Genomic DNA, 141,349 nt, shown 5'->3' on the forward strand with positions numbered 1-141,349 from the left:
GAAGCTGTAAGCCGATATATTCCTGCTTCACCGCGCTTCGTTAATCCTATGCATCAGGATGCACTTCCTTCGCTGCAGCCAATTCAGCACTTAGAAAATCGGCAGCCACTTCCCAGAAAATCTGACGTATGGCGCACACCAGACAGACGGCCACTGTGTTACCACTGTGGTGAAGCTGGTCATGTGTATCGGGAATGTCCCTATCGTTGCCTCGGACTACACGGTTTTGCCGTCGACGCACCACGGCCGAGATTTGGCGAAAGACCGGGAGCTATTCAAGATTACCTCTCACAGCAGCGCATGCCACTGCGGCGGCAGTCACGGTCCCCATCCCCAAGGCGATCTCCGAATTTTCGGAGCCTCCCAGGAGCGGCGCCGGTGCGCTCGCCAAGCCCTAGGCGGGAAAACTAACGACAGCGACCTTCGGGAGCGAGGCCGCTGACCCTCGAAGCAAGCAAGGCCTCCCACCAACGCAAGCATGGACACGTAGCGATTCCCCGACGACAGCGACGAAAGCCAGAAGCAGATTTTCTCTGGATATACATGTGGTAGTCGACGGTCACCACGACGTTAGTGCGTTATTGGACACAGGTGCAGACTACTCGATCATAAGCGGGAAACTAGCAGCGCACATAAAGAAAGTTGTAACGCCTTGGTACGAAGCACAAATTCGTACTGCCGGCGGGCCGTAGTCACCCCAATCGGCATGTGCACTATCAGAGTGAGCATTCGGGGACGTACATTTCTCGCCAGCTGCCTCGTACTTCGTGACTGTTCCCGAGACCTAATCCTCGGAGTCGACTTTTTGCGGGAGCACGGCGCTATTATCGATCTTCGAGAGCGTACCGTGACGTTTTCGACAGCTGGATTCTCCGACATAGCTGACGACATCCGTGACAGCACGCTTGGCATTTCTGCCGACAGCATCACGTAGCCTCCGCGTTCAAGCGTCCTAGTTGATGTGGTGTCTGACAAGTTACGAGATGGTGAGGTTGTCGCCGAAGGCAACTTGACGCTTTTGTTCGCGCTAGGTGTCTGCGCTGCAACGCAGCCTCGTCACGCTATATGACGGACACTCTGCCCTACTTGTGACTAATTTTAGTAACGAGTACCGGCACCTGTTTTGTGACACCGCCATCGCTTTCGCCTACCCTATCGCAGACGTTTCTGAATGCTTCGCATCTACATCAGCGAACGACGGGCTTCGACCGACACCAAGCGACGTGACTTCACTACTTGGAAAAGTCGATGTCAACTCGACCCTCTCGGAACAACAACAGACCGAGCTACGTGAACTGCTATATCAATTTAAAGAGTGCTTCGCCTCCACCACGAAGGTTAGTCAGACACCGATCGCCAAACATCGAATTACGTATACAGACGCCTCGCCCATAAAACAACACCCTTACCGCGTTTCGGCAAAGGAACGTGACGTTATAAATACTCAAGTCAAAGAGATGTTGCAAGATGACATTATCCAACTTTCGAAAAGTGCTTGGTCATCTCCGGTCGTGCTCGTGAAGAAAAAAGATGGATCACTGCGCTTCAGCGTGGACTACAGGAAAGTTAACAGCGTGACAAGAAAAGACGTCTATCCGCTGCCTCGCATCGACGATTCCCTCGACAGACTGCGGCGAGCCAAGTATTTTTCATCGATAGACTTGAAAAGTGGCTACTGGCAGATCGAAGTTGATGAACAAGATCGTGAAAAAACCGCCTTCGTTACACCGGATGGCCTATATGAATTCAAAGTGCTTCCCTTCGGCCTCTGTTTTGCACCTGTGACATTCCAGAGAATGATGGACACTGTTCTTACCTGTCTAAAGTGGCACACGTGCTTAGTTTACCTCAATGATGTGTTTTCTTCCACCTTTGAGGAGCACCTGAAGCGTCTGCAGACTGTGCTGGAAGCGCTCTGCTCTGCTAACCTGACACTAAAGCCAGAAAAATGCCATTTCGGTTACAAGGAACTCAAGTTTCTCGGCCATGTTGTCAGTGCGGATGGTATTCGACCAGACCCTGACAAAAGTATCGCCGTGGCCTCGTTTCCTGTTCCACGTGATAAGAAGGCAGTGCGTCGCTTTCTGGGGCTCTGCGCGTACTACCGCCGCTTTATAGCCAATTTTTCTAGGATTGCTGAACCACTCACTCGACTCACTCGTGAAGATGTTCCATTCGTCTGGGAGGAAGAACAGGACGCAGCTTTCTCTGAACTACAGGAGCGTTTGCAGACACCACCAGTCCTCGCTCACTTTGACCAAGACGCTGATACTGAAATTCATACTGACGCCAGCAACGTGGGTCTTGGTGCTGTCCTCGTACAACAACAAGAGGGCACAGAGCGAGTGATAGCGTACGCTAGCCGCACTCTTTCCGGCGCCGAGGTCAACTACTCCACGTCAGAGAAAGAGTGCCTCGCTGTTGTATGGGCCACTATGAAATTTAGACCTTACCTTTACGGACGCCACTTCAAGGTAGTGACCGACCATCATTCGTTGTGCTGGTTAGCCAACCTACGGGACCCGTGTGGGCGACTGGCACGATGGAGTCTTCGTCTGCAGGAATACGATTTCACGATCGCTTACAAATCGGGCCGCAAGCACGAAGATGCTGATTCATTATCCCGTGCACCTGTCGAAGTTTGTGGCCACGACACCGAGGATGACGATGGTTTCCTTGGGGCCCTTACTACAACAGATCTGATTACGCGACAGCGTGCGGACGATGAAATTCGCGCAGTTATCGAAAACCTTGAAGGACGCAACTCGTCAATATCTCGAAGTATTTCTCGAAGTCTGTCATCGTTCTGTCTGCGAGATGGGGTCCTGTATAAGAAAAACTCCAACGGCAATGAGAGAACCTATCTTCTAGTCGTGCCAACAGACATGCGAGACAACATTCTTCTTGCCTGCTATAATGAGCCCACATCTGGTCACTTAGGTTTCTCTCGAACTCTCGCTCGAGTTCGACAAGCACACTACTGGCCTAAGCTTTCTGCATCAGTTAAGCGATACGTGAAAAGCTGCCGGGAATGTCAACGCCGCAAATCCCCGCCACTAAAGCACGGGGCTTCTTCAACCAATAGAACCACCCAGAGCGCCATTTGATCAAACAGGAATGGATTTACTGGGGCCCTTTTCACTATCATCTGCCGGCAACAAGTGGATCGTAGTAGCCACTGACTATTTGACGAAGTACGCCGAAACAAAGGCACTACAACGCGCTACTGCTTCCGACGTCGCCCAATTCTTTATGACCAGATCGTTCTTCGCCATGGCGCCCCGTCGTGCGTAATCACAGACAGAGGAACAGCATTCACGGCCCAGCTCATTCATGACGTATTCAAGCTCAGCTACACGAGCCATCGCAATACCACGGCATATCATCCACAGAACAACGGCTTGACAGAGCAACTCAACAAGACCATCGCTGACATGTTATCTATGTACGTAGATGTCCAGCATAAGACCTGGGACCAGGTGCTACCGTACGTCACATTGGCGTACAATACGGCCGTCCAGGAAACTACTCGATTCACGCCTTTCCGTCTTGTCTATGGACGTGAGGTCCAGACCATGCTGGATGCGATGCTTCCACACAATTGCGATGCTTTGATCACTCCTGATGCTGTGCAGCTTACCCAGTACGCCGAAGAAGCTCGCCAGTTAGCACACCTACACATTGCGCACCAGCAGAGTACAGACGCATGCCGCTACAACGCTCGCCATCGACAAGTTGAATACCATCCAGGCGATCAAGTTTGGGTGTGGACTCCAGTTCGATGCAAGGGATTGTCTGAAAAACTGCTAAGTGGCTACTTCAGACCATACATACAAAGTCTTGCGACGCGTGAGCGATGTGAACTACGAGGTAGTCCCTCACGGCGCCTTCTCACCACGACGGCGAAGGCACTCCTCAGAGATTGTCCACGTGGTGCGCCTGAAGCCGTACTTCACGCGGTAGTGCGACTGCGCATGAACCATATCGCTGTTTTTGTGTATGTGGGTAACTTCTGTTGGTTCGCCCCGACTTTGCCTATGTACTTTCCGAGCATCAGAGTGATGCCTTTTTTTTTCTCAGAGGGGGAATAATGCCACTTGGCCGCTAGTTACGGCGAGCGCAAGCCATGGCTGCCCGCGAGAATGGAAGACGATGTTCTGGGGCAGCGCGTGCTCTGGCCAGTTGTTTATTATTGAAGCAGCCATCTTGCCAGTTTTCGGTGCGTCTCCCCGCCGGCTCAGTTCTTCCTAGTTGAAGACCTTTTGTAGCATGTGACAATATGTAACATTGTTTTCAATGAGCCACTTAACAAGGCAAGAGAAGTGGAGTGGAATGGATACACTCAAATGAGCACTTAGTATCAGAAGCGGCAAATACATTGACATGCCTCCTTTAGCACCCATAAAGAATCACCACATACATGCAGTCTTTATAGTTTTGTTACTTGGCATTGTGACTGCCACGGAACTCTGAACACTATGATTTTTCCTCTTATTTTGTTCGATACACAATGTAGTTTCACTCTCCCACTTAAATTGGAGTTAAGGTGCATACATAAAAAATGGTCCTGTTTGCTCTCCAAAACACTGTCGCTAATGGTATATTGCATGTCCATTCTATTTGCAAGAAGTTGCGTCTTGTCATGTTCAAAAAGCAACTTGCTGCCGTGTACAAGATTCAAGCAAAGCTGCATAGCGTACAACGCAAAAAATACTGCTTCAACTTTGTCAATACAGGATTGAGAATCAGAAACATCATGTTCAAAGGGCATGTCCGAAAGAAGTTGCTCGCAATAATACCCAGAAGGAAATCTAGCGCTTGTGAGCTACTGGATACAGAAAAAATTGAGGGATACGTGACCTTCGAACTTTACTCGGATTTGTATACGTCTAAGACTCATCTGGCTTCACGTTAAAATAATTGATATCTTAGTAAAAGAGCCTGTAACAAGCTATCTATTTTTGTCATTGCACAGAAACGTGTTGTATTTAACACTAGAATCTTCTACGTTGATGTACGGTTGTACGAAGCCTAAGAAGTACCCAAAAGGCCACTAAACTTGGCAGGCAGGCGACAAAGCGAGCGTTCTTTACGCCACGTTTATGTCGTCCATTTCATTCCTCCGTCGTTTGGTTGTGCTGTCAAGGTGAATGGACTTTTATTTTAGAATATAGTACGCGTGATTGAGATCCGCTTATAAACGTTCTGTTTTAAAGAAGCTTTACTTACACAGTCGTATTCACTTTTTAGCCGAAGCCTCGCTGAACACCTGCCGACCCAAGCCTCGCACACACATAAACCATCATTCCCTGCGCTCCAACATCGCCCCTTGAGAAATTCGCATAGACGGTGGCGCCACACTTCCCTCTAAGTATATGTGAGAAACTCTTTTATCCTAAAGGACGCAGATTTCTGGTGGCTTATGGCAGACCATTCGAAATCCTTCAGTGTCATCTAGAAAATGGACTTACCGCAATGTGTGCGCACTGTTCGTCAATTCTGCAAAGCACCCACAAAACTTTCAGCATGCTCGCAGTGCTCGAACAATTTTTTCTGGTCCTCGAGAAAACAATGCTGAGGTCTGTTGTCACTAAGTTTTTGTTCTTGATTCATTCCTCACATTGTAACTAAGTAGTCTTCGTTTCACTCGCTGTGTGGTCATTAACATAGAACGCATAAGCTTATCGTGGGCTCCTCCAAGCAGAGTTCTCACAAGAACTGACATGACGAATACGAGGAACTGCAACATGTTAAACACTATCAGCATAAAATGCAGCAGGATGCTACTTACAAACACCGTGCCTTCCACAATTACTCTCAACCTGGTGACCAAATAAAAGTGCATCAGAAAAGTGAAGAAAACATTCCCTCCAGTATTGTACCCCAGCATAATTCATTCTAAGGTATTCCATAACACTTATCGTCCGAATGACAGCACTATCTGGCATGCGTCAAAGCTCTTCAAGAGAACAACGAAAGAACCCCCAACACAATCACTAAAACGGTATAATTATACTCCAAACATGTACTGTGTTATCCACTGTGTAACAGACGGTGCCACCCCTAGTGCCACCTATGACTCCAAAACTTGCACATCTGCCGGTAACTCGCGTAGGCCAAGATTCACAGGTTCAGCAAGAGCGGAGTCGCCAAAAATTGTTCCTCCCATCAAGACCTCAACCAACACATCAATCGGCACGACCTTAACGAGAGCGCCAGCGTTCATGGTACAAGGAGGATAGCAAATAGCTTAGTTCTTTCTATTAAAAGGAGAAGAAATGTTGGTACCTTTTTCTCCGGCACAACCCCGTGGGGGAGCAGAACAGTGTCTGGGCTAACAGCCCACTTGTTTGCTCACACGGGTTTGAAACACTACGCTTGTGATTTAAACGTAAACATTTTGACAGCAATCTGTCTGGCTGGGTAGAAAAGTTTAGAAAATTGAAATTGCTCCAGCCACAGTTCAAATAGAGTCCGACGTTTCGAGACCGACTCGGTCCCTTCCCATCTGCCGGGCATAAGTGAACAGCTCTCGAGAGTCCTAGGAAAAGCCGGGGTCACGGTAATCCACAAACCTGTTTCGACGCTCGCTCGGTTGCTACCGCAGCCGAAAGACCGACCTCCGAGGGAGCTACACCCGGGCGTTGTCTACAAAGTGTCGTGTTCTGGGTGTCCAGCCTGCTACATAGGCGAGAGCAAGTGTTTCCCGGAAAGAATGCGCCAACACAAGAACGACGTCAGGAAGATGGAAGTGCAACGTAGCGCTCTGGCGGAGCACTGCGAGAAGCACGACCATAAAATTGACTTAGACGGCGCTTCTGTTATTGAAACAGAACGAAATTTGGGAAAGAGGCTCTTGCTCGAGTCTTGGCACATTCAGCATACCCCTGCCAACGTGAACCGCTCGCTGGGAACAATGCCTTCGGTGTACGTTCACGGTCTCCGAAACGTGGTGGAAAGGGAAAGCCGGAGCCGTGGTGAGAGAACACGACGCGACGACACTTCCATGACCAAGACAGTCACCCCCTGAGGAAGGGACCGAGTCGGTCTCGAAACGTCGGACTCTATTTGAACTGTGGCTGGAGCAATTTCAATACGCTTGTGATGTGTGTGGGGGGGGGGGGGGGGGAGAATGTGGGGTGGGAGGCATAGAAATTTGTGCGTGTCATTTCTTTCGGATGTGCTCGCTGCTTCGCTTTCACAAACACTACATATGTGAACACCAAGCGGTAATGTAAAACTTATACCTGCACCCATGAAATAATGAATCCCTGGAAGTGCATCTCATTTTGTGGTTCACTCATGATTTTTCATAGCAGTGAAATCTTGAAATGACAAAGGTACAGCTTGCAAGCGAAGCGAGATAATGCTGAGGTTTCAGATTTTTTTTTTAAATAAGTGGGCACAAGCCTAAGCAAAGGACACACATTTATCATGAATTAAGGCTGCCTTCACATCAATCCTGCGCCCTGCTGGCCGTGGTCTGACAAGTTGCTTCAGGTACACCCCCCCCCCCCCAGTTGTATAAATAAATGTCGGACTTGCCATTTATATTGTTTTGAATTAGATTAAGCAATGTGCAACCTGCAGGAAGCGTTATGACGAGTTACTATGTGCAAAGAGAGAAAAAATTTTTTATGGCCTCGCCGTGATGGCGCAAGATTTTTTTTTGCATCTGCAGGAGCCGCGCATTGCTGCGGTGCCTTGACTGGTGTCTTCTGAAGGAGCGGCCATTCAGGAGGTAGACTTTCATCACATTAGAGTAGACCGGGAGAAGCTCCTCACAGATAACAGCGCCGAGAAGGGTGTGCCAGCTGTTATGTCTGCCTACTGGATTTTCAACTGTCAGTACGAACGCAAGCTTTTGAACATTCTTGTAGTGTTGAAGCCTCCCCCCTTTTTTTTTAATTAAACTTAGTTTCAGTGCTCCAAGGATAGTCGTCACAAAGCTTCTAAACAAAGTTGCCAAAACTTCGGCACGCTAATGCGAGAGCCGTTTCTTGAGCGAGTTAGAATAGTCATTGTTAGAAGAGTAGCATTAGTGAACACGGACTAAAGGAAGGCACGTCAAGTGATATAAAGTACACCCTTGCTAAAGCCAAGAGTGGGTTGGGCGTGGACTGGAGCACTGCGTATGTCGTTCCTTTCGGAGTGCTCAGTGCCTCGCAAACACCACACTCGTGTTCGGACAAGCGGCTCCAAGCTCTTCAGCAAGACCAAAGGTGAGGCTGGTATTGTAAACAGGTTGAATATAAAACTTACTAGTGACAGTCGCCACTACAGAAGGCACAGTGTTTTTCACAGTCGTGCAAATCGCCTGTTGAGATCCACCTTGTCTCTTTTTTTTTTTTCCTAGCTGCCCTTGAATGAACCAAGAACATGATATATGGCCAACATGCCTGGGAATTAAACCGGCAACACTTTTGCTTATTAAGAAGCTTCTGGTCAGTTTAAATACCACTCTCCAACACCGAAGCAGAAAGCTTGTTTTTGTGTTGTTTCAGGGTAAGGATGAACATTTTTCTGCTTTCAGCTAAAAAGAAAGCGTTTGAAGTGAATGACTATCTCTTAATATGTGTGCAGCCAAGAAAAAGACATTTGAAATATTTGGCTACTGACAGGGGGAGAAGTGTCGGAAAATGAGAGTGCTATTTGCAAAAACTTTCGTTCCTCGCTAATGCTGCTAAGCTGCGTCAGTTCAACAAAGTGGAAGTCGTGCGGGACCTGTCTTAGTAAACAGCAACAAGGCAAATACAACAACAAAGCGATCAAGTATTGGACCTATGAAATGATAGGACCTTAAAAGTTAGGCCTCACAAAGAGTGGGGAGACGAACTGGATTTTTGCAATTTTAGTGGGGGGGGTAATAAAAATGTACGTGTATAAGTGTATTCTTGCCATACTGCTATTGGCATTTCACAGGGTGGTGGATATAGTCAAGCTGAAATTATGCAGCTTTTATCTCGCCATTCTCATTGACCCATGTTGTGTGCTTGGATTAACAAACTGGATTTTTGCAATTTTAGTGGGGGGGGGGGTAATAAAAATGTACGTGTATAAGTGTATTCTTGCCATACTGCTATTGGCATTTCACAGGGTGGTGAATATAGTCAAGCTGAAATTATGCAGCTTTTATCTCGCCATTCTCGTTGACCCATGTTGTGTGCTTGGATTAACAAACAAAAAATTCGAATTCACATACGATTCAACTTCAAAGACTAACCTAAAGAAGTGGGCTACCTCAGGAGAAGCCAGCCCTACTCCTATTTCTCCAACTGTTCAAAAGAACTTGTTCCCTGAACAGTAGCAAAACAGTTTTCCGTATGTAAATTACAACTGGTGGTCTGCGCATATGTTCAGAGAATTGCATGACACTCTTTACTCCACCATTTGTGCGCCACGCATTCCCAGGATTCGGGGACATCATTACGTGGTGCCAGTACGACGCGCCAAATACAGCTTTTTGTTAATGGCACAACTCCCAGCAACAGCAGGGGCACTATTTTGCCGCATTGCGACCCTATTCGGCGCTCTGGCTGTCGACAGAAGTGAACTGACGTTGGTAAAGGACGAGATCGCGGCAAAGGTGAAACGTAGGATTGATTACAAGTGACGCTGCCACGCCAGTAGAATGCGCGTATGACGGATTCCCAAAGGCGCTGTCGAGAACGCAGTGGAACTACGTATTACCGGCCTCAAATTTTCGCCCGTCGCTCGCCGCCGTTAGCAACAGAGAATACGCCATTATAACATTACCAAAAAGTGTGTGGCCTTTTCTCTGTTTGCCAATGCAAGGACTCATATTCATGACCGTATGCACACTATACCATAAAATCATTTCGGAACTATGAAGGGATTCCAGAACTGCTTGAATGGTGCACTTGATTGTGTCCCTAATACTCTCCTTGATGGCTGCTTGAGTGCTTCGTTCAATGAAGTTCAATCTGCTTGAACACACTGCATGCATCCCATTAGTATAGCCTCTATTTTAGCCTCATTTATGGCGCCGCTATCACTTCCTGTTTTGCTTTCTACATTTGATCCAATTTTCGACTGCTCTATTACATTCGGTTCTACCTGCGTTGCGCTGGACTGAACGTTTTCCTCCCTCATAGCTTCATCAACTGTGTTGTCTGGTAAGGCCTTGTGAATGAATGAATGAATGAATGAATGAATGAACTTTATTTAACGCCTGGCAGTTTTACCGATTGAGGGGGGAGAGGGGATTAACCCCATGTCCCTTCCAACTCTCCGTCGATTATGATGGTGGTGCCTAGGATGACCGCTCGAAGTCCTTGAACCCGGGCGGTCTTCAGCTTGCCGGACGGCCCAAAGCTGGTCGGCCAGCTCGTCGCTGGGAAGTGCCGCCTCCCAGCGGCAACGCAGCTGACGCCGCCGATCGGCAACAGTGACCGCAGCAGTGGCGGAGGCCGGCCCCTGCCCTCGCACGGTGGTGGCAGCAGCAATTGGCCTCGGAGTTTGTCCCTGCCTAACATGCGTCGCGAAAGGAGCGGCGACAGGGACGTTAACTTTTCCAGCACACTCCCAAAGCATGTGCCGCAGTGTGGCCCTTTTCCTATAGGCTTTACACGCGTCCGTCGGGTATAGGTGGCGATAACACAGGCGTAGGATAAACGGGCTGAGGTACGTATTTGTCTGTTATAACCTCAGAATTGCGGCCTGTCTTTTGTACAATTTGTTGTGTGGTGGTGAGTATTTGCATCTGTTTAGTCTGTAATGTTGTGTAATGTCGTTGAATGTGGTCAGGCAATGATCCCACGACCATTTCAGTTGTTGTGTGAATAGTGCCATCACCCCACTCTCAGCCTTATGACTATCGATTATTTTCACACGCCAACACTTGACTTGAAGGGACTGAGCGAACGACGGGTGGTCGAACGAACCTCGAGGATCCCCAGAACAAAGATTGAGAGCACGGCACAATGGAAACCTTCACAGGCAGGTTTTCTGATGAGAACAGTCATCTTTGCCTCGAAGACACTCCCCTGCGCAAGCAGAATCTGCTAAAAACTCATTTTAAAAGTTGGTAGGTTGGTTCCTTGCCTCGAAGACACTCTCCTGCGCAAGCAGAATCTGCTAAAGACTCATTTTAAGAGTTGGTCGGTTGGTTTTTTACTTAACAGCTTCGCACAACCAACCGAGAGGGATCGGCCATGAATCGGACAGTGCCTTGCCAATTGAACTAATTCACCTCTTGAAAGAAAGAGTTGAATTCACTAGGTATTAAACGTAATAATTTAAACTTGTAGGATTAAAAAAAGTTTTTTTTCACCCGTCCATGTCCTTTTCTTTTTTTGTCGTGTGTTCGCACAGAAAACATTGAGATGAAACTTGTTTCAATCACGCTGAATTGCAGTTTTACTGCTCTGCTTCAAAAATTTTTGATTGTTGCATGTCAGGAAGCCTGCTCCAAAAGCATGCGACTTAAATGTGTGCCACGAAGCTTGCATGCGTGATGCAGTTTCTTCCTTCCCCTAGAACGACAATCTACGAATATCACGACACTTTATACCTCGCCGACATGCTGTCTGAAGGCAGACAAGCGCGGCGATGTGGACGCTGATGTCATTGGTGAGTGAATTTTTTTTTCACCAGAGAACACGAAGGAAAAGAAGGCGACACCCTTTTCTACATCGGCAGCTTTCTGTCGAGAAGAATGCAGGAGAGCTGTAGCGGGATGCGAGCATGTCAATTCGACTGTGTCATGCTCAGCTGAAAGTGAGCCCGCACATCTGACTTTTCTTAAAGGGTATAGATGTGAAGGTAGCTACGCAGATGTTTTAATAGAGAGTTATAGTATACCGGGCTTACCGTGATACCGGAATCGAACTGCGCATGCGCAGATACGTACGTTACGCGTACCGCTTACCGTATGCGCGGTATTTTTCAGTTTTAAGGTAGCGTAGATGCACGTAGTGTATGTAAACATGGCAGCGCTCTCGGACGCCCGCTTCGAAGTGATTTTGGCGTAGTTGTTGAAAGATTCACCTTGTTCGCAGCAAACGACTGTTCAAAGTGGCTTCGCTTGCTTTCAGTTAGCTTCAATGAAAGAGTATTACGGATAAGTTGGCCTAGTTTGTGAGATAGCTTTCAATTTCGAACGCACCTAGGCCTAACTACAAGATCAATGTAAACAAATCGGCAACGTACATGTTTTCGCATTTTGTACGTGGTTCATATTTACTTACTTTTACTATCACAAAAATAAACTAACAATGATTCGCGCCGTGGCATAGGCAAACATTCTCGTTTTCTTTTCATTTCCACTGTTAACTTATTAACCCTCTAATAGGTGGCACCACGATACCGCTTGGTGGCACGTAAATCGCATAAGCACTATTCCGCTAAACTATAAGACGCTGCCTACAACGAACGTTCGCTGCACGGTAGCACCATTCCCTTAACCTACGCTATCACGCTAACGCTAAACTATAACTGTCTAATGACACTGAAGCCCTGCAAAAAGCATTTCGAGGCCCTCATGAGTTAGACTGAAAACTCGCTGCCCTCAAGGTCTTCTTTGAAGGCTGTGACAGACTATTTGGGGAAGATGGTTCACTTTTGCGTTAAAGGCCAACTCCGAGCACACAGAGTCCATAGAGAAGGTCCTCACCTTCGCTGTGAATGGCTGAGGTATACATTCCCATCACGCCGGTTTGAATTATACTGTAGTGCCACCATCACCATCATCATTTCTCAATCACCGCGCCGCGCCTCTCGCGCAGCTGATGCTAGCTCGAGCTGCGCGAAGATTAGAACAAGCTAGCGGACTTGGCGTGTGGGACGTGGACAGCCACCGCGGCTCCGTTTGAGGCGTGGAATAAAGTGGCGAAAGAAGACACGACCCCGTTGGCCGCCATCTCGTCTTCCTCTCTCGCTACATTGGTGACCCGGAGAACACGCCCTTTGCCGAGCGGCCCGCTGTCATGTTCCCGCAACTCTGCCCGCCAGTGCCGCCGTTCCAATCGACCTACCCCAAGGTATGGTTCATGCAGCTCGATGCCGTTCTTGCGCTGAATGGCGTCACGGACCAGCCGCTGATGCACGCCATTCTTCATGACGCCCTTCCGGTAGAGTTGCGTCATCTCTCTGCCACTTCAACCTCTAGCCAGCAGCCTTACGATGACCTCTGCTCTGCGGTGCTTGCCAGCTATGGCCTCACCTACCACCCACTGCCGTTTACCCGCGACTTTCAGGTTTTCCCTGCGTCGCAGCCTGCTGGACCCTCCGGCCCGAAGCTCTCATCTGACCGCAACCTAACTTCCCCGACAACGTCTCCCTCCACCTTTGGTCCGGCCACTAGCGCAGTGATCCTCGCACCCGGTCACAGATCCGACGAGGTTCTTGAAGTCGTTCCTACTGCCGACAACCTGCCCACCACGAAGTGCGTTTTTTCGAAGTCCTCGGCCGATGGTCCTTCTGGCACGCTTGCTACCTGCACGTTTTCCACGAAAGCGACGGCACGCGACACCGTGGCCCCACCAGACTCCTTGACGACCACCTTGCCGCCCGCATCGGAGTCTGGCACAGGTGACCTTTTGCCCGTTATTGACTTCCCGACCTCGAAGCTTTCGCCTTCAACAACGTCCGATAAACGAGACTTAACCTCTCGTCTGGCCACTAGCGACGCGTGTCCTGCGCCCGACTGCCCATCCGCCAAGGTTCCCGACATTTGGGCTGAATGCGACCAGTCAGCCACGAGGTTTGTGTTTTCATCGTCCTCGGCCGACTACGCTGCAGGCATGCTTACCACCGGCTCGTCTCGGCCGACCTCCATGGCTCACAACACGGCTGACACGTCAGGTTCTACGACGGCAACATCACCGAACGCCCTGGTGGCTACCACGACTATGGGCATTGTCAACCCCGCCATTACCCTACGTCGGCGACGACAACGCGCTAGGCGTCGCACATTGCAGCAACTTTTGAGCCGCCCTGCTACGCAGCCACGAGTTACAGTCACAGCCCTGAAGACAGCGCAAGCGCCTACTCGGCCTATCCGACGCAATGTCCCACCACTAGTTGTGTACCCGACTACCCACCGTACACTTGGCGGCATTGTTAGGACACGTGCCTGCGTGCGTCGGCACGTCTATCTATACCGGCACGTCAGACGCCGCTCAACTTTGAGGTCTGTGTTGCGTCTACCCCAACGTCAAAACCCGCACTGCCGACTTTCTGCCGACGTTAGCAGCATGACCTCGCGACACACTGTCCACTCTCGGCCTGTCCGACCAGGTCATCCTGAGACCCGCTTGTCGGCAACCACAGCGACCCGGCACTTCCTTCTTCGTCCCTTGCGCTTCTCCCAGAGTCGCCCACCGGAGACACACTGCTTATTGATGGCCTATAAACATTAACAACCTGGACTTGCCAAATGAACACTTTATGGATTGTCGTTCATGTATATAGCATTTGTCGCTCTCTTTCTTTTTTTCATATGCCTTCAAATCGCGCAAAGCGCTAGGGGGGGAGCCCTGTAGTGCCACCATCACCATCACAATTTCTCAATCACTGCGCCGCGCCTCTCGCGCAGCTGATGCTAGCTCGAGCTGCGCGAAGATTAGAACAAGCTAGCGGACTTGGCGTGTGGGACGTGGACAGCCACCGCGGCTCCGTTTGAGGCGTGGAATAAAGTGGCGAAAGAAGACACGACCACGTTGGCCGCCGCCTAGTCTTCCTCTCTCGCTAGAATACCAATGAACAAGGAGGCAAGACAAACGGGGGCAAGGCTCCAGCCACCAATTGAACTGGACTCGTTTTTCACAGCTTGCCTCGTCACTTTTGTTTTGTTTTTTCAGGGCATTTTTTCCATAAAAGTATTATTTGTTCATAGAGATATTATGTGTTATGTCATTTAGGGAAAGGCTACAGCAGTGACACAGCTGCAATGTCACATTGAAGACAATGGGTGTGCACAGACTCTGACAGACTCGAAACAACTCATACACCAGAAGCGACCAAACCTTGAACTCTGCATCAGCCTGCAGCTGTGCAGAGGTCGAGGTGCCAACAAATGGTTCGTACACTAGTTCAACGGGGAAGTATGCCGCTTCGTAAGCCATATGCGCCGCTTATGGCATCGAAAAGAACTTGATCGCAGTGTCTTCTATCTTGACCACGCCTTCCATGAGATGCCGCCCTGGAGGGTCCTGGCCGCCGAAGCCTTGACCCAAGCCTTGAATGCGTGGCAATGCTTGCGCTTCACTACAGAGGACTACTCACCGCTAGGACGACCCGCTAGCACCCGCAAAACTTGGAGCCGGCAAGAAATGCCGCCCTCGCTGGTGCCGGCACTCCAGCACGAGCTAGAAACACGGGTCATGAACTCTCGCTTACCGCAAAATCCTGTGCTACCTATTCCGAGGCCTGTCATTGACCCAACATGGCTAACGATCGCCTACAACCTCTGCATTTATTGTGAAGCAACTCTATGACCAGCACAGCCGAACTGCTAAAGAGTTCAGGTATGGTCCATTCCCCAATATGCGATGCTGTTCATTTCAGCAGATTAGGAAGATAATTGAGAAACATGTGAAATACGATCTCCACTACTCGACGGTGACGTCATACTTAACCTATAATTTAGTACTGAAAGGATTGTCTGTTAAACTAAATCCCGCAATAAAAACATTAAATTGAGAAGAACAAGCACAGTAGAAGAAAACACTTCACGGTGCTGAGTGTTGAAGTTGCCGGCAGCTATGACGTGTGGCGAGTGTGACCGTGACATCACGTCCTGCACCACGCGAACTGTCGACTCCGTCAGCTTGAGCGGAGGAGTGTCAAGTGAAGCCAACGTGAACTGCGAGTCTCGCAGGTTACAGGGCACAGGGCAGGGCACGGCACAGGGCGCAGGGCACAGGTTAGCCAGATGAGGACAGAGGAGGTTCTAGGACGAGAGACTTTTATATACACGAAGACGCACAAAGGGATACACACAACATAAACTCACACATATATACACGCGTTCACGGTCCTACGCGAAAGGGAGTTAATGTTCTTGTTTGTCCACTCACATTCTACTCTTGGGGCGTGAACGTTGCGCTTGACCTTGAGCTCTCTGGTAGTCAGGAGGCGGTGTGCCTTGTGCTTGCGGAGTTCGTACCGAGGCGGGGCCCAGTCTAGAAGATAACCGCCAGGGGCATCCCAGTACGGTGGTCAACGCCTGGGCTTGCCTGTACACCACCAAGAACAGCGTACCGCCGACTGCCACGAACAGACCTGGGACGGCGTCTCGCTCCGAGACCAGAACAGCAGCTGGCCGTGACGAACGTTGCTTCAGACCAATGTGGGGGTGAGGTGGGGCGAAGCCCAGTCCAGGACGCGCCCGAGGACTTCAACGCCGAGACGAGGCCCGGACACGGAGGGTCAGAACGAGCAGCCGGAGCGTGGCCCGAACTTGTCCTTGCTCTCTGCTCTCTGGGGTTAGCCGAGTTGTCCCCGTGGCTCGGGAGCTTTTTCACGTGGTACGCGCACGAGCACGCGCATAGGCGAGCTCATAGTTTTACCGCTATCACCATCATGATGATTCCCGCGCACCCTGAAATACTAAATCGGCCCTGCACACCGATTTTCTACGTCAAAGCATGACGCACACTCTCCAGGGCAGCGTTTTTTTACCACATCTTCCCCCCAGTTCAAGAACAGCGAAACAATGGGATAAGAAGGGTAGGCATGTTTATAGAGTAGACAACGTATTACGTTGTGTCATGAGTTCTTTGTGTGTCTATACGAGTAATCGGACAGCCTAGTCAGTAGTAAGAGATGTGCAGCTAAGATAGTCAGCACCGACATTATCTGAGCCCTGAATGTACTCTACGTGGAAGTCATAGACTATCAAGAGTAGACTCCAGCATAGCACTCGTGTGTTGATTTGTCAGGCAGAGTTGATGTATTTCAATGGCTGGTGGTCCGATTGCAAAACGAATGGCGTGCCTAGAGGTACACATGAAATTTCTGGACACCCCACATGATGGCGAGGCATTCTCTCTCAATTGTAGAATATGCCACTTCACGCGGTAGCAGCTTTCTACTGGCGTAGGACACTGGATGCAAGAGACAATTGTGTTCTTGTAGGAGGACAGCTCCCAAACTCCATGATGACGCGTCAGTGCGCAATACAAAAGGCCTTTCGAGGTTAGGTGCTTTCAGTATGGGTCGCCTCGACATCATTGCCTCGAGCTTTTGAAATGCATCCTGATGCTTGTCACGCCAGTCCAGCTTATTAGGACTTCCTTTCTTTGTGAGCTCGGTAAGTGGATCTGAAAGCTCGGCATAGTTGGGCACACGGTAGTAGCCGGTAAGTCCGAGAAAGGCTCGAAGCTCTTTCTTACTTTCCGGCCGTTTTGCTGACACGATTTTGTCTGATGTGTCCTTCTGAGGTTGTAGCAGCCCTTGTCCCACAATGTGACCAAGGAAGCTAGTCGTCGAGGAACCTATCTCGTTTTTCTTCGGCTTGATAGTTAAACGCGCCTCGCGCACACGTTGAAATACATGGCGTGATGTGACCATGTGTTCGTCCCATGTTGCGGTCGCAATAAGAACGTCATCGAAGTAGTAATAGACATTGGGAATGTTGCCGACGACTTCTCGCATCAATCGGTTGAACACGGCAGGTGGAGTCTTTATGCCAAAAGGCATAACCCGGAATTGGTATAGGCCCGAGTCACAGGAAAATGCTGTAGCTTCTTTTGACGTACTGGCCATGGGTACCTGTACCTGGCAATATCCTTTTGTGAAGTCAAACTTCGAAAAGTATTGACGCCCAGTAAGTCGTGCAAACATTATGTTAGCACAGGGAATTGGTTCCGCAACCGGAACGACCACATTGTTAAGTTGACGAAAATCAATGCAGAGGCGCATCGTGCCATCCTTCTTGACAACCACAATCGGCGCTTGATAAGCAGATGTAGACTTCTCTATTATGCCCAGCCGTAACATTTCCTGGATCTCTTTCTCAATAGCTTCCTTAACAGCGAAAGGTATGGGGTATTGTCGGACATGTATGGGCTGAGCGGTGGTCAATTTCAGCTGGCACTCCACAACATCAGTCTTTCCCGGTAAATCAGAAAATATGTCGTGGTAGGCGGAAAGGAGCTCGTTGACTTGGTTTCTTTGTTCTCTACTAAGGCTAGGTGCTACAGCCACATCCTTCTAATTCTGCGCTTGTGCAAGTGGGGCATGTAATAAATTCTCTGTGCCTTCGATTTCCACTTGATGGATTGACGTTACAGCAGCAGCTGTCGTCGTTGACGTGTCCTAGGCATTCCGCAGCTCGTACTTTTTGAGCATGTTGATGTGGAAGACAGTTGTTCTGTGACCGAGGTCCACAGCATAATCCAATGGGCTTTTCTTGTCTGTCACAGTAAAGGGGCCCTTCCATGTTAGTATCAGTTTGTTGTGATCGGCGGGTAGCAGCACGAGAACTTTGTCACCCACGCTTAAGTCCCGCTTCTTCGCCTTGCGATCATAGTAAGTCTTCTGACGAACATGTGCCTTCGCAAGGTCCTGAGATGCTATTTCACAGGTTCGTTGCAGACGTTCCCGCAATTCTACGATGTATTCGTAGGTTGACTTGGTCGCGTCATCCAACTTTGGGTTAGTCCACAAGTCTCTCAAAATCGTCATTGGGCCGCGAACGTATCGACCATAAAGCAACTCGAACGGCGAGTATCCGGTACTCTTTTGTGGCATCTCCCGACACGCGAAAAGGAGGGGGCCGAGGTAGCGGTCCCAATTTTTCGGGCTTTCCCGACTCATTCGGCGGAGCATTTGCTTCAACGTGGCGTTGAATCGTTCCACTAACCCGTTTGCCACCGGATAGTAAGGGGTTGTCGGTAATTGCCTGATAGATAGTAGCCGGCTGAACTCCTTCATAACCGACGACATGAAGTTTGTCCCGCGGTCGCTTACAATTTTGCATGGTAGACCAACTCGCGACAGCATTTCCATTAGTCCCTCTACCACGACCTTGCTTTCACTCGAAGGAAGTGCGATGGCGTCTGGATATCTCGTTGCGAAATCCACCATGGTTAGAATGTACCTGTTGCCCTTGGAAGATGTCGGTGACAAAGAACCGATGATGTCGATGCCCACACGTGAAAACGGGGTCCCAATGATTGGCATGGTACCTAGTGGAGCCCGACCAACCAAATGGCCCGGGACAGTCCGCTGACAGATATCGCAGGACTTCACAAACCTCTTGGTTTCTGATTGAACACCTGGCCAGAAGAATTCGGCAAGAATACGGTCAGTTGTTCGGGACATGCAGGGCATGCCGCACCTGCCGCAAGTGCCGTCAGCAAGAGGGTGTCGCACAAAACTGTCGTTGCACAAACCTCATCGCGCCGTTTTTCGTCTTTTTCGAAGAAGCCGAGCTTCTTTTCCGAAGCACTGACAAAAGAAAGCGCAGCGTCAATCCCTTCATCGCAGCCACTGTCGCTCACGCACTCGTCGATGCCGCTGTCAGGCCTAGCACACGTAGGCGCGTTCTCATTCGTCGCCGTCGTTCGGGGCGCTTTACGCCGCCTTCCCTTGAACTTGTGCTTCGTTCGAAACTTCTGCGGTCTCACGTTGCACTTTTTCGGGCTTGTCATCGCGGAAATATGCGTAGACGCGCAGAAAAGCAGACGGACCAAATGCCAATAGCCGCCACCAACACAGCTGACAATGACTCGGTAGCCAATGGCGATGCGGCTTAGGGTGCCGCGCGTTTCAAACCGCTCAAACCACGTGATAAAAAGGCCTCGTTTTTTTTTTTTTTTTTTTTTTTTTGCCCACGTACGAAACTGGCGGTCGTCGGAGCTGTAAGAAGAAGGCCGGACGCAACTTTCCCAACCGATCGCGATGGCGGGCGGCACTGCGACAGGGAGCAGCGCGCAGTCAAAGATGGCCAATATCGGCACAAATTCACGAAATTTTGAGCCACCGCGATGCCTTCATACACATCTTTTTTTGCATTTTGCAGTTCGAATTTAGTTTTGAAATTTTCACAGATGAAAGAAGAAGGTTTGAAGATTACAATGCAATAAAAATCAGAAATACGAGAAATTTCGCTAAAAACGCGATTTTTCGACTCGCATCTCCCCTTAAAGGTATGCTTTAAGGGGAGATGCGCCAAATCCCCAAATCTTCTTATTTGTTGGCACATTTAATTTGCGCTAGTTTGAAGCTGTTTTTGGCTAACACCTGCTTTTTTGTAAGTTGGGCAAATGGATCCAAAGGAACGGCATGCAACCTTGATGATGAGATACAGCTGACACCTGGCCTGGCATATGACGCGTCCCCTGGAACAGTATTTGGAGCACCAACGGTACCTCTAGCCGACGATACATTGCCTGATGGATGCCTTGCAACACATGCAATTGTGTTCATGCTTGGTGGGGTCAGCACCCGGTGGAAACAGGTTGTAGCATACCACCTCACAGGCAGATCCTTTCACGCAAAGACAATGAAGCAGATCATTGTGGACGTTATCACAGAGTGCGAAAAAGTTGGAATTCGTTTGCATGTTGTTGTGACGGACATGGCGGGAGGCAACCAGTCTCTTTGGAAGTTGTTCGGAATTGTAGTTGGAAAGCACAGCAAGCCGAAAGTTTCATGTGCTCACCCGTGTGACCCTAGCAGAAAGCTTTTTTTTATGCCAGATGTGCCACACTTGCTTAAAAATTTGCGTAATCACCTAACTCAAGGACAAGAGATTACGCTGACAGAAGACCTTGCCAAAAAGCTATAACTTCCCGGCCGCACCGTGTCAGTCCAGCCAAGTAAGAGGGTTGTAGAGGTTGATGCCAAGGCAGACCTTAAACTGGCACCCCATTTGAAGGAAGCATGCGTGCAACCAGGACATTTTGAAAAGATGAAAGTGGGATATGCTTTCAGTTTGTTTAACAACGACACAGCGGCTGCACTGCGCATGCTTGTAGGAGCAAAGGACGACGAAATTAATAACACAGATGCCTTAACCACAGCGTGGTTTGTTGAGACGGTGTTTAAATGGTTTAAATTAATGTCCTCAAGAACAACAAAGCTTGCCAGCCACTTCGATGAACAACGGTACAAGGAGACCATCACGTTTTTAAAAGACATGATTGACCTTTTTGAAAAAATCGAAATCTGAACTGATGCGAAAAAATGTTGGAAGCCTATTCAAACGGGCATAGTGATGACGACTACAACTATGTTGCATGTGCAGGAGCTGTTTTTGAATGACTTGGGGTTTGTCTATTTCTTGTTGAGCCGCTTCAGCATTGACGCTCTTGAAAACCTGTTTTCAACCTTGAGAGCAAAAAATCCTGTCCCAGGGGGATTGGAATTTCGGAGCGCCTTGAAGATTGCCACTCTGTCTTTGTTTTTGAGACCGAGTAAGAACGGAAGTTATTCTGATGCTGATGGCTTCATGCTTGCCGGAATGAACAGTGGGAAACACCAACATGACGGAGTAGATTCCGTTCACACTCCTGACGACATGCTGGATCTGGAAACTCTAGAGCAGGAGTCATTGACATACCTCGCTGGGTATGTTGTGAGAGGAGTCAAGAATGGTTTGGCCTGCCAAGAATGTCAAGCTGCACTGTCTGACAGCAGTAATGCTTGCAGGCTTCAGCAGTTAAAAAGCTTCACCAAACACAAATTGACGCTGGCTATTCCATCAGCGGCAGTGTTGCAGGTTGTTGAGTTTGTTGAGGTTGTTGAGTGCTGTTGGTTGTTGATAAAAAATGAAGTGGACCTTCTCACAAACAAAGTCAGTGTACCAGCATTGCAGGAAAAAATAATAGCTTCTTTGTTCACAGACAATTCTTTCCCGCCAAGCCATGAACTGCCCAAGAAGATTGTAGAGTTGTTTTTGCTAACAAGGATACAGATATTAGTAAAGAAGTCCAATGCTGAAGTGGAGAGGAAGCGACTGGCTTCGAAAAAGTCGGGCAGCAGGAGTGTTTCAATGAGAGAAGCCGTTAAAAACGTGCACTAGTTTTGTTTATGTTTTTGCCTATTTCCTGTACACACTTAGAAATGTCACATTAGTAGACTTCGGTACCTTATGTGTATATTTGTGATCGAAAAAGAAGGTTTCTTTACAAATGTGAATGAGTTTTGTTTATGCTTTTGCCTAGTGCTTGTATATACTTATATATGTCCAATGTATATTTTACTTCAGTGCCTTATGTGTATACCTGCGATTAAAAACAAGGGTTCCTTTACTTAAAAGTGTGCAATGATGGTTTCAATATTTTATGATATATTTGTGTACTGCTGCGAACCAGTGCATTTTGTGTTTTCTTTACGTCCGGGCGCCACTCTCGGTTGTCTGATCTGTGTTCAGACCGCGAGTTTTCTTCTGTTTTTTTTTTTTTATATATGCCTTACAGGCTATCTGATTTAATGAGAGTGTTTCACCCCTTTGTCACTTGACTTGAATGTTTTAATGAGAGTGTAGCGCCATCATCACCATCATCATTTCTTCATCACCGCGCCGCGCCTCTCGCGCAGCTGATGCTAGCTCGAGCTACGCGAGATTTAGAACGAGCTCACGCACCTGGCGCGTCGGACGTGGACAGCCACCGCGGCTCCTCTTCAGGCGTGCAATAAAGTGGCGAGATCAGCACGGCCCCGTCGGCCGCCTTCGACGCCGTCTCACGTCTCTCTTCTCTCGCCGCTACATTTGGTGACCCGGAAAACACGCCCTTCGCCGAACGGCCCGCTGCCATGTTCCCGCAACTCTGCCCGCCAGTGCCGCCGTTCCAATCGACCTACCCCAAGGTATGGTTTATGCAGCTCGACGCCGTTCTTGCGATGAATGGCATCACGGACCAGCTGCTGATGCACGCCATTCTTCTCGACGCCCTTCCGGTAGAGTTGCGCCATCTCGATGCCACTTCAAGCACCAGCCCGCAGCCTTACGATGCCCTCTGCACTGCGGTGCTCGCCTGCAGTGGCAACACATACCGTCCGCTCCCGTTTACCCGCACCAGGCAGGTTTCCCCGGCGTTGCAGAGCAAGGTACGAACCGGTCCGTAGCCCTCCATTGACCGCTACCTCGGTACCCCGGCTTCGACTACTTCTACATTTGATCCGGTCGCAGAAACATCCACTCCTGCACCTTATCACGACCGCGAGGTAGAAGACTCCCCCACTGCGACTGACCTTCCCTCCGAGAGGTACATTCCCTCAGAGCCCCCGTGCGGAGCTTCATCACACGTACGTGCCACCTGCACGTTTTCCACGAAAGCGACGGCACGTGACACCGTGGCCCCACAAGACTCCATGACGACCTCGACTGGGCCAGCTGACCTTTCTGCAGACTCCCCGCCTGTCCCGGCGCCTGTAGAGGCCCGCGGCACCACTCGCACTGTGGACCCTGAGCCCGCTGTGACACTCCACGCCATCAGTTTCCCCTGCACACCGGTGCCTGCTGCTCAGGGCCTCGTGGACTGCCGGCGCCTACTGACATCATCCTCGATGTGTCCTGCGGGACTTCGGGCCCCTGGGCATGCACGGCTGGATGTGCGTGATGCTGTGGCGATGTCAGACGATCCCGAGGGCCGCACGCCTGGCGCACCGCGGGTGGAGCACACCGTGCGTGCCCCAACAGATGCGCAGTTGGGCCATCCGCCTGCCACTGCCTGCGCGTGCTCGAGCATTTCGGCGCCGCCGACGGCCCATGACGGCTGTGACGCCGCATGCCCGCCGCTCGGTCTCGCATCACCGGACGTCGGGTTTGGCTCGAACAGCGCGACGACTCACCGGCGTACACCTACGCGTCGTGCGTCGTCAGAGGTCGGGGAAAGCGGTCTGTCAGTGCCCTCTGGGCCGACTCTTTGTCACTGTAAACCATGTCGCACTTCGTCGGTCCAGAGCGCACCGTTTCAGACTTATCTGCACCCTGCTCGGCCGACCAGGCAGCCGCCGCGGCCGGTGATGGGCCACCGGAAACGACGGTACCGGCACGGTGGGCGCACTGCCAGGGTTGACCGCACTCCCTGTCATCGTTCCCACCAGCTCCAACGTGGAGGTAACGCTGGACCCTCTGGACTGGCCGTGCTGCGCTCATGCTGCAGTTCATTTTTTGAGCATCAGTGTCCGAGTGCGCGCGACAATCGGCCGCGCCGGGGCGGCCCGTGTGTGTTCTCGGCCCTTGGCCATTTTTCACATTGTTGTTGGGGCTCGCTGTCGACAAAGGTGTCCCTTGATCACGACCCTCGCCCGCTCCTTCCAACAGAGTGCCTGCCTGGCCACCCTCGTCCGCTGCGCCATTCCCAGTGTCGCCCACCAGAGACCCACTGGTTCCCGATGGTCACTACACGTTGACAAACTGGACTTCCTAAACGGACACCTTGCGGATTGTCGTTCATGTATATAGTCTCTTTCTCTCTTTTTCACATGCCTTCAAATCGCGCAAAGCGCTAGGGGGGAGCCCAGTAGCGCCATCATCACCATCATCATTTCTTCATCACCGCGCCGCGCCTCTCGCGCAGCTGATGCTAGCTCGAGCTGCGCGAGATTTAGAACGAGCTCACGCACCTGGCGCGTCGGACGTGGACAGCCACCGCGGCTCCTCTTCAGGCGTGCAATAAAGTGGCGAGATCAGCACGGCCCCGTCGGCCGCCTTCGACGCCATCTCACGTCTCTCTTCTCTCGCCGCTACAAGAGATACCGTTACAAATGTGCAATGGTTTTGTTTATGCTTTGCCTATTTCTTGTATACACGATGCAACGATGTGTATGTCTGTGATTGAAAAGGTTCCTCTACTTATAAGTGCGCAATGATTGTTTCAATATTTTATCGTGTATTTGTATACGTCTGCGAACGACACCTCTTGTATTGTTTGTGTTTGGCCACGCCCGGCTGTGTCGCCTACGTTCAAAGCGGGTGTTTTCTTCTCTGATTCAGTGAGTGCAAAGTTTAACGAGCCGACGCAAAGCAGGGCGATGAGGCGCGCCGTAGTGGAGGGCTCCGGATTAAGTTTTTTTTCTCTTTCCTTCGCATGCTGTAGAGGCTATCTGATTCGATAGCGAAATTGTTTCGCCTTGTCGTCGCTCTACTGGAATGTTTTGCAACGTTCGTGATCATTCGATGCTTCCCGCATTTTATTTACGCACTCAATAAAATCTACCTTCATCCCACTAAACGTTTGTGGTATTTTATGGATGAATCGTTTACACACGTCCCATTATGAAAGCAGGCATGCATGTCCCAAATTTCAGTAGGGCTCTGTTGTTCCTGTACAAACTCGAGCTCTAAGAGCACTCATATTAACTTTTGAGGGGCTGTTCCACACTTATAAACCCAAGAAAAATTACACGAAGACCAGATTTTTCTATCTTATGAAGCAGACAACAGATTAAATCGACCATGAGTACTGCAAAGGCAGATTATAAACCCAAGAAAAATTACACAAAGCCCAGATTTTTCTATCTTGTGAAGCAGGCCCCAGATTAAATCGACGATGAGTACTGCAAAGGCAGATTGCGATAGGGCGGCATTTAGTACATTTGGTTCCCCTCAAAACGAGAGATGATAGCTAAGGCACTGGCCGATCGCACACTGTTGTTCTTACACTGTATTTGCGAGCACCGTTGTGCATTTACGCCAAGAATTTGCACGTTTTAAGCAAGCACTTCAACGTAAGGCCCCAAGGGGCCTTACTTCAACGCGTCACGTGACAAAACGAAACCGTCTATCGGCGCACTCCGCGTGAGTCGCTCCTTCATGGCGGCTGAGAGTGGCGGGCGAGGAGGAAATGGCGCGGGGAAGGGAGTTTGCGCTATCTTTGAAAAATACAGGGGCCTTAGCTGCGCCAGGCTTGCACAGCTCAACACAACTATCAGCACAGCGTGGGGGCGCTACATTTGAAGCAACATTGTAACAGAGGGCCCCGGAAATTTCGACCACCTGGGGTTCTTTGTGCACCCAAATTTGAGCACACGGGCCTACAACATTTCCGCCTCCATCAAAAATGCAGCCGCCGCAGCCGAGATTCGATCCCGCGACCTGCGGGTCAGCAGTTGAGTACCTTAGCCACTAGACCACCGCGGCGGGGCTACGGCGCGCTGGGTGCTAAGGGCAACGGAAGCATGCTCACGGTGCATTGCTGCAGCTCATGCAGATCATTATTGAGCACAATGAATCAAAATCTTGTGAGCTAATGACGTAACGCTGTCAATTAGACGTCACTGATCACTGCCAGGAAGACAATGATTTGAAGGAATATGAAAATCAGAAAACAAAAGTGACAAAAGAGTGCAAGCGTCGCAAGCTAGAGCGGGATGGGGTAACAGACAATTAATACACATGTACCTATACCGGCGACACCAACTGATATCAACCCGGAGGTAGCAAGAGCGCCTCTGAGCAATGTTGCCAATATTTAGTGGCAGTTGTCTGGATGTTCAGAGACAATCTAGAAAGTTCTTTTGTAAACAGTATGCACATCTCACAAGCCTGTAACTTGTGTTAATGGCGAAAACATGCAAAAGAACGTACCCAGCCAACTTTGATGATTGATATGTGGGGTTTAACCGCGGCGGGGCTACCCAGCCAACTTTATTGAGATTCCCAGAACTTGGAAAACTGCCACAGTTGGCTCTCGTAAGCTAGTTGACGAGCAAAACTTTCCAAACACGCTTGATTATTTCCACGTATGCTACAGTCATGCACTGTTGCTAGTGCAGCACACATATGTAAGTTGCAGTTTTCTAATATTGAGCAATCGCACTGCGTGCAGTGCAAGCTGAGCTTACATCTCACGCCTGGCAAAGGTGCACTCATTGCGACTCGCCTGTAAGAATACCCAATGCCTCCTAGAAAAATTTATGCCTGGAAGGTAAGCGCCAAACGTGCCCTACCCTCGGATTTTACCCTCCCCCTCCGGTACAGAGGCGAACGCCTATGGCGGCCGCCCCTTGCCAACGCAGCAATGCTCTCACAGTTGCCTCTTAGCAGCTGTGATGTCACGTGACAGAGCGGTACGGTAATGTCACATGACTGAGCGGTACGGAGGCTAGCAGTCTCACGCTGCGTACGGTCGCAACACGCGACAAGAGGCATGGCCTTTGAGATAATGCGCTGGCAGGAAGCTCCCAATTGAAAAGAGAGCGACGTTCCAGGCATAGTTTTTTTAGGAGGCGTTGGTATACCTCACCACACTGTCACAGCAACCTCAAGTTCATGCTATGTTCATGGTTGACCACATTATGCTACACACCCTGGTCTGTCTCCTCACAGCCTGAAATCTAGGACACTGCTTTGACAAGGGTGCAATGTACCTCCTTTTGCTGCATACACTTGTGTGTTGTGCTCTTTTATCACAAAAAAAAATTTAGAAGCCCTTCGCCGGTCAAGGAAATAGGGAGACTCGAAGCTTGCACCCGATGCACTGCTTTTCAAGCGCTGTTCTTGGGCAAAATCGACTTGGAATATTTAGTGTTCTTTCCAGCTTTGATCAGCCTGTGGAACTGCACAATGAAAGGACCATTACGTGATTATGGAAACTCTGTTTAACGCTGCATTTAAGAACAATCACTGATGCCTTTCAAGCAGTCCAGGGGGCATGTGCCCCATGGACTGTTTAACGCCTCTGCCACGGGACTGTTGCCTCTGGCAGAGGCGTTTCATTTATGGCAGCCTTTCCACAGCAACAAAGTGCACATCGACCGGACACGCAGTTAAGTCCGCATGCCACAGGGTACTCTGTAAGGGCTCTGAAATACCAGAGAACGGGATAGCCGAAGGGGATGACACGGCAGGAAAGGAGATACAAGTGGAATGAGCCCCAGCTCCCAAAGCGCCTGCTGTGTTACACATGTAGGGCCCCAGTACTTGCACAGCCATTGCTGGGTGCTAGTGTGTAGCAGCACGTCTTGTACTGGCAGGTGGCAGCTGGCAACGCCATGCCAAGTGATTTTTATTTATGACTGCATTTTTGTTGCCTTATGTAACAACTCCTGCAAGGGCCGACTGAACCTGCAGTATAATCAAATAAAAAAAAGGTGGAGCTATTCAGGGTGGCATCACCTCATTCAGAGAGCTGCTACACTGCCGCTCCGCTGTATGTCAACCGCACCTACCACCAAGGCATGCTGCCTGTCGGCAAGCTGCACCCGTCTCACAAAACTGTTTGAAGTCCTTCACAACAAAAAGTATGAATACGGCCATTACGAAAAATGCACAATCTATAAAAACTCCAACGACATCACCGCAACTAAAACATTTTTATGGCAATTATACCACATTTTTACGGGCACGCTAACCTCAGTTGCATCACCCTAAAGCTGTTGCATCACGACCTTACAGATCTCTACCGCGGATTGTGAATTCTTCGAACGTCAACTTGGTGACTACTTGGTGAAGGGCATCCTCTGACCGAGATAGACTGAGTATGATGCACCAACAATTGTGGTTGACCAGCTGAACCACCAGACAATGCCTCAACGAATGGTGCACAATTACAGAAAACTCAACACAAAGACGTTTAACCCATCTTACCCGATGCCAACCATCGCAGACGTTCTATCGGACACAACAAGAGACGAATTCAAGTACTTCCCCGTCATGGACTTGTCAGGGCCGCTTTCTTAACGATAAGAGTGAAGGAAGACGACATTCATAACATTGCATTTATCATGCCAGACTAAAAATACGAATATCTCAGAATGGCCTTCGCTTTCTGCAAAGCGCAACAATGCAGAAAGTGATGCGCTGCACATCCAATGGCTTGCCACCAACCACTATGTACATGGACGATGTTGTCCAAGGAGCATGTATAGTTTCTAAATCGCTGAAGCTCTTGGGAGAAGCTTTCCATGAAGTCAAGCTTAACAGCGTAAAGATCGATATTTTAAAGTGCCAGTTATTCCGTGACAAGGTGACTTTCCTCAAATATGTGATCACAAATGAAGGTCACACAGCAGACGGCTCACACATCGGAGCAATCGACAAGTGCAAGCCACACGCAAACCCTAAAAAGTGGTGTTCATTCTTGCGGTTTATGAATAACTATAGCAAGTTCGTGCCAAACTTCTCCGAAATAACCCCTCTTATGAGAGACTTTTACCCTTGTCACACAGGTAGCCTAAACACAGTTAGGTGTGTCGGCCATTAAGTCTAACGGCTCTTGCACAGAGTCACACAACAACCCTAAACACAGCTAATCTGCTGACAGTTTTCATAAACGAAGGTACGAAACCCCAGTTAGTGCTGTAAACTAACATGGAATCCCCTTTGTCCAACACGAGCAGCTCTGTTCCCAGTGAAATATCCAGCCCAAAGCGAGTCAACTGGACCAGTGCAATGGTGGAGGCATTGACACGCATTTCGGGAAATAAACTGCCGGCTTTGAGATCCAACACAAAAAACCTGCAGATTTATAAATTCACGGATAAGACCGTGAAATATGGCCTGCCGGCAGGTGAAGGTCCGTATAGCGTGAAGCAAGTACCACGTCACAAGCCTGAAAATTTGAGCAGACAATACAGGTGAGTGTTATTTTCCTCTATATCTGTTGCCAATTTATGTGACGTGTATCGGAAGACATGCTATTACTATGACTTATTACGACTTACTATTTTGGAAGACTCGGAACACGGAAGACTTGCTATTTTAATGAGGCCTTCACCTTCACGACACAGCAGCATCATGAAGAAGGAGGTCGATCTAGAAACCCACTTTCTAGGCACACCTCTCCTCCTTCTCATTAAGCATCATATTATTCTCAGATCTAGGACGCTAGTTTCTCGAGGGTGTGATAGACCGTCTTTTGCTGCATGTGCTTGTGCATGCTGTGCTCTTTTATTGTCGAAAAAAAATCGAGCAGTCTTCGGCTGATCAAGGAAATGAGGCCCAACGAAGCCTGGCATGGGCACACCCAATTGGTTGGTTGGTAAGAACTTTATTGGAAGTCCGGTAGAGCTTTCGCCGACCTGACCTTAGGTCTCCCGCGTGGGGACGTAAAGACCTTGCCTGACCACCACCTCGCGGGCCTGCTGGACGGCCCAGAGTTGGTCACCGAGGCTAGGGCTGCACAGATCAGCGGCCAACCGCGGCGGAAGGGTTCCGGATTTAGCACCTTGCAGATTTCTAGCGCAGTCCGAGAGCATGTGACTTAATGTGGCAACCTCACTATGGCATATCTTCCATATATTCGTTGGATATATATTGGGGTATAGTCTGTTAAACAGCGATGGGTTGGGATACGTGTGCGTCTGCAGCTGTCGTGAAGACACCGCCTGCATCTTGTTCAGCTTCTCGCTGGCTGGAGGAAAGGTTCGGCGGGCCAGGTGGAAAGCCTTGGTAATTTCATTATAAGTCCCAATGCTTGCCCCGATGCTAAGCTTTTTGCCTACAAAACTTATGTTTTGCCTAAAGTTGAATTCGCTAGCGTAATTTGAGATCCCCACTACAGAAAAAAAAAAATAAGCATAGGCTCGAGATGGTACAGAGGCGGACAGTACGCTTCATATTCAACAAATATAAGAGAACAGATTCACCATCATCTTTCATGCTGGCAAATAAGATTCCAACCTTAGAGCAGTGCAGGAAAATATCAAGACTTAAATATTTATTTATGCTTTATCACAACAGACTTAATGTGAATGCGCATGCATTTATTCAGCTATTTTTGTCACGTACATCGAGAAATCAACATGCACATAATCTACTTCCTTATCGAACGTGCACTAATCTTTTTAAGTACTCTTTTTTTCCGCGAACCATTGCCGATTGGAATTCGCTGCCTGAAAATATTGTTTCTTTAAAATCTGCAAGTGCATTTGAAAGTGGGCTACTTATTGATTTGGAAATGCAGTAAACCAGTGAATGTTCATTGCTTTCACTTTTGCATTTCGTCATTTTTTTTTTACTGTGTGTTTTATTGATGCAGTGTTACTTCATAATTGACGCACCTGACGTATTAATGATGCAGTGTTACTTCAGTGTTCAATTAATGATGCAGTGTTCAATTGATGCAGTGTTCAATTATTGATGCAATGTTACTTAATTATTTACGCACCCCACGTATTCTGGGAAGAGTTCTTTTTTGTTTACTTTTACACTTCTTGTAGTGTGCATCACTCTCCTTAGAAGTGTATTATTTTTTTTATCCTGACAGGCTGTGCTGGTAATACTTCTAGATATGCCGTAAGATTGCTTTGTTTCCCTTTTCTGTGAGCTTGTGTGCCTTATGGCTCTATTTGTGCTTGTAAATTTGAAAGTGTATATTTTCCCACCTGCATGGTCCTTTGTGACCGCAGTATGTGTAAATAAAATAAATAAATAAATAAAATCGTCAAATGGTCTTTGGTGTTTCCCCATAAAGGACAGTCGCGGGCGCGGTTCACGAGCTCTTTTTTCTAAATGCAATCTCTATGCATACACAAGTGTTTTGGATGGCAGAAGCACCGTCGTTGATATGCAGCACAGAACAGAGAACATTAGGTGCAGCATGTCTGCAACGTCACACCCAATGCACTACTTTTTTTCTTTCTTATAGGCAGTGGTCATCTCCGAAACATCAGTGAGCCGTTTTAAATGCGAAGCATTTCTTGGCAAACTTCGGCGACATTGAGTCTGTCTGTCTGTCCGTCTGTCTGTCCGTTCGTCCGTCTGTCTGTCTGTAGCAGCCTACAACTTTTAGCTCTCCTGGCCACTTGGATAATCGTATCAATACCAAACTTCCCAGTAAACCATCAATATTTAGAGGCTATCCACAAATTGTCTCAATATTCTATGTTATTTGTGGATATTGAGTGGATATTGGGAAAACATCTCTACTTAAATATTAAAAAGTGGATATTCATAAAATATGTGCGAACATTATTTCACAAACATATGTGCAAGCATCAAAAAGCCAGGGAGAGAGCCTTTTATGTAGAAAGACCGGCGTAACCATATATAGTAACCGTAGAATTACCTTGGAAAAAGCCAAAATGGCAGTACCTCCCCAAACCCATGTCAACTACCGCAGCACTGGGTAGTCTAGGAGTTTTAAACAAGGTGCGGGCATCACTTGGAAGTTCACTGAAGCAATGATGATCCTTCAATATTTTAAGTAATGAAGTAACAGCTGTCTGCGTGATGCGATGTGACACTGCCCAGCTCTGAAGACTTCTAATGACAGAATTTTCCACCTCGATTTCACCAATACTGCTAGCCACTCTGGTCTGTATGTTTCTGCTGGGCCCTGCAGAATCATCAGAATGGTCGCAGTCCCAGTCATCAGGCTGCGAGCTTGTATGTGAAACAAGATTTCCTGCCTCAGTGCATAGACGCTCACTCGATTCATCAATTGGGCTCTCGGATATAGTGGGTTCAATTCATCGAACCTGGGGATCCCGCAATGCATGCAAAACACGTTCTGCTCGATACCACGCCTTCTTCACGAGCGACTGTTTCTCTTTGACCTTCGGCATGACCGATACATAGATGAAATCCAGAATGGTATGCCGTAAACTTGATCGTTGCGGCAAGTCACTTGGGATGTGAAACGTTTCACACAGGTTGACGCAGCCTATACCGGGTCATCGATGTCTCAAGTGGAAAATCATCAAAACACAAAACCATCTTGCTACACAGAGCTGACTGCACGTAGATTCACTCACAGGATGCGGTGACTCATTCGGGGCTCAGTACACAACCACAGCAAATGTCGAGCAGTATTTCAAACAACGACCCATGACCCTGCGTTGTTTGAAACAGACTCGCAACAATGCTCACAATTTGCAACCTCCCGAGACCTCACGCGTACGTTGGCCATGTTGTTTGATTGCATCCTCGACCTGTAGCCAACTCTAGCCAAATTGCCACACAGTGCATTTTATGATAACTGTAACTTTCCAAAATGTGACTGTTTTTTTTTTGTATTTACAACTCACTGTGAGGGTGCTGTTGAAAACGTGAAACATCACTTGGTAAACATAAACATCTGAGATCTGACACATGCCACCATTGGCTCGATGCCGGCTGAACGCAGCCGAGACAAGCTTCAGCTTCTTCGGCCATGATCGCGTTGTGTTCTCATGCAAAGTGCGAGGGTGCGCTCTGGTGAGACTCGTGATATTAGAGCACATTGACGTCTAAGCTCAAAAAGGTTGGTACTTGATTTTTTTTCTCTTTTGCAGAAAGGTTGGTACTTGATTTTTTTTCTCTTTTGCAATGATCTGTCACCCGAAAAAGACTAAATGCAGCATCAGGCACACAGTATTGTGTAGTCGTTGTCATATGTTCGTGATTCATTCTAGACAAGTGCAGCGCATTCCTACAAAGCTCCTCCCGATTTTGTCCATCGTTTATTTGATCACGATTACCTTATTGTCTCGCCCTTTGTACAGGGCGACCATAGGTGAAAAAATAGGCATCTAGCAAATCGTCCAAGATCGTTCTGGCTGTTGTATCGCAGATCGGTTCTCCTTGTTGCACATTAACTAGGGTGTGTTGATAGGGAATTCAGCCTCAACCTCCTCCTTGTTGCACGTTAACTAGGGTGTGTTGGTGGGAAATTCAGCCTCAACCTCCATGCAGCTAGAATGATTGTACTAATTAGTCGCTGATTGCATCAGTCACTTGTGATATTACTTATCGACTATGTGTTTATCGACTATGTGTTTCTTGTTAGATGCAGTTTGTTATCGTTGATTTTTTCGGCTCAAACGAAACCAAAGTTGCACTGGCGTCGTGCTTTGACGATGGTACATGCTGTTGGCCTAGCGACAGAACCGAAAGTTCTGCAGCTAGCAAAAGCTACGACCATGCCCTTGGCAACCTGGCCCAGGCACGCAGCCAAAGTTAAAGGCCTTTTCTGCAAGTTTTTACTCACACGTGTGTGTGTGTGTGACGATTTTCAAGCTGTGGTGTAACTTTTTTTCTAAATGCAATCTCTAATGTTTCACTCACGTACAGAGTTCAGCTCACAAGTCTACAATGACGGAGCACCGCGCTCGAAGCTGTGTGGGCGATAAATACAGATGACAAGTGGCTTAAGATCGGACGGACATTGTTACGACAGTCATCATTATTGAAGTTTTTCGGCCTTTGTGAACGGGACGGAAATATTTCGACACATTCCAAACAAGGGTGTACCGTCAAGACTGTTTAATTTTCTCTTGGCAAAACCTGACGAGGGTTCGGGACTGGTTCGGGACTCAGCGACGAGGGATTAGTTGACTACTCCTCCTCCCCCACTTTCTCCATGGGAGCGGCTGAATGGGATGGCATATTTTGACAATATGCTGGCTCACCCCTACATTGTCCTACCCAAACAGTCAGGCAAGTTTGCCACGTGTACTGGCAGCCTTTTTTTTTTTTTCGAACCTCACCCAGCTGCTAGAAGAATCTTGGAAACCAAGATCATCGGACGTGCGCGAAACTTGGTGACGTGTACGAAAATGTGGGTGCAGTGCTTTGGTGATCATATGAGTGCGAACGGGACAGGCGCGGCTGCTCTCGTCACTGTGTTATGTGCGCAGACAGGTCGTTTGTGTGATCGCGAAGCTGGCACTCATCGAGTCAAGCCCGTCTCACCTGCGCTTAGCATTTCGACGTAGTGTGCTCATTGGACGTCGAAGTGGTTGAAAGAGAAGCCCATAGGGGCACGACAACATTGCTCATTTAGGAAGCCGGCTTCTATATTGAGGCTGCGCCACCGTGACTATGGCCACCCAAAAGCACCTGTTGGTGCTGCTCGAATTTCTCGCTGTCGCGGCGAATCGCCGGGGCGGTGGAACACGGCGTCACCGAATCTTGGCCAGGACCTATCGCAACTGATCTGCAGTGCTCGGATCTTGCCTTCTATGGATCACGGGATGATTTCCTGCAACCTGCGTGCGATCTCCGGCACACCGAGACCAATTCTGTGCATCGTGGAACGTTACCATTTCCGCTGCGTAGTGGTCATAAAAAGGTTCAACCTGGCCTGCAACACCTGGGCCACGACACTTTTCTCGGCCCATGCTCACCCTAATCCATGTACCAGGAATATCGCCGGGGCGGTGGAACACGGCATCACCGAATCTTGGCCAGGACCTATCGCAACTGATCTGCAGTGCTCGGATCTTGCCTTCTATGGATCACGGGATGATTTCCTGCAACCTGCGTGCGATCTCCGGCACACCGAGACCAATTCTGTGCATCGTGGAACGTTACCATTTCCGCTGCGTAGTGGTCATAAAAAGGTTCAACCTGGCCTGCAACACCTGGGGCACGACACTTTTCTCGGCCCATGCTCACCCTAATCCATGTACCAGGAATATCGCCGGGGCGGTGGAACACGGCGTCACCGAATCTTGGCCAGGACCTATCGCAACTGATCTGCAGTGCTCGGATCTTGCCTTCTATGGATCACGGGATGATTTCCTGCAACCTGCGTGCGATCTCCGGCACACCGAGACCAATTCTGTGCATCGTGGAACGTTACCATTTCCGCTGCGTAGTGGTCATAAAAAGGTTCAACCTGGCCTGCAACACCTGGGGCACGACACTTTTCTCGGCCCATGCTCACCCTAATCCATGTACCAGGTTGGTTACCTAGGTGGAACTAAATGTTATCGCTCCAACAATCCTATGTTTTTTTTTTTAAGAGTGTCGTGCCCCATTGACAAGCGACAACTTTTATGTTGTCTTAATCATGCGAGCGTGTGTTTTATTGATGCTGTGCTCTTTTTGCTTTGCGATGGATGCTTTCTCAATTTTCGATACTTTTATGTGGAGACGTAGAGTTAAATCCAGGACCCATGAGTGCGGCAGAGCGTGAGCAAATAACGAACATCGAGAGGATCCTTCTAGAAATGCAAACAGGCCAGGAAACTGTGCTTGCGAAGTTAACAGAAATTACAACTAAACAAAGTGAACTGGAATCTAAAATAATGAATTTAATACAGAAAACAAACCTTGTGGAAAGTCGCATCACTCATGTGGAAAAAACTGAAGACAAATTATTCGCGAAAGTGGATGAGTTAGAGAATAGAACCCGTAGACAGAACTTGGTTTTTTTTGGTGTACCTGATATGGAAAGAAATGACACTTGGGAAAAGTCAGAAAACTTATTTAAAGGAATATGCAAGGATGCAATGAAACTCCACGACATATCCATTGAGCAGGCTCACCGCATAGGGGCTTTTAAGGAAACCAAGAACCGGCCCATTGTAGCGTGCTTTTCGCAGTAGAAGACTAGAGAACCTGTCTTTAAAAATGCTTTAGCGCTAAAGGGTACTCCGTACAGTATTTCCGAGGATTTCAGCCAGGCCGTGCAGGAAAAAAGGCGACAGCTGTGGAACTATGCGAAAGATAAAAGAGAATGCAAAGAAAACCGTGTACGTCTGAGTTATGATAAACTGATTATCGATGGGCAAGCTTTTGTCTGGGATAGTGACACGCAGATGGCGGTTCCAGTGAAGGCGCATGCGCAAATGGATAGAGGCAAATGACCTACACTAAATTCTGTTTCCCTCATCAAAAATACAGAGGGTTGCTCACTGCCTGAACGACTTTCTGTTCTGCTAGTAAATTGTCGCAGCATAAAAAATAATGCCGATAGCTTCATGTCCTTGATAGCTACCATTAAGCCCCAAATTGTAATGGGCACTGAATCATGGTTGGATGACTCTGTGTGTAATGTGGAAATCTTTCCGCCAGGTTTTACTGTCTATCGGAAAGACAGACATGGGCATGTCGGGGGAGTGTTTCTTTTAATATCAAATACATTGCCAAGCACTGAACTTTTTTTTGAAAACGACTCGGAATCTGCCTGGTGCCTCGTGAATTTACCCAAGGAAAACAATGTCGCGTTCGGGACATTCTATCACCCAGCGGGCAGAAGTGAGTCGTTCAGTTTACTGTCTGATGTGCTATCTGTTATGCCTAACAGCGTATTTCTTGGGGGAGATTTTAACTTGCCAAATTTTAGATGGAGTGCTGGATGTGGTATTGGTGACGGTTCCCGTATCTACTTAGAGTTTGAAGAATTGCTCGAATTGTATGACTTACAACAGTACGTGCTGGAACCTACACGAAAAAACTCAATCTTAGAGTTGGTGCTTCGCAATGAACAAAACTTAGTATCAGGGATTACCGTGTGCCCAGGTATTAGCGACCACAGGGCTGTTGTCGCGGAGCTTAGCGTACAGCGTGTACGGACATCTCAGGCTCCACGAAGAAAAGTGTTCAGCTATGACAGAGGAGATTATGTTGCTATTAGAACTGAACTAGAATATTTCTTTCCTACTTTCCAGCATATGTCAAAAGCACGCTGTCCGTTGGCTCTGTGGTCAACATTTCGTGACAAAATGCTTGGATTGGTTGAAAGTAATGTTCCATGTAGGTACTTGCGTAAAAAGAAAACGCATAAACTTTGGTTTAACGCAGAAATATGCAAACTTGTCAGGAAAGCTAGATGCACTTATAAAATATTTTCTGCTAATCCTAGTTTGGTAAACCACAATCACTTGGATGAAATAAACAATTTATTAAAAGTAACAATTAAATCTGCAAAAGATTCTTTCTTTGTTAAATTAGGCAAAGACTTAAAAGAAAACCCGAAGGCATTCTGGAAGTATGTAAAACATAACCAAAAAGAAGATATATCTATACCAGCCTTAACTGTCGACGGCAAAGCCGTGACGTCAGACTACCAGAGGGCAGAATGTTTTAATCAATATTTTCAATCAGTTTTTTCGCATGAAACTGACGAGCAGGCATCGGTTCTAAACAATGTCGCCCAGAGCAATATTATGCCAGACATTCAAATTGATGTTAGTGGCGTCGATTCATTATTACGCCGCTTAGATGCAACAAAAGCCATTGGACCTGATGGACTGTCCCCAGTAGTTCTCAAAGAGTGTCATGACGTTATTGCTCCATATTTAAGTATCATCTATGAACTCTCCCTCGAAACTGGTCTTATTCCCCAAGATTGGAAGACAGCAAATGTTACACCTGTTTTCAAATCTGGAGATAAAAAAACTCAGAAAATTACAGACCGATCTCATTAACATCGGTATGGTGCAAAATATTTGAACACATTTTACATACCAATATATTTAAATCCCTTGATTCCGACGCTTTCTTTACTCCCTCCCAGCACGGTTTTCGAAAAGGTTATTCCTGTAACGCACGACTAATAGAATTTCAGCATTTCGTATCCAAAGCTATTGATAACAATAGTCGTGTAGACGCGGTTTTCATAGATTTCCAAAAAGCATTTGACACTGTGTTCCATAAGCTCTTGGATGTAAGGCTTGCTGCATTGGGCATAAATAAAAAGGTTTAAAAGGGGATACGTAATTATTTGAATGGTAGAACCCATGTTCGTAGATGTACCAACAGGCACGAGTTCGGTGGAGGATCGTTTCGAGGAAAAGTCTAATCCCAGCAGCATGAACAAAGATTGTGTGTTGTTAGAGACATGCCTCGTGCAGTGGCACGTAAATGATCGTCCGGACAGTGAAAAACTACCCGGAAATCGAGCAGGACGCTAATTTCCAAGAGTTCAGATCTGTGGAGGGCCCAGAGTATAGTTTTGTGAGAGGTAGCGCAGATAAATTAGCCCGTCAGAGCAATAGAGCAGGGAAACCGAAGGGCAAAGGCTGCAGAAAGGGTGGTGCACCGGCACACCTGAACTGTAGGGTTGCCGATGACGCAACCTGGGAAGTTTGTAACAACCAAAGAAAGGTTGTACGTAAGCGTCACCGCAAAAGAAGGAAGCGGGGACGTGCGGCACCACAAAAGGAAGAGGCAGAGGGCACGCCGCAGCAGACACGAAAGGGTTGGCCATCAGGCAATTCTACAAACCGTACTTTGAGGCGTATGGTCAGGAGAAATTGGCGAGATAGAAGTAGCGGAAAGAGACGCGCGACCCCCCAGAAGGAAGGCGCGGTTAAAAGGAACAGGTTTGCGCCGACAACGTTGTCGACAAGTTCTTAAAAGAAAGGCTGCTAGTCCTAAATTCAAGGGTAGAACCAAACACGAAAGAAAAATGGCGTTTCTTTCCTCCGCACTTCTGGAATCATGGGTGTTACGAAGAAAGCCGGCCAGAATCAGCAATGAGGCAAGATAGCAAAGTTGGGCTAGGAGCTCACGCTCATTGTGGTCTCTGGCGATCGCAAAAGCGGCAGAGAACACGACCGCCACGTACAAGACTAAAAGCATGAAGGTCAGCTGCCAGCTTTTCGCAGAATGCAACCCAGAGTTTCTGGAAAGGAGCTTTTTCTCAATATTTTTCCAGTTTTGAACCTTTGAAGTAATGTTTTATTTTGTATGTAAGGTTTGATAAGAAAACGAAGACTGGTTTCGAAGGGTTTATGCTAAACGCAGATGGTGTTACATTTGTAATCAAATGCACATTTAGAAGATTTTTAGATGGTACGCAAGCGTACGTTTGGTCCTGAAACGTTACAGCGCTCTATAAGTGCGAATATAGCCAACGCACCTGAAGGAACCCAGCGCATTCTTTTATCCAAGAGGCTGGCATGATAAGGAAACATTAACCAAACAAGACTATAACGCAAGGTTTAGTTCCACCACTTTAGTTTTTTGCTTAAGTATCGTGTGATAGTTTAAGCGGAGCGTTACGCGTAACCAAAAGTTGAGGTAGGAGCGACATTTCTGAGCATTGTAAGATCCAGCCGAATCTAGAGTGAAAGATTTGAGTCTGTCAGGGTGTGTTCTACTCATAGGTCGGCACTTTGAGACACTACTCACTCATACTCACTCACCACAACTTTTTCAGCCTTCACCCTCACTCATGTTCATACTCACATATACTCCCACTCATAGGCCCTCACTCACGTTCATACTCATGCCTGCTCACACTCACTCCTACTCACTCACGTTCATACTCACTCCTTCTCACACTCAAAGTACTCACTCACGTTCATACTCACTCCTTGTCACACTCAGTGTACTCACTCACGTTCATACTGACTCCTACTCACACTCATGAGTACTCACTCGATCACGTTCAAACTCACTTCTACTCACACTGAAAGTACTCACTCACATTCATACTCACTCTTACTCATACTCATAAGTACTCACTCACGTTCATACTCACTCCTACTCACACTCATGGGTACCCACTCATTTCATACTCACGACTACTCACACTTGTGAGTACTCACTCATGTTCATACTCACGCCTAATCATGGTCACTCATGTTCATACTCACGCCTACTCACAGTCACTCACAATCATACTCACACCTACTCACACTCATTGTTCATGGCTCACGTTCATACTCACGACTACTCATACTCTTAGAGAAACACAGACTGCTGGAAGAGTTGGTAATTTATTTTAACTGAGGTGCGTGAAAAATTGAAGTGCGAAAGGAAGACACCTCGAGACAGAGCGCCCTGTCCAGGTGTCTCCTTTTTGTACCTCAATTTCTCGAGCACCTCAATTAAGACTCAGTTACTCACTCACCTTCATACTCACGCCTGCTCAAGATCATAGGCCCTCACTCATCTCTGCACTCACATAAGAATTCACCTTCATACTTACGCCTACCCATACTCAGGTGCACTCACTCACATACTTTTACATTCACATAATCATCATCACAGCAGGACAAAGGCCTCTCCCCTGTTCCGCCAGTCAACTCGGTCCTTTGCTTCCTGTTGCCACTTTATACCCGCAAACTTCCTAATCTCATCTGCCCACCAAACTTTCTCTCCCCTTTTTCCGGCTTTCCTTCTCTTGGAATCTACAAAATAACCAGCAGAAAGCAAAAGTAATGAACAAACTCGAAAAAAAAAAAACAGCGCTTCGAAATAGGTGGCAGTGCACTTGAAGTTGGAAATGGTATGTATGTCTACTTAGGACAGGTAGTACCTGCAGAGCCGAACCACAAGACTGAAGTAACTAGAAGAATGAGAGTGGGGTGGAGAAGATTCGGCAAGCATTCTCAGCTCATGGCTGGTAGATTGTCACTATCCCCTCAAGACGAAAGTATATAACAGCTGCATCTTGCCGGTACTTACCCACTGAGCAGAAACCTGGAGGCTTACAAAGATGGTTCAGCTTAACATGAGGATGACGCAGAGAGCGATGGAAAGGAAAATAGTAGTTGTAACCTTAAGAGTCAAGAAGAGAGCCAAGTGGATCAGGGAACAAACCGGAGTTAAGGGTATCATAGTTGAAATCAAGAAGAAGAAATGGACATGGGCCTGGCACGTAGCGCGTAGGCAGGATAACAGCTGGTCATTAAGCATTACTGACCGGATTTCCAGAGAAAGCAAACAGGTTAGGTGGAGACAGTAAGTTAGGTGGGTAGATGAGATTAGGAAGTTCGCGGGTACATAATGGCAGCAGCAAGCACAGGACCGAGTTGAGTGGCGGATCATGGGAGAGGCCTTTGTCCTGCAGTGGACGTTGTCAGGCCGATGATGAATATTAACATTGATATAGCATTACGTGTACTCAGGTTACTCAAGAAACAATCGAGCTGAACAATTGTCGCTTTCTTTAAGGGTCGGTAGGCTCCACAAACAGGCAATGACTCAGCGCAACTACAATGCACCTGTACATTCATTTGTGTGCCATGACGCGTAGGAGACGCTGAGACATCCTTTAGAATCTCAGTAATGTGTTACAAGCACTTAAAACGCGCTTTCGTAGGCTACGACGCATGCACGCGAAATAGAGACGCTCTCGACAGCTTCAGTATACTACACGGCCGCCGCTATGATTACCCGCCAGAACCCAAGACGTTGCCATGCCATCCGGCTCGGCCGCTTCGTTCGTTCCACTGCCCGTAGCCCATTCTGACTGCACTAGCGGGACAGGCGGGTGCCGGGGCCTCGCCGCCACGTCGGCACCGCGGCCACCCCGGCCGCCCGGCCACTGGTAGGTGTTCTGTGGCCCGGCACGACCGTAGAGACGGCGCCTCCCCTCTCTGCCCCGCCTTCAGATGGAATGCGTTGCATACGGCAGTTTTGCATTCGAGAAATTGTGCGCATCTTCGGAGATGTTTTCCTTCCTCTGTGGGTCGCGTTCATGCGGAGACTTCATTGGCTCCGTGCCGGCACCGACGATTGCAGGGGGCCTTATTTATGTATCTGCGGACGCGGTTAACGTTCATTGGCAGTGTGCGTACGCAGGGTTATCGCAGACAGCCTAATGAAATGGTAAATAACGGTTGCGTTATGTGTGTTTTTGTACTAGCCCGCGTTATGTGAATGATAGAATAAATTATCAAGGGCGATTGGGCGCTTAATGCACATTGTGTCTGCACTGCTAAAGGCATAATAAGCCGCCGAAAAGTGAAGCGAGGGTATAGATTGAAACGGCGATGCGAACAAGGTCCGATTACGCTATCGCATACTATACTATGGACGGCAAGCTCAACCGTCCTCCAAGCTTTCCTTTTTTTTTTTCTTGATGGGGCACTGAGAAGGCGAAGTTTGCACACAGCTTCGCGCTTGAGAGGTCATGAGATCACTTAAGGTTTTCGTTCGAGGCAATCTTCACTTGAGGGACAACGCAGAGATAGAAACTGCAAAATCGCTGCGCACAATGTGCGTCGGGCACACAATGTGCTTTCTCTCGCGGGCCATTTGAGCGTTTTTTTTTTTTGTTTTTTTGTGGTTTGCACAGTGCATTTCTTTTTTCTGCACCGGCTCGCGTGGCGATTTTGGTTAAAGGGCTTCTCAAGACCTTGTTGTTTTATATATATTATCAGCGTCTTGCGTAGACTGAAGGCGCAAGAGGTAAGTGCGGCAAGAACGGTAGCTATAGGGACAGGCAGTTCAAAGTTATTCAGCCTAGAAAATTCAAATTACAATAAAATGGACGTCTACCATCTACCCTCAACTCAATTTGTTGCGCGGTCACCTCGCACCCCCCCCCCCATTTGATGTAGGATGGCTCCCCCAGTTTCCAAACTAGCTGAAGGCTTTTACATACAGGAAGCTTGCATGCCATAGTGCCCGTTATTTCCAACTTATTGAGAACGCCGTTGCAATGGTTACAAATATTCATCACACTCATAGTATCTAACTCATGTTCCTACACGTTGCTACTCACACTCACAACAATTCACTCACCTTCGCAGTCAAGTCTACTCAAACTCATGAGAACTCACCCACGTTCGTACTTACTCCTACTCACATTCATGAGCTCTCACTCGCTCCTAATCACACTCATGAATACTCACTCACGTTTATACTAACGAATACTCACACTCATCAGTACTCACTCATGTTCAAACGCACTTCTACTCACACTTATGAGTACTCACTCACGTTCATACTCTCTCCTTCTCACACTCAGAGTACTCACTCACGTTCATACTCACTCCTACTCACGCTCACAAGCTCTCATCACACTCAGAGTACTCACTCACGTTCATACTCACTCCTACTCACACTCACAAGCTCTCACTCATTCCTACTCACACTGATGAATACTCACTCACATTCATACTCACGGATACTCACACTGATGAGTACTCACTCACGTTCAAATTCACATCTACTCACACTCATGAGTACTCACTCACGTTCATACTCACTCATACTCACACTCACAAGCTCTCACTCATTCCTACTCACACTGATGAATACTCACTCACGTTCATACTCACGGATACTCACACTGATGAGTACTCACTCATATTCAAATTCACATCTACTCACACTCATGAGTACTCACTCACGTTCATATTCACTCCTACTCACACTCACAAGCTCTCACTCATTGCTACTCACACTGATGAATACTCACTCACATTCATACTCACGGATACTCACACTGATGAGTACTCAATCACGTTCAAATTCACATCTACTCACACTCAGAGTACTCACTCACGTTCATACTCACTCCTACTCACACTCGCAAGCTCTCACTCATTCCTATTCACACTGATGAATACTCACTCACGTTCATACTCCCGGATACTCACACTGATGAGTACTCACTCACGTTCAAACTCACATCTACTCACACTCATGAGTACTCACTCACGTTCAAACTCACTCGTACTCACACTCAAAGTACTCACTCACGTTCATACTCACTCTTACTCATACTCACAATACTCACTCACGTTAATACTCAATTCTACTCACGCTCAGAGTACTCTCTCACATTCATACTCACTTATACTCACACTCAGAGTAGTCATTCATGTTCCTACTCACTCCTATTCACACTCAGAATACTCATTCACGTTCATAATCACTCCTACTCACACTCATGAGCACCCACTCACGTTCATACTCACTTCTACTCACACTGAGAGTACTCATTCACGTCCATACTCACTCTTACTCATAAGTATTCACTCACATTCTACTCACTCCTACTCATACTCATCAGTACTCGCTCATACTCACCACGTTCATATGAGTATGAATGAGTGTGAGTGAGTGTACTCATGAGAGAGTATGCCGAGCTATGGTTCTACTAGACGTAACGAACAGTATTGTTTAAGCTTGGGTCATAGCGTGCTCAAAAGCTGGCACAAAGGCTTAAGTTTTTCTTCGTGTGTAAACGGAACTCATGCGAGAATTCTTTGTTTTTAGTTTTTCGTTGTTTTGCAAGTGTCGTGTTTAGGTGGTGGAAAAGTCTAGCTTACCTAGATTACTAAGTAAGTTATTTAGAGGTGGAGCATTGTCCGCTCTTGGGGCTATTGCCTTTGTTCTCTAAGAATGGCCGCCTGCTGCGTTGAAGCTTCATTTCAAAAAGAGAAATACCCCATGGCAACGCTGAGTGTTTAAGTCGCTGTCCCTGACGGCTTTCTAGAGAGTTCTGAAATACTTTTTTTTCCTGACCTAGACGAGGACCATTGATTAGGTTTCGTTGTTGTTTTGTTGCATTTAAGAGTTCGTTGAACTCATGGTGAGTACATTAAAGACACCACTATTCAAGGTTTCAGATTGGGTGTGCTTCCAGTGCTGTTATTCTGTTTCACTCAAATGTAGGAGAGGAATTTAGAATAACTAGTGTACTTCTTTTAATTAGTTGGAAACGGGTAAACATGCCTGGTGGGGTTTGACGGAACTGTCTGGTGGCCACTAGGTGAGTGGTTGTGTTTCATATGCGTATGTGATGTCTGTTGAGCCAAAATGAAGCAGGTGGTCACTACTTAATCAAGGACAGTCTTCACCAGACCAGACGTCAGCGCTGATCTCTCCGAACTGCGGCTGCAAGCCTCAGCCCATCGAGATCTTCACCCCACCGCGCGAGAGACTGTTACGACCGTCATCATTATTGAAGTTTTTCGGTCTTTGTGAACGGGACGAAAACATTTCGACGCATTCAAAACAAGGGTGTGCAATCAAGATGGATTGATTCTCTCTTGGCAAAACCTGAACGAGGTGTTCGGGACTGGTTCGCGCAGAGAAAACGCACGAGCCAAGAGAGGCCATTGTGAGCTCGACTCAAGAAAGGCCATTGTGTTTGCTGCCAGCAAAGCGTTTGAGGCAGACAAGGAGGCAGCTGGGCCATTTTCGAGGTCACCGAGGAATTGAAAATCTCGGAACCAGCATGGTATTTGCAGTCCAGGCTGCAAGCTAAAGCCAAATTTGATTGTGGCTGCATCTTGCGAGAACAAGCGAAGCCCCGGGATATGTGCAGCTAAGCCACAGCTTCTAGCAAACGACCAGGAATGGAATGTGGGGGTGAAGAAAAGGATAATGCATTATCTGCTGCAGCCCTGGCCGGAGCCCGCCTCGGCGACGAGGGATTAGTTGACTACTCCTCCTCCCCCCCTCTCTCCATGGGAGCGGCTGAATGGGGTGGCATATTTTGACAATATGCTGGCCCACCGCTACATTGTCCTACCCAAACAGTCAGGCAAGTTTGCCACGTATACTGGCAGCCGGTTTTTCAAACCTCACCCAGCTGCTAGAAGAATCTTGGAAACCAAGATTGGACGTGCGCGAAACTTGGTGACGTGTACGAAAACATCGGTGCAGTGCTTTGGTGACCATATTTGGGCATCGTGTGGACTGTGCCCTCTCCACATGAATTGTGTGGTGTCTCTCCTCTCCTTTGTGGGTGGAGCACGTAGACCATGGAGTGCCGTATTGGCTGAAGCCGCGGACTGTGCGCCCAGCGTTGGCAATGCGGCGCTATGTAAACGGAACACTCTTGTGTATTCTACAAGTTGTACAGTTCAAAAGTTCCCATGTGCAGTTCTGATCACTTGATCACCTCTTTTCTAACTCTCAGTTACTAATCATGTAAATAAATTGTCGTTTTTACGAGTGCCTCATCTGACTTTTTAGACGATGTGTCCTAGGACGGGGGCCCGCTACCAAACTAAGACTTGCGGGACACGGAGTCGCAACAACATCAAAAAGCATGTGTGCAACAACTATGACGCGCTTGCCTTGCATTTTCTTTGTCTTTGCCGCTGTGGCTGCATTAATTTGGGATCTGCAGCTACATACACAAGTGTTTTAGGTGGCGAAAGAACCGTCGTTGATATGTTGCACAGAACAGAAAACATCATGTGCAGCATGTGTGCAACGTCACACCCAATGCACTATTTTTTTTTCTTTCTTATAGGCAGTGGTCATCCCCGAAACTGTGAAGCATCAGTGAGCCATTTTAAATGCGAAGCATTTCTTGGCAAACTTCGGCGACATTGAGTCTGTCTGTCTGTCTATCTAGCCGCCTACAACTTTGAGCTCTCCTGGCCATTTGGATAATCGTATCAATACCAAACTTCCCAGTAAACCATCAATATTTATAGGATATCCACAAATTGTCTCAATATCCTATGTTACTTGTGGATATTGAGTGGACATTGGGTAAACACCTCTACTTAAATATTAAAAAGTGAATATTCATAAAATATGTGTGAACATTATTTCACTAACATATGTCCAAGCATCAAAAAGCCAGGGAGAGAGCCTTTTATGTAGAAAGACGGGCGTAACCATATATAGTAACACGAAATAACCTTGGAATCAACCTTGGAATAAGCCAAAATGGCAGTACCTCCCCAAACCCATGTCAACTACCGCAGCACTGGGTAGTCTAGGCGTTTTAAACAGGTGCGGGCATCACTTGGAAGTTCACTGAAGCAATGATGATCCTTCAATATTTTAAGTAATGAAGTAACAGCTGTCTGCGTGATGTGTTGTGACACTGCCCAGCTCTGAAGACTTCTGATGACAGAATTTTTCACCTCAGTTTCACCAGTACTGCTAGCCACTCTGGTCTGTATGTTTCTGCTGGGCTCTGCAGAATCATCAGAATGGTCGCAGTCCCAGTCATCAGGCTGCGAGCTTGTATGTGAAACAAGATTTCCTGCCTCAGTGCATAGACGCTCACTCGATTCATCAATCGGGCTCTCGGATATAGAGGGTTCAATTCGTGGAACCTGGGGATCCCGCAATGCATGCAAAACGCGTTCTGCTCGATACCACGCCTTCTTCACGAGCGACTGTTTCTCTTTGACCTTCGGCATGACCGATACATAGATGAGATCCAGAATGGTATGCTGTAAACTTGATCGTTGCGGCAAGTCAATCAATCAATCAATCAGTTTATTATCATGTCATAAAAGGATGTTACAGGGAGTAAAATATACAGAAGAGGGTCCCAAAGTACAAGACTGCAACGGGACCCTCAACGGGACCCTCGTTTCACATCCCAAGTCACTTGGGATGTGAAACGTGGCAGCAGTTCACACAGGTTGACGCAGCCTATTCCGGGTCATCGATGTCTCAAGTGGAAAATCATCAAAATACAAAACCATCTTGCTACACAGAGCATCTTGCTACACAGAGCTGACCGCACGTAGATTCACTCACAGGATGCGGTGGCTCATTCAGGGCTCAGTACACAACCACAGCAAATGTCGAGCAGTATTTCAAACAACGACCCACGACCCTGCGTTGTTTGAAACAGACTCGCAACAATGCTCACAATTCGCAACCTCCCGAGACCTCGGGCGTACGTTGGCCATGTTGTTTGATTGCATCCTCGACCTGTAGCCAACTCTAGCCAAATTGCCACACAGTGCATTTTATGATAACTGTAACTTTCCAAAATGTGACTGTTTTTTTTTTTGTATTTACAACTCACTGTGAGGGTGCTGTTGAAAACGTGAAACATCACTTGGTAAACATAAACATCTGAGATCTGACACATGCCACCATTGGCTCAATGCCGGCTGAACGCAGCCGAGACAAGCTTCAGCTTCTTCGGCCATGATCGCGTTGTGTTCTCATGCAAAGTGCGAGGGTGCGCTTTGGTGAGACTCGTGATATTGGAGCACATTGACGTCTAAGCCCAGAAAGGTTGGTACTTGATTTTTTTTCTCTTTTGCAATTATCTGTAACCCGAAAAAGACTAAATGCAGCATCAGGCGCACAGCATTGTGTAGTGGTTGTCATATGTTCGTGATACATCCTAGACAAGTGCAGCGCATTCCTACAAAGCTCCTCCCGATTTTGTCCATCGTTTATTTGATCACGATTACCTTATTGTCTCGCCCTTTTTACAGGGCGATCATAGGTGAAAAAATAGGCATCTAGCAAATCGTCCAAGATCGTTCTGGCTGTTGTATCGCAGACCGGTTCTCCTTGTTGCACGTTAACTAGGGTGTGTTGGTGGGGAATTCAGCCTTAACCTCCATGCAGCTAGAATGATTGTACTAATTAATCGCTGATTGCATCAGTCACTTGTGATATTATTGTTTATCAACTATGTGTTTCTTGTTAGATGCCGTTTGTTATCGTTGATTTATTCGGCTCAAACGAAGCCGAAGTTGCACCGGCGTTGTAGTTTGACGATGGTACATGCTGTTGGCCTAGCGACAGAACCGAGAAAGTTCTGCAGCTAGCAAAAGCTACGACCATGCCCTTGGCCACCTGGCCCAGGCACGCGGCCAAAGTTAAAGGCCTTTTCTGCAAGTTTTTACTCACACGCGTGTGTGTGTGTGTGACGATTTTCAAGCTGTGGTGTAACTTTTTTTCTAAATGCAATCTCTAATGTTTCACTCACGTACAGAGTTCAGCTCACTAGTCTACAACGACGAAGCGCCGTGCTCGAGGCTGTGTGGGCGATAAATACAGATGAAAAGTGGTTCAAGATTGGATGGACATTGTAACAACCATCATCATTATTGAAGTTTTTCCAACCAACGTTGTCGCGCACAGGCGCGACAACTTTGGTCTAATAGAAGGCCGGCTTCTATATTGAGGCTGCGCCACTGCGAACATGGCCACCCTAGAGCGCCTGTTGGTGCTGCTGGGATTTCTCGCTGTCGCAGCGAATATCGCCGGGGCGGTGGAACACGGCGTCACCGAATCTTGGCCAGGACCTATCGCAACTGATCTGAAGTCCTCGGATCTTGCCTTCCATGGATCACGGGATAACTTGCTGCAACCTGCGTGCGATCTCCGGCACACCGAGGCCAATTCTGCGCATCGTGGAACGTTTCCGTTTCCGCTGCGTAGTGGCCAGTAAAAGAGTCAACCTGGCCTGAACAAACTGGGGCACGACACTTTTCTCGGCCCATGCTCACCCTCATCCATGTACCAGGTTAGTTACCTAGGTGCAACTAAATGTTATCGCCCCAACAATCGTATGTTTTTAAGAGTGTTGTGCCCCATTAACAAGCGACAACATCTATGTTGTCTTAATCATGTGAGCGTGTGTTTTATTGATGCTGTGCTCTTTTTGCTTTGCGATGAATGCTTGATGCTTTCTCAATTTTTGATACTTTTATCTGGAGACATAGAGTTAAATGCAGGACCCATGCATGCGGCAGAGCGTGAGCAAATAAAGAACATCGAGAGGATTCTTCTAGAAATGCAAACGGGCCAGGAAACTGTGCTTTCGAAGTCAACAGAAATTACAACTAAACAAAGCGAACTGGAATCTAAAATAATGATTTTAATACAGAAAACAAACCTTGTGGAAAGTCACATCACTCATGTGGAAAAAACTGAAGACAAATTATTCGCGAAAGTGGACGAGTTAGAGAATAGAACCCGTAGACAGAACTTGGTTTTTTTTTGGTGTACCTGATACGGAAAGAAATGAGACTTGGGAAAAGTCAGAAAACTTATTTAAAGGAATATGCAAGGATGCAATGAAACTCCACGACATATCCATTGAGTGGGCTCACCGCATAGGGGCTTTTAAGGAAACCAAGAACCGGCCCATTGTAGCGTGCTTTTCGCAGTGGAAGGCTAGAGAAACTGTCTTTAAAATTTCTTTCAAGCTAAAGGGTACTTCGCACAGTATTTCCGAGGATTTCAGCCAGGCCGTGCAGGAAAAAAGGCGACAGCTGTGGAACTATGCGAAAGATAAAAGAGAATGCAAAGAAAACCGTGTACGTCTGAGTTATGATAAACTGATTATCGATGGGCAAGCTTTTGTCTGGGATAGTGACACGCAGATGGCGTTTCCAGTGAGGGCGCATGCGCAAATGGATAGAGGCAAATTACCTACACTAAATTCTGTTTCCCTCATCAAAAATACAGACGGTTGCTCACTGCCTGAACGACTTTCTGTTCTGCTAGTAAATTGTCGCAGCATAAAAAATAATGACGATAGCTTCATGTCCTTGATAGCTACCATTAAGCCCCAAATTGTAATGGGCACTGAATCATGGTTGGATGACTCTGTGTGTAATGTGGAAATCTTTCCGCCAGGTTTTACTGTCTATCGGAAAGACAGACATGGGCATGGCGGGGGAGTGTTTCTTTTAATATCAAATACATTGCCAAGCACTGAACCTTTTTTTTAAAACGACTCGGAATCTGTCTGGTGCCTCGTGAATTTATCCAAGGAAAACAATGTCGCGTTCGGGACATTCTATCACCCAGCGGGCAGAAGTGAGTCGTTCAGTTTACTGTCTGATGTGCTATCTGTTATGCCTAACAGCGTATTTCTTGGGGGAGATTTTAACTTGCCAAATTTTAGATGGAGTGCTGGATGTGGTATTGGTGACGGTTCCCGTATCTACTTAGAGTTTGAAGAATTGCTCGAATTGTATGACTTACAACAGTACGTGCTGGAACCTACACGAGAAAACTCAATCTTAGACTTGGTGCTTCGCAATGAACAAAACTTAGTATCAGGGATTACCGTGTGCCCAGGTATTAGCGACCACAGGGCTGTTGTCGCGGAGCTTAGCGTACAGCGTGTACGGACATCTCGGGCTCCACGAAGAAACGTGTTCAGCCAACACCACCTAGAAGACTTAAGGCCCCCTCGCCGCCTCCTCGCCCAAGCGCCTACGTCACCAAGCTCAGATCATCGCTCGGATGGCTGGGGCAACGCCACCTGTTGGCTGGGACCGACGGCGCGACAGCCCAGTCAGCCCAACACCACCTAGTGGTCAGCCTCGCCAACGTCTGCGTCACGTGAACAAGCAGGCTGACAAGTCCGGACAAGAACAGCTACAGATGGCTCGTAGTGACATCCGCAGTGACTGACTAGAACCAAAATAACTCATTCTTTTTTTAGTTTTTGCAGTGATTCGGGCTCAAACATTGCCAAAAGTTGCAGAATTTAACTACTCTGTTTCAATTAGCCAACTGTATTCTGAAAAAATGGCACGCCGAATTGGTAAAACATTATTAAGCAGCCGCATTACCATGCGTCTCCGTCGAATTTCGTTTCACCTATGCTGACCACAATGATCCAAGTTGCTCGTTGGAGCAGTTGGGGTCGTCCTCTCGCTTGCATTCGGATGTCGTTGGTTGGCTTGCGCGCGTGCATGTGCTTTGTTTACTCCTGCAAGATGTATATTTCCGATTCCTCGCTGTGGTTGTGCGTGTGAACGAAGTGCAGAAATGCCCGGCTGCTGTAGCGCTCCGAACTGCAGGTCGAACTACGCAGGACAGCCAAACGTGCGCGTGCACGTGTTTCCAAACGACCCGGTGCGGCGGGCGGCATGGACAAGAGCGGTTCCCCGAAAGGATTTTGCGCCTACAAAGAACACAGTGGTAAGATACGGCTTATAATTCGATACAGTGCTTGTCATTAGAGAGTGTCTCCGCAAACTGCTTTGCATTAGCGTTATACCGGGTACCATGGCCCTAAACGTGGAATGTTAAATATGTGTGGTCATCTAGCGGGGTCAAGATGAACCAGGCAAGCTTAGCATTGTTTTTGCAGCAATCTACTGCATTCCATTTCCCTAACGGGTAAATTCGCGGCGGCCGCCTATTATCGATTGAGCTGACCTTTATATCTTTTTCCTGAAGGAAACCACGCGAAAACAAACAAACGTGTCTATAATTGTGGTTGCACGAAGCGTCGCAAGATGTCCAAGGTATACCGTAATAATAATTATAGGGAAAAATAACGACTTTCTCCCATAAGGGGCAGACTGGGCTGTGAATTTACGTTTCTGCCATAATCGATTTAATTGAAGTAGATTTAAAAGGCATGAGGACAACTTAAAGAGAGGGAAAAAAATGAAAAGTTCTTAATTTTTTTTATGAGCCTGGTGGCGCACATGTCACCGCCCCGTTACACAGGGGACGCTCATAGCATCCATCCACCATGGAGAAGCTAAAAAAACTTTTACGCAATGCGCGTTTTAGCGGCTGAGCGTATCGATCACCAGCCTAATCGGCCTGGCTGAATGGTCGGAGCCTGAAACGTGCTCATATTTTGGTTTCATCAAAAGTCGAAAAGAACCGTCTCGCTTTCGACAGTGTATAAAACGTGGTCCCACATAATCCTTTTTTTTTTTGTCTTTTCAGCTCTGCGAGAAGCATTTCGTGTCCAGCGACTACGTGAAAACGTCAAAGTACACTGATGTGAAGACGGGGAAGACTATTGAAGTGCCACTGAAAGTCTTCCGGCTGAAGCCTGATGCGGTACCAAGTGTGTTCCCGAATTGTCCTCAATACCTCTCTCGTCAAAATGCGTGTACTCGGGAGGCACCAGAGGAGAAACGAAAACGTTTTGAGGACGAATCACTCCGCATTGCCATTGAAAAATCTCTGGAAGAAAAGCAACAACAAGACAAGCAGAACAAAGTTACAAGCTTTTCAGAATTTCTTCGTGCTCTGCCAAGCTTTAACACCTCACCGTTTTGGTCTGTGGTCAGCATGGACTCAAAGGTTCTATTCCTGGATTTGACTGTTGATCGGGGTGCCTCTGTGCGTTCATCGGTGATAGTTCAAGACAGCATGTGTGTGGAAGTGTACTTTGGTGAAACGCGCGTAGTGGTGCTTGATGGTGTAAGTGTGCCTGCTCAGTTACAGGACTTGCGGCAACTAAGTGACATCCTTCATCATGTTGAGTGTCTGCGCACTCCTCATTCTTCCAACAATTTTCAGTGGGCTCGTCAACTACTTGCGACTGTGATGGCACTGTTGGAGGAGCTCATATGCAATGATCAGCAACATAAGCTTCATGGATGGCCCCTGGAAATTGTGAAGTTTATAAAATCCCAAGTGCAGCTCATCCTTAATAATGCAGCGCGCTACCCGCCAGACCTGTTAGTATTTGCAAGTCTCCTCTACACCATTTCGCCGCATGCATACAGATTCCTTATAGGTTCACTGAAGGTAAAGTTGCCTCATCCTGAAACAATAAGACGTCTCTGCACCACTCAACAAATAAGCCCAGCCATGGAGCAGCAAGACTCTTATTTTTTGTCATATGCTAAAAAGGTTGCTACTACAATGAAAGAACATGAAAAGATAGTAACTTTAATGATGGATGAAATTCACATTCAGTCATACTTTGATTTCAAAGCTGGGTCAATAACAGGTGCAGCAGCCAACACTGCAAGCCCGGCTAAAACAGCATATGTCTTTATGACCCAGAGTCTGCTTTCTAATCACAAAGATGTTGTGCATATTTTGCCAGTCGCTACAATTGATGCAAAATGCTTGCATGATTTTTTGCGAATGCTAGTTTTAAAGCTCGAGCATAATGGGTTTAAAGTGATTGCTATCATCTCTGACAACAATTCTATCAACAGGAAAACAATGTCGTTGTTTTCAAGCCCTCCAAGACTACAGATAGTTTATAAACATCCAGCTGACCAATCGCGACCTTTGTTTTTTGTCGTGGACCCTGTCCACTTATTGAAATGTATCAGAAATAACTGGTTAAATCAGCGCAATGCAGGAAGGTGCATGTATTTCCCAGATCCAAAGAGTACAGAAGCCAAACCCAAGATTTTAACCGCATCGTTCAAGACTTTATGTGAGCTGCATGAGTCTGAACAAAGTGAGCTCTTGAAGATGGCTCCGACATTGTCATTAAAGGCATTAAATCCTTCTAACATGGAGAGACAAGATGTAAAGTTGGCATTGAGAATCTTTAATTCATCAACTGTGGCAGCACTTCACAATAGCAACCTTCAGCACGCTGACAGTACAGCTTTGTACATAAACACGCTGCTAACATGGTGGAATATTGTTAATGTAAAGACACCACGAAAGGGCCAGAGGCTTTCAGATGACCTGCAAAAGCCTATAACCTCAACATCTTGCCTCCAGTTACAGCATTTGGAGAAAACAATGCAGTGGCTAGACTACTGGGAAAGTTTGAAGCACGATGCAGGACATTTGACGAGGGAAACGCACTCAGCTTTCTGTCATACAACACACGCGCTCCACGAGATTACTATTTACTGCCTCAAAGAGCTTGGTATGCAATATGTTTTGCTAGGCAAGTTTCAAACAGATTGTCTCGAGGATCGCTTTGGTCGTTACCGTCAGTTGTCTGGGGCCAACTATCATGTGTCAATTAGACAGATATATGAGTCTGAGACAAAGCTGCGGTTACAGAAAGTGCTCGAGCTGCCAGACGTTGACATGGTGTGCGATATTCCTGTCATTAGTGCCAGCTCACTGCTAAGCCAGTTTGACATCACAGTTAATGACAGTGATATTGAGAACAAAGTGACAAGGCTGCCCGCTGTGACATATGTTGCAGGTTACTGTGCTCACGCAGCTCTAAAGAAACTGTTGTGCCAATCATGCAAAGAAAACCTAGTAATGGATGTTGCAGAGATAGACACTGCTAAAAATGTCCTCATTATGAGCATGACAAGGGGTGGGCTGAAGTTCCCACGTGAACTTGTTATAAATGCTGTGCTTACCATGGAAATAGTGCTCGATAAGCTTAGGAGTCCACGCTTTGCAACTCAGTTCTTTGCTCTTCCTAAACAGAAAGAAGTGTTAGTGGCCCTTGTGTATGACATCCTCAGTGATAATGATGACCTGGATGTTTGTGTTGATGGGCATGCTCCTCAACAGGTCATGCATTACATTTTAAGTGCAGCAGCAAACACCCTCCTAAACAACTTGTGCAAAACGGCTAACGACAAGATGTCTGCCACAAAGGCAAAAACATCAAATGACAAGTTGCCTGCAACAAAGGCAAAGCGAAAACTTGAAACTGTTAAAAATTGAAGTGTCCTTATGCACTTTTGTTTCAACAGTATTCTTTGTAAATGAACTGCTTTTTTATTTATCGTTGTCAAGTGAAATGATCTGCATCCTACCATTTGTGAGAAGGCTGCCAATCTTGTCAATCTTGTTCTTTCTGTTCTGTACGGAAATTGTGCACATATGTGTTCCGCATGCTTGAAGCAGCAATTCGTGCCAAAGCATAAAGTGCATTTCCAGAAAAGTTACTACAGCAACTTCCAGACGCTGAGCCACACATGCACTTTTATGCTGACTGTTATGCTGCATATAATAAACAAATATTACTACTGAGCAGAAATGAGTCATTTTCTCTTTGAACACGAACATGTTTCTTCCACTTTCAGCTGCTGACACTTTGTTTTCATGTAACGTCAAATTTTGCCATTTTTCCAGCATACCTGTTAGAGCTTTTGAAACTCTAGGAAGTAACATCCGGATGTATTAAATGTATTATTGGAACCACAGCAGGGTTGAAAGTTATTACCTGATATCTGCATTGACGATTGAAATTTAGGTAAGTCTCTTCCAATCATTTAGAAAACTCATGTATAATCAAATTAGCAGAATGCCTCCTTAAGAAGCGAGGCTACCATCTGTAGCGATTTTTCCCGCTCAAGCTGCGTGCGTAATTGTGGACGCGGCATTCTAGTTAGCTTCTGTGCGTAACGCGAGCGAATTTTACTTTTGTCGCAACCTGCCGCTTTGCGGAGCGAACGGGTGAGGTGAAGCCAACTTCCAGAACGATCCTACTTGCGTGACGTCACGGCGCCGTGTGGGGGCCTTGAGTTTTCTAGGTGGTGTTGGTTCAGCTATGACAGAGGAGATTATGTTGCTATTAGAACTGAACAAGAAAATTTCTTTCCTGCTCTTCAGCATATGTCAAAAGCACGCTGTCCCTTGGCTCTGTGATCAACATTTCGTGACAAAATGCTTGGATTGGTTGAAAGTCATGTTCCATGTAGGTACTTGCGTAAAAAGAAAACGCATAAACCTTGGTTTAACGCAGAAATACGCAAACTTGTCAGGAAAGCTAGACGCGCTTATAAAATATCTTCTGCTAATCCTAGTTTGGTAAACCACAATCACTTGGAAGAAATAAACAATTTATTAAAAGTAACAATTAAATCTGCAAAAGATTCTTCCTTTGTTAAATTAGGCAAAGACTTAAAAGAAAACCCGAAGGCATTCTGGAAGCATGTAAAACACAACCAAAAAGAAGATATATCTATACCAGCCTTCAACTGTCGACGGCAAAGCCGTGACGTCAGACAACCTGAGGGCAGAATGTTTTAATCAATATTTTAAATCAGTTTTTTCGCATGAAACTGACGAGCAGACATCGCTTCTAAACAATGCCGCCCAGAGCAATATTATGCCAGACATTCAAATTGATGTTAGTGGCGTCGATTCATTATTACGCCGCTTAGATGCAACAAAAGCCATTAGACCTGATGGACTGTCCCCAGTAGTTCTCGAAGAGTGTCATGACGTTATTGCTCCATATTAAGTACCATCTATGAACTCTCCCTCGAAACTGGTCTTATTCCCCAAGATTGGAAGATGGCAAATGTTACACCAGTTTTCAAATCTGGAGATAAGAAACTGAGAGAAATTTACAGACCGATCTCATTAACATCGGTATGTTGCAAAATATTTGAACACATTTTACATACCAATATATTTAACTTCCTTGATTCCGACGCTTTCTTTACTCCCTACCAGCACGGTTTTCGAAAATGTTATTCCTGTAACACACTGCTAATAGAATTTCAGCATTTCCTAACCAAAGCTATTGATAACAATAGTCATGTAGACGCAGTTTTTATAGATTTCTAAAAAGCATTTGACACTGTGTCCCATAAGCTCTTGGATGTAAGGCTTGCTGCATTGGGCATAAATAAAAAGGTTCAAAAGTGGATACGTAATTATTTGAATGATAGAACCCAGTCCGTTGTCTTAAATAATATCAAATCTTCCTCCATAGCAGTAACTTCGGGCGTTCCCCAAGGGAGTGTTTTAGGACCCTTACTGTTCCTAATTTACATAAACAACATAGTTGAAAACATTACATCACCCATAAAATTATTTGCTGATGACTGCATCATATACAGAGAAATCACGACTGAATCTGATACTAGCGTTTTGCAAACCGACCTAGATAACATAGCAGACTGGTGTAAAGAATGGAAAATGAATTTAAACATTAAAAGTGTTGCAGTGTAAGCTTCTCAAGGAAAATATCCAAATCATTTCATCAATATAACATCTATGGCATACTTATTAACACACACTGCCATTATAAGTATCTCGGTGTTCATTTTACTGAATCGTTTACATGGAACAAACACATTGACACAACCATAGCAAAAGCTAGTGGGATGTTATACTTTATTCGAAAAAATTTCAAACAGGCGACGCACAAAATTAAGGAAACTTTATATTTTTTGCAGGTCAGGTCCATACTTGATTATGCATGCGTAGTATGGGCCCCCACCAAGACTATCTTCTTATAAATAAAATAGAAAAACTTCAGAACCAAGTGGCAAGGTTTGTTTTAAATAATTAAAGCCCCTACGCAAGCATTTCACAAATGAAGGCCACTTTGGGATGGGATCTGCTATGTGTACGTAGACAGAAACTACGGCTTAAACTGTTGCACCAGATATATTACTCTAACACAGGAATCAATCACCATAGCTACCTTGTTCAACCCCCCTACGCATCCACTCGCTGTGACAATAGAAAAAAAGATATCTACCTTCAAATGCAGATCCAATACTTTTTTCCACTAATTCTTTCCAAAAACAATAAGAGAGTGGAACAGCTTAAGTGACGACTTGGTTAATATAACAAATAATGATTTATTTTTTTCTATGCATTTTTTCTATGCTATGCTTTTTCTTGCATTATGTATGGTCTGTGTGTATGAAAATGTATTTTGTGATGCATTATTATGTTCTGATAAATGTGCGGTGGTTCATTTTTATTTTTATGTATTTTGCTACGAATTCCTTTTTACTGACTGTTTTTTGTTCCCCCCTACGTAATGCCCATATGGCGATGTAGGTACTCTGTAAAATAAAATAAATAAATAAAATAAATATTTGGGCATCGTGTGGACTGTGCCCTCTCCACATCAATTGTGTGTTGTCTTTCCTCTCCTTCGTGGGTGGAGCACCTAGACCATGGAGCGCCATATTGGCTAAAGCCGCGGACAGTGCGCCCAGCGTTGGCAATGCGGCGCTATATAAACGGAAGACTTTTGTGTATTTTACAGGTTCTACAGTTCAACAGTCTCCATGTACAGTTCTGATCACTTGATCACCTCTTTTCTAACTCTCAGTTACTAATCATGTAAATAAATTGTCGTTTTTACGAGTGCCTCATCTGACTTGTTCAAGCAAACGTTGCCCCTATCGTATTACGCGCTCGTGACGGTTGGGGTTAGACGATGTGTTCTAGGACGGGGGCCCGCTACCAAACTGAGACTTGCGGGACACGGAGTCGCAACAACATCAAAAAGCATGTGTGCAACCCCTATGACGCGCTTGCCTTGCATTTTCTTTGTCTTTGCCGCTGTGGCTGCATTAATTTGGGATCTGCAGATACATACACAAGTGTTTTGGGTGGCGAAAGCACCGTCGTTGATATGTAGCACAGAACAGAGAACATTGTGTGCAGCATGTGTGCAACGTCACACCCAATGCACTATTTTTTTTTTCTTTCTTATAGGCAGTGGTCATCCCCAAAACTGTGAAGCATCAGTGAGCCATTTTAAATGCGAAGCATTTCTTGGCAAACTTCGGCGACATTGAGTCTGTCTGTCTGTCTATCTAGCCGCCTACAACCTTCAGCTCTCCTGGCCATTTGGATAATCGTATCAATACCAAACTTCCCAGTAAACCATCAATATTTATAGGATATCCAAAATTGTCTCAATATCCTATATTACTTGTGGATATTGAGTGGATATTGGGTAAACATCTCTACTTAAATATTAAAAAGTGGATATTCATAAAATATGTGTGAACATTATTTCACTAACATATGTGCAAGCATCAAAAAGCCAGGGAGAGAGCCTTTTATGTAGAAGGATGGGCGTAACCATATATAGTAACGTGGAATAACCTTGGAATCAACCTTGGAATAAGCCAAAATGGCAGTACCTCCCCAAACCCATGTCAACTACCGCAGCACTGGGCAGTCTAGGCGTTTTAAACAAGGTGCGGGCATCACTTGGAAGTTGACTGAAGCAATGATGATCCTTCAATATTTTAAGTAATGAAGTAACAGCTGTCTGCGTGATCCGTTGTGACACTGCCCAGCTCTGAAGACTTCTGATGACAGAATTTTTCACCTCGGTTTCACCAGTACTGCTAGCCACTCTGGTCTGTATGTTTCTGCTGGGCCCTGCAAAATCATCAGAATGGTCGCAGTCCCAGTCATCAGGCTGCAAGCTTGTATGTGAAACAACATTTCCTGCCTCAGTGCATAGACGCTCACTCGATTCATCAATCGGGCTCTCGGATATAGAGGGTTCAATTCGTGGAACCTGGGGATCCCGCAATGCATGCAAAACGCGTTCTGCTCGATACCACGCCTTCTTCACGAGCGACTGTTTCTCTTTCACCTTCGGCATGACCGATACATAGAGGAAATCCAGAATGGTATGCCATAAACTTGATTGTTGCGACAAGTCACTTGGGATGTGAAACGTGGCAGCAGTTCACACAGGTTGACGCAGCCTATACCGGGTCATCGATGTCTCAAGTGGAAAATCATCAAAACACAAAACCATCTTGCTACACAGAGCTGACCGCACGTAGATTCACTCACAGGATGCGGTGGCTCATTCGGGGCTCAGTACACAGCAAATGTCGAGCAGTATTTCAAACAACGATCCACGACCCTGCGTTGTTTGAAACAGACTCGCAACAATGCGCGCAATTCGCAACCTCGCGAGACCTCGCGCGAACGTTGGCCATGTTGTTTGATTGCATCATCGACCTGTAGCCAACTCTAGCCAAATTGCCACACAGTGCATTTTAGATAACTATAACTTTCGAAAATGTAACTTTTTTTTTTTTTTGTAATTACAACTCACTGTGAGGGTGCTGTTGAAAACGTGAAACATCACTTGGTAAACAAACATCCGAGATCTGACACATGCCACCATTGGCTCGATGCCGGCTGAACGCAGCCGAGACAAGCTTCAGCTTCTTCAGCCATGATTGCGTTGTGTTCTCATGCAAAGTGCGAGGGTGCGCTCTGGTGAGACTCTTGATATTAGAGCACGTTGACATCTAAGCCGAGAAAGGTTGGTACTTGATTTTTTTTTTTTTCTCTTTTGCAATGATCTGTCACCTGGAAAAGACTAAATGCAGCATCAGGCGCACAGTATTGTGCAGTGGTTGTCATATGTTCGTGATTCATCCTAGACATGTGCAGCGCATTCCTACAAAGCTTCTCCCAATTTTGTCCATCGTTTATTTGATCATGATTAGCTTATTGTCTCGCGCTTTGTACAGGGCGATCATAGGGATAATCCCCAGAAAGCATCTAACGCAGTTAGAGGTCGTTCTTATAACACCTCAGTTAGAAGAAGCAGTGCTAGCGCACAGTCAAGTGGGTCTTCTTCTCAAGCGATGCCAACTCACCATGTGTGCTCCGAATGTAACAGAGAATTAGGCACACTGATTGGGCTAAGCCAGCACAGAAGGCGTGCTCATGTGGAAGAGTACAACGCTGATATTGATGTACAGCGAGTGAAACCAAGATGGCATAGTGAGGAGGAATATTTGATGGCTGTGTATGAAGTACAGCTGCGGCAAGAAAAGGTATATAACCTTAATTAACGACCACACCAAAAATTTCCATCCCGAACGTTCGATGCAATCAAGTCTCACCGCAAAGATGCGAACAACCGGAAACTTGTGGAAGATCTTCAGAGAAACCAAAACCGGGACTCAGCAGGTAGAAGCAATGGGTATCAAGACGAGCAGTCTAGCAACGTGGACGTGAGAGATGCCAGTCCTGCGAACAAGAGGACGGAGACCTGTGAGGAAATCAGGAAACTTACGTTCAAACCTCCACCGAAGTCCTACCAGGTGTGTCGTCTTTGGGAGACAGCGAAACGCTTTTAAAGAGGTGAGAATGTTGCTGTGGAACTGAATGCTTATCTACGCGAATGCTTCTCTTCAGACGAAGTCCACCGGAATATTCGTACCCCGAATAACTCTGGTGAAGAAAGTAGAAGAAAAAGAAGAAAGAATATGCATAGGGCCATCATGGGGATCAATCGTCCAAAATCGTTCTGGCTGTTGTATCGCCGACCGCCGGTTCTCCTTGATGCACGTTAACTAGGTTGTGTTGGTGGGAAATTCAGGCTCAACCTCCACGCAGCTAGAATGATTGTACTAATTAGTCGCTCATTGCATCAGTCAGTTGTGATATTATTTATCGACTATGTGTTTCTTTTTAGATGCCGTTTGTCATCGTTGATTTTCTTCGGCTAAAACGAAGCCGAAGTTGCACTGGCGTCGTGGTTTGACGACGGTAGATGCTGTTGGTCTGGCGACAAAACAGAGAAAGTTGTGCAGCTAGCAAAAGCTACGACCATGCCCTAGGCAACTTGGCCCAGGCACGCGGCCAAACTTAAAGGCCTTTTCTGCAAGTTTTTACTCACATGCGTGTGTGTGTGAAGATTTTCAAGCTGTGGTGTAACTTTTTTTCTAAATGCAATCTCTAATGTTTCACTCACGTACAGAGTTCAGCTCTCACTAATCTACAACGACGGAGCACCGCACTCGAGGCTGTGTGGGCGATAAATACAGATGACAAAGGGTTTAGGATCGGACAGACATCAAAAAGCATGTGTGCAACCCCTATGACGCGCTTGCCTTGCATTTTCTTTCTGTCTTTGCCGCTGTGGCTGCATTAATTGGGGATATGCAGCTACATACACAAGTGTTTTGGGTGGCAGAAGCGCCGTCGTTGATATGTAGCACAGAACAGAGAACATTATGTGCAGCATGTCTGCAACGCATTGTCTGAATGTTGACATCGCTAAGGAAGGATAATGTTGTCACGTAGTTTTCACTGGGTACTAAGCAGGACGATTCGCCGAGCTTTTTGGATTTCGTCTTTTTTTATGCGATGCTACATCGTAGACAATGCTTCTGACAACCTAAAAAGTTGCATCCGCCTCTCGAGGAAGGCTCTTTGCCGATTGGCACCCATGCTCAAATGTGGCTTATCTAATTCACCTGTCATCTGTAGATGTCAGCCACGCAATCAAGAACATGACACTCTAATGCTCTATGTTATCATGTTACTCGCTATACAAGTTGCAAGGAGCGCCGCAGTCAAAGCTGAAGGCTTAAAAAAAATTTCAGGTGCTGTTATTGTCGTCTCGTTTTGCATTGCACTTGAACATAAATATGCTAGCAGTTGCAGCAGCTAAAAATATAGAAGGGTAACTTTGGCTTGTTAGTTAACCATAATTGATTCTGTAACAGCACGAAAGACATGTACATGACTCTCTTATTTGCTTCCGTTATGCCATTTTTGCATTAATTATGAAAGTTACCATTTGACTCACCGCTAAGCTCCCAAGGTTCTTCATAGGTTGAAATTTCCCACTAATGGGTTAAATGGCGCTGTAAAAGAGACTACTCATTGGTGCATAATTTTGCATTGTGAACACAATGTATGAAGCAAGCTATATTCATACATAGAAATACGTGTCCGCATCAAATTATCAGCATAGTTTCTATTCCTTTAGCATGTGCATTCATGTACGAGTCTGCTAACCATTTTAGGCATAGCACTTAATGTCTTTATCATTATGTCTGTATCATTTTTTTATTGGCCAAAATACAGTATCTATGGCTATAGGGTCTGCAGTTACTTGCAAATATAGTTTATCAAAGGTGTGCTCTTTTTTTTTTTCCCTTTTTAGCAACATTCGAAGCTGCTGTTGAACGCCTGGCTGACACAGAATTGACGTCAGAGGTGCCTTCCTCTAGTGATGAGGAAAATTCCAGGTGCCTGGTTGCAAAACCTAAGCGGTATTTGGATGAGGAGGAAGACGTATATACTCAAGCCCAGAAAAAGGGTGAAAGAGGCAGGGCATGAAGGCGCAGTGTTTCCGCGAGCCACGAGCCTTTCGGGCCTCATATGTTCCAAGTCTGTATGGTCTATATTGGGAAGCTAGGGCCTACCAATAGCTAGTGGCACAAAAAATTCCAGCCAGAGCTTTGCTGACACTAAAACATTTACTTTGTGATATCAATCTGCAATGCACGCACTAAAAATTCCGCCAGAAGCTGTCTTCATTGTTCTCTAAATACCTCTTAATGTATTTGTATTTCTGCAGCACAACTGTCACTGCACGAGGTTCAGCAATCAGGTATGCTCCTCTCTGTGCTCTTGTAGTGGAAGTTTGTTATATAGCATTGCTTTGTATTTATACAGCACCCCCATGCAAATATGCTTCTTTTAAACCTTTTGTAGTCCAAATGTTTTACATAGCATAGCTCTGTATGTGTTTGTATTTCTGTAGCACACTTACCAGCAGCTGAGGCCATTGTACAAACAGGTATGCTCATCTCATTATTTTTGTTAACCAAGCTTTTTACATATTATACATGTTCGTATTTCTGCAGCATGCCCACCAGCAGCTGAGCCCATTGTGCAAGCAGGTATGCTCCTTCCCTAGCTTTTGTTGACCAAGCTTTTTACATATCATTGCTCTGTACATGTTCGCTATTTCTGCAGCACGCCCGCCAGTGCATGTACCTATGCCGTAAGCAGGTATACCATTGGCCTTGCTCTGTGTGCTGTACTTGTAAATTCCACATTGCATGAAAGCTTTGCATCTTATCTTTCGTATCCACTGCTAGAGTTGCAGAAACAAGTGCTCAGACAACTTCAGGTGATGGGGGATGTTAATTGAGCAGGTGCACGATCGATTAGATCACAGCCAGCCAGCCCAGCAGCATCTTGAGGCAGTGACACCTGCTCTGATTACAAGGGCATTCAGCAGCCTTGAAGAATTCCTGGGGTTCGATAATAACAGTCCAGCAATTAGGAAGCAACTGGTAAGGCTGCATTGTGCACATATAAATGAAATATAACTTGATCAGAACAGTTAATTAGATATAAGATTATTTGATTAAACCATTACTTGAGAACTAGTTTGCTATATTGCAAAAACTGGCACTTCATTACAAAAGTAGCATTACCAGGCCATAAAGCTACGTCAACCGTGTGCGTCGTCAGGCAGTGTAGCACAACTTATCAAACGGGACGTTATCATAGCCTCTGTACAGCGCCGTTTTTGAAACGGTATGAAGCTAGGAACTTCGTTCAATATGGCTCAGCACACATTGCTGTCATCACCATGTTTGGTCAACTAGACTTTTCATTGGCTGTCTTAAAGTGGCATCAGCTGTATAATTGACAGGAACGTGAGCTGGGGAATCGAAATTGCACTTTTTGTAGGTATTAAATGAACCCACTCAATGAAACAAATCAATATTTACTTTAAAATAGACTGCCAGGATTCGGAATACAGGCGTAGCTGAAAAGTTCCGTAAATTGTTTCACAACACCTTCAAAGCATAGACAGTTGTACACCTCTTGTGTAATGAAATTGCATATCAAATTTGTTGACTGCTAACTGCTCACATGCACTAGGTACTTAGAGGGATACTGACAAATCTTTGTCACTGGAATGCAGCTCGCAGGAACGATTCCTGTGAACAATTGTATATCATTTAGCATATCTCAACAGAAATCAGAGTTCGGAAAGTAAGTTATGTAAATTTTGAAGTTTGTGCATCTCGTGCTGTACACTGCACCTTACAAAATCATCCAAGGTGCTTGTTCTCAAAGTTACCCTCAACCACTGCAGCCAATTCCAAGTTGATGCTGGTAGTAATGGTGACACTATAGTCACCACTTCCCTTTTGCTGCGCTTGTGCCAACAGACTGCTATTTGGTGCCAGAAAATGTATGGAAAATGTGGAAGCTTCAGGAAAGTCATTATGATTCCGATCACATCGTCACATGGAAGTACATGCAGCTTGCAATGCAGACAAAGCGGAAATATGTTACCGTTCTGTGTAATCACTTTCTCCATTGTTTACCACACTGTATTTGTACTCTAGCCAGTGTTATTTGCATTCACGGGCTTGTTGTTCTTGAAGCTTTCCCAAGAACTTCAATGTACCTTTTGCGCATTCATTTACTTCATGTACCTTTTCATTTCATTTGTTCAAAGATACTTGCTGAATCTGTTGGTGTGTTTATGTTATACCCACATTTGTGCATTTGTCTCTACCTTTTTTTTTTTTTCGGCTCTTGCAGGGTTACCTCTCTAAACATGGGCAGGTTGCAGTATACAGGGTGGCAAATCTCATGAGAGGTGAGATATATAGGAAATTGACAGTGGTTGGTAATAAACAGACTACTTAATTACCGGTGGTGTGCTACAACAAGACATGTGCTGTGTTATGACTAATAGACCCCCAGGACCATATTGCAGCAATAAATACCCAACTAATATTTTTGTGTTGGTGCCATTCAGTGCACCTGTTTTGGCTAGTAAATTTTTCGGAGAAAGTCTAGATACATCTTTTAGTGCCTATGAAAATATCACTGTCTTATCAAGCACACAATTTTTCCTGGCACATTATTAGTTAGGTTTGCAGCACACAAAACATATTTCTGCTTTGAAGCTATAGACATGAAATTAGGGAAACCAGCAAAACTGTTCACGGTCAAATTTCAATGGCTCCAAAGTTTGATGAACTTGCAACATGTACGGGGGTTAAACTTCTACAACGTGTGGTATTAGTTTGTTACATTTTTGTTTTTGAGCTTCACGAGTTTCAGTCCCTCGGAGGAGACAATGACAGTGCAGTAAAAAAAAATTTCTCATCTATATTATGGATGACACCATTGCCCAGCACTACAGCTGCATAGGAAACAAAGGAAAATGGAAGTTCCACGACCTAAATACTATGCCAGTTATAATGGTTATGTAGTTCAAAAAAGATTTAAAGTAGTACTCTACTAGAACCCTACTGGTGAATTATTTGCTTTAAATGCAATTTACAAATAAAAAAATAACTGCTCTGCTTATAAAGAATCTAAATCCGCTTTTTACACTTCTTGAAATTTTGTTAACATACTTGCATATGCTCCACAACAAGTGATCTTAGGTGATAAAAGGTAGCTGCTGTGCCTTGCAGTTACACCAGCACTCCAGCAGTTGTGTAGGGGGGATGATGACTAACGTATTTTGACCTTTACATTCATTACAGATGGCGTCAAGTCAAACGGGTTGTTTGCCGCAACAATAAATGAAGTTGAGGTAGTGGTGAGCTGTTTGGCTGCTGGTTTGGTCTCGGCACCTAAAATATGTGATATATAAATGTTATTTTTAGAACTGCTGTGGACAACCTATGGATATCGAGTTTTCTCAAAATGGACATCCTCTAAATATTGTAATAATAATGCCAATATCATATCAATGTTGTATGTGGAACCGCTGTGGACAATCTATGAATGTCCAATGAGTTCAAAATGGACATCCTCCGAATAATGCATTAACATTATATTAGCCTTTGTGGGCATCCATTAAAGATTAGATATCTTATGGCAAGATATTCATTTAATGTCTACTGGATGTGACATGTTTGGCTGGGTTGATATGAAATAACATGACTGTACGACGAACATAACACTAGTCATAACATGAAAATCATGACATGTCATAAATGTCCCAATTTACATGTCATGGTCTTGCTGCTCTTGCGGTGGTTTCATTTACACAAGATATGTTGCAAAACTGGCATGGTATGACATGACTGCATGGCGAGCACAAGCGACAGACCCTAACATTATGCTCATGACATGCGTGTCATGTAACAACATGACTACATGCAACACTCCTAATGTGCTTGCAAACGTTTCGCTAGCTTTGCATATACCGACTTTGGTATTACGGGACGTGAATGGATGACAAAGGTATGCGACTGGTGCAAACACGATAATCATGAGATGCGTGTCATGTAAGAACATTGCTACATGCCACACTCAAGGCGCCAATACACTTTGACGCAAGCCGGCGTGCGTGTGCGTCGTCGTTCGTCTTATTGCGTCATGCCGGCGATGCCACGCCAGGCGCCGCTATCCCCCTAGTAGAGATTAGTGGATCTGCCCACTGACCTTCATTGTGGATCTGCATGCCATATACTCGTAGGCGCGCGCCGCGCTTTGACGCATGTGTAAAAATAATATTACCTAATGTGCTATAGTTAGCGCCTTGCACAACAAAAAGCTTAATGTCGAGTACATACGGTTCTCCACTAGCCTGTTTTCGCTATGTGGCATGCTGGAGGATGCCGGAAAGGGTGGTCAGCTTTCGAAAATTGCAAATAGTTTAGCCGCTGATGGACCTGTGTCTGGGGGAGCAGATAATACGGCTCAAGCCAATGCCACCTCAGTTGACAATAGCAAGCAGCTGATTGCCACCTTGCTCGGCGGTGGTATGGAACGCCCCGTTGCTAGTACATTCTTCAAGTTGGCTGCCACCAATAACGGATTCATGAGCGGAGCTAGCAGACAATGAGATTACACTCCTGAACTTCCACAAAGCAACAGTGCTTTATGGAACCATACCTGCCAAGTTCAGAAATTTTGGGGAGAGGGGGGTCACGCGGACCTATATGTCCTCTTTTTCGCACCAAAAGAAAGAAAAAACACACATCGCGATAAGACTGAAAATATCCAGCAGCCCTTGCTTCCATTAATGGAAGACCTCCGTGAAGAAAAGCACGAGTCGCAGTTCCGAAGACAAAGTTCCCCCTCCCCGATGACCTCTTTCTTCGAACAAACTGATCTTAATGATGATACTGGTCTGCACAATTTTCAACAATGTCAACACACTAATATTATTATCCTATGTGTACATCCCAATCATGTAAATCTCAGATATGCAGCAGACATCCCCGCAAGCAAGAAAATGATTTTAAGCATGAGGTCGCCTGTTTGTTTGTATATATAACTTTCGTGGAAGTAAGTCTTTCAGACTGAAACTTTCTGGCCTGTTCTATTTTTACTATTTCATAGTCTCATTCAGGTACAGAAAACCTTGTGAGCTGCTGTATCCACAGACAAAATAAGACGACCTCACGGAGTTTTTTTTTTTTCAAGGCCATGTAGACAACCCTCTAAAATAGCAGAAAAGAAAATGTGCTCATACCATACCTGCCAAGTTCAGGGATTTTGGGGATAGGGGGGTCACCCGGACCTATCTGTCCTCTTCTTCGCACCGAAAGAAAGAAATACACACATCGCGATAAACTGGGGGGGGGGGGGGGGTCAAATAACTTCGCAAGCGTAAACCATCGGCGTTGCAGTCTTCTAGAGGCTTGAAATGGCCAAACACACGAGAAGGTTGGATTTCCCAACTAAGGTGCTGCAAATGAGAAAACGCAAATGTTGCCGAAATTCCACGTCATCAAAACAACTAGCAAAAAAAAATATCTGTCAAAACAACTGCGGTATGTCTTCATGGGACAGCAGCTTACTGCTGCAAAGGCATGGGTCTAAGCTTCACTACCTTACTAAATTCTTTGGACAGGAATGCCAAAATGCTTCTAGCCTTTTTTACGTTGCCTTTAATCTACCGCTGCTGCGTTAGCCGAGTGGCCTCACACCTCAGAGATCGCTATCAAAGCGAAGTGGTGGCGCCACACACGCCACCAATCCAAACGTGCCACTGAAAGGTGCACTAGTGTTGAAAAACGCATCCCACCAAAGAAAAAAAAAGGAAAAGAGCTACAATCAGCGTCAACAAGTCACACAACAAATAAATTTTCCTGTAGGCCAACTCTGGATACGGCCAGAAAACTTGGAGAACAGTGTTAAGCCCAACACAGAGACCCAGGAGATACATAAGAGAGACAGGAAAAAGCGGCATCTAACAGCGTGACAGGTGTCACCTTGCCTCCTTTGTTCCAGCATCACTGCCACCACAAGCTTCGTCAAAAGAAACCGAGTCACCGCTGCAAGTAGCTCGACCGTCTTAAGGTCCTCTAAGTATCGTAGTATCGACGCGCGACTCTGGACAGGCTGGTGATTAAGATGGTTGTGATGGGGTGATAGTGATGGTGGTGTTGGTGGTTGCAATGGTGTTTGTACGTACGTACAGTGGCCGACAAGTTGCCCCACCAAACCGTTTGAACTTATGACTGCCGCACGAGTGAAAGATGGGAGATTTGTAGAGGTCGCTAATACTATGTCAGTAAGTGGCGCATCCTGCTGGCTGTAATGCCTTTTATGCGAAGTTGAATAAAGAAGCAGTTGTTTGCGTTCAGCGTCGACTGATCGTCTTCGCACGGGCTCTTCAGACACCCACGTTACGCCAGTGTTTCCGTCTCCGGAGAACTGTTAACACAACAGTCAACAGGCAATGCGACGATTACACTCGCTTAGGTACAGATGACTGAGGCGCAAAATACATATCCAAGAGCAACCAAAATCCTCAACTCGCCCCAAAAAGAAGTCATTTTGAATGAGTACACAACTTGACACCGCAGCGGCCGCCTTGTCAAGACTATGCACCCGTTGTGTACAGTGAATATAACTTCCTAGTTTCTGTACATCATGTGCTAGATGTGTTATGGAATACTTTGTCCTTTCGTTAAGTTAGTTTTTGCATACCTGGGTTTTTCAGTTATAACAAATTTTTTGTTCCCCTTAGTGCTTCTGTGTCGTTCTTTACGATCAAGTGACAATATTATTAATATTGCACATTTATTTACTTTCTTGAGACATTTTGGTATTTCTGAAATAGGAGTATTACTGTACTATCTTATTAGTTGTTAAAGATGATAGCCTTCCTTGGGATACCAGAATTTTTAGTTCGTCGTTCTGTCTGTCTGTGTCGCAAGATTCAGCCATCCGGCCAAAGCTTATGCACTCGGTGAACGCCCGGTACTCTTGAACTGGTGGCTGCACTTATACTTTTGAACATTGTCGCTATAGTATGAATATTTGAGGAGTAACATCAATTCGTGAATTAAGTTACCATAGCCAATGCCTAGTGGATTGTATGTTCTCCTCGGCTATGAAAGGTGACTGTTTCGAATCGCACCGCCGGCACTCACCGGTTTAAGAAGCATGGGTACAGGCATCCCCCTTACCCGGCACCCGGTAGTCACAGGGGTCGTAATGCCTGGGAGTGGCGTGTGAAGTTGTGCCTTGCAATGCGTTGGTTCGAACTGGTTGAATTGGGCCCCGGTATAAGTGTCATTTGTCCTTGTGTCTGTCCTGTATGCGTTACCCTGAGCACGCATAATGTACCTGAATAAGAAAAAAAATTCCTGTGTTCCTGCTACAAAATACATAGATACGCAATTCTGAAGACCTTAATGTTCTTTAGGCAGCGCTGAAAACGCAATGCTATGCATGAAAAAAGCCCTCTGCCGACAATATGGTGTGGCCTACTTCGGTGCACCAGTAGTGCATGCACACAGCCACTGACCCTTCCGCGCATTCATTCATGTCTCACAAAGGGTTCTTTGCAAACTATCGTGCTATACAGTACCACACTCAACCCAAACATTGCAGACATGTTGTGGAGGTATGAACACATGGCATGCCAATAGTGATAATGCGGTAAGATGAAATCTGTTCAAACAAATCTCCATTGCATTGATTATGACCAGACGAAAATGGTACGAGAACAGCATCACGGGTGGTCGCGAATGAGACCATAACTCCTGTAGTACAGCCAGAAGAAGACTCATCTTTCGACGACATTTGCAAAGAAGCACGCAGATGTGTGCCAGATTTCTTCAATTAGCTCTGTTTGAGAAATTGAGTTACGCAGTATTCATAGTTGTCACCCCTATGTGATGCTTAAGACCTTTAGGTTTTTCAATGAATGAATGAATAACAAATAATTATTATACAAATAGTTGTCCCTCAGAGATGCGCAAAGTCTTTGGACGTACCTTGCCTGTCAAGTCCCTGGCCAAACGGTCACACGTCCCAAGCTGCAATTGGAGGCACAGTACTGCTGCCACCACCTACCTACCTGTAATATATAGACAAGCTGGCTTCCAGCCTTGTGCTTAGCAGAGAGGTGTTCCAAGTCCCTTGGGAGGTCAACTCCCCAGGTTATCCGAGAAAGTTCACCTTTTCACGGGTTCTTTTCACATGCAACAGAAAGTTTATCAATGATTACGAACATGTCCAAACATAGGCACTTTCAACACACTGTTTTACACTTGTACAACCCGTCAACATAAATAACCTTCTTAATATCAGTGACCAAGCCAAGATTGCTACCACATTGTGAAAAAACGCTGGGGTTCTGCGTATCAAAACTACTGATACCAATATGAAGAGGGTAGTTAGAAAGCTCAGCATCAACTTTGATAAACTAAACTTCATGTACAATCGATATGCGCAATCGCTCGAGATAACCCCATCATGTCACAACAGGTCAAATCCCCAGAGATGTTAGCTCTGATCCACGCGTTCCAGTTGAAATTACACCAATAAGACCCGTACTGAAGACCGAAAACGAAAGTATTCACAAAGCTTGGCCCCAAATTGTCCCGCTTCAATTTGTGAGTACTGTACATTACAGACAAAGTTGAGGAGGGCACAGCCGTATCAACAAGTTGACTTTCACTCCATCCTTAGAGCAGTAACCGCCTTCCTCAGCAGCATGCAAAAATAATGTGTGGGGTTTAACGTCCCAAAACCACCATATAATCATGAGAGACGCCGTAGGGGAGGGCTCCCGAAAATTTCGACCTTCTTTAACCCATTGGCTTCCGGGTTGGCAAGGCCAGTGAACAGCAAACCATTTCTGACATTGTTTCATAGATGGCAGCGCAATATTTTTGCATTTTCCTTTTGCCTGGTATATTGTCCGCTAGATGGACATAGTTGCCCACGTTATTTAGCTGTATATAAGAGACAGACAGACACAGAACTTCATTGAGGTCCTGAGGAACACTATCTCAAGGAGGTAGAGCAGCGGTAAGCCGAGCCTCACCGCCGCATCGTGGGCCCTCAGGACAGCCCAAAGTTGATGTGCAAGTTCTGAGCTCCTGAGCGCAGAGCTGTGTCTAAGTCTGCTTTTTTTTTTTTATTTACAGCAAAGAGCGCACTATCCCGCTTTTTCAAAGCGTGGTGGAAGAAACATGGTGCTGCAGCCTCACTAATGCGCCTACAAGCTGCCAAATGGGCTTGTTAGGCGACCGTTTCAATTACGTCTGGCACATGTCACAAGCAGAAAAACCGCATGACACGTGTGAATACAGGGAATACGGGATGCAATTGATCTGTAACAAGTTTCTAACCTTGCAAAAGTCTCCACACAACATCTGGGAGCCCGGATAAAGCCGCTTTCATTGTGGAACAGGCACCCAGTGATGGAAGTGTGTTTCACTTTTGGGGGCATACTTTGGAGCAGCCATATGTCTTTTTGGAGAAGAAAAAAAAAATGCTAGTTTAGAGCAGCTACTGGCATTTTAGAAACAGATATTAAATTTGCCACACATTAATTGGAGTTCATAGCATTGTCGAAGAATCTCGTAAATACTAATATATTTAACAGACAACAATCCATATAAACTTCATGAAGCAAGCAATGACAAATTGTCAAAAATGTGGTGTGAAATGAGCTACAATTTAAGTACTAGTATTTGTGGCAGAAATGAAATCAAACCGGAAAAGCTGAGTGCCATTTTATAAGTAACCACAGTACCATATAACTGTTGTCAAATGAGCAGTGCACAACCAGTATGAGATAAACGTAATACTGCTCATTCTCACATTTCACCACACTAGCCAACATGTCTAGCTTAGGGAAAAAAAAAACAGCCAAATGAGCTGTATGCTTAGTTCGTGTCGCACAAATGAGATCAGGGCCGATAATGCTGCACCAACGCCTCCTGCTGCACACTAGTAGCACAATGGGATGATAGCACACAGATTCTTTTCAGTTTCTTTAGGACTTAGAGGAGTCGGGCAAACGGCAAAAGTTCGCCATTCTCATTCTCCGAGTGTCGTTTCGGAGCAGGTTTTATTTGTTTATTTCTACATACTGCAGCCCCGCAGGGCTATCGCAGGAGTATAGGCAAATACATACATAGAAGCGCATAACAAGCGCGCTCTATATCAATGGTTAATAATAAACAATAAATATTCATCCAGTGATAAAGATCGAACGTAACCAGGCCAGGAATTCCACAATTCAATAGAATGAACAAAAAAACTATATTTAAACGCTATCGTACGATGAGCGAAGGTAGACATGTTTAACGCATGGTAATTTCGGGTGGTCGTTGGTCTAGCATGTGCTATATATTTGCCGAGTAAAGGAAACCGTGGGGAATTAAGGATAAAGAAACTTCAAACATTCAACGTGTCGACGGGAAGGTAAACTGGTAAGCTATCTTCCCGTCGACACGACAGGTTTCGAGCAATTACCCACAAAAACTACTGTTCGTAGCAACATGGGGCAGCATTTCTCCTTTAAGCAGTCTGAACCAAATGGAGCAGCACTTAACACAAAACGCAACGTGATTTCGGAATTGCAAGTCCTCCCAAGGACAGAAATGTCTCGTTTAGCAAAAGGCGAAGGGCACAAACACGAATTCCTTGCTTCGTAATCATGCCCTTCATAAGATGCACTCAGTACAAATGCAACACTGCAATCCACTTTTTTTCCCCCTTTTTCTTCTGACGCATGCATACAACACGGCACAACGCGTGCCACTACTCACGCAGTCTGACCACCCTCCTGCGGATGACAGTTTCCGCTTGAAAACCTAATCAAACTAAGCTGTCACGTGCGATAACATTCAAACTACTGGGCGCACTAAAAAGCACATCCGTTACACGAAAACACATCGGAACCCTAACGGCCGTTTTGATAATGGCGCCAAAGTGGAGAACAATAGCCCCATACGAAGCCCAGACGTTCCGAGAGTTGCCAAGTCACAATTCGATTCAGTAACTGCGTGTTCACGCATAAACTAAGCTGTTACGTGCGATAACATTCAAACAACTGGGCGCACTAAAAAGCACATCCGTTACACGAAAACGCATCGGAAGCCTAACGGCCGTTTTGATAATGGCGCCAAAATGGAGAACAATAGCCCCATACGAAACCCGGCAGTTCCGAGAGTTGCCAAGTCACAATTCGATTCAGGAACTGCGTGTTCACGCATAAACTAAGCTGTCACGTGCGATAACATTCAAAACTGGGCGCACTAAAAAGCACATCCGTTACACGAAAGGCAATGGCTGCTGCGCCGCGCGGCGCTCCAGCCATCCCCACACAGAACTGGCTGCTGCGCCGCACGGAAGTGACGTCACAAAAATTGTCATGACATACTTCGTTTCCGATATAGCGCGTTGTTCGAATTTACCGAATCGGAACGTGGCTCAGCTGGCCAGCAGACGTTCACTTGCTGCTGCTGCTGCTGGAGTACGGCTGGTTGCTGCTTCTGCGAGCTGTCTACAGGCCTTGTTCTGCTACATATTCGCAAGCCTCGAACATCATCTTCATCTAAGCTCAACCGCTTATTTTCACTGCTATTTTATATTTACTAACGTTGTTTATATCCATCCCAATACGTATTTTTGTGATTTTTCGCGTATAGGCTGATTTAGCAGTATCTGTGTGTGGCCCCTTCTTTGGTCATCCGTGTTAACGTGCTTCGTATCTGTGTCGTAGTGCATTTGCGTAGTTGACAGCCGTGTTTTAGACTAAATATTCACTTTCTTGTTTCTTTTTTTTTTCATGGTGTAATTCTGAATTGAAAGTGTGCGCAACATGACGCGTGTGTTAGTAGCGGGCGATTCAATGGTGAAATACGTCGACCAGTATTTCCCATCGCGCCGTGGCTTGTCTGTTAGCGTTGCCGCACACAGAGGAATAAGGATTGAGCACTTGCTCTCAATGATTGCTGACAAGCTGGCCAGTTTTGATGTTGTCATTGTACATGTTGGCACGAACAACACTCTTGACAGTGTCAACATGTGCATGGACAAATATCGCCAGCTCGCTCAGGGAATCATCGAAAGCAATCCCACGTTGCATGTAGCTTTTTCTGCCATTCTTCCTCGGGGGCAGAATCGGTACCGCCAAGGGGAAGAACAGTTGTGTGATGTTTGTCATTTGAATGACCACTACAGGAATGTGAATGCCGCACTCGCACAGCTTTGCCTGGAGAGGGGCTTCACTATCCTGGATAGTCTTGTGGACAGCTGGCCTGGATTCCTGAGCAGGGATGGTGTCCACCCCAGCCGGCTTGGCAACAAGGTGCTGGCAGACTTCCTGTACCGTGAGGCCTGTGCCTTGTCCACCCAACTAGAGAGGAGACACATCCAACAGTCCTACAAGGAGTCCAAGGCATCTGCATGGAGTGGGTGGGCTCGGCAGGAGCACTTTTCCATCAACTTGGAAGTCGATTTTCCAGCACTTGGTATGCATGCAGTTCAATATTCTCCAGCAGTAGGTGGACCTTCCGCTGCACCAGCTCCTGTCTGGAAAACCAGCAGTGCTCTCATGCAGAGACACGACACTGACCAACTGGCCAGTACCATTCATGGTATTGGCTTTACGCTCGTTGGCGGTGTCCGCGTTCGCTGCAAGGGAAGCAAGGCTTGGTGGACCTGGGACAGCCTGCCTTCCCCCATTTTCCATGGCACAAGTGTACCATGCAAGGGAAACACTGGGGAGAGGCCTATTCAGCCAATGATCCCTAGTCGAGGTGCAAGCACCACTTGTGACAGGAAAATAAGGAGAGCCTCACAGGAGCATGAGAGTGCTCTTGTGCGCTCTTCTGTGGGGGAAGAGGAGGCCAGTGCTGGAAAAGCAGCTGTGCCACAGGCTGTCGGCCAGTGTGGCGACAGTGAGTGGAAACTGGTGCAGTCAAAGAAGAGCCGGCGGAAGGCTGCGGCACTGCACAAGCAAGAACAGAGCTCTAAACTGTGTGCAGACAGTGAAGGCAAAGTTCTTGCTGTGACAGCTGCCAAGTCCATCAGGTCCACTTCACCTATGACAGCAGTTGTGAGCCAGAAACAGATTCAGTCTGCTTCTTCCGCTGTCTGTGGTAGAAAGCCTGAAGGACGAGCCAGTGTCTCGCACAACGTCATTCGTGATAGTTTTAAAAAGGTGCAGCGTGTTCCTAGCAAGCAGTTGAAAGACTGCTCAGTTAGTTCCGCGACTCACTGTGAATCTGTCACGAATGACGCTGTGAACGAGGTTTCTGTCTGCAAAAGCCATCTACCAGCACTGACTCGGGATTGCATGCGAATTGAGCGCGATCCTGGCACAGAGGCTGGTGACCCTATGGAAGCTGGGTGCACTGCAGCTGTGCAGTACAAGTATTGTGAGGCTGCTTTGACATCCAGAAGCAGGCCTGTCAGCCTTGGTGCCCAGGCTATTTGTGTAAACACTGGTGCCAACCCAACCGTCCTCAATAACCCAGTAAATACACTATATGGTGGGGGTAGCAAAGTTTATTTAAATGCAACATTTGATAACTTTCCTTCTTTTAAGAAAAGCTTTGATGAGTGGTGCAGGGAGGGCAGGCATGTAGTCATGATAAATAAGAGTAATAAAAGTCCATTCACATCAGAAGATAAGGACTTCGAGTATATTAGGATTAAATATAGCTGCATTCACGGTCGCACAATAAAGCCCAGGGGGATAGGAAAGCGACCAAAGCAAGCTTACAATGGTACTGGCTGTGAAATGACAGTATCGGTAAGCCTATGTAAATCGCCTACTCTGCACTACAAGATAACTAAACTACAAGCTAAGCATAACCATCCCACAGAATATTATGATTTGTATCCTCAGAAGAGGCTTCTGAATCATGGAGAAAAAGAAGAATTCTTTGACTTAGCTAAATGTAATATTGGCGCAAAGGATTTTAAAAACTTGGTCGAGCAAAAAACTGGTAAGAAGTTAACTACAAAGGACATTAATAATTACAAGCAACGATTTTCTATTCCTATCCGCAATGAGCAGGCTCATGGTGAAATGGTTTTAAAGGAGGTAGAGACCTTGCTAAAAAATAATCCAAACTGGGTTATTCACTATGAAATGAATCAAAATAATAACCTGCAATTCATACTTCTTCAAACAACGCACATGCGTGAGATTTTGGAAAAGTATCCAGAGATTCTATTTATTGATGGAACGTATAAAGTGAATATTGAGGGTTATATTCTTTACTCTATATTAGTTCAAGATGGTCGTGGTCGTGGGAGACCTGTGTGTTATGCCTTCTTACGAAATGAGACGACTGAAATTGTTGAGCCCATGTTCACAAAGTTTGTAGATTTCAACCCATTTGTTGTGTCTGCTTGCAAAGTAGTGATGATTGATAAAGATCTCAATGAACTGCGCATTTTAACCAATATTCTTCCTAATTCTAACATACTTTTGTGTACATGGCATGTGTTGCATTGTTTCCAGCAAAAGGTTAATGAAAAAGCTAGACAGCAACGTGATCAGTTGGTTCCTCTCTTAAAAAGCTTAGTTTATTCCCCCACTGAGCAAGACTACTTCGATAAGCTTGCTAACCTCCAAGCTATGACTTGCACAGATTTCATTTCTTACTATATGCATAACTGGCACTTGTGTAAGGAAATGTGGGTACATGCATATCGGCAAGCCCTTCCTACATTTGGTAATAATACTAATAATCGCATTGAGTGCCACAATCAAAAGATTAAAAATTATCTCTCTTCAAGCATGCATTTGGTTCAAGCAATAGAAGCATTGGTAGGTTACATTGATAATGATTCTTTATCTCTACAGTTCTCTAAGCTTAAAGAAATGAAGCTGAACCTAAACATAAATGATTTCAATGACCCATTTCAGCTAGAATTGTCCCGTAATTGCACTTCTGAGGCTACAAGTAAAGTACTAGAGCAGTATGAGAAGTTTAAAAATGTAAGTTATCAAGTCACTTCCACTCCTAATTCTTATGTTGTAGTTTCACCAAGATCACAGTACAGTGTTTCATTGTGCTTGGCTTCTTGCACATGTGCTTTTTATAACCAGTACACTCTGCCTTGTGCACATATTTTAGCAGTGCGTGACTTTACTAAGCAAGATCTTTTCGACAAGGCTTGCATACCAGACAGGTAGTGCAAGGATCATTTCCTGAGTGACAGCTGCACAACCACTAGTGCCACACCAGTGGTAACAAGCAGCATTCAGTCACCACCCTGTGTGAAGCTTGACACTGCACAAGAGAAGTATACTTATGCTTATAAGAGTCTTTGCGAAATGTCAAAAACCGTGGCTAACGTATTATCTAATTGTGGTGAGAAGGAGTTAATGGAAAAACTTTCGTCCTGCGAGGCTTTCTTCAGAAATTTAACCACATTTCCTCGTAACCAAACTTCAGCAGCCATAAAGGCTGCACCAGCTCAGTTAGCACAAACTAGTGCCACAAGTTATCTCGGGCATTCTAACAGTACAAAACTTGTGGTACCTTTGGTTAAAGCAAGAAGGGGGCGGCCAAAAAAAGTGAGAGCTGTCAAGCGTAAATTTTTCCCAAATCAAGTAAAAAAGGTAGGCCTTGCAACTGTTAAAGTAGACATGCTAAATGTCTACAAACGGTATTCTCTTTCAGATGCAGATTTAAATGTTCTGGTACAGGGCACCTCCATATCAGATAGCGTAATCAATGTCGCACAGTATTTAATTCAGAAAAAGTATCCTACTTGTGTCGGCTTTCAAGATGTCTTACTGGGCCGATGTTTACAATTCACTCAAATCAAAGGCCCTTTCGTTCAAATCTTGCATGTTCAGAACCCCAATCATTGGCTTACAGTAACAAATGTTGGTGCGGACAAAAACACAGTCTTCATATATGATTCAATTGATCAAGATACCCCTCCTGACGCTGTTAGGCAAATCTGTCATATTCTAAAATTACAATCGCCAACATTAACCATTCAAACAATGAAGGCACAAAACCAGTGCAACACACTTGACTGTGGCTTGTTTGCAATTGCCAACATGTATTATATAGCGTCAGGCAGAAAACCAGAAACTTTGAACTTTAACCAAGTTATGCTACGCAAACATTTGCTGCAATGCATACAGAATGGTATGATCGAAGACTTTCCCCTCATAAACTCCATGGCTGCTCGCGTACAGCCAAGAGATAGTATTTACAAGTTACATTGTGTCTGCCGGCAACCACAATATAGTGGGGTAGTATTGGACATTACTTGTGCAAGTTGTTCAAGAGGATTTCACGGAGCTTGTCTCGGCTCTTTAGCAGCTAACTTGGACAAAAAAGTATTCGTCTGTTCTCAGTCATGTTTGCTGGTTTCCAAGGAAAAGATACATTCTTCTAATCAATAATAGCATTACATTTTGGTGTAGACATATGGCAAAATTTCTAAGCATTCTTCATGTCTCCTCGTCTAATTTTTGCTTTTCTTTAAAGGGCCACTCACCGGGTTTGGCGATTTTGAGCTGACAAGTGCAATGCGTACATCGGGAGTTTATGGTCACGTCTGCCAAACATTGCAACTCTATGCGACGTGGAAATGGGTCAAATTTCAAAACGAACGCTTCTCCCCCTTTTTTTTGGGTCGCGCCCCCAGAGAAGGAGGTTATGATGTGCAAGTATGAATCGCCCTACATACACAGCAGTGCAGTGACGTTGGTCCTATATGTATACGACTGTGCTCTGACGCTGCCAACAGTGGCACGTGACATGACGGAAATTATTTAACGTGACATGCGTAGTTAATGTAATTTGTTGCTTGAAGAGATTAATAAAACTTGGGATACATATTGAGACGCAATAGAAGAATGCGTTTGTCTTTTGCATTTTTTCCCCGTGAATTCCAACGAGATGTCGAGCTAATGTGCTAGCGTTTCGCATGCGTTTGTGTCTCCGCGGTTACTGCATCAAGCAGACTCCTGTCCTGGAAAAGAAATTAATGGTCCTGCGCATTCGAGCACTCATTATGCTCATCTTTTCAACCGCATCAAAGCCAGCGTTTCCAAACAATGTCGCAAAAACAGGCAGTAGACACAATACAATGCTGGTCAACAAAAAAACACCGCTCGCGCGCTCGAGGGTTGGGCTTGTTTGAGCACGTCATGTGCACGTGACCTCTTGGTTGGATGCTGGAGAGGGTAGGAAAGAGATTTGGCTTGTGAAGGCTACACGGGGGAGTGGCAAGGGTTTTGAGCTTGCCTCCTTTCATCCTTGTTTCCTGCTGTTAAAAAAAGAAGAAACTGTTTTCTCAGCTCGTAATGAACCGAATGAAAAACTTTTTGTGGTATAATGCTCTCCGTTAGATACACAACTTCCAGAGTTTGTTATGGGACCTGGTGAGTGGCCCTTTAGGGACTGACTTCAGGGATCGAAAGTATGAAGTTAGGCATGTTGGTAATGCATAACGGATCACATAGCACAAAAATTTGACCCAGGACAAGAGAAGGAACAAACACGAGTGCTCACTTCCAAGAAGATTTATCTTGAAGAGCAAACACATATATACTCCTGAAATGTGAAAATCAGGCAAATCATTCAAGACGCCCACAACTGCCATGCGCAAATAAATATCTTACATTTTCAAAAAAGACAATTTGACAAAGCCCGAGACATAGTGCTGATGCAATTCAGCTCTAGTCTACAAATCCTCTTTGCCTCGATAATTTCTCTTGTCATTTTATTTGTTGTTTTTTCTTCCAGCAATAATGATGTCCCGCAAAATCATTTTGCAGCCACACGTGCTGCAATAAACACCCTTGTAACCTCAAGAATGGTCGCAATCGTTTCTTGGCCTTGCACTGTAGCAGGTGTGGCTCCAAACCACTTTTGTGTGACACCATTATCATTGGGAAAAAAAAACTACAAGAGAAATTGTCGTGGCGAAAAAGATTTGTAGACTAGAGCTGAACTGCATCAGTACTTTCTCTCACTCTGTCTCTAGGGATCTGTCAAAACGAATTGTCTTTGCTGAGGATGTAAGGTTTTCGTGCATGGCAGTTGTGGGCTTTTTGAATGATTTGTCTATTTTTTGCATTTCAAGAGTATATATGTTTGCTCTTCAAGATAAATCTTGTTGGAGGTGAGCACTCGTCTTTGTTCCTTCTCTTGTTCTGGGTCAAATTTTCACATTATGTGATGAGTTAACTTTCTGCATGCACCACCTTATTTTTTTTCCTTGTTGTAAGCTAGTGGTGGAGCGTTAACTAGAAGTACATAAAAACATTGCCAAATGTATGTTACCCCAACGAACCAAATTCCTTTGTTGAGGCAATCCTTTCTGTGGCATTCCTTCTTTATTGACTTCTCATCACGTCAAACCTCACACCTGTCTCTTTCATAAAAGTTCTAGAACTAGTTCTTGCTTTGTTTTGTTTTTTTGCCAAAAGTAGAAAACTTCCCTTTGTTGAGCAAATTTTCCTGAACTAAAATATATTCATATCTAATACACGGAATAAAAAATAAAAAACAAGAAAATTTATAGGCTGATCACTAAATGTCAATTGAATAAGGATTTCGGAAATACTACCATGAATGGCACACAGCAAATACTCATGCATGCAGCCTTTTACCATGTGCAGCTGTAAACTGCAAACAAAAAGTATCAGATATTGTATATGATTTGCTTTTTTTTCTTTTCAGCAACAGTAACTTGCCCTTTAAGAGAAAAATATGAATATAAAATTTTCAAAAATAGTCATTTTTGAAAACCTGTCAATATATCAAAATGGTTTAGTTGATTCATGATTATGCAAGCAGTTCTTGCATGCCTATGGCACTGGGATTGTTAATGTAGGCAGGCTGAGTTTGTAATGCTCTAAAGCCTCAGCATTTTAGTGTTATATTACAATATAACATTCAAATATTTTATGAATGCAACTATGAAATTTGCTCACAATGAGTTTGCTACAAATTAAGCAACCAAAGTCTGTGTATATATTGCCCACATTAAGGTCACACTGCCACAAGTCTCTAGGCGGAGCCTGACCGCTACAGAGCGCGTTCTCGGGTGGCGGATAGAGAAAAGTCTTGCAATTAAGTGATGCTAAGCAGCTTCTATTAATAAACAAGACTGGCACTTGTGCCCGCGGACCAACAGGCAGAAAATACATATGACAACAGGAGTCTTTTCACTGCTGTGGTGGGCAAGTTGAAAGTTTCAGGTGCCATTTTTTAAACTCTTTGATTTATCTGTTGTTTTTTTCGTCTGTTTTCTTCATCTTGTACAGGTCCAGTACATTGTGGACTCACCCTGTTGTCAAGTCATCAGGAAGTTGGATGATGCTGTCTTCTTCTAGCTAAACTATGCAACTACTAAGAAGGGGATCAGAATTCAATTTTGTAGCAGTTATTTTACAAATAAATGTTAGTAAAATTTTTCTTGGTTGTAGTAGTGTCATTGTGTACTCACGGACCATAACATTACATAAGACAGGAATTCAAGTGCACAGCAAAAAAGTGCTGCTATGAGCACCTGTTATCAACATCAGCTGGTCATTCTTAATTTTGGTCTTTTATTTATCGCACATCGAGTAGCCGCAATTGCTTGGTTTACAGGCTGAGAGAAAAGTTAGCTCCCTTTCTTACACGCCAAAGGTTGCTGGCAGTGAAACAGCGTTGTCAGCATTTTGATAGATACTTTGAAAATGAATGTGAAAACGACGGAGGGACAAGACAAAGGCGAAGTACTGAGTCTTTCTAATCTCGTGTCTCCGTCGTGTTCGTGGGCGTTTTCCAAAAATGCATAGTTTCCAACTCGACCTTACTGATATATTGTGAAAACTTTATGAAAACATGAATCCCCGAAGTTAAGTATAAAACTTTCACATAGAATGCATCACTTCTAGCGTCAACAGTTGAGCTATTACAAAACTTTGATAAGTCGCAAGGCACGTAAAAGCAAGTATGGTCAAGCTTCACTGCCTTGTGAAAGCACTGCGGTAAAGCCAGCGTGAGCAGAAGAGCATTACATGATACGAAATGAACGCATGCACAGGCCACTTGTGCATCAAACAAAAATAAGCATTTGCGACTGCTCAGGCCAAGTATGCATCTTGGCACGTCCGTTTCAGGCAAACAAAAGGACAAATACCAAACTATGATCAAGCTTCACCGCATAGAAAAAGCACTGCGGTAAAGCCAGCGTGAGCAGAAGAGCATTACATGATACGAAATGAACGCATGCACAGGCCACTTGTGCATCAAACAAAAATAAGCATTTGCGACTGCTCAGGCCAAGTATGCATCTTGGCGAGTCCTTTTCAAACAGACAAAAAGACAATTACCAAAAGATGATTAAGCTTCACTGCATGGAAAAAGCACTGTGGTAAAGCCAGCGTGAGCAGAAGAGCATTACATGATACGAAATGAACGCACGCACAGGCCACTTGTGCATCAAACAAATATAAGCATTTGCGACTGCTCAGGCCAAATATGCATCTTGGCACGTCCGTTTCAGGCAAACAAAAGGACAAATACCAAACTATGATCAAGCTTCACCGCATAGAAAAAGCACTGCGGTAAAGCCAGCGTGAGCAGAAGAGCATTACATGATACGAAATGAACGCATGCACAGGCCACTTGTGCATCAAACAAAAATAAGCATTTGCGACTGCTCAGGCCAAGTATGCATCTTGGCGAGTCCTTTTCAAACAGACAAAAAGACAATTACCAAAAGATGATTAAGCTTCACTGCATTGCGAAAGCATTGCGGTAAAGCCAGCGTGAGCAAAAGAACATTACATGATACGAAATGAACGCATGCACAAGCCACTTGTGCATCAAACAAATATAAGCATTTGCGACTGCTCAGGCCAAATATGCATCTTGGCACGTCCGTTTCAGGCAAACAAAAGGACAAATACCAAACTATGATCAAGCTTCACCGCATGGAAAAAGCACTGCGGTAAAGCCAGCGTGAGCAGAAGAGCATTACATGATACGAAATGAACGCATGCACAGGCCACTTGTGCATCAAACAAAAATAAGCATTTTGCGACTGCTCAGGCCAAGTATGCATCTTGGCGAGTCCTTTTCAAACAGACAAAAAGACAATTACCAAAAGATGATTAAGCTTCACTGCATTGCAAAAGCGTTGCGGTAAAGCCTATAAGTAAATGATGTGCAGCAATCAAAGGATATATGCCTTATTCGTCGTACGCACCTGTTGGTGTATTAAAGCTGCTCACATTTGACAGGCTATTATGTGAGTGAGAGGCAATACCTGATGTGATAATAGCTGTTACATTTCTTTAATTGCTCACTTTGGGAACTATAGCTGGTTGATCGCAAGTTGAATTTGCATGAGTCCTTGAGTAACTTAGCCACGTGCCATCTTCGCACATGATGTCTTAGCTGTCGCCGAGTTATATAGATACATTGACGTGGCGTGGCTTTGATTGCGCGCGCAGTGCTGTTTAGGTTAACTGCTGCAGATGGGGAATAAATATTTAAAATCTCGTGGTACGCGATGCATTTGGTAAGGCATGCAGGGCTTATTCCTAATGTACGGCTCCTGCTTACGAGCGGCGCAGTCTGCGATCTGTGCCGATAGACAAACTGATGGTGGAAGAAAAATTGCTCTCTCCCACTAAAGGGAACCATGCATACGTGTGAAGCAGCGGGCGCTAACGCTTACACAGGCGGCGCCGTGGACGCTGGCTCTCATCGTGGCGTTGCGCAGGAGATCAACCTGGGGACGAGGCGCTAAGTACGCAGTGATGGACCGGTGTTTCTTTCTGTAACATGCCAATCACTGCTAATGGGTGAGAGACACAAGACTCTTATTAAATGCAGAGACCCTCAGTACATTTTTAACTAAGTATAACGCGCACTCTGCTCATTTTCATTGTTCAACAACGCACAAGAGAAATCTATCACCAGCACTACCTTGGAGGTCAATATCCAGTGCCTAATACGGGGTGGCCAGTGAACGGTTGGGCAGTGCTAGCAGTCATTTTTTTTTTTTTTATCAAGGAACTCGCTATCAGATGCTGCTTGCGTCGATGGTGCGAGTCGAGAGAAGGGGGAGTGTAGGAGAAAAGAGAGACGGGGAGGGGACGCGCATGCGCAGCAAGGGTGGTCACGCCGCACACAGCATTGAACTCGACCATAACACGCTTGGCATCTAAAGTGGCCCCAGTGTACGAGAGAAAATTGCTGGATCTGCAGTCGAAGATTTTCCGCCAAGGAAATGTAGGCTGCAGACTCTAGATCACATTACCGGCTGCCATTTGGTTCAGCACATTAAAAGTATCAGTTAATTTACATGGAGCATACTACGAACTATAGCTACATGTACTTTATAAATGTACCCGCAAAATCACCTGTAAATTTACACGGTGGACACTAATCCAGAGTTCCCGCCTGTTTCTGAAGCATTGTTACAGCAGAACACTGAAAAACATTGCTGCAGGTGCATATATATATGTAACGTAAGAAGGTAGCGATAGTTAGGAGTTAGTAGTAGAGGTCGAGAAGGAAGAAGTGAAAATGGAATAAACACGGAGTATGAGCCAGGCCACGTCTCCGATTCATCATAGCGTCACACAAGTCGACAGGATGGAGACCTGCCTGCCCCTTCATCAGTCGCTCAGCATCGACGCAGTTCTACAGAAGACACCCTGCCCATACATTGACTACCGAATCATCGCCTAGAAGGACAACGACCAGCACCATGACAGAACCATCGGCTGACCTCGACATCCCCAAGTACACCGGATCAGCGGACGACGGACCCGTACAGGACTGGTTCAACCTATTCGAGGTCCACGCCGCCGCTGCATCCTGGTCGGAACGGGAGATGGTTACGAACTTCAGCGACTACGTCACTGGTGAGGCATTCAAATTTTACCTGATTCACATTTTCGAGAACGACGAGTCATGGCAAAAAATCAAAGAGGAGATGATTACCCGTTTTAATGATTATGACCAAGACTTACTCATTGGCAACCATCTAGAGACAACTGCACACTATCGTCAATTTCCTAAGCAGTCCTCATGCATTTGAAAGTCCAGCGCGAATCGACAAGTGCCTCAAGACGAAGTGGCACATGCGTTTACTTACAGAAGGCCATGCGTATATTCGGAAAAACCTAACCGTCAAGCGCGCATCCCTTCTGCGCGAAAGTCAGCATTTCCGAAGTCATCGCTTCAACATACGACACGAGACGTCGCTCACCCTACTGATGCCTTTCATGCTTCGTCTGGCATACATGGTCCACCACCTGGTTTTCTACGACGCAGCTCTTCAAAGGCTCCTAACGGTCACTATTCGTGTCATAAGGACGCCTTGTTCATGGTAGACCAGCTGACACATGAGGAAAATGCCGAACAACGCCATGACGACTCAAAGAGTGAAAATCAGTCTTCACACATTGGATCAGCTTATTTTCCATCCAGCACAATTGGGCTACCTCCTGGTTTTCCGCCACTTGGCTCTTTCGTCGCTCACAACGCCCACCTCACATCTAGCACGCTCACAATGGTCGGGATAGAGCTGTGGAGCTCGGAGAATACTCAGCCAAGCCCTGAACCTACCATCCAGATTCAGACGCAAGAACCACTCGCAGCGAACAGTGAAGAAGCCCCTGATGATGTATCTATCAACTCTGAAGCATTACCTTCATTACCCGAAATGCAGCACAACAGCCTAGAGACTACTACCTGCCCACTCGACACCACATTCAATTGCCCAGAAAGTCAGTGTCATGGTAAAAAAGGGCTGCCACCTCAAGTCTTTTCGCAGCAACATCATCAATTCCAGCAAGTCCAAGAACAACAGAGATTCCAAGGGCTATACCAACAAGGACGACGACGAATGGAATCATCTTCGGAAGAACACACGCAGTTTATGGAAAGCCGTTTACAAACGTGTCAACCAAGCCAACGACATATTCAAGATTTCTCACTCGAAACAAAGAAAGCATCGAATCCAAGATATTTTCCCAAGGAACGTCGAGTAAGCTTTCTTCAGTCGAGATCAAGACTCAGGCAACACGACATACAACGTCGAGAAAGGCGCCGAACCCTACCCTGTATTCCGCAAGGACGCAGAAATCACCGCACTAGCCTCGGTCAACAAGCACGCAAACGGGTGGCGATGCATGGGTTCCAATCAAGACAAATAGCACGACACCTGCGCAAATCATCCAGCCAATGCTTCAAAGCCATCACACCACGTTCATTCATCGCAAGAATGCCGGCTGTGTTTCCATCTGATTTCACGCTCAAAGCATGCTTATGTTGTCCAGAGCGCAACAGCCAGCCTCGCCCTCCAGAGCTGTACTTGATACCCAGGATTGCTGTCCTCTCCTGTGAAGCTATAGTGTGTTAACGGAAACTTCCTCGGACTTGGAACGATCTTCTCTTTTTGACAGTGTTCAGTTCTAAGCCGTGCATGTTCAGTTTTCATTCGTGTTCATCTGACGCGACTTCTTTCGGGGGGGGGGGGGGGGAATCCTGTAACGTAAGAAGGTAGCGATAGTTAGGAGTTAGTAGTAGAGGTCGAGAAGGAAGAAGTGAAAATGGAATAAACACGGAGTACGGGTTCATCATAGCATCCTGTCGACTTGTGTGACGCTATGATGAATCGGAGACGTGGCCTGGCTCATACTCCGTGTTTATTCCATTTTCACTTCTTCCTTCTCGACCTCTACTACTAACTCCTAACTATCGCTACCTTCTTACGTTACGTATATATATATATATATATATATATATATATATATATATATATATATATTCACACAGCAATTCATACACGCCATTCTAACAACCTGACATATACACATGGCCCCACTCATGGGTTGGCTGCTGTGAGGAGCATGCACAGTAGCTTTCCTTGACACTCGCAGTGCATCATGTTACTGTAATATAAACAGCGTCATAAGGCTAGACTATATTTTAGTTTTATGACATTCTTTGGCTCCCAAGGAGCAGGATGCTTTTCTTGAAAAGAAAAAGAAAAGGCAGATCCCATGCACAGTATACAGGAATCGATGCATAATGCGAAGCAGCCAGGAAGGAGGAAACCATGCTGTACAATTAAGACGTGGATATTATGATTTGTATGTTAGGAAATGTCATTTATGGTCATCATACAGTGGTATGCAATGCAAATTTCACTGTATATTAAGTTAGCGAAATTGCCGCAAGCACACCAAGAGCCCGGCATGTAAATCACGTGGTGCATGATTGTATGTCATAATTTACATGTTACCATTTCCTCTTTATGTTCATCATGCAGTCACGTCCACAGGTTGACGAACTCACCCACGAGTCGACTCAATCAAACTCAGATCAAGCTGTGAGCCTCAATCTGAATGAGCTGCATAAGTTTTGCTGACCTATGGTCACGTCATATTAATTTTGGTATAAACCAAGCTATAGCAAAATAACCGCAAGCACACCATGAACGTGACATGCATGTGAGCCCATTCGTGACATGCATGTCATGGTTTTTCCATTACCACACCATTAATTTATGTTATTTGCACAAAATATCTCGTCATATCATATTTGGCATATATCTATGTAATGAAACGGCTGCGAGTGTACCAATCAATGTATAACGGTATGTATACCAATTTTGTTGTGTACATTCTTTTAATGATATGCTAAGGAGTGCACAAGGTCGTAGGCGGCTAGATAGATAGGTATATATATATATATATATATATATATATATATATATATATATATATATATATATATATATATATATATATATATATTGAGAGAGAGAGAGAGAGATCGTTTGATTGTATGATTGATTGATTCAAAGTCACAGAAGTTCACTAAGAAACGCATTGCACTTGAAGTTAAACAATTGTAAAAGGTCGGCTTTTATTAGTATATTGCGTGAATGGCACCAGTGCTCTATCTGGCTTATTAAATGCATATTATTTAATTTATTGTTATATAAATATAAAAAACACACCTATTTCATTTGCAGAACCCTCTGAAGAAAGTAGCATGTTATGATCGTAAATCTGTAATGGCTGGATGGCTCATTGAGATGTTGTCACTCTCTTACCACATTGCTTGTATTGCCTCTGTTGGCAATAAAACGCCAATGACAACCCCATTTCGTTCATAGACATGCCAAGCTTACTGCCTACATCCCAGATCAGTGGGCTGGGGCTGAAGGCTGCTGTTGCGAACGCGTGTTGCCACTTGCATTACATCGTCAAAAAGTTTACAGTGTTACTTTTACCATCTTTACTGACGACCATGACGAAAAATACCATCTTTACTGACGACTACAAATTTATTGCATTGAATAGAGAAATCATGAAATGAACTAAAGATTCGAAAAGGAGTAACCATTTCAAGAGTGAAAACAGATGAGAACGCTTTTATAATAAGATAGGCAGAATAGACGCCATTCAGCTAGTCAATGTTCAGATGGATCAAGATATAAATGCGGCTTATATTACATTCCAAAATCTCCAGGGTTTATTACATAGCACAGTGGACACGCAGGGGTGTCTGCATAAGCAGGCGTTTAGTGTGTAGTGACACCACGGACCCGAGCTAAGGGGGGGGGGTTCTCACCAGAGATGGATTGGCCACCCGGGTGCAGTATCTGGCCACTACCTCCCACATGCATACGTCAAATAACTCACGGCCCTTAGTCCCCAGCAGCTGCGAAGCAACTGACCCCGGCGGCGGTCAGATCTGCAATGCAGCAGAGGGTGCTAAGAATCTCTGGATCCAGACAGGCCACCATTGGAACCTGAACTTGGCAACGTTTAACACTAGAACCTTATCTAGTGAGGGAAGCCTAGCTGTACTACTCGAGGAGCTAGAGGGTGTTAAATGGGATATAATAAAACTCGGTGAGGTTAGGAGGACAGATGAGGCCTATACGGTGCTACAGAATGGGCACCTCCTTTGCTATCGAGGCTTGGTTGACAGAAGAGAACTGGGAGTGGGGTTCCTAATTCACAGAAACATAGCTGGCAACATATAGGAATACTATAGCATTAATGAAAGGGTGGTAGGTATGGTAATTAAACTCAATAAGAGATACAAGATGAAGGATACAACCTTACGCGCCTACATCCAGCCACGATGACGCATCAGTTGAAAGCTTCTATGAAGACGGACGTGGAATCAGCAATGAGTAAGGTAAAAACACACTATACTATACTGATGGCAGACTTTAATGCAAAGATAGGCTGGAGACCAGGCAGTAGGAGATTATGGCATCGGTACTAGAAATGCCGAAGGAGAGCTACTAGTAGAATTTGCAGAACGCAATAATTTACGTATTTTGAATACCTTCTACCAAAAACGAGGAAACCGTAAGTGGACATGGAGGAGCCCTAATGGGGAAAGTAAAAACGGAATAGACTTTATAATGAGTGCACACCCAGGCATCGTGCAGGATGTGGAAGTGGTTGGCAGGGTGTGATGCAGTTACCATAGAATGGTACGGTCTCGATTTCACCTAGACTTGAAGAAGAAACGACAGAAACTGATACGCAAGAAGCCAATCAATTAGCTAGCACTGTGAGGGAAAGTAGAGGAATTGAGAGTTTCCCTTCAGAACAGGTGCTCGGCTCTTATCGAGGAAACCAGCCTTAGCGTTGACGCAATGAATAATAATCTGAAGAGTATCATTATGGAGTGTGCAGTGGAAGTTGGAGGTACGGTACTTAGACAGGACACTGCCAAGCTGTCCCAGGAGACGAATAACCTCATTAAAGAGCGTCAAAGCATGAAAGTCTCAAGTACAACAGACAAAATAGAACTGGCAGAACTTTCGAAGTTGATTAATAGGCGTAAGGTATTCGATGTAAGAAGGTATAACATGGAGGGAATTGAACATGTTCTGAAAAATGGAGGAAGCGTCAAAACAGCGAAGAGGAAACTTGGAATAGGGAGAAATTGGATATATGCACTAAGGGACAAAAAAGGCAAAATAACTACCAATATGGATAGGATAGTTAAAATAACGGAGGAGTTTTACAGAGATCTGTACAGTAGCCAGGACAACCTCGACCTTAATACTATAAGAACTTGCAGTAACCCAGATGACACCCCACTAGTAATGATAGAAGGAGTCAGAAAAGCTTTGGAGAGCATGCAAAGAGGCAAAGCTGCTGGTGAGGATTAGGTAACATCAGATCTGCTGAAAGATGGAGAACAAATTGTGTTAGAAAAACTAGCCATCCTATTTACGAGGTGTCTCCTGACGGGAAGGGTACCAGAGTCTTGGAAGAATGCTAACATCATCTTAATACATAAGAAAGGAGATGACAAGGACTAAAAGAATTACAGGCCGACCAGGTTGCTGTCCGTAGTATACAAGTTATTTACAAAGGTACTTGCTAACAGAGTTATTAAAACATTAGAATTCGATCAACCAAAGGAACAAGCAGGATTTCGAACAGGATACTCAACAATCGACCACATTCATACTATCAATCAAATAATAGAGAAATGCTCAGAATATAACCAACCACTATTCATACCCTTCATAGATTACGAGAAGGAGTTTTATTCAGTAGAAATATCATCAGTCATGCAGACACTGCGGAATCAGAGCGTCGATGAAGCATATACAAAGATCCTGGAGTACATCTACAGGGGATCAACTGCTGTCCTAATGCTTCATAAAGAAAGCAACAGAATACCAATCAAGAAGGGTGTAAGGCAGGGGGATAAAATCTCCCCAATGCTATTTACCACGTGCTTACAGGAGGTTTTCAGAGGCCTAGAATGGGAACAGTTAGGGATAAGAGTTAATAGAGAATACCTTAGTAACCTGCGCTTCGCCAATGACATTTCATTGCTGAGTAACTCAGGGGACTAATTCCAACTCATGATTAAAGAATTAGACAAGGAGAGCAGAAAGGTGGGTCTTAGAATTGATCTGCAGAAAACGAAAGTAATGTACAACAACCTCGGAAGAGAGCAGTGCTTCAAGATAGTTAATAGTGCACTTCAAGTTGTTTATTTATTTTTATTTCATAATACCTCTAAAGGCCCCCGAAGGGGTATTACATAGGGGAACAAACACATGAAACAAATTTTTATACGCTTATACAGTCTAAAAACAAGATTAAACAAAATAATGAAAGCGAGCTAAATACAAAAAGCAACAACAACAACCAAAATCAGATACTATGAAAAAAAGAAAAATTAAGTAGAGATGAAATATTGAATACTGGAAACATAAATTAAGGGCACTAACAAATACAGTATACAAAGAAAAAAAACTAAAATGATGGCATGATCTTAAGATACAAAAGTTCGTAATTAACACATAAATAATACAAATCAAGCGTGTACAATGGTCGTGAAAAACATTAACACATGATAACAAGAAAAATAAACACTGATGTACATATGAAGAAGCTTAATGAGAGTACGCGCGGTGGATATCTAATCGGAAATGTTGAGTAAAAGTTCGTTAAATGTTGGGAAATCTGCTTGAGTGGCAATGTGGGATGGCAAGCTATTCCATGCAACTATTGTTCGGGGAATGAAGGAATTAGCGTAATGAGCTGAGTGACAAGTTATACATTTTATCTTGAAGATATGGTCTGTGCGTGGAAAGATGACTGTTGGTGCTTCGAAAATGCGGTGAAGGTATGGGTGATGATAGAGCTTGTGGAGAAGCGAAAGGCGAGCAGTTCTGCGGCGATGAGTTAAGTCGTCAAGCTGAGCACGAGTTTTTAGTAAAAGACTATGTCTACTTAGTGCAGGTAATAACCACGGAGCCGAACCAAGAGATTGAAGTAACTAGAAGAATAAGAATGGGGTGGAGCACATTTGGCAAGCACTCTCATGTTATGACAGGTAGATTGCCACTATCCCTCAAGAAGAAGATATATAACAGCTGTAACTTGCTGGTACTTAGCTACGGAGCGGAAACCTGGAGACTTACAAAGAGGGTTCAGCTTGAATAGAGGATGATGCAGCGAGCAATGGAAAGAAAAATGGTAGGTGTAACTTTAAGAGACAAAAAGAGAGCAGAGTGGATCAGGGAACAAAACGGGGTTAAGCATATCATAGTTGTAATCAAGAAGAGGAAATGGACATGGGCTGGGCATGTAGTGCATAGACAGGACAATTGCTGGTTGTTAAGGGTAACTAACTGGATTCCCAGAGAAGGCATGAGAGTTAGGGGGAGACAGAAGGTTAGGTGGGCAGATGAGATCAAGAAGTTTGTGGGTGTAAAGTGGCAGCAGCAAGCACAGGATCGAGTTAACTGGCGAAACATGGGAGAGGCCTTTGTCCTGCAGTGGACGTAGTCAGGCTGATGATGATAGTGCACAGCACCTCAACTGACGGCTTGAGGCTTTGAGCATTTTTCTGTAATCCATATCACTTGCTGTTGAATTCCCAAGGATTAACAGGGTACAGTGTAGACCTACACAGACATTTTTGTTTCTTCTTTTTATTGGCTCTTTGAGGCAAAAATGCACATTTACTACACCGTACTTTTGTAACAGGTATGTGTCATATCATGAGTTCGGGTAGTTTTGAACGGCGTCTAATTTTGTTTAAAAAAATGGGGAGAACATAGAGCTAAAAGGCTCTCAGAAAAAGAAGTTTCAAGGTTTATCTCATCAAAATCAGAACCTACAATTTGTATAGGCTTCGTGATAAACTGAGTTAGGCGAAAGTCTTAACAAGCTTTTATAGTAGGGCATGGGCTACCTTATCACTAGCCAAGATAGATAAAGTGACAAAACTGAAGCCTGGAAGTTTAAAATCGCCGAACGTTTATAACTAACACTAAATTTGGCGTAGGTGAGGAGGCGACAAAATTTGTCAGTAGACCATCATATAAGGTCAGGAGGATTTTGCCCGGTCCTTTAGACCCACATGTTTTTGTCCTGCCACTGTTGAGCTTCAGTTATGAACTAAGTAGCCAAGAAGGGCATCTCTTAATCTGTCTATGTTATGAGAGATTAAAATGCATGTGTCGTATCAGTTTAGGTCATCGTGCACAATGAATGCATGGATCCGATGCAAGCAAATCAACGCAATACAGGCATCACACATGAAGCAAGCACTTCAGCTCCTTAGTCAGACATATGATCGCAGCACTTCCAACCATGCCCTGGGCACCTCAATAGCGAGACGTGAAGACTTCGTAGATCATGTGAGTTTTTCGACAAAATTGTAGTGCTTTTGTAATCTAGCTGCTATAGGCAACATTAAAAGAGGCTCTCGTGCAGTGCCACGATTGCTGGCCTAATGCTGACTGTACTAACATTGTCGTGACAGGTGAAATTAATGAATTAGTGTGGTTTTAATGTTGGGTGTTGCATTAATTAAATTGATGGCAACCTGTACAGTATGGCTGGTAATTCAAGTAGTAATGGGTTAGTCATCTTTATCTCATTTGTGAAGAAAGGTTGGATGAAAACAGCTTGTATACCTTTCTCTTATGTTGATGATAATAACCTTTCTACTTGGAAAAGGTTTCTACATGCATACGAAGCTACAATAGTCAGCCCTGTCCACAGCTGTACAAGGTTTGCAAGTCCTACCTGCGAACCAATCGCTGCACTATAACACGCTAAAAAAGAAAACCGAAGAGCACCTGCAAGTGCTTTATATGGCAGTCTATTTGCGAACATATTCAACTCATACTTAGTGGAAGTGCAGCAGCACATCGTAGCCGCATGAATTAAGATGTGTAACCCTGGGCATGAGGAAGGTCAAGCTGGTTTGCTTGGTGGTCCAGACACGACTACCTGGTCTAGAGGCACAAGCGACAACATGGCCAACATTCCAGATTTGTTTAAAAGAAATAAGCGGACCATCTCTTCCTCAGAGTGTAAGCATGTAAACATTTTAATATCCAGTGCAAGGGTATAGTTAGCACAGAAGCTTAACGTGGCATGCATAGCACGTACAAAAATGACTTTTTGTTAACTTTTTCATATAAGGCGATCAATAATGTGCTGCATGAAAACTGAAAATTGCATACGCAAGTTGGATCGCATTCTTGATTTTAGCAGCGCACTGAAAGATCCTCGTCCCTCAGAGCACTGCTGAAATCAATAACAACAATGTACTGTCTGCGACACAAGTTAACAAGTTTCTCCTAAGCACATATTGGACTGATCTTCCTGAATGCCGCCTCCTTTGATTTCGAATGTTTGATTATCCTCGCAGAATAGGACATTTATACGCTTGTTCAACAATCGATGCACTTTCTTGCCGAGACGTACAAGGACACACAAAACTCCAGGCCCGTAAGCGAAAACGATGCAACTGACTGCATCGTTTCCTCCGCCACTGGGTAAGCAATGCTGTTCACGCTATTTATTGAGGCTCTGATGACAGAAAAACGCGCCGCAGTAGACGTGGTACCAGAACAGCGTCACTGGACGCATAGATTTCGCGAACGAAAGGCAAGCACGCCCATTAATTTGACACCAGACCACCGATTTCCTCTCTGTCTACAAAAGAAACACTCTGTCGACAGGCAAGGATGCACATTAATTTGACGCCAGACCACCGATTTCCTCTCGGTCTATCAAAGAAACACTCTGTTGACGTTGCAATGCAGATTTATCACACCCTGTTCGGCGAATGCTGTTGACATGGCACATTGCGATGTAGAACGTACACATGTACTGTACAATATTGTGTGCGATACTGTACGTATGTGTACTGTATGTGTACAATACTGTACACATGTACTGTATTAGGGTAGTCGTAGGATCAAAATACGCTCCAAACCGAAACCAGGGGCAAACCCGCTGCACCCTCGAGCACAGAACAATCAACTTATTTTCCTTTTAATAATACTTATAAACCAACAAATAATTTATTAGGTTGTTAAATTGAGCAATATATACTAATATTACAAAAACAGTATACAAAAACAAATATTTTTATTCAATGCGTTAATAATTAATTTATGCACTATAAAAAACACGTTACACACTTGTTTAATGACAATTTTGTAAGTTTATTGCGTTATAAAGTAATTATTTGCACATTTAAATAGCTTTACGTTAATTTTTTTAAAGTGACGTCACTTCCGTGCGGCGCAGCAGCCAGTTCTGTGTGGGGATGGCTGGAGCGCCGCGCGGCGCACGAGACGCTGCCTACACGAAAACACATCGGAACCCTAACGGCCGTTTTGATAATGGCGCCAAAGGGGAGAACAATAGCCCCATACGAAACCCAGAAGTTCCGAGAGTTGACAAGTCAGAATTCGATTCAGCAACTGCACGTTCACGCATGCCACGAATGTTTTACCTCTGTGGAGCTTCTCCGAGGCTCTGAAGCTTGAAAGTCCGCATATTACCACGGTGGAGGTGCCGTTGTCAGACAACGCGCCACACGCAACCACACGCGCTACCACAAATGCGCAGTATGTGCGCAGCGCAGTCAGTACACGGCAACAAAAGGTGACAAAGCATGCAGCGGCGCTGTAAAGCGTCGGTACGTAAACAAATATTAGCCTAATAAGTTTATTATGCAATGTACTAAAGTATATTACTCAAATGTCAAGAACTTGTAAATGTTCAAAATATTTTGGCTGCCTTTGCACCTTGTTTCAGCTTTTAACAAACGCTGACAAAGTACCGCGAGATTCAAAAATCACTAGGGAACGCTGGAACTGAACAGTGAACACACATTCGCAGCGTTGAAACATCTCCCCAGACAACAGATCCACATCACAATAAGAATCATCAATTAGTAGAGAACTCAGTTACGAAATTCTCATATCAACACGCACGAAAGTACGCAGGTTAGCGAGCCGACACCCGCGCACTCTTCGATATCATTTGGCGAGCGCTTCTAAAAAACGTCAGCTTCCTGCCTGTGTTTTATCTGGAAAAAACTAAGTCCCAAACATAAGCACACTATCAAGAGGACACGTTTCTAATTTGTCTGGAGAGGACAACCTGAAGAAAAACAGGCTGATGGCCTGTCGTCGGGCAATGTGTGGTCGAGAGATCGCATGATGAGCTCGGGTAGCGTAAAGACCGATCTGTTTTGCCGACCTCGTCTGCACTAGCTCGGTCGCGAATGCTAGCTCAGATGCTTTAGAAGTGTAATGCCAAGCTCAAGAGTTTTATGACAACTTGCTGTTTTTGTGCAATTTTCTATATAACATACGAAACACGGACGGGCGCAAATTTGGGGCTTGCACCCGCACGTGTTTGTTCTGTTATCTAGAAAAAAGCACAATACGTAAGTTATCACAGAGTACCAACTAGCTCGAACCCACACCTTCTCAACAGTTTCGGCTAGCCAGAGACGCCAGTGTATACACCAGAACACCCCGAGTTCATTGCGTGTTGCAGTATTGAATAAAGCCGTATTGAATAGCGCGTCGCGCCGTCTGTTGCAAGCGTGGCCAAGCGACACCTATGCAATGCCACGCGAGCAGACGCTCCGCAAATCAAATGCGAAACTGCACAACCCGAGCCCAGCTGTAAGGATGTTTCGCGCTCTTCTACTCCTGGAATTTCGCGCTGACTTTGTGTGAAACGTCGAGGAAACCTTCCTCGACAGTCCGGAATGTCTATACAGCACGTGCATTGCAGACTGCGAAAGCAACTTCATCAGGTACGTACTATTGCGATTGAAATAAACGTGAACAGCGGAAAGCGTTGCTTTCGACTCAGTCGCACTGCACCATGCCTTGGCTGTGGCAAGGCAGAATTCATGCTGTAAGTCGGCGTCCACATGGCGCTAGTATCTCGCTCCAACTTGTCATCATTCACTGCATGTGTTTATCATTTGCCACTCATGCCGAGCACTCGGAACACACACGCGTTGCGAAAGTGTTAACCAGAACAAGATTTTAAAATGCTACGGTGACGCCGACCAAAAGCACAGATTCGCCTAGTGAGTCAAAACAGGCCGCAGTTCGACTGGGTCGAAAGCTATGCCTTTCGCGCCATTCACGTGTCTTTGCATCGCTATAGTACGCGGTTACAATTGTATATGTGAGCGGGGCTTACATCCACGCGTGATTCGTAATATATCCTATTAATGGCATGCAGTCTGCGAAAAAAGTACGGCAATGATTTGGTGCCGCATACTATATACAGGCGTACTGCACGCAAAACGCTGCTTTAAAGCGGAACAGCTGGCGTCGCGCTTGAGTTAACGCAATAATTATATTTATTCGTACACCTTTACTGGACTGATAGTTTTTCCTGCCGATTGCAATTCTATCCACTGGCGGCGGATCTTGGCGTCTTTCGTTGCGGAATTTGTGCAATCGGGATAAACCACACCGGCATGATTGCCGCATAGTGTTGGGATTTTCACAGACAGTGCAGGGCTTAGTATTATCTTACTCTTGCTCCGATTCTTTTTGCATCCGAAGACGGCGCAGCGGTACCCAGATGACTTCTTATAAGCAAGCGCAGCGTGAACAGGCGCTTTTTTTTTTACATTTTAAAGTCCCAGAGCCACTGCTTGCCATGCTAGCGAGGCACGCCTTGGCAGTTGAAAATAAATTATGGCGTCTCTGGGAGCGAGGGTGTACCGCCGAAGGTGCCTGGGTTCAAGGTAGGCGTGGTGGCCCGATGCTGCTGGCCGGTGAATGATGCGCCGCGAGCCGACTCCATGCAGTTTAGCCGTGCTCTTGCCCATACCCATGCGCAGGATTTCCCTTCGGGAGGAGTGGGGAGTTCATCTCAACCCCCCCCCCCCCCCAGGCCGTATTGTGTAAATGTATGGGCTGACTTTGTGCCTCCCCCCACCCTAAGTCGCACCGCCCATCATACTATTATATTGTCGCGGTTCAACGTAAGCAGTGCACCGAGACAGTGAGTCCGAGAACCGACGGCGTGTGTTTTTATGCAGGAGCCAAGAGCAGGCGAGCAAAACAAAAGCACGTCGTCTTTTCAGTCCCCCTTTTCACGAGGCTGTTGGCGCGCACATCGTCTTCGTTCTTTGTTTCGGGCGCGGCATTTGCCTCCCCTTAAAAGAGCATCGCCCCGAGGCAATAGCTGAGACAGTAATTTGCGCAAGAAGTCACTTTGTAGAAGCGACGGTGCCTCGCAGTCACTCGCTGACGTATGGCTTAATGCGCACTACGTGCACAAGCTCAGGTCGGTGCTGCCGACGCCTTGAACAGTTTGGGCTATCCGGGACGACTTCATAGGTAACGTCATTTAGTCGTCGCAGCACTCGATAAGGTCCGAAGTACCTTCTGAGCAATTTTTCGGATAGTCCTCGTCTTCTTACAGGCGTCCACACCTATACCCTGTTCCCGGTTTTGTACGTTACAGGTGTATGACGTTGGCTATAGCGGCCTGCGTCGTACTCTTGCTGTTGGTATATTCGCAGACGTGCGAGCTGCCTGGCTTCCTCTGCGCGTTGAGTAAACGCGTCAGCACTCGTTTCGTTGTCATCGCATTCGTGTGGCAGCATCGCGTCTAACATCGTTCTTACTTCTCGTCCGTGAACAAGGCTGAATGGGGTCATCCGTGTGGTTTCTTGTTTCGCAGTATTGTATGCGAACGTTATGTAAGAGAGAATCTCGTCCCAGTTTTTGTGTTCGAAGTCCACATACATTGAAAGCATGTCTTCCAGAGTTTTGTTAAGTCGCTCGGTCAACCCGTTGGTTTGTGGATGGTAAGCTGTCGACTTGCGATGAATAGTACCGCTGAGCACCAACACATGATCTAAAAGCGCGGCCGTGAATGCGGTTCCGCGATCTGTTATAACGATCGATGGTGCACCGTGTCTCAGCACAATGTTCTCTATGAAGAACCGGGCTACCTCCTCTGCTGTGCCTCTCTGGATGGCTTTTGTCTCGGCGTAGCGAGTAAGGTAGTCGGTCGCCACTATAACCCAGCGGTTACCAACACTAGAGGTGGGAAGTGGGCCCAAAAGGTCCATTCCGATCTGGTCAAATGGCGTTGTCGGGATCTCGACAGGGTGTAGCAAACAGGTTCGTTTCGTTGGAGGTGACTTGCGCCGCTGGCAATCGAGGCAGGTCCGAACATGATGCTTCACGGTAGCGGTGAGTCTAGGCCAGTAATATCTCCCTCGAACTCTGCTTAGTGTGCGCGTGTAGCCTAAATGTCCAGATGTTACCTCGTTGTGGCACGCTTGCAACACCTCAGAACGAAGAGTGGTAGGGACGACAAGCAGGTAGGTGGACCCGTCTGACGAGAAGTTCATTTGGTAAAGGACATTGTTTCGCAGACAGAACGACGATAGTTCTCTTTTAAAGGCTTTGGGTGCATTCTGGCTTCGTCCTTCTAAATAATTAATCAAGCCAAGTAGCTCAGGATCGTCATGCTGGTGATCTGTGATGGTTGACGTGTCAAGGATTCCGAGGAACGCTGTCTCTTCATCAAAAGCAGCAGCCGACTCTATTGGTGATCGAGATAGGCAGTCGGCGTCCCTGTGTCGTTTTCCCGACTTAAACACCGTCGTTATATCGAACTCCTGTAGTCTAAGGCTCCAGCGTGCCAATCACCCGGAAGGATCTTTCAGACTTGTTAACCAACACAACGAATGGTGGTCACTGATAACCTTGAATGGGCGGCCGTACAGGTATGGGCGAAATTTCATAACTGCCCACACCACGGCGAGGCATTCCTTTTCAGTGGTCGAGTAATTTGCTTCTGTGCGTGACAGAGTTCTGCTTGCATAAGCGATCACTCTTTCCTCGTCATCCTGGCGCTGTACAAGCACAGCTCCGAGGCCAACATTGCTGGCGTCAGTATGGAGCACTGTAGGGGCTGTGTCATCAAAATGGGCAAGCACGGGGGTCGTCTGTAGACGTTGCCGCAAGTCATTGAAAGCATCTTCCTGTTCGTCGCCCCAAACAAATGCAACGTCATCCCTTGTGAGACGAGTTAAAGGTGACGCATAGCGCGCAAAATCTGGAATAAACCGCCGATAATATGCACAGAGACCCAGAAAACGCCTTACTGCCTTTTTATCTGATGGTGTTGGAAATTGTGCGATGGCGGCAACTTTATCGGGGTCTGGACGAACTCCTGCGTAACTGACGACATGGCAAAGAAACTGCAGTTCCTCAAAGCAGAAGTGACATTTCTCCGGCTTGAGCGTCAGGCCTGCGGCCCGTATGGCCTGCAAGACCATTTGCAATCGTTCAAGGTGTTCGTCAAACGTTGTAGAAAACACAATGACGCCGTCAATGTATAACTAGGCAGGTTCTTTATTTAAGCCCAGAAAGAACGGTATCCATGAGATGCTGGAAAGTAGCAGGCGCGGAGCACAAGCCAAATGGTAAAACCTTAAATTCGTACAGTCCGTCTGGCGTCACGAAAGCGGTTTTTTCACGATCCCTGGGGTCTACTTCAATTTGCCAATATCCGCTCTTTAAGTCCATGGAAGAGAAGTAACGTGCGTTTCGAAGCCTGTCAATCGAATCATCTATGCGGGGAAGCGGGTACACGTCCTTTTTTGTAACCTGATTTAGCTTTCGATAGTCCACACAGAAACGCAGGCTGCCGTCCTTCTTTTTCACTGAAACAACAGGTGATGCCCAGGGGCTTTTTGACGGTTGAATGAAGTCGTCTTCAACCATTTTTGTTACCTGCTGTTCTATATCGCTTCTCGTTCTTCTGAAGCCACACGGTACGGATTTTGATGGATTGGTCTAGCCGTGTCCTCTGTGATGATTCGGTGCTTGGTCAAGGACGTCCGGCCAACTTTCGAGGTAGACGCAAAACAGTCGTGGAACTCGTCTAGCAGCACAAGCAGGCGTCCCGCTATTGCTGAGTTAAAGTAGGGCTGACGTCAAGGTTAGGTGCTAGGTCACGTGGGTCTTGTGCAGGTATTGTTTCGAGTGCTGAAAAGCAGTCACAAACATCTGCGATCTCGTCGAAATGTGCCAACGTTGTGCCTTTTGGAAGGTGCCGTCGCTCGGAGGTGAAATTGGTCAACAGCAAGTTCGTTCGGCCGTCGGTGACATTGACTATCCCTCTTGCTACGGAAATCCCGTGTGTGAAAAGCAGCGAGGTTAGTTGGTCGGCGACTCCTTCACCGTCGAACGGTACGTCACATGCTACTGAAACTAGAATACATGATCGAGGCAGCACGACTATATTGTGGTCTTTGAGACGAAAGGATTTATGCTCTGGTGACGTAGGATCAGTCAGACGAGCACTCTCGTAAAATGAAACCACGCGGTCCGGGATGTTGATTATTGCGCCATGCTCCCTGAGAAAGTCCAATCCTATAATTAAATCTTTGCAGCACTCTGGGAGAACAATGAAAGTCGCGACGAAAGAAGAATCTCCTATTCTGATTCTTGCTGTGCATCTTTCAGTAGGGAGCAGCAATTGACCACCCGCTGTTCTTATATGTGGTCCTGTCCATGGCGTTCTTACTTTTCTAAGATGATCAGCTAGCTTAATTGCGACTTATTATGGAAAAATTAGCACCCGTATCGACTAAGGCCGTCACTTGCTCTCCGTCAATAATTACATTGAGGTCGGCGCTCACCATTTCGTCGTTGTTAATATTCGTCGGCGTCAAGTCGTTCTGTAGCGGCAGTACTGGGGACTTTTTGTCGTCTTGTGGTCGGGCTGCGACCTTACCCCGAGAGGTCGCCGCCTTTAGTTTCCCCGGTAAGGGCTGGGCGACCTTGTTCCCCGAAGGTCAGCAAAAGTACGTCGATTCGGTGACGATGTCTGAGCAGGGGATGGAGAGCGTGACCTGTGGGCGGAATTGGGCTGGCGATTGGGAGGCGACTCGTGATAGGGAGACCACGTTGTTGAAGGTCCTCTAAAACCAGGGTCGTCATGGCGAACAATGTAGTCGTCATTGGCACGGCGACCGTCGTACCCTGGCCGAGACGGGCGAAGCGATGTGTCGCGGTACCAACAATAGCGAGCTATATGGCCGGCAGCACCACAGTTGAAGCAGAGAGGGCGCCGATCGACGGTGCGCCAAGCGTCCGTTCTGCGAAATTGTGGGCGTCTTATGTCCTCTCGTGGTGGTGAGTAAGGCGCGGCAAGTGGTGGCTGGTAGCATGGAGACATCAGAGACATGGGCTGACGTCTCAAAGCCTCCTGCAATGGTTGCGACGAAGGTGCGGCTGTAGGTGGCTGGTAGTATGATGTAATAGGCGGGACGGGTGGTGGTCGGCGGACAGCGTCGGCGTAACTCAGTTGACGCTGATCGCGACCGAGATCAGCTGCTGAAAAAGCGTGCCTAAGTTCGTCACGAACGGCTGCGGCAACGGCGGTCACTGGTGTATCCACTGGAGGAGTCCAGAGCTTCTGAATTTCTTCGCGGACAATATCTCTGATAAGGTCACGTAGGGAGCCCTGATTGTCCAGAGTCACTGAAGCGGCGTTGATTGGGGTGATAGTGTACGAGCAATCATATTGCCTCGATCTTTGGTGCAGAGCACGCTCAATGGCAGTGGCTTCTCTTATAAAATCGGCCACGGTAGTTGGGGCATTGCGCACAAGTCCAGCGAACAGTTGTTCTTTCACGCCGCGCATAAGGCAGCGCAACTTCTTCTCCTCGGACATGTTGGGATCAGCCCGACGACAGAGGCGCGTCACGTCTTCAGCAAACATTGCCACAGTTTCGTTAGGTTTTTGAAGCCTTAACTCGAGCAACTGCTGAGCCCGCTCTCAACGGTCGACGCTAGCAAAGGTGTCAATCAGCTGCTGACGAAAGTCATCCCATGTGGATATACGGCCTTCTCGATTCTCAAGCCACGTGTGAGCGCCGTCATCGAGAGTGGAATACGTGCGGGCGAGCTTCTGTTGAGCATTCCACTGGTTGATGTCGGCAACGCGTTCGTAATGCTCAAGCCAATCTTCAACATCTTCGTGTGGGGCACCACTGAAGCGATCAGGCACAAGCGGCTGAAGAAGTGTTACCTGGGCTAAATTGGAAACGGGGCTGCCTTGTATCCCTTGGACCAACTGTGGCTGGCTAGCGGAGGCCATTGGTAGAGGTACGTAATGCCTGGTAGAATGTTCGTCGAAGGAGGTCAGCTCAGGAGATAGGCCTAGCAACCGCCGACTGAAACGGTGCACTGGTGTCGTAACAGGTGGCTGCGTGTCGGGACTTGATGAACGGCTCCCAGGTGGGGTGTTGAGCATCAACAGGCTTGCTACCCAGCACCTCCACCAGTGTCGCGGTTCAACGTAAGCAGTGTACCAAGACGTTGAGTCCGAGAACCGACGGCGTGTGTTTTTATCCAGGAGCCAAAAGCAGGCGAGAAAAACAAAAGCACGTCGTCTTCTTCACTCCCCCTTTTCACGAGGCTGTTGGCGCGCACATCGTCTTCGTTCTTTGTTTCGGGCGCGGCAATATCAATGTATGGAGTTAACTTAGCGCCCCCCCCCCCCTTATGTTACCGCAGTTTTCTCGAAAATGTATTTTAGATGCGGAGCATGCAGCTCTTTGGCCAGCCTGTGTAACTCTGTCCCTCCGTACAGCGTACCACGGGTGTTGGCGTGGTGCCAAGTAGGTCACACTACTGCTGCGCGTTGACGTCACGCTCCCCTCACATTGCCGCACTGAGGTCACTCACTCCCTCGCCTGCCACGTGCTCACCGCGTCCCCCTCAGCTGCCGCTCGTCCGTTCGCAAGGCACTGCGCTGTGGTCCCGACCGGGCTGCAGAAATTAGGTGCCTTCTTCCTTTTCTAACCCCTACCACCACCACAGTCCGCTCGCTACACCGTCGACTCGTCGGTTCACGCGCAATAAGCCTGACGCACGCCTAACGTACGCGTTGCAACATGACTGTATGTGTGACCTACAAGACCTACACGCTAGCTATCGCTTCAAACGGACCTTCCAGCGGTCACCACAGCGCCCGCGTTAGCGCCGTTCAACCCGTGCGCAACGCTGCTGCTTCGCATCCCATCAGGGTTCCCTTCGGGGAGATGTTCACATGCCTGCCAAGTTCGTGCAGCCCTTTTCTTAGTAACCATTCGGTCTATCTCGACTGTTTCTTTTGTCATGTGCCTTACACTACAATGCATGCCTTGACATTCTTTCTTAATTTGACCCTTTATAATTTTATTAAGTGACTAGAGTGTGCCCAATATGTACATGAATAAGATTCGCAATGCAAGAACTTTGTGTTGCAAAACAAAATTAAGCAGTGATGTTACATTACTAAGCAAGCATGCAGTTGTGGAGCAGACATTCATCTCGCTTTTCAATGCATTTTTAAAGTTTTCCAGGCATGGCACAAAGTGCAGAATAGTAAAACGTAAAAAGTAAAAAAAATCTAATGACATCTCTCTGAAACTGTTATTGAATTACCAGGAACACGTGCTAAATATCTGCGCCAATCTTCATCAACATCTGTGAAGTACTCAGTTGAAGACGGATGTTTGTAGTAGCTTTTTGTTAAAGACATATATACTTTTAAGTTTTTTCTCGAACAGATCAATGAAACGCACAGTCTCAGGCTATTGCCGCTACAGGCGATCAAGCCTGCCCCAATTAAAAGTCACGTCCCGTTTCTTTTTGTCTTTGAGGTGCCGAACTAAGCTCAGCGGTTGAACACCGTTCAAGCTTTCAATCTCAAAGATGATTTGATCAATGTTCTGCTGGTCTGACAGAACGCCGATGTTTGTGAACGAACCAATCGGACGTGACTTTAATGCTGTTCGGCGAACAATAAAAAAAAACAACCACGCCCACTGTCCGTCACATGCTCCCCGAGTTCGTCGATGCCTTGTCCACACGTGAGAAAACGACAATGTTTCACCAGTCGACCACTACTTAGGTGTGGGGCTGCCGTCGCGCGCGTCCACTGCAGCGTGCTACCCTAGTAGAGTGTACTAGAACCACTACTAGTACACTGTAACCCTAGTAGTGCGCATCATTTCCATAACGATGAGGAGACGTTCATAACGTTAAGACAACTTTGCGTCAACTGTCGCTGCTGCTAGGGCTAGCTGTTTGCTCGTTCGTTCGAACACCGTTTCCCCATGACACGTCACGACTGCACCTTGAGCTGAAAGTTGAGCGTGCACGCCGACCCCGTTAAAAAGGCGAGGTCGTCCGCGCTCAGCGCACTGCAGTCCTTGAGCGTGAGCGACTCGAGGACTTCGTCGAGCAACACCAGTTGCTGGATGCCCAGGATGCCGACCGTGCGCTGGTTGTGCAACTCGAGGCGAGTCAGATTCCTGAAGAGGCCCCTCTGCAGGCACTCCATGACGAAGACGTCATCAAAGCAGTCGCAGCAACCGAGCACGAACTCCTTGAGGGCGTACGACCCGTGCAGCAGCAGGGCCAGGTCTCGCGGCTTGATGGAGTGCGGGCTCTCAGGGTCTAGGAACAGAGCCTCGAGGTCGCCGAACGGCTGGTCCCTCAGCTTGACGCCGTTGCGCCTCCAGCACATGTTGATGGCTATGAGCTGCAGCGTCTTGATGCTTGGGCAGGCCGCGTCCACGGCGGCCAGGTCGACGTCCGGCATTGCCAGCTTGAGTGAGGTCAGCCCAAGACCGGCTTCCTGAAAGAGGAGGAAAATAAAACGGGCACTTTTGGTGGAGCAAAGGAAAGCCATTGGTTGATCACAGGCAACAGCGAGGTTTGAAGTTGAACTAGACGTCACTGACACCTTGGGCGTCACTGGCACCTTGGGCCACATCGTTGCATTTGCTCCGGCAGAAAGCAACCGGGCGCTGGCGATTATTTCGTCGTTAGCAGCTGCTGAAACGGGGCCGTACAGGACACCAGAGCAGTCTGCACGATAATGCTGTCGCCCCCTCCATCCATTTCGGCCGTGTGAGCGGGGTACATTTGTGGGGGATTCTCCGCGTGAGCGGATGTCACTATACCCCGTTTCACACATCATGTGCAACGTTGCGGAAGCTAGCGAGACTACTTGCAGTCGATGCATTCGCAACAAAAAGTTGTTCTATGTTTTTACCAACAAAATTTTAATTTTTCTTTCGTTATTATCGCAAGAAGTAATTGAGGACATTATGTGCCTTACTAACAAAAACGCCGTTGAACGTATGTTATGATGTGGCTGCATAGATTAGTTTTCACGTGACGTCACATACAGTACGTCACGATGGCGGCCACCTGGAGTTTCAGTGTCAATGCAGGATAGGACACCACAGGCCTTGATCCTAGAGAACTTGTCCTTCGTGCAAATACCCCTCATGCTGCCCGACTATAGTGGCTAGAGAGCACCACTGCTGACCCAAAGGTAACAATTGAACCCTGATCGCGGCGGCAGCGTTTCCGATGGTAAAAACTATTGAGGGAAGTGTACCTATAGTGTTAGGTGCAAGTTAAGAAACTTTAGGTGGCGTCCCTAAACTACGGCGCCCCATGTAATGATAGCTTGGTTTGGTACGTTAAACCCAAGCATTCGCTTGGTAAGTGCAAAAACGCGCCAAAACATTAGCAGTGGCTTAGCTCAGCTATGCAAGGATATGCGTAGCGTGAGTTAAAGACAGACGGGTGGACAAGCAGACGGGCGAACAGACGGACTAGCCAGCAACCTCACACGGGTCAAGCGTCAGCGCACTGTTTGTAGAGTGACACGTCACTCCAGGAGCTTCCAGCTGTGCCCCGTGTGACGTAACTGCTCCTCAGACATGCGCAGCACGGCTAAGGTAGCGCCACTCTCGATAAGCCACGTGAAGCTGCTCAACCTCGGCCAGTGTAGCTTACGCTACAAAAAAAAAATGCAGGCTGCAATGCAGTTTTGGGTTTTCCATGCTAACTCCCAGTGGACAATATCCCTTTCGAAACCATTAGCAGATTTTGGCGGTAAAAATCGATTGCTTCGTGTTCTAAGGGAGTTGAATACCTAGAATCTTCAGCTAAATTTTATGGCCCCAATGTGGTGAGGAAAAAAAACAGAATAAAAGACATTAAATCGGTGACGTCACGCAGACATTCAGGTGCTCAACTATCAGCGCGAAATATAAACATAAAATTTTGACCATTTTGTGTTCTTATAAAAGACAAGCCGAGACAAAAATATGGTGTATAGAGTATCTTATGAGCATGAGCTGATTGAGTGTTTGGCTTCAGTATTCCTTTAGGTGCCCGTCACAAGCTCTAGAAGCAAATTTGGGCACTGCGAACCGATCAAACTCGGTGCGAGGGCGCATATTACGCATTCGCTAACGTGTCTACGGCGTAGACCACTGGGTTCAGGCGGGGGGGGGGGATGAGATTTTGAACAAAAGCGTGTGGGATCGTCCTTTCCCTCGGCGTAGCCATGCTTGATTCTTAAAGCCATAGACTTGTCATGGCCGCCCTTTATACGTGTCTTTTAAGGGCGAGGTTCCTCTTAGTCTAACCTTGTCCTGTGTAAGGCGTAACCGAGAGAAGAGTCGAGAAAAAGAAGATGGCGCTATACCGCTACTCTCCGATTGGCTGCTGCGCGGGTTGTGGAGAAGAGTCGAGAAAAAGAAGATGGCGCTATACCGCTACTCTCCGATTGGCTGCTGCGCGGGTTGTGCCTCGGTGCACGAGGAAGGGGTACCTCTCTGTCTCCTGCATCATCGCCGTACGTGGTGGATCGTTGGTGGGGCATGGACGAAGTGGAGTGGAGGAGCCAGGCGGCGCAATGAACGCATGCACGAACGGACAGACACACGGACGGATGGACGTACGCATGGACGGATGAACGTACGCACGGACGGACGGACAGACACAAACACTCAGACAGAAGGACAGATGCTTCGCCCCAGTCATCATCATTCACTCTGTGAATATGCTGTGATATTTTGTTTGTTCGTTCGTTTGTTTGTTTTGTTTGTTTGCATGAGTTCATGTGTATATATACATAAAAACGTAAAGGATCCGGAGAAAACAGGTGTGTGGTTCAATCCTCATAAACATCCCCCACAACCTCGTGGCTGCGTCAATGTGTAGACTATTTTAAGGAGGGGTTTCAGTGCCGCCATGCTGGGCTATTCACCTTGGTGTTGTGCATCTTTAACAACCAAGCCGACAGTGTTGCGGTAGACACATACACATGAAAACACTTGAGTTAATGCATACGATGTTTCATGACCTTAATGATTCCCATCTTAATATACATAAACAAGAAAACGGCGCCTTTACAGTAAGATGGTGACGCCCAAATGTCTCGGGTAAAATAATCAATAGATAAGAATTTCTGGTGAAACCCAACGATAGGGTCTTTCCGTTGGGAATCTATAGAATAGTCGGACCACGGATTAGGAAAGCAAGCAAGGGTTTAGGAATACCTGCAGAACCGGTTCGAGCTGAGTGTAGAAGAACCACTCCGAGGTGGACTCGGCTGTTCGAATGGACAGCTCGGTGAGGCCGACGAGCAGCCTGAGGGGGGAGATGTCGTCCGAAGTCTTCACCTCGATGTCGATGGCCTGCAGCCGGGGACACAGCTCGATGCTCTTGGCGAGGAACTCGCGCATGGTGGGCCTCACCGAGGTCTGCACAGCGTAGACGTTGACGTCCTTGTACTCGCGCAGGGCCAGCTTGAAGTCCGGTGGCTTGATCTCGTTGAGCACCACTAGCGCCTTGTCCAGCGACGGCAGGTGGATGGCCTCCAGGTGGGGCAGCTTCTCGAGCAGGTACACGACGCTCCTGACGGTGACGCCCACCGGCGCGCCCTCTATCGAGATGTACACCAGGTGCCGGCAGCCCCTGGTTCCCGTTTCATCCACCAGTGACCGCAGACCGGCGTCTGTGATCTACGGGACGGTTCCGCGTGAGCGACGAGAAAACCCAGTTTTAACGAAATATGCATAGCGTTGCTAAATAGAAGTTCCTTCACATGAACATCTTTGCGTGGCGTGCGGATCTTCAAAGGTGACGGTGCTGTGTAGTGATGGCTAGGACGACGTCACGTCGCAACATGTAACCTGATTTATTGACCGCCTTCCAATACCCGTCATCGTCGTCATTATTGTTGTCATTAATTGTAAACTATAGGTAGGGTACTATAGGGTAACTAGCTAAGACAGAAGTTGCTAACACAGTGTGGGTTAAAGTTCAAAACAAGTCCCGCCCAGGATTGTGTTCTTTCTCCGCCATTTGAATTGATGTATACAGTATATGCGTTTGGAAACAGTCAACCAATAGAAGAGTGCATGGATTTATTGATTGATTTATTGATTGACTGATAGATAGATTGATTGATTGATTGATTGATTGATATGTAGGGTTTAACGTCCCAAAACCACCATATATGATTAAGAGAGACGCCGTAGTCCATGGAGGGCTCCGGAAATTACGACCACCTGGGCTTCTTTAACGTGCACCCAAACTTCAGCACACGGGCCTACAACATTTCAGCTTCCATCGGAAATGCAGCCGCCGCAGCCGGGATTTGACCCCGCGATCTGCGGGTCAGCAGCCGAGTACCTTAGCCACCAGACCACCGCGGCGGTGCAGAAGAGTGCGTGGAGTGAATGAAATATGGAGGCATTTTGACATTATTTTTCAAGTGATGAAAAAGAATGCCAGTAAAGTTACGTTTTGCGTAAAGTAAGAAAAGTAACGCTATGATAAAAGGAGATAAGTTGAGGCTAACGACGTCAGATTCCACAGCACATAAGCCTTTTTTTTTCGTGATCCGGGATATACAAGGATGGCCACTCTATGAAAGGAATTTAAGGATAGTAAACGAACAACCCCACGTCACGATATTATACTGGAAGTGGGCGGCAGCAACAATATGACTAAAAACTAAATGAATGAACTGCGACCAAAACGGAGAGATATAGAAAACACTAAAAAAACGACGTTTTAGTACGGGAGCCTTGTTCACTCAAGAGTGGCCCACTGTAGGGGCCACTTTTATGCGAAGCACGGGGATAGGGGGATAGGTACCGAAAGAAGGTGGGGAGGAAAAGAGAATATAAACTTTAAAAAAATACTCCAGCTCCCACTAAAGGAAACCATGTGCAGATGTGAAGCAGCGGGCGTCAACGCTTACACTGGCGACGGTGTTGACTCTGGCGCTCATCGCGTTGTTGCGCAGGACAGAAACCTGTAGAGGCTCAAACTACGCCACGATGAACCGCTGTTTCCCAACTGGAACATTCCAATCACTGCTAATGGGCAATGAGATACAGAAGACTCCGATTAAAAACAGCGACTAGCACTCCGCTTTTACTAAACACGCACAGGAGAAATCTCCCACATGCACTACCTTGGAGGTCAGGATGCAGTGCCTGTATATACGGGGTTGCCAGTGAACGGTTGTGCAGCCCGAACAGTCGAGTCTTTTAATCAAGAAACTCGCTAGCAGACACCGCCTGCGTCGATGGCGTTGTGAGGTGAGAGAGGGGGCAGGGGTGAACGTGGGAGAGGGCAGGAGACGCGCATGATCAGTAAGGGTGGTCACGCAGCACACCAGATTCAACTGGACCATAAGATGCTTTGCATATAAAACAAGAGAGGGAGACTGTATCGTTCATATTCTGACATAGTGTCCCAAGTTTCGAACCCAATACCCTCTCTCTGATAGTTGCGTCAGGGTGCGTTGTCCCAAAGTGCATAACCGACCTGGGGCGTTTCGCAGAGCGTGAGCTTCTGCAGCTGCGGGCACATCTCGCCGAGGGCCTCGAGCACGCGGTCGGAGAGGTTCTCGAAGGCGACCAGGAAGTGGCGCAGGTTGGGCAGCGTGGCCAGCATGGCGCACAGCTCGTCGTTGTGGCACGTCAGGTAGAACTCGAGCGACAGGTCCGTCAGCTCGGCGCCGAAAGTGCTGATGCGACGGAACATGCGGGAGAATCTGCGACAGTCGCGTGCGACAACAACTTTAATCAAGAGTTACGTTAAGGGACTCTATAGAGTTCAAAGGCTGAGTTAGTTTAGGCTTATGTAGACAAGAGTTCCATGAAATAGCATCTGTTAGATAAAGGCATTGTTTAAAAAAACAAAAAAACAGGTAACTGTCAAAACAAATCCAAAATGACATTTCGGGATCCGCACGGTTCCCTTGTTCACAGTGGCATGATGTCTGAGCAGCAGGTTTTTGTTCAGAACATGAAGCAAAGTCCACGAATACACTTAAAATGTGCCAGATGCTCGATTGTGTTACTTGTTGTCCGAATGATTAGTCAGTCATTAGACGTTGAGTCACCAGGTAGCGAGGATTATTTTTTTGGCAGCGTCTTGTGCGCCGCGCGGCGCAGCAGCCATCCCCACACAGGAAGCCAGCCTAACACAAGAATGGCTTCTGCACTGCACGGAAGTGACGTCACTTAAAAATATTACCTAAAGCTAGTTAAACGTGTAAATTATTCGTGCGTAATGCGTTAAACTTACAAAATTTTTACTAAACATGTGTTTAACGAGTCAATTAGTTTAGGTTTGTTATTTAAATACATATTACAAGTATTTTGAATACAGGGGGCGCCATGGGCACTGCGGCTGCGAAAGGTAAACACAGCAAGATGGTAGCCGCCTGCGATGTGTTGATGGTGAAAACTCCGATGAAATCGTGGCCATGGCCTAGGCCACTCCCAACGAGGACTGGAGTGTCGTCGCTGCTTCATGTCATTACTGGATGCTTAGTTGAACCTGGTGGTTGGAGCTAGCGGGGCCATCCACCGCGCCGCAGCTTCATCTGAGTGTGTGCGCCATAAAGTTTCTCAGTATGATGTGCGGATTACAGTCGTTGGACGTACTGCATTTTCTAGATTGCAATGCCAAGCGTGGTGTTGTCAAAGGAGAAAGTGTTCTTGCTGCCGAGTTTTGCTTGTCGCGAAGGACAAGGTCGACGATGAAATAAATGCTTTCGCAGGGTTCACGTGTGACTGACCGGACGCACATGCATGAAACCCCAGTGCGTCGGTGAAGTGTTCATACGATGAATGAAAACAACTTTATTGTAATGTTCTTACGAAGCCTGTGATCTCCGAAGGCCAGAGCTACTGCATTGCTGTCTGTTTTGTCAAGTGCGAACACGTACGGCCGTTCTCCTCGGTTGCTACGGGAATGCTCCCGTGCTGTCACAGGCCGCACGTGTTATTGAGCAAGGCAGACAAGCTGTTTTGTAGTTAGATGGGCTAACGCCGTCGGCACTTGCCCTTGGGCATTGTTTATCAAGTGCTGATCGCCGAGAACATTGCGGTGACACGTCAGTATGTTTAAAGAAAACGGCCTGCCGGTTACCTCGTTAGGTGATGGTACACTGAGCGACATAAAAAAAGTTGCTCGAGACTACGTTGCAGTGCACCTTTCTCTCATCAAAACTTTGATAAACCGTGGAAATCCACATTCCTGTGCCCAAGAAACCAATGCAGCCAGCTGCATTCGATTTTTTTGTGTTTTTTTGCATCTCGCCGATTAAGAGCACTAATTCGCAAAACACTTTATCATAATAAATATAGTCAATCCTGCAAAAGTCATCGAAGTTCCAATATTAAAGGGCTTGTGGACGGGACCACCACCACCAGCAGCAAGTCGGGCTAATTAGGAGGCGCAAATGTTAAAACAATACATGCGTGAACAAAAAAAAAAGAAGAAAAAGTATCGATAACTGCAATGGGACTTCAACCACCGACCTCACCAGTTCATGTGTTGCTTTAACTAACTACGCCACAGCTGCCGATCGGCTTGAGATGACAAACAAGCCGGTTTTGTATTGTTGCACGCTAAACCTGAATAACATTTTTGTTCACTTTTTTGTATGGACGTAAATTTAACGGCTTTTATCGTTATGTCTAGACGTACCGCTAGACACTCCCAACTATTCAAACAAAGCGCCTAACCGGAAAATGCACACGTCACTTCCGTGCGGCGCAGCAGCCGTTTCTGTGTGGGAATGGCTCATGCGCCGCGCGGCGCAGCAGTCTCTGCCTATTTTTTTAATAGTTATGGCTCATAAACACTCGTAGAAAACTCACCCATCGTCAACTTCATCGTTGGCTGTTTATTATTTGATGACAGGCGGTGGTCTAGTGGCTAAGGTACTCGGCTGCTGACCCGCTGGTCGTGGGCTTGAATCCCGGCTGCGGCGGCTGCATTTCCGATGGAGGCGGAAATGTTGTAGGCCCGTGTGTTCATATTTCGGTATACACGTTAAAGAACCCCAGGTGGTCGAAATTTCCGGAGCCCTCCACTACGGCGTCTCTCATAATCATATGGTTGTTTTGGGACGTTAAACCCCACATATCAATCAATTAATTGATGACAAAATGAAAGTGAAGCGCTTGTTTTTAAATTGCGTGCCTAAAACTTCGCACATGAATGTAAGTGTGACGTCACGGATTTCAAAGTATCCTTTCGCACTTTGTGTACATTGGCTCAACAAAACGTACTTTTTGCGTTAAGTATATCGTGCCCTTGAAGAACAATCTAACTTTATTTTTACCCATTAAAGCCTGTTTGCACACCAGTAGACGCCGGGAAAATGATTGATTGATATGTGGAGTTTACCGTCCCAAAACCACGATATGATTATAAGAGACGCCGTAGTGTAGGGCTCCGGAAATTTCGACCTCCTGAGGTTCTTTAACGTGCCCCCAAATCTGAGCACACGGGCCTACAACGTTTCCGCCTCCATCGGAAATGCAGCCGCCGCAGCCGGCATTCGATCCAGTGACCTGCGGGTCAGCAGCTGAGTACCTTAGCCACCAGACCGCCGCGGCCGAGCCCGGGAAAATGCGCGACTTCGATTGAAGTGCGCACACAGGGGGACGCCAAGCCGATAAGAAGCAAGTCACTGCTTCATTTTCATGTTATCGTTCATTACAAGACTTCTCGTTCACGCTCGGCGAATGGGAAGGGCGGGTGCTGTCGGGAAAACTGCCGCCCTTCCATCTTTAAACGAAACATCCCCTACACGCCCAGAGCTACGTTTCCTTACATTCAGTGGCTGGTACAGAAAAGTTTTTTTTTTTTTCGGCAGGCTTGCTTAACATTATCAAATGTCAGTGATACCTCATGTAGTAGACCATAAAATGACTCTGGCAGCATACTTCCGCTCCACTGGAAGGCGCGTTTTTGTGTCTCACTTATGTTTATCTACGCAAACGCATTTTGCAAGGACGCACGCTGTGTTGTTTAATCGTGAATTGCGCAAAGTGAATTGCACAAACTAAATATGGCGCCAATCCTTTTCAGTCGCATCGTTTCTTTATGTTAGGGGTGTGCAAATAATGAGCGATATTTAGAATCGAATGTGCATCGGTATAATATAACAAATGAAATATAGATATGTGTACGCATGGCTGCTTCTTTACACCCCATCAAGAGAGGTGGCCCAAGGGTCTTTTTTTTTTTGTAAGAGCTGTAACTTTTTTGTGGACCAAACCACGTGTATGCTGTTGTTAAAAAATTAGTTATCCTAATTACTGTTGTTTTAATTGTAGCATGAATGGAGCAGTGACTTCAGTATTCGAGGTGGTGCTTCATCACCAGCTTTGAAACATTAATTATCCAGGAATATTATACTTCATGACGTAGAGCCATGAATATCGCGATAATTGGTTGAGGACATAATCGCTTCAGCGACGCTCTAGTTTATACTTAATAAGGAAAAATTTCTTCATCCGGTGATGCGTGTGTGACATTCTATATAGACACCTAAAAGCTTGAACTGTATGCACTTTGGCTATCATTTATTTAAAAAAGAACAAAAATGATCACTCGATTTTCCGACGTGTTCTTGCTTTGGAGTTCTCCCGTTGAGGTGAATTATTTGAAAAAGTACTAAAAAATATTCGGTAATTTGAATATACCTTATTCGATTCGAGGACCGAACTGAATACGATGCTATTCGACTCGTTATTCGAAACTTTTGAATATTCACACACGTCTACTAAACGTGGCTAAGTATATACTGTATTCTGTGCGTCACTTTCCGATATGACACCATACACATATGTATCAGCACTCAGGCACCGCTGGACAGATGTGTGTGTGTCTTCATCTCTGGTTTGAGTGGAATGTAAAGCTGAGTCACTTGTCTCTAATGACGGCCCATTACAAGCTTGCGATACGTGTGGCGCAAGGTTGTACTACGTCCGCTGTTGTACGCAGGGGTTCCCTGTCATAAAAAAACGCGGGAGTGTGATGCGTGCCGTTTCATCCATGAGACAAATGCATGCCTGCCAGTGACCCTCATGCATGACGTAACACTTTCCTGAGTGTTTGCATCGATACAGTGTTACGCGACGCCTGCAGTCATAGTTCGGCAAATCCTGTGGAGCTCACTCATGACTCATTCATGAAATATATCTCACACTTTGGACTGACTCGAACTCAGGCTCGCCAAAGTTTTTCCCGGAGCCGGACTTACTTGGTCTCACACTCACGAAAAATTTTGTTCAATCGGACTTCCTCACTCTCAAACTCATCAAAACAGTACTCAACCCGACTCACTGAGACTCAGACTCACGTGCGTGATCTGAGTCTCAGAGAGTCCTAGTGAGTCAACTCATGAGTTAGTTCACCGACCGGTGCCTGCAATTGCACTCGGGTATAACTACGATGCGGTGTGTGCGTATTTACGGATGCTCCGTTAAGTGGAACACTTGCGTGAAGCGCTTGTTCAGATTTCGTTCTCTTGCAAAGACAGAGTGGCATACATTTGCATATGTATACTGATGTTCACAGTTCTGACTCATTTGAACCCACTCTTGTGGTTCACAGCCTATGTTTCTAAATACATTTGAAGTTAGGGGGACAGCAAATTCAAAGGTGCGCGTTGAAGTGTTTAGTTCAAGGGGCCCAATAAAGTGAGACAATAACGTAGTTTAGACTAATAAATTATCCTCCGAATATTATAGTGTCTGTTATTTTACAACAGAAGGTTAAATAATATATGAGAAAATTAGTGCCAAAGTTTTCAATTTTAAATTTCCAGCCGAAATTCCTGATGATGACTTCATGGACTTAAAAGGGGTTTTCTTTGTCAATGATATTTCTCGGGACTTGTTTGTAAGTGTGTTCTCGTCTCAAGAATGGTGTTTTCCGCATCGCGAAAGGCTACGTTACCAATACGAGAAAAACAACCGAGTGTCCCTTCAGAGGAGCACTGACACAAAATTTTGAAGGCAAGGCAATGAGTAGGGTATAGATCCATCTAGACATACACAATACGAAAAATCAAGGGCAAATATAGCCTAGAACATATTATGAAATCATTCCTAAATGCATGTCGTGCGACTGAGCCAGATGCAGGGTTCCTCGCGACGCCGACAAAAACGCGCCGGAAGTGTAAACAAAGCTACGTCACGAGTGTATGTTGGCTGCTTGCGCTACGTGCCTTGCGCTTACGCTACGTGCGACTTGTTCCTCTGCATCTGCGGGTTGGCGTGTGCTGGCTGTGCTTGCTTATATGCGGGGTTTCACGTCCCAAAACCACGATTTGATTGTGAGCGACGCCGAAGTGGAGGTCTCCGGAAGTCTCCTCGACCAACTGGTATTGCGTAACGTCCACTGACATAGCACAGATACCGTTTCGCCTCTATCGAAATGCGACCGCCGCCGCTGGGAGGCTCTGCTTGCCGACTGTGCTCGCTGCCAGTGCGATGCCCACTTGCACGGGGCGGTCCCGTCACAGTTTTAGCGCGGTCACGAGGGCAGACGTGTTTACCTTGCCCCCGGAAATTCTCCTGCCCAGCTCGGTGCTCTCTGAAACCAAAACTGCGACTGGGCGCTCTAAAAACGTCTCTAAATAAATAACCATCGTGCACTAACGCAAACGAAGCTTCTAGCCGTGATACGTGCGTCATAAGCTACCCATTACAATAAAAAGAAAAAAAAAGGACAAAAAATATTTTCTGTCAGTGCTCCTTTAACAGTGACCCGTAAGACAGAGATCGCGGTTCAATTAACAGTGGACTACATTGAACACACATTCCCATGGCAAGATCACCTCAGTGCATCCTTTCGGGCCAGGAACTCGGAGGTGAGGAACAGGTCGAGCTTCTTGACTCCCGCTCGGCACAGGAGGATCTCAAACTGCAGGCCGGTCAGGTTGAGGTGTCCTCGCTTCTTCTGTAGCTTCTCAATGAGCGACTCGATGATGGACGGCTTGCAAGACGCGAAAGGGTTGCGGTCCTCGGGCAGAGCGTCGTCTACGCCGACGTCCGGTTGGGCCAGCACGACTCGCTCTAGCAACGGTAGCACCTGGACCACGATGACGTCCGTGGCGAGAGCCTCCAGGGTTGAGGGCCTGCTTCTTCGAGACATGAGCGACGCCGCCGTGGAGTCGATCGAAGGAAGCGGGGGCACTACCGCGACACACGGCTTCTCCTCCTCGGCATGCTCAAGAACGGCAGTGTCCATTCTAGCCTGCCTAGCTGGGCGCGTGGCCGGAAATTTGTGTTATTTTGTTTTTCTCTTTAACGGCTACTCCGTGTTTGTAATTTCTTCGTCGTCACTTTTGCTTTTCTTCGCTCTTTGTTCAATATGAATTCTTATACAAACTCTATGATCTACTATTTGTTGCACAACAATTTTTAAGTTTGCGCAAATGACGAAAGAGACGTGAAACTTGTCTAAGAACGATGATAGTTATAGCGCGATAACAAAACGACGACACAGAGACAAGAAGGACACATGTCTCTGTGTCGTCGTTTTGTTCTCGCGCTATAACTATCGTCATGCCATACCAACTAGCCCAAGCTGCCACACTTCTAAGTTGTCTAAGAAATTTAGCGCAAGACGTAGTTGAACGGGAAGCACCAAGTATAGCTCGGACCCCACTTTCTTGATCTCAGATCTTATTGCTTTGTTGTGTTGACACATCGCTGTCGCCCTTCTTTGTGAAGCGACCTTTTATTTGATGCGCCAGTGGATAAAGACGATGTTCGTGCTGACATTTTTTTAATATGATAGTTTGTTTTTCTTATTTTATTTCTAATTTTTCTTGTTTGTGTATTCATCTTGCGCACTACTGCCATGGTGTTGGAATAGCCGGCTCTAACATAGCCTACCTTCCCATATTCTTCCAAATATAAATAAAAAGGTATAGATTGGTAAACAATAGTGTGGTCAACATCCATAGGCTACAAGTTTTCTTGGCCCATACCCAGAGTGGGTATGTATGTGCCAGAGTCGACAGGCCCCTAACAAACATCGTTCATTCTCAAGATCAAGACTATCCTGTCGGGTCTGAATGGTGAAAAGAATTATTGTGGTTTTTCTATCTTTAAGTAGATTCTTTTTTCCTTTCGTTCTTAATATTTATTACTTCAAATGTATAAAAAATTCATATGATTTCTTGGCCAATTCCCCGAGTGGGTATGAGCCATGGTAGAAGCACCACCACCACCACCATAATTGTTCGCCGGTAAAGAATTCTGCACAAATGCAGCAAGAATTGAAGATGAGGCAGGACGGAATAACCAGAGGGCAAACACAGGACACCGTTCAGCAATCTGTGTCTTTTTTACTTGACGGTACGTTTGTGCCGTTAACTATGCATCGCTAACGTATAACCTGGCAGCAAATGTTACTGACTTGGCTGAAATCATCATCGTAATCTTGTCGACCTTCAATTCCCACCGTGGAAAGTATACATTCGTACGAAATATATAAGTGAAGTTAGTGACGCGTCGCACATTGAGAGTAGAACATTTATTTATCGATTGGTAATGGTTTCCTGCGCACCTTACACAACTGAAAACTGCGGTTTGGCGTGTCGAAAACGGGGCAGCGTGTGGAGTTTCACCGGGCTCTCTAGGCACCACAGTCATCGCACTGTATGTAATATAGGCATGCCACACATCGCAGCGTCGATTAAAGCGCGAAGTTCGATACGTGCACGTTGGTCTATTAAAGAGACACCAAAGCAAAAAAAGGGCTTTTGGCGTATTAGTAAAGCACCATTTTACAGTCCCGAAAACGCCACTCTTACCGCGAGATGACGCTAGGTAAGCGAGAAAACGCGCGGAAAAAAAATTGCCCGCAGCTTCCCTCGGGGGAACACTGAGGAGGATGCGGAGCATATAATTGGTTAACGGGGTGTTAAAGTGCGACTTACTTGGGTCGATGGCTAAATTGGTTAACGTGGTTGTAGGAGGGGGTGTTAAATGAGTGGACACGTACACACGTATGCGAAAGGGCGGCGCTGGTCGAAGGGACGTCGATCATTGTGTTTGTGGATTCGTTGGAATTCATTTCACCGCGACCTTGGACGTCGACGCGCCGTACAAACCAACCGACGAGCGGCAACTGAGCGAGCGAGCGCCGACCTTGAGTATATATACAGCGCGACGGCGCATGCACTGTCAGCTGTCGAATGTTCGAAAAGGGGGAGAAGCGCAACGGCGCATGCGCGCGCGTCAGCTGCCGATGTTCTCGAAGCGTGACGGCGCATGCGCGCTACATTATACAGCTAGCGAATGTTCGTGAAGAGGAGAAGCGCACGCGGTGTGTAGAGGAGGAAGGGTGCACAGATGGTGGAGGAGTGAAGCGCGCGCGGTGTGTAGAGGAGGAAGGGATGCACAGATGGTGGAAGAAGGAGGAGGAAGCTTGCGGACGGCGCCGCACTACAAGCCTCGAGTATTAGATGCTCCGCATCTAAAAAACGTAGCTGGAGGCGCCACTTTGGGATTCCCGCACCAAACACCGTGACGTCACAGATTTCTACGGCGTCTACTTGGTTCTACACGGTTTATTAGCGTCGAACATTGTCATCTGTGGCTGCCACAGACCTAAAATACGAAGTTTCAGAAAATTTAATCGAGCCCATGTCACGCGCAATGCGAAAACGTGCGCATTTCAAAATTCATGAAATTCAAAACAGAACTACAATTCGAGTTTTATTCGCTAATAATGAACTTATGGCCCCGCCGCGGTGGTCTAGTGGCTAAGGTACTCGGCTGCTGAACCGCAGGTCGCGGGATCGAATCCCGGCTGCGGCGGCTGCATTTCCGATGGAGGCGGAAATGTTGTAGGCCCGTGTGCTCAGATTTGGGTGCACGTTAAAGAACCCCAGGTGGTCGAAATTTCCGGATCCCTCCACTACGGCGTCTCTCGTAATCATACGGTGGTTTTGGGACGTTAAACCTCACATATGAATCAAATCAATTAATGAACTTATGATATTAAAACTTGTGATATTAGCGTTGTTAGAGTGGAGTTTATGAATTAAACTAAGTCATTGTTTCCTTTTATTGTTCATTTAATAATAATCATTTTCTTCATCGGTCTTCTTATGTCCACGGCCGAGAGAAGACCTCTCCCAGAGACTGTTAATTTACTATCTACACCACCACATTTTTCTGCAATGAATCTCCTTTCAAACAGGTGTTCTGAAAGAAAAAAAAACTCGTTGGGGCTGCCGGTACGTCGTACACATTAAACGCTACTGCCGCAAGGCATCTAAGATGATTCAGAAAAAAAATCACCGTATATGCATGGAGTAAATGATGATGAGTGGGGCGAAGCGTCCGTCGGGCCGTCCATGCCGTTCGTTCTTGCTTCCGTCCGTCCGTGCATCCATCCGCGCGCCCCTCCATCTGTCCGTGCGTCCATCCGTGCATTCGTCTGTCCGTCTGTGCGTCCGTCCGTCCATCTGCTCATCTGCCTGTTCAACCGTGCGTCCGTCCGTCTGTATACCTAATGAACACTCCAAGTACCGCCATCTCGCATCTTTTCGTGATCGTAGTCGCGCGATCAACTCTCTCCTTCACCTGTGGCATATACCCGTCTATTCCCTGTGGCAGATACCCGCTCTCTCGGGTATGTGCCACTGGCGGTTACGCACAACGACAACGCGGTAGGCACAAACCACGCCATATGGAGCTTCGCCCCTACAAAAAAGCGACATATACATGCATTTAAAATGTCCATAAAACGAAAAATATTTTCCTCGTATTATTGAGTTTATCTTTCACAATCCCGAAACAACTACGCTTGCCGCAAGAAAATGCTTGGATAGTGAAAAAACATGCCAAAAGAAAAATGCAGGTGGCCACGCCACCATGAGATTTTAGCGACAAACGCCATGATGTCATAGCTTTCGACGCCATATACCAGTTCGCACATGGTTCCTAACCAGTAAAAATGAAGTCCATTGTCTCACTCATTATCTCATCTACTCACTTATTCACTCTAACTCACTCTCTGATTGACTCACTCAATTTTTTTTGCGGACATTATCACACCACAGTTGACTTCGGCCACCTGAATGCGATCAGCTTTTTTTTTCTGAGTTTGGTGTCTGTATGCTCACAGCAAGCGTGACGAAGGCACGTGAGTCATAATCGGGTTGCTTGACCCTTGAATATCGTGAATTATATACAGAATACAGCAAGGATGTCGTCGAAACGTCCCCTAGCTGCCACAATCATTGCGTGGCTTCATCGGTCGTGCAAGCGGAAGTATATACTTCAACTTTGAGTAACGGGAAGGTCAAAGCACTTCACGCGAACGTTTCCGGAGCTGCCAGCGGGATATTTTTAAAAGGCCACGCACGTACTTAAACACACTCACGCATCGACACTAAACTAAGTTTGCAGATATAACGAGGCAGCAAAAAACAAAAATACAAAAAAAAACACGCCAGGTTTCCGCGGTAGGCGCAGCACAGTCACAGCGAAAGCTAGAAGAGTGGCCTTACCGAGCCTTTTGAAAACACTCATTGGGTAACTACTGCAAGCACACTTGCCTGTTGCCGGCAGCCACGAGGGCATTAATAATAAACTTTTGGGTTGTAGGCCGGCATTCGCTATGCTTTGTTTCGCCATTCTTCTGAGAAGCGTGGTATCCGCTAAACACTTGCAAGGAATTTTGTGCCAATTTTCCATGCAGTGGCTGACGACGAAGAGGAATTATGGCTGAAGTGGGCATGCGCCACAGTTAATAGGGAAACAAGAACATGATTTTGTAGTGGGTTGGAGCATTGGACGACCCACTCGTTACCCTATTCACATTGTGCGACGATCGACTGCTTGTTCTTTCGCTGTTGTAAAACGCTTTATAAGTCGTATTAACGCGATTGCTTTCCCGACATCAAGCCTGCCTGAGGTAAGTTTGACAACTCACAAGCACCGGTGTAGCTCCGTGCTGGAATACTGGGCTGGCACCCAGCGGACCTGGGTTCAAGCCCCATTGTGCCATTGGTGCAAGTTTTTTTTTCTAATTTCACACGATGTAGTTACGGACACCGGCGGTGGTGGGGCGGACAACATGCAACTGCACGTGACCCGAAAATTGGTTTCATAACAGCTTTCGCTGTAAAAGCACAGGACCGGGTTGATTGGCAGAACATGGGAGAAGCCTTTGCCCTGTAGAAGGCGTAGTCAGGTTGATGATGATGATGATGATGATGATGATGACAAGGGGGGTGGGGAGGTTAGCTCACAGAAGGACGTGATAGGACAGAACACAACACAACATGGAAGGGTGGGAGGCAGCTCTGTCCAGCTCGGATCCGAAAAGCCACCCTCGTGAAACGTGCGAGCACAACGGCCCGGTATCCCGGATTAAGGATCCTACTTACCCATCTAGTCACACAGATAATCACAATAAACGTTTTATTCTCTCTCTCTTTCTCTCTTGGATATACGTGTGGCTTTTTAGATCCGATGTAAACACCCTTTGTGAATCTAATTCAGGCACACCTGGAAGGTGCCCACAACGCCGTAATGGGCCACTCACCAAGCTCTCGCAATACAAAAAAAAAAAAAAAGACGGGCGCAGTATGGTCTCCTGGTATTTCTTGTACTTCTCGCGCACTTCTGTGACGTAGACAGTAGTTCCCGTGACGTCTTTCGGCGTACATGCTCTCGATTGGTCCATGACGCGAAGTATCAAACATGCTTTGTCTCCTGCGCTACTTTGCCATGCAGCCGCCCATCCGTTATTCCTGGTCTCGTATGAATACCGTACACGATGAACCAATTACACTTCATTCGGGGCGTTTACGACTGCGCAAGCGGCGACAACAGCTAGCGTGTAGCAGAGGAGCGCGAAATCCTGGTACGCTCTAGCATTTACTGCTGACATTGTTCACGCGCTTTTAAGGACTATAGGGATGAAAGGATGCATGGCATGGGCGAATGATAGCGAAGAAGAGGAGAAAACCATCCCCTCGTCTTATTAGTTGGATGTATATGTTTAGTTGTTGTTGCTGCTTTACTTTATTTCTTTGGTGTATTGCTCCCCCTACATGAACCCCAACTCTCCTCTGTAATGCCCTTGACCTATAGGGTTAAATAAATAAATAAATAAATAAATAAATAAATAAATAAATAAATAAATAAATAAATAAATAAATAAATAAATAAATAAATAAATAACGTGGTGTGGTGAGTGACCGTTTAAAACATCATAATTTTGCGAAGTAAGAAAGTGCCCACTATGGCATTATGCGTAGTGGGAACATGGCGCATTATAATTTGTGAAATATACATAATTCCGCAGAGAAGCTATAGGCACCCTCTGCGCGTATCTAAGGTATTATGCCCACTTTGTTGATGCTCTAGCTGATGAAGATGAAGAATTATGACAGAATCCCATGTAATGAGCTAAAATATTTAAACCACCCACTGGTTTCGACACCTGGTTGTTATTTTATTTTTACCAAGCTATATTACGCGTGTGGACGTGAGTCCTCACATGGTCTTAATGCAAAAAAAAAAAAAAACGTTTCAAGCAATGGCATGGCTGTGTGGTAGAACACTCGCCTGTCACGCAGAGTGCGTGGGCACGAGTGGCACTCAATGCTGTTTTTCTTTCCTATTTATCTTTATTGTGTTGCTGACACTGGCGGCGGCTGGAAGTAAGCTGGCACTGGTGGCGGAAGGCTGACAACGACAGAACAACGTCGTCCGTGTTTGAGATCTCACAACACCCCTTGCTGTGAAATTAAGCGGAGAGGGGAGGGGGAGGGCAGGACGTTTGGATCCACCTATAGGATTCTCCTCTAACTACGCGTAGACGTGACGTGGAAATAGAAATGAAGGATTTAACAAGAAGTGGTGACAGGAAGAGAGCAGAATGGGTCTTAGTCGAAATCAAGGAGAAATGGGTCGGTAAGCGGGGGGGGGGGGGGGGGAGGGGTGCAAAGGTACACTGCCCCGCCCCCATCAAGCCACACAGGTATACTTCACCCCCCCCCCCAAATGGTGCTATACCTCCCTCTCTCTCCCACGCACCGCGTAGCAACATGACTTTGCACCACCCAAGACAAACTCCTGCCGACGCCTATGGGCAGGGCACGTAGCGAAAAGGCAAGATGATATCTTGTCATCAAAAGTGACATAATAGAAACCAAGAGACGGTAAGCGCATGTAAAGGAGGCCGAAAAGTATAGGGACAGATGAGATAATTACGCATTCACTACTACTACTACTACTACTACTACTACTACTACTACTACTACTACTACTACTACTACTACTACTACTACTACTACTACTAATAATAATAATAATAATAATAATAATAATAATAATAATAATAATAATAATAATAATAATAATAATAATAATAATAATAATAAACGAGCACGAATATTCGTACCTGATCAGAAGAAATAACACTGAGTACCTAACAGTATAAGCGAAATCACATGGCGAAGTTAGTCTCTAATAGCAACTCGTAGGCAGGCGCCAGCATTTTTGCAGATGCATCATTCGGGTGAAAGCCTGCAATAAAAATGGTAGAACTTTCTGTGATGAGGCGTAAAGGCATTGTCCATCGTCTCTACCGGCTATATGAGTATTCGTTTGTGTTCATTGAAAGTGCTTCATATTTCATAGTTGGTTTTAAGGAAAGTGCGTTACCTCTGACTGTCAAGAAATTAACATGGGACAATGGGAAGATAAATCTCGAGGGGGGGGGGGGGGTACGCTTTCATAAGGTGACCTACCCCCAGCCTGAACACAAGAAATTCCTGACCCTTGAACCCCCCCCCCCCCCCATGATTTGACCGACCGGGTATCACAACGAAGAGGGGTAGGGAAAGGTAATTTTGTCTATAGGAGATTTTAATATGAGCATAATAAACATTGGTTTCGTCGGGGTACCTGATTCTCCATCAGAGAAGCCGTTAGGTGACCCCGCTGGGCACTGCGGCAATAAAACCAGTTACCTTTGACCCCGGAGGCGGGTTTTTGACCACCTAATTATCGCTGCGGTGGTCATTATGTTGTATCGTGCGGTGGACACGCCGCACGGAGCACACAGGGCACGACGCTGAAGCGCCGGCCTAGACGAGGTACGCAGCAGTGGTAGCCAAGCAGGAACTCATTTATTTATATACAAGCATCACTATACACACCTATGTACAACGCCCCCTAGGGGCCAACCAACCGGTTCCGACACCGGAACCGATACCACAGTCATACAGGTGAATGAGAGAGATAAATGGAGCATTGCGGAAAGAAAATTTATTAATGCATCTGCAATTTCAACTAGCTATAGCCTCATGACTTTGCGAGTGAACGGAATGATTTGACGATCTTACGCGCATAAGCATCAGCAATTCAATCACCTCTTTCATTGGTATATACACACTTCGCGTGGCGTCATCACGGCTATAAAGAAGGCCACGTTCTCGAGGGTCGTGTTACGCTCAAAAGCTGTGACCTTTAAATTGGCGTGGAAGTGATGTTTTCTCGGTCACCGTTCCTTCGGGCAACATGGGAATGGGAAAATATTAAAGGACACAGAAAATAAACGCGAACTTAATGCGGCCTCCTGTAACCTGGCGAAAACTCTTTTTCCAATGACCTCCTCCCAAGAATTCACCAATGAAAAAAGCTTTCGCAGAACTGTATTATTTGACCTTCCACCCTGAAAAACAAATGCAGAAAAATCATAAATCCGAAAAATCTACCTCACCTCGTCCCTTGTCCGCCGATATATAAATATATATATATATATATATACATACATATATATATATATATATATATATATATATATATATATATATATATATATATATATATATATATATATATATATATATATATATATATATATATATATATATATATATATATATATATATATATATATATATATATATATATATATATATATATATATATATATGAGATCTAACAGACAGTAATGACAAGGAATGCCTGCTCATGGCTGGTTATTTTTTCATCCACTTTTCTTTCTTCTTATTAACATTCCATTGGTTCTAATAACTTCCCCTGTACATTCCTTGTCATTACTGTCTGTTAGATCTCATTGATATTGTGTTAAAACACGGAAATACGAGCCCTTAGGTATACACTTCTCTCCCTTATTTATATATATATATATATATATATATATATATATATATATATATATATATATATATATATATATATATATATATATATATATATATATATATATATATATATATATATATATATATATATATATATATATATATTGTAACGGTAGGATGAGAACGACGAAGAAGACAAAGAGAAAGACGATGTTGTCAGATCTGTGAGCCAACTGGGCGCCATCTTGTCCACCACCGAGTTTATTCCTCGTTTTATAAAGTAAAGTTATTCTCCCGTAACATCATTGGTGGGAGGTGCGGGGTACTCACTTCACGCGAAACGGAGCTTCGTAGCGGGCGCCTAGTGGTCTCCCCCATGGCGACTGCAGTCAACAATGCCGACCCTTCCCCGACTACCGTGCCTTCTCCAACTACGTCCGTGCTTTCTCCAACTGGACCGTCAACCCTCATCTTGGAGCCCCCGAGAGATCCAGGTACCTTTTCTGGCACTGATGGCATTGACGTAGAAGCCTGGCTGAAGTCATACGAACGAGTGGGTGTACGTATGCGATGGGATCCAACGCTCATGCTGGCCAACGTGATTTTTTATCTCAGAGGTACCGCAAAGGTCTGGTACGAGACGCACGAGGAAGAACTGACTAGCTGGGAGTTATGCAAGCAAAAGCTCCGGGAGCTATTTGGCAGGCCTGTGGGAAGTCAACGCGCCGCCCAAAACGAGCTCGCACGTCGAGTTCAGACGTGCACCGAATCATACCTCACGTACATTCAGGACGTGCTCGCTTTGTGCCGCAAGGTAGACTCGCAGATGTCCGAAGCCGATAAGGTTGGCCATATTATTAAGGGCATAGCAGATGACGCCTTTCACCTTCTTGTGTTCAAGAATTCATCTACGGTCCACGACATTATTTCTGAATGCCGGCGCTTTGAAGAAGCGAAGAGCCGCCGTGTTCTCCACCAGTTTGCCCGGCTTCCAAACACGGCTGCAACATCCACATGCGAAGACCCTCGCCTGCCTTCTACGGAAAGTCCCGGTGACGTTGTCCGTATTGTCCGTCGGGAAATAGAAGCCGCAGCTCCACTCGTGTCAGCCTCCCCCAACTCCGAAAGCTATCACGCCACCGTCTCTCTCATACAGACCGTCGTGAGGCAAGAACTGGCCAACGCCGGCTTAAACGTCTGCTCCATTCATCGTCCAGACTACGCCACACCAAATCCACCCGTGACTGTTCCGCCCAACCGACGTTTTTCTGCCAGCCCACATTATCGCGACCCGGCGGTATGGCGCACCCCAGACGACCGGCCGATATGCTTCAATTGCGGTCGTATAGGCCACATTTCGCGTCACTGCCGTGCTTGGTCCAGCTCTGCTCCGTGGCCTCACCCTCCGCCCCATCGCCCACCTGTCTGGAATTCACGCTCATCACCGAAAACAGAGCCGCTAACGCCTGAGAATTCCTCGCGCCCCCGATCCAGCCGCTCCCCTTCGCCACAACGCCGTTTCTCCCGCTCGCCCCCATCTCGCCGATCGCCGTCCCCAAGCTCGTTCCGGCGTTCACCTCCGGAAAACTGACGGGAGCAGCTCTTGGAGGTGATGCTGCAATACCGACCCGATGCCAAAATCCTCTACTGACCTTGCCCGCACATCAGAACCTTATCAATGTTGACGTCGACGGTGTACCTACTACAGCCCTCATTGACACTGGCGCACACGTGTCTATCATGAACGCTGACCTTAGAGCACGGCTGAAGAAAGTCCTTACTCCTGGCCCAACTCCTGTGGTCCGAACGGCCGATGGTGGAAAAGTCGCCGTAATTGGTGTGTGCTCAGCTCGCGTCAGCGTCGCCGGACACCACACATCAGTTCTGTTTTATGTTTTAGAACACTGCCCTAATGACATAATTTTGGGCCAAGACTTTTTGTCTGAACATTCGGCCTTGATAGACTGCTCTGCCGGTATAGTGCAACTCGCTCTACCTAATGTTGTTGATCCTCCAAGTTGCCCTCCAAGTCGGCTTTGTTCTACAGAACACCTGCGTCTCCCTCAACGAACAGTAGCTTACATAGGCGTCTCCCCTGTTCCACCTGTCCCAGACGGTGTTTATATTGTGTCCCCCAATGTTGACGTCCTGCTTTCGCACAACGTTGCGTTTCCTCACACCGTCATCACTATTACGGCCAATGCATCCTGCCTACCCTTAGTGAATTTTTCACTATGTACACAAGTCCTCCCTCGTGGTATATCTCTAGCCGAGATCGTGCCGGCGGCAGAGTGCCATATTTGCACTCTAAGTTATGACAGCATCCCGAGTGCCGAAAAAACTTCGTCTACTCCTCCATCAGACCAAAGTGTGTTAACCAAGATGATTGCCCCCGACTTGCCGAAAGAACAAGCTAACGACCTGCGTTCCCTGCTTGCATCTTTTTGGGACATCTTCGACCTTGGCGACCGCCCACTCGGCCAGACGTCCGTTGTTAAGCACCGGATTGATACAGGCGATACGAGTCCCATCCATCGGAGACCCTACCGTGTTTCCCATGCAGAGCGGCGCATCATCCAACAGGAGGTCGACAAAATGCTTTCTCGGAATATCATCGAGCCTTCATGCAGTCCCTGGGCGTCCCCTGTTGTACTTGTAAAGAAGAAGGACAACAGCTGGAGATTTTGCGTCGATTATCGCCATTTAAACAAAATAACGAAGAAGGACGTCTACCCTTTACCACGCATAGACGATGCCCTGGATTGCCTTCACGGCGCAAAATATTTTTCCTCCATTGACCTCCGCTCTGGGTACTGGCAGATTGCCGTTGATGACATGGACCGTGAGAAGACGGCGTTTATCACTCCCGACGGCCTTTACGAGTTTAAAGTGATGCCATTCGGTTTATGTAATGCGCCCGCCACATTCGAACGTATGATGGACGCTCTGTTGCACGGCTTCAAGTGGTCCATCTGCCTGTGCTACCTGGACGACGTTATCGTTTTTTCGCCTTCTTTTGCGACGCACCTTGAAAGGCTATCGAAAATCTTATCTGTCTTTCGTAAGGCGGGCCTGCAACTCAATTCGGCAAAGTGCCACTTCGGCCGTCGTGAAATTTCTGTCCTCGGACACCTCGTTGATTCCGTGGGGGTTCGCCCTGATCAAGATAAAATACGCGCAGTAAGAGATTTCCCTGTACCAACCTGTACCAAAGACGTTCGCAGTTTCGTTGGCCTCTGTTCTTACTTCCGCCGCTTTGTTAAAAACTTCGCCGACGTAGCACGCCCTCTCACTCAACTTCTCAAAAAAGACGCTGGCTTCATCTGGGGCCCTGAGCAAGCAGATGCGTTTCAAAATCTAGTGTGTCTGCTTACGTCTCCGCCTATCCTCGCCCACTTTGATATTTCATCTCCAACAGAAGTTCGTACAGACGCAAGTGGCTATGGCATCGGTGCAGTCCTCGCCCAGAAACAACAAGGACGAGACCGTGTTGTTGCTTATGCCAGCCGCCTTCTTTCGCCTGCTGAAAGAAAATATTCAATAACCGAACGGGAATGTTTGGCACTTGTCTGGGCAGTCGGTAAATTTCGTCCCTATTTGTACGGCCGGCCATTCACAGTAATCACAGATCACCACGCCTTGTGCTGGCTTTCGTCCCTTAAAGACCCTTCAGGCCGTCTTGGCCGTTGGGCGCTGCGCCTTCAAGAATTTGATTACTCAGTCCTGTATAAAACCGGCCGCCTGCATCAAGATGCGGACTGCTTGTCCCGGTATCCTGTCGACCCTCCAGACGGCGACTCCTCTAAAACCACCCTTCCTATCGACGTTTTCTCTCTATCCGCGTTTCATGACATTGGAATCGAGCAGCGACGAGATACTTTCTTGGACGGTATTATCCGAAGGCTCACATCGGTGAGGCCCGACCCTTCCCTTCGAATGTTTGAAATACATGATGGTGTATTGTACCGTTGCAATATGCGTCCTGACGGCCCCGAAAGACTACTCGTCGTTCCCATTCAATTGCGTCACACTGTTCTCGCCCAGCTTCATGATGCACCTACAGCGGGTCACCTCGGCGTGTCACGGACCTACGACAGAGTTCGCCGGCGCTTCTTCTGGCCTGGCATGTACCGCGACGTCTGCCGTTATATTGCAGCCTGCGACCCTTGTCAACGACGGAAAAAACCAAATGCCCCTCCGGCCGGACGTCTTCAGCCACTGCACATCCCACAAGACCCATTCTACCGTGTTGGCGTGGACCTGCTTGGCCCTTTTCCTACGTCAGCTGCGGGTAATCGGTGGATTGCAGTAGCAACCGATTATGCTACCCGATACGCGATCACACGGGCCCTTCCAACCAGCTGTGCAACTGACGTGGCCGATTTCCTTTTGGAGGACGTCATCTTACATCATGGCGCCCCTCGACAACTCCTTACCGACCGAGGCAGCTACTTCCTTTCCAAAGTGGTTGATGACCTCCTCCGCTCCTGCGCCACTAAACACAAGCTCTCGACTGCTTACCATCCACAAACAAATGGTCTAACGGAGCGCCTCAATCGCACTCTCACCGACATGCTCTCCATGTATGTCTCCGCCGATCACCGCGACTGGGACACTACGTTACCGTTTGTAACATTCGCGTACAATTCTTCCAGACACGACACCGCTGGGTTCTCTCCTTTTTTTCTGTTGTTCGGCCGTGACCCTGCGCTACCTTTCGACACCCTCCTGCCGGCCGGACTAAATGACAAGTCTCAGTACGCTCGTGATGCAATAATGAAGGCCCAAGCGGCACGCCAAGTTGCTCGACGACGCTTACTCGACTCCCAGGACAATCAGAAGAGCGTATACGACGCCCGCCATCGTGACGTCCACTTCACACCCGGAGATCTCGTTCTGTTATGGTTCCCCTCGCGCCGCGTTGGACTTTCGGAGAAGTTACTCCCACGCTATTCAGGTCCCTACCGTATCTTACGCCAAGTAACTGACGTCACATACGAAATCACCCCTACGGACCCCGCCATCCTTCACCCTCACACTGACGTAGTGCATGTTACGCGACTCAAACCGTATTACTCCAGTGCCTCCTGATTAGCACCGGGTCGGTGCTCCAGCCGCCGGGGAAATCATGTAACGGTAGGATGAGAACGACGAAGAAGACAAAGAGAAAGACGATGTTGTCAGATCTGTGAGCCAACTGGGCGCCATCTTGTCCACCACCGAGTTTATTCCTCGTTTTATAAAGTAAAGTTATTCTCCCGTAACAATATGTGACGCTACGATGAATGGCAGACGTGGCCTGGCTCATACTCCATGTTTATTCTACTCTCACTTCTTCCTCATCTGCTTCTCTCAACCATCCCTGCCTTCTTACGTCACATATTCCCCCTCCCCCCGCTAGAATGCTCGCGTTACATATTACAATACATGATGAACAAGAAATCCTGGAACACAAAAAAATGTCTAAATGGGCTGTAGTTCCACATCACATTGAAGTTCCATAAGATCGCACAGACTTCACAGGAGAGGGCAGCAATCCGGGGATATCAAGTACGGCTCTGGTGGGCGAGGCTGGCTGTTACGCTCTGGATGACATAAGCATGCTTTGGGCGTGGAAACCGACGGAAACGCAGCCAGCGTTCTTTCGAGGAATGAAGGAGGCTGGAATGCCTTGCAAAATAGGCAGTTTTGTTGGCGTTGCATTTTTCGTCGTGAGTGACACAAATGCGGTGCATGCAGTTTGCATGCCCGTTGATCGTGGCTGATTGGGCGCTGCTTGCGTTCTTGCAGAGTACAAGCGGTTGTTTTGTGGCGTTTAGGGAGTTTTCTATGGCGATGGCGCAGATGTTCAGACCGAAGGTGCAATCTTGAACGCTGGTGCAGAAAAGTGCCTTGACTTTTCTTTCTGTGAAGAAGGCTGAAATGTGGAATCAGTCTTTTCTGTAGTGGTCGTTGCGGTGGCGGTGGTGGTTGTGGTGGCCATTGTTCACGACATTCTTTAAGCCGCAAGTATGCTTGCGATGTCGCTTTAGTTCTTCGTTGACCGTGTTGGTGTGACCCTTTCAGCTGCTGGGCCTCTCCTTGTTGCTTTTGTTGGCATTGCTTATGTTGCACTATCTGACGAGGTGAAGTTCTTTTAGAAACATAAGCCCGCTTTTCTTTGTAGGTTGACGTGACCAGCAAATAGTTGATACTTGTTAGGGTGTCGCGATTTGAGTCAGGCAATGAAGATAGTGCGCCAGAATTGGCAGAAAAATCTGCTGAGGCTGTTGCAACGCCATTCTTGATGGGCGTTCCTGGCACAGGGCAGAGCTTCGGAGTTAATCCTTCCTAGCCTCTTGTGTTGGTTGGGCTCTCGGGTTGCTGTGAACTCGACGGTGACGCTGCGAGAGGCTTGGTTTGGTCAGATTTTACTTGGGGCTGTTTCTTTGTGTCCGCAACTTTGGAGGTAAGCTGTTCTGATGCATGAATGAGGACGGTTGGCCCTGGGCTTGGCTGAGTATATTCGGAGTTCCGCAGCTCTATCTCAACCGTAGTGGGCGAGTGAGGCGTGAAGTGAGCGTTGTGAGCGATTAAAGAGCCAAATGATGTAAAACCAGGATTTTCACTCTTCGAGTAGTCATGGCGTTGTTCGGTATTTTCTCCATGCGTCAGCTGGTCTACCATGGGCAAGGCGTCCTTATGAGGCGAATGGTGAGCGATAGGAGCGCTTGAAAAACCGTGTGACGAAAACCCAGGTGGTGGACCACGTATGCGAGACGAAGAGTGAAGGGCATCAGGTGGTTGAGCAACGTCTCGGGTCATATGCTGAAGCGAGGACTTCGGAAGTGCTGACTTTCGCGCAGAAGGGAGGCGCGCTTGACGGCTAGGTTTTTCCCAATATACGCATCGCCTTCTGTAAGTAAACTCATGTGCCACTTCGTCTTGAGGCAGTTTTCGATTCACGCTGGGCTTTCGAATGGTTGAGGACTGCTTAAGGAATTCACGATAGTGTGCGGTTGTCTCTAGTTGGCTGGTATTTAGCAGGTCTTGGTCATAGTCGTTAAAACGGGTAATCATCTCCTCTTTGATTTTTCGCCATGACTCGTCGTTCTCGAATATGTGAATCAGGTAAAATTTGAATGCCTCACCGGTGACGTAGTCGCTGAAGTTCGTAACCATCTCCCGTTCCGACCAAGATGCAGCGGTAGCGTGGAGTTCGAACAGGTTGAACCAGTCCTGTACGGGTCCGTCGTCCGCTGATCCGGTGTACTTGGGGATGTCGAGGTCAGCCGATGGTTCTGTCATGGTGCTGGTAGTTGTCCTCCTAGGCGATGATTCGGTAGTCAATGTACGGTCAGGGCGTCTTCTGGGGAACTGCGTCGATGATGAGTGACTGATGAAGGGGCAGGCAGGTCTCCATCCTGTCGACTTGTGTGACGCTACGATGAATGGCAGACGTGGCCTGGCTCATACTCCATGTTTATTCTACTCTCACTTCTTCCTCATCTGCTTCTCTCAACCATCCCTGCCTTCTTACGTCATATATATATATATATATATATATATATATATATATATATATAACCACGTTCCATGCCACACATTCTCCTCTCTCATATGGACGAAGACGAAGGAAAGCGCGACGTGCTGAGTATCAGCGTCGCCGTCGACGGGAAGCTACCCTTAGGTATACACAAAAATGAGCCCTTAGGTATACACGTCTTTCCCTTATATATATATATATATATATATATATATATATATATATATATATATATATATATATATATATATATATATATATATATATATATATATATATATATATATATATATATATATATATATATATATATATATATATATTGTTACGAGGAAAAGGCGTCTGAAAAATGCCTTTACTTTAGGTAAACAGGCAGGCATACAATATGGAGCCTGGTCTGCACGAGCTCGCCCTAAACATCGTCCTCTTTTCTACAATGTTCATTTGTGGCGCCCCGTAGCATCACCCCCGGCGGCGTAGGCACCGTCTCGGTGCCTGGTTGGTCTGAGTAATATCGTTTCAGGCGAGTGACGTGAACAACGTCAGAACACGATCGCGCGCTGGTGGCGTTAAGAGGTTCAATTTCATATGTCACTTCGGTGACTTGGCGCACCACACGGTACGGACCCGAGTACGGTGAAGTCAGTTTTTCGCACAGGCCAACTCGCCGCGACGGCGTCCAGAGAAGGACTGTGTCACCTTGACTGAAGTGGACATCACGATGGCACGCGTTGTAGACCTGTCGTGGTCGTTCCTGCGAATCGATCAGACGCCGGCGAGCAATCTCACGTGCCTCTAGAGCTCTAGAGATCACATCGCGGGCATATTCTGACGTGTGGCCAACGGCAGGAAGGAGCGTGTCGAAAGGCAACGTAGGTTCTCGTCCGTACAGAAGGAAAAATGGTGAGAAACCTGCAGTGTCATGCCGAGACGTATTATAGGCAAATGTTACAAATGGAAGGGCAGTGTCCCAGTCACGATGGTCGGAAGAAACATACATGGCGAGCATGTCCGTGATGGTTCTATTTAGCCGCTCCGTGATCCCGTTGGTTTGAGGATGATACGCCGTTGTGAACTTGTGCTTTGTAGCGCGAGAGTGCAATATGTCTTGGATAACTTGTGATAAAAAGTAGCGACCCCGATCGGTAAGCAGTTGCCGAGGAGCGCCGTGGTGTAATATGACGTCTTCTAGAAGAAAGTCAGCGACGTCGGTCGCACAACTGGTAGGAAGGGCCCGTGTGATGGCATACCGAGTGGTGTAATCCGTGGCGACTGCTATCCACTTGTTTCCGCTGGCCGATAAAGGAAACGGTCCTAGTAAGTCAACACCTATCCTATAAAATGGTTCGGATGGGATCTGAATAGGTTGAAGGTGTCCCGCTTTAAGGGTTGCTGGTTTTTTGCGGTGTTGACAGGATTTGCATGAGGCGACGTAACGGCAGACGGATCGGTAAATACCGGGCCAAAAGAAGCGACGTCGAACGCGGTCATAAGTTCTTGAAACTCCCAGGTGACCAGCTGTCGGAATATCATGCAACTGTGCAAGGACAGTCTGACGCATATGTTGTGGTATGACCAACAGCAGCTCAGGTCCGTCAGGATGCATGCTGTAGCGATATAAGACGCCATCTTGGAGCAGGAACATACGGAGAGACGGAGGAGTTGTGGGACCCGAAGTGACATTTGGACGAGTTTAGTTGGAGCCCTGCTTTGCGGAAAACCGAAAGAATTGTTGAGAGACGCTCGAGGTGAGTTTAGAAAGTTGGCGAAAAAACAATGACGTCATCAAGGTAACATAAGCAGATTGACCACTTGAAACCGTGAAGAAGAGCGTCCATCATTCGTTCGAATGTAGCTGGGGCATTGCATAACCCGAACGGCATTACTTTGAACTGATAGAGCCCATCGGGAGTTATAAATGCCGTCTTTTCACGGTCCAGGTCATCAACTGATATCTGCCAGTACCCGGGACGGAGGTCGATGGAAGAGAAATAATTTGCGCCACTAAGGCAGTCAAGAGCGTCGTCTATCCGCGGCAGAGGATACACGTCTTTTTTTGTAACCTTGTTAAGATTTCTGTAGTCGACACAGAAGCGCCAGCTGTTATCCTTCTTTCTCACAAGCACAACGGGCGAAGCCCAAGGACTTGAAGAAGGTTTAATGATGTCTCGGGCAAGCATCTTGTCGACTTCTTGCTGGATCACGTGGCGCTCGGTGGAGGAAACTCGATAGGGTCGCCGGTGTACTGGATTTGCATCACCGGTGTTGATCCGATGCTTTACGACGGTCGTTTGACCTAGGGGTCGGTCGCAGAAATCAAAGACGTCTTGATACGACGCAAGGAGGCCACGAAGCGCAGACACATGCTCGGCCGGGAGATCAAAGGCAATCATTCCAGTTATGCAGTCTAGTGTACTGCGCGACTGAATACTTGCAGATGACAGTGTATCCTCTGTTAGGGCCGATATGTGGTAGTCGCCGGCCGGGGCAAGGGTTGCAAGGGATATTCCTCGTGGCAGCACTTCAGGACAAAGTCCAAAGTTCACAATAGGGAGACATGCCACGTTGTTCTTCATTGTGATGATGGTGTGGGGGAACGTAACATTGAGCGAACAGAGTACTGTAGGATTAGGCGAAATGACATAATCGCCGTCAGCCACAGGTGGATCAGAAGAGACGTCGATATACGTCACAGCTCGACAAGATAGGCGAACAAAGTCGGCGGAGCATAGCTTTGGCGGCGCAGGATCAGGAGGGTCAACGGCGTGTGGTAGGACAAGCTGAACAACACCAGCAGAACAGTCAATTAGGGCGGAATGCTCCGACAGAAAATCGAGTCCCAATATGATGTCATGTGGGCAGTGGTCCAGTACGTAAAACAGAACAGTGGTATGACGTCCAGCAACAGTGACACGGGCGGCACACATCCCGGTGACCACTGGTGTTGCACCATCAGCTACTCGGACAAGAGTGATCGGAGCAGGAGTGAGCACTTTCTTGAGTCGAGCACAAAGGCTGGAGTTTATGACTGATATGTGAGCGCCGGTGTCAATTAGTGCTGCCACAGAAGTACCGTCAACATTTACTTTAATCAAGTTGTTGTGTCCGGGTATCGTGTGTAGAGGAATTTCGGGTCGGGTCGTCGAAGCAGGCTCACCTCTAAGAGCTGCGCCCGTCAGTTTTCCGAGGACTGGTGGTAGGAGGGTGAGGGGGAGTGACGTCGGTTAGTTGAGCGGGACATGCGTCCAGAGGGCGACGGGGAGCGGCTTGGTCGGGCGGGCCTGGATGGCGAAGCATCATCTTGTGCCGTGTAGATCGGCATGCGAGAGCCAGAAGGGGGGCGTCGGGTGTTGGCATAATGCGACCATGGCTGCCAACCCCAGGAAATGCGGCAATGACGTGAAATATGGCCCACTCGCCCACAGTTGAAGCAGATCGGCCTGTCATCGGAAGTTCGCCATTCTGCCGGGTTCCGGTAACGTGGGCGGTTGTTCGGTCCGTGGGACATATTAGGTGTACTGGGCAGTCGGTAGTCAGGTCGGTTAACGGGGCATAGCGTCTGAAGTCCGGCGTTGGCCAGTTCCTGGCGTACGACACTCTTGATTAAAGAAATCGTGGCGCGAGAATCGTCAGGGGCCTCGACTTGGTCAGACAGGGGAGATGCTGCCTCGATTTCGTGGCGCACGATGCGCACGATATTGTCGGAAGCAGCAGGGGCTGGTGCCAAACGGGCGTCCTCGCAGGTTGATGTTGCAGCCGTGTTGGGAAGACGCGAAAAGTGTGGAGTGATACGGCGACTTTTCGCGTCTTCGAAGCGTCGGCATTCATTGTGAACGTCGTCTACGGTCGATGAGTTTCGATATACGAGGAGATGGAAAGCGTCATCGGCGATTCCTTTGAGGATGTGCGCGACCTTTTCAGATTCCGGCATCTTGTCATCAACCTTGCGGCAGAGGGCGAGCACATGTTGTATGTATGTGACGTACGACTCGGTGCCGGACTGGAGTCGGGACGCTAGTTCTTTTTGCTCAGGCCGACGACGCCCGATGGGCTTGCCGAAGAGATCGATGAGTTTCTGCTTACAGATGTCCCAACTCGTGATATCTTCCTCGTGGTTGGAAAACCAAACTTTAGCTGTACCGTCAAGGTAGAAAATAATATTGGCCAACATGAGCGTCGGATCCCAGTTGTAAAGAGCACTCACCCTTTCGTACAGCTGAAGCCATTCCTCCACGTCAGTACTGTCACTGCCCGAAAATGTGCCTGGGTCACGCGGTTGAGTCAGGACGACGGTGTGGTTAGTAGCAGCTGGATGCGGTGCTGTTGGTTGCTGCGTAGTTGGACGAAGCATGGTTGGGGTAGTCTCCGAAGAATCCTCGTGTTCGTCTTGATCAGGCATCGCACAGGCAGCCAAGGAACGTCCGCTGCGTAGAATCGTCGTGGTGTTTGTGGGAAGACCCGCACTCTCCACCAAAATGTTACGGGGAGAAGGTGCCTGAAAAATACCTTTACTTTTGGTAAACAGGCAGGCATACAATATGAAGCCCGGCCTACACGAGCTCGCCCTAAACATCGTCCTCTTTTCTACAATGTTCATTGGTGGCGCCCCGTAGCAATATATATATATATATATATATATATATATATATATATATATATATATATATATATATATATATATATATATATATATATAGAGAGAGAGAGAGAGAGAGAGAGAGAGAGAGAGAACTTCATCGATGCGCTCGCACTTTAATATGAATTTGCATACACAGAGGTGACACGACTCGCTTTCTTAGGTACCACGAAGTTCAATCACACCTTGACTGAAAATTGCCCCCGTTAGCCCGACTTTCGCGTCCAAAACGATTCGTCACACTCATCCGGTCACGACAGTTTCTACAGACCAGTGGTGACGATATATCCTTTTTGAAGAAAATGATTTTCTGGAAGCAGCAAATGCTTGACCGGTCTTTAAAAAATTTTGCTCGTTCCCATCCGTAACTTCATCAAGAAGTTACAGCAGAATAAAAGCATGAACAAGTGATGTAATATTATAGGGCCCCTGTTCAGCGCTTCCCTGCTCTGTAATACTACAGCACAAGACGCAAAGGCGACGCACAGGCGACCTGCACCGCAAAGAGCCCACAAGGGAAATCATCACAGAGGAAATGTTGGCAAAATTTCACCATGTTGTAACCTTGCCTCGCAACATGTTCCTTCTCCCGCAAGAACATAATTGAGTGATTACTGTTGTGACGGAAAACTTCACCTTACTTGTTGGGTTCCCCACCACGCAGCAAGAGTGAGCACTATCAAAAGTGGAGGGGCTCAGCCCCTCCCCCCCCCCAACTTTTTTCAGTTGGGGGTGCTGGCGTCCCCCCTTGCCCTGCCCCCCGGATGATACGCCTACGGCATAAGGGGGCGTATCCATTTGGCGCCAACATTTCCCAAGCCAGAGGCGTATATTTGGGGGGGGGGGGGGTTGAAACTTTTATTGAGAAAACAATAACGCCTGAGCCACCCGTTTCCTCCCCTTTTTTTCGACATTGGTCATTGTCACTGCAACTGGGAACAAGGCCAACACACGCAAAGTTTTCCATGAGCGTGAGCAAGCGTATATTTATATAATAAAAGTGTACGATCCAATTGTCCCACACTTCTCTGAAGATAATGCATGGAAGATTCTGGTGGGTTAGTGAATAAGGGGCCACGTAATGTTATAAACTAGGGCTACAGCTGTGTCTTCGGAATTTACTTTTTTTGAAATTCTGAGGGTGTTTTACGGAGTTTTTTTTTTAATTTGACATGATCCGAGTTTCTTTTTGTAAATCAATATTTAACCGAAAATTCACAGTTCCACGCTAGATTATTCTCAATGCTTCGATATCTCAAATGAAATAATATATGAACACGAAAATATAACAATACACAAATGGTGTATTATTTGTCTGGAAGGTTTGTACGAACACATACTTACACACACGAGCACAAATACTTGAATACAAAGCACCTACGTTGTCCATATATAATTCTAAAGCGTGTTCGATAGCGTACTTTATAAGAGGCCCGTACACGATATCGTCTCGCGCTCCCAGGATTATGTACAGTCACGCTCAATATTAGTCACAACGTGCTGACTGACAACGAACAGACTAATGGACGCGGTACATCGGTGCCTCGTCAACATCACCATAAGCGAGAGCTTCCACGTGTTTATGGACTACGGGGCGCTTTTCTTGATCGGAGAACTGATCTGGAAGGCTGTGCTCGGGTT

The 141,349-nt window shown here is 46.5% G+C and overlaps 2 protein-coding genes and 2 long non-coding RNA genes across 4 annotated transcripts; 2 read left to right on the top strand and 2 right to left on the bottom strand.

Annotated features, from left to right (window-relative positions):
- Nucleotides 1-51,155: 51,155 nt before the first annotated feature.
- Nucleotides 51,156-55,682, top strand: LOC119180401 (uncharacterized). The gene is made up of 2 exons (XR_012885710.1): nucleotides 51,156-51,928; nucleotides 52,694-55,682. It is a non-coding gene; the product is annotated as an uncharacterized LOC119180401 (long non-coding RNA).
- Nucleotides 55,683-67,337: 11,655 nt separating this feature from the next.
- On the bottom strand, nucleotides 67,338-96,844 carry LOC119165651 (uncharacterized). The gene is made up of 2 exons (XR_005108945.2): nucleotides 96,709-96,844; nucleotides 67,338-71,612 (listed from the first exon to the last, which is right to left on the bottom strand). It is a non-coding gene; the product is annotated as an uncharacterized LOC119165651 (long non-coding RNA).
- LOC142769222 (uncharacterized) lies at nucleotides 75,126-82,810 on the top strand. Its single transcript, XM_075872264.1, has 2 exons — nucleotides 75,126-75,912; nucleotides 82,698-82,810. Exons 1-2 carry the CDS (start codon nucleotides 75,261-75,263, stop codon nucleotides 82,748-82,750), a joined length of 705 nt encoding a protein of 234 aa, XP_075728379.1. The 5' UTR covers nucleotides 75,126-75,260; the 3' UTR covers nucleotides 82,751-82,810.
- Nucleotides 96,845-105,691: 8,847 nt separating the features above from the next.
- On the bottom strand, nucleotides 105,692-118,681 carry LOC142768649 (uncharacterized). Its single transcript, XM_075870661.1, has 4 exons — nucleotides 118,236-118,681; nucleotides 111,911-112,139; nucleotides 109,627-110,091; nucleotides 105,692-106,898 (listed from the first exon to the last, which is right to left on the bottom strand). Exons 1-4 carry the CDS (start codon nucleotides 118,646-118,648, stop codon nucleotides 106,383-106,385), a joined length of 1,623 nt encoding a protein of 540 aa, XP_075726776.1. The 5' UTR covers nucleotides 118,649-118,681; the 3' UTR covers nucleotides 105,692-106,382.
- Between the last annotated feature and the right edge of the window lie 22,668 nt (nucleotides 118,682-141,349).

This window comes from Rhipicephalus microplus, chromosome 8 (genome assembly GCF_043290135.1).
Source record: "Rhipicephalus microplus isolate Deutch F79 chromosome 8, USDA_Rmic, whole genome shotgun sequence".
Classification (NCBI taxonomy): domain Eukaryota; kingdom Metazoa; phylum Arthropoda; class Arachnida; order Ixodida; family Ixodidae; genus Rhipicephalus; species Rhipicephalus microplus.

Excerpts from the sequence above, each read along its gene's own strand:
- LOC142769222 (XM_075872264.1), top strand. The coding sequence starts at position 75,261 with ATGACGCGTGTGTTAGTAGCGGGCGATTCAATGGTGAAATACGTCGAC. Across the intron at positions 75,913-82,697 it reads AGTCGATTTTCCAGCACTTG|GTCCAGTACATTGTGGACTC; the intron begins GTATGCATGCAG and ends CATCTTGTACAG.
- LOC142768649 (XM_075870661.1), bottom strand. The coding sequence starts at position 118,648 with ATGGACACTGCCGTTCTTGAGCATGCCGAGGAGGAGAAGCCGTGTGTC. Across the intron at positions 112,140-118,235 it reads GCCCGAAAGGATGCACTGAG|ATTCTCCCGCATGTTCCGTC; the intron begins GTGATCTTGCCA and ends CGACTGTCGCAG. Across the intron at positions 106,899-109,626 it reads AGCTCGAACCGGTTCTGCAG|GAAGCCGGTCTTGGGCTGAC; the intron begins GTATTCCTAAAC and ends CTCCTCTTTCAG.